This window comes from Rhinoderma darwinii, chromosome 2 (genome assembly GCF_050947455.1).
Source record: "Rhinoderma darwinii isolate aRhiDar2 chromosome 2, aRhiDar2.hap1, whole genome shotgun sequence".
In the NCBI taxonomy this organism is placed as follows: Eukaryota; Metazoa; Chordata; class Amphibia; order Anura; family Rhinodermatidae; genus Rhinoderma; species Rhinoderma darwinii.
The window spans coordinates 461,752,603-461,896,781 of record NC_134688.1 but is presented as its reverse complement, the minus strand read 5'-3'; the positions used below and the strand labels follow the sequence as shown (position 1 = coordinate 461,896,781).

The 144,179-nt window shown below is 43.5% G+C and overlaps 2 protein-coding genes and 2 long non-coding RNA genes across 4 annotated transcripts in view; 1 reads left to right on the top strand and 3 right to left on the bottom strand.

Annotated features, from left to right (window-relative positions):
• The window catches only part of LOC142741622 (uncharacterized), a 16,757-nt gene extending 2,910 nt beyond the window's left edge, over window positions 1–13,847 (bottom strand). Inside the window, exons 1-2 of the long non-coding RNA XR_012881206.1 lie at window positions 13,737–13,847; window positions 1,282–1,329 (exon numbers count right to left, since the gene is read on the bottom strand). This is a non-coding gene — a long non-coding RNA (uncharacterized LOC142741622). The remainder of the gene's footprint in view (window positions 1–1,281; window positions 1,330–13,736) is intronic.
• Window positions 13,848–30,486: 16,639 nt separating this feature from the next.
• MRPS6 (mitochondrial ribosomal protein S6) lies at window positions 30,487–91,746 on the bottom strand. The gene is made up of 3 exons (XM_075850983.1): window positions 91,561–91,746; window positions 42,960–43,099; window positions 30,487–30,782 (listed from the first exon to the last, which is right to left on the bottom strand). Exons 1-3 carry the CDS (start codon window positions 91,603–91,605, stop codon window positions 30,593–30,595), a joined length of 375 nt encoding a protein of 124 aa, XP_075707098.1. The 5' UTR covers window positions 91,606–91,746; the 3' UTR covers window positions 30,487–30,592.
• On the bottom strand, window positions 77,365–80,134 carry SLC5A3 (solute carrier family 5 member 3). The gene has a single exon (XM_075850982.1). It carries the CDS (start codon window positions 79,898–79,900, stop codon window positions 77,756–77,758), a length of 2,145 nt encoding a protein of 714 aa, XP_075707097.1. The 5' UTR covers window positions 79,901–80,134; the 3' UTR covers window positions 77,365–77,755.
• Window positions 91,747–103,173: 11,427 nt separating the features above from the next.
• LOC142741618 (uncharacterized) lies at window positions 103,174–139,686 on the top strand. The gene is made up of 3 exons (XR_012881205.1): window positions 103,174–103,249; window positions 135,397–135,543; window positions 139,597–139,686. It is a non-coding gene; the product is annotated as an uncharacterized LOC142741618 (long non-coding RNA).
• The last annotated feature ends 4,493 nt before the right edge of the window (window positions 139,687–144,179 follow it).

The window sequence follows — 144,179 nt, the reverse complement described above, 5'->3', positions numbered from 1 at the left end:
GCCATTATTTAAAGTGATTCTGAGTAACCCCATATAAAGTTCAGCTGTTCTATTAGGATTTTCCTGACATTTTCTTTGTTGCATCTGACAGCAAAAGCCATGGTCCGTAAAGAGCTTACAACACATCAAAGGGATCTGATTGTTGAAAGTCATCAGTCAGGAGAAGGGTACAAAAGAATTTCCAAGGTATTAGATAAACCATGGCATACAGTGAAGACGGTCATCAAGAAGTGGATTACATTTGGCACAACAGTGACATTACCAAGAACTGGACGTCCCTCAAAACTTGATGAAAAGACGATAATTCATCCGGGAACATTAAAGGAGCTGCAGGACTTTCTGGCAGGTACTGGTTGTGTAGTGCATGTGACAACAATCTCCCGTATTCTTCATATGTCTGGGCTGTGGGGTAGGGTGGCAAGATGGAAGCCTTTTCTAACAAAGAAAAACATCCAAGCCCAGCTATGTTTTGCAAAGAATTACATCAAGTCTACCAAAACCATGTGGGAAAAAGTGTTATGATCTGGTGAGACCAAGGTTTAACTTTTTGGCCATAATTCCAAAAGGTATGTTTGGCGCAAAGCCAACACTGCACATCACCAAAAGAACACCATACCCACAGTGAAGCATGGTGGAGGCAGAATTATGCTTTGGGGCTGTTTTTCTGCAGCTTGAACTGGGGCTATTCAACAAAGTATTAGTTTAAGGGTGTGCAGATTTATGCAACCACATTATTTTTGTTCTTTATTTTTATTTTTCCACCCTAAAGGATTTCAGTTTGTTTCTCAATATAATTGTACAGATTTTAGGTGACATTAAAGGTGGAAAAAGTTCTGAAATGATTCAGGTGTGTAGACTTTTTATATCCACTGTAGCTGCTCCATTAAGTTAGTCCTCTGGCTGGACTTTGGAGTTGTTCAAACCAGACTGCCCTTGAAGGGGTATTCCCACCTTCGAAATGTATGGCATATTCATGGGATATGCCATTGATGTCTAAATTAGAGATAACCCTTTAATGTATTCAATAATAATAATCTGCTTTGTCCTCAGAATAAGAATGGCACTATCACTATCTGTACAGTAGTTTTTGGACATTCTTTATTCTTTTTTTAGAATCAGATCCCTGGGGCCTTCCCCGTCTAATGTCAATCTATCTACATTATACATCTCAGCACAATCGTAGCATTGATGGTTCTCTGGGAGTAAAAAGTGGGATATAAGGATAATGTACTGGAGGGAATATGGCGGCAATGGGTGAAATATTGTCTGCATTGTACTTACGAATGAGCAGGGCACTTCTTGAGGAGAAGATAACTTTGATGTACCGCACTATAAGACAGAGCATATATTGTGAGAAGATTTTGATTTGTGTAAAATAATTCATTCCTCCCAGACTACACATGTCAATGAAATAACAGAAAGTTCCTGTCACGTACAATGAAAGCTGCTATTATAACCCTACTACCCAAGATCCACCATGGTCATATGCTAATTATACTATTCAGATTGCTAACTCATTTCTTCATGGAATAGACAATGGTAGTCACAGCTCCACCCCTATTATAAGCATCTCACCTTAATGGAAAAATTGCGACGACTTCTTACTTTCCCCTATATCCCCGGGTCTCCAGGCAGATTTGTCATTTAGGACTCTAGGAAATCTTAGTGACAACCTTTGAGGGAAATGGTGACCTTACGTTTACCAATTTCAAGGACTAGTCATTTTTTTTCTTTAAACTATTATTTTAGGGGAACATTCACCTAATTCCAAACATGTTTAAAGGCTACCATTTTTCTTTTTTTAAGCTTTGCTAATAGTCTTGAATAGAAAACTCCTACCGTTTTGTGTATACAGCTCCTATGTAGACACAGAAGCAAACCCTAATCTGATCATATAGTTACATTCTACTACCCTGCTTGTTTCTAACCTACTTGTGAGCACTGTTGACACGTCTGTGGTCAGACTAGGTCAGTGTCCCGTTGTATATGCTGTACAAATCCATAGGGCCCTATTGACCCAACGTATCTCCTTTTGGCATGTGGGGAGGTATACATTGGCATACCTTATTATTACTGTAAAGGAAAGCATGGATGGCAGAGGCATGGGACACTTTGATTGCAACTAATTATGTGACTTCTGAAGTTAATTGATTTGACCAGATCTTATTTAACGTTTTTATAGCAAAGGGAGTGAAGACATAGGACCTCACAATTTTTCCGTTTTTAGTTTTAGTTATTTTTTTTCATTTCACTGAAACAATTTGAACTTTTTTGTTAGGTCCATCACATAAAATCAAAGTTAAAATCCAGTTTAATGGTCAGTTCACACAGTTTTTTGGCACTGATTTTGATGCGAAAACCACGTCGGAATCAGCGCAAAAAAAAATTCCAAAATCCCTTCCCCCCCCCCCCATTGATTTCAATGGGAGAAAGAGGTGTTTTTTCCCGGACGGCTCTTGGTAGCTCGCAGGAAAAAAAGCAATGTCCTTTCTTGCTGCGGTTTCAATGGGAGGCAGAAAAACCCACGTTGCTCGTTTCTGAGTGGTTTTCGCTGCGTTTTTTGCCGACTGTCCTTGCATTAGCTTCAAATGACCGGAGGCGAAAAATGTCACAAAAAAACGCGGAAAAATACGGTTCTAAATCTGCCTCCAAATTCCTGAAGGAATTCTGAGGCAGATTTTTCTGCCAGCAAAAAACTCAGTGTGAACAGGGCCTTATTCCAGGTTGTAAGGCACTAAAACAGGAAAAACACCAAGCAGGATGAATACTTTTGCATAAATATATATAGTATCTGTATACAGCACACAAGAAAATGGCGACAGCACTCTGCAAACACTAATGCCACCTAAGCCACTAAATATAAATAAATATTCATTACGGCTAAATCTACTTAGAATAGGGAGGTTCTTAGCGCACATTTTGATCAAATTGTGTATAGTATATGTACTGTATATGTATTTCTTAAAAAAATCTATTAAACCCAATAATATGAGAAACATGCCACTGTCCATACTAAAAATAAATCCTGTGGTCTACCCAAATAACTAGCAAAAAACCAAAATGACACCCAGTACAAGAAAACCACAAAATCCATGCAAGTAATGTATATATAGAAATACATTCATGGCCCGATTGGGGTCAGTGTAACATTCAATGCTCTGGTCTTGTCTCTGTTCATTAGTGGGTGCTGGTATTTTGGGGTGAAAGGTTTCAGCCTTAGGACTCATATACACAAATGTATTAGGGCTAATAGTCCCGTGTTATACCTTTCACCCCCCCAATGCCTAGTGTTTTTATTTTTGTTTTAAATCCCCCCAAAAAATCATAAATTGCGCCCCCCCCCCCCCCTTGGCGTTCTAGGTAACTGCTTACTCTGCCTACCCCTTGTCCTGTCCCTGCCTGTAGGTTAAAAATGTCTTAAAAATTAACCTGTAACAAATTTATAGTATTAAACCAGAACTTTAACCTATTCATCTACAATTAAAGACTACTGTACCTTCTCCCTACTGCATGATCTATAATAGACTGCTGACCCTGAGGAGCAGGTGCCCTACTCCACGGACCCACCTCACTACTGCATGAACTATAACACACTCCTGACCCTGAGGAGCAAGTGCTCTTCCCCTCAGGCCCACCTCCTTACTGCATGATATATAATAGGCTACTGACCCTGAGGAGCAAGTGTCCTTCCCCACAGGCCCACCTCCCTACTGCATAAACTTGAATACACTCCTGACCCTGTGGAGCAGGTGCCCTTGCCCACAGGCCCACCTCTCTACTGCATGAACTATAATAGACTGCTTACCCTGAGGAGCAAGTGCCCTTCCCATCAGGCCCACCTCCCTACTGCATGATCTATAATAGACTGCTGAGCCTGAGAAGCAAGTGCCCTTCCCCACAGGCCCACCTCCCTACTGAATGAACTATAATACACTCCTGACCCTGAGAAGCAAGTGCCCTTCCCCACAGGTTCTCCCTACTGCATGAACTATAATGAGCCTACCCTCTGATCCCGGCCATTTAACCCCTTAAATTCCAAGACCACAGCATTTAAGTAATTTGACAGAGGGAGGGGGGCTCCTTCTGTCACCCATCAGCAGCCCGCGAATGTCATCGGTTCCCATGCGTAACAAAGGCCCCCAGGCTTGCCATGGCTGTGAGTCAATGGCTGTGCCAGAGGCACGTACTAAGAGACTGCCTGTCAGTTTTATACTAACAGGCAGTAATGCTTTGGTATTGTCACGATCTAGGGGTATGTGGACCCACTAGGCCGCTTCACACAGTCTATACAAAGTCTATGCAAAGCACAAGGGTACCTGAGAGAGTCCAGACGGTAGCAGAGGCTTTGGCACAGATGAAACTTGACGTGGAAGGTAGCGCCAGACGTGGCGGATGATACCAGGAGTGGTAGTTGACACCAGACGTGGTGTATAACAGCAGGCGTGGCAGGTGACACCAGATGTGGTGCATAACAGCAGGCGTGACAGGTGACACCAGACGTGGTGTATAACAGCAGGTGTGGCAAACGACACAACACGACTCCGACACTAGAAAAGGCTCAGGAACAAACACGGCACAGGATACAGGATACAGATAGCAGGGCACGGGAACAATGAGAGCAGGATACAACTAGGGGACCATTTGCAATACGAACATGGGTAGACAACAACAACGCTCAGGCAAGGAGTGGAAGGGTGGAACCATTTTTATAGTACAGGGTATCCGGGGGATAGGTTAGGGAAACTTTAGTGCGTGCGCTGGCCCTTTAAGACCGGGGACGAGCGCACGTGCGTGCACCCTAATGCTCAGTCCAGGACGGGAAAGCCGCGAGAGCTGTGGTCGCGGCCATCCGCTGATGGGGAGCGGCGGTGGTCCGTGGCCGCAGTCGTTACAGGTATAGGCCCCATGCACACCGTAAAAAAACTCGTTACGGAAAGGTGTCCGTGCCATAGAACCGTGCCGGAAAATATGGACCATGTCCTACTTTTCAAATTTTACGGGCCGTGCTCCCATACTTTGCATGGGAGCACGGCAAGAAAATGAGGCGCGTGGCACGCGGGCGTCAGATTACGGGCACGGCCGTGTGCATGAGGCCATACTGAGTATACCAAAGCCTTATAAAAGTGATAAGAAGATCGGATAATGAAGTCCCCTAGTGGCACTTTAAAAACATTTTAGGAAAGTGAAATAAAATTTATTAGAAAAAAAGTACACGGGGGTGTGGCTAGCAGCTGAACTGGCCGGAAGCATCTGATGCAGGCTCCTGACCACTAAGCCAAATCCAATGCCATCCTGCCCGACTTTTGGCTGATAGTGAGATTCTGTGACTAGTCTCACACTCAGCAACCCTCACTGAGTATTTTGATACCGAGTTTGGCTCTCTGGGAGTATTTTTACTTTTGCGGCCTGAAGCCAGGGCCTCAATTTACTGCCGCCGCCGTGGTCCTTGGAACGGCTGGCGCATCTTCTACTCTGGGCTCCAGAAACGCAGGATCTACACACTGGATCCCTGATGTCACATATAAAGTCTGCTGTACACCTGCTCTTGCCCTGTGGAGCTCCACAGCTCATCGAAAACGACGTGTGCAGACGCCGGCCACCATCTTGGATACACTGAAATACTGAAGGATTCCGGCATCGAGGCCTGGCGATTGCTAAAGCCGGGACCTATACTACAGACTACTCCTGTCTGAGGAAGTGCTCTGGTCGAGGCAGACGTGGAATACAGGAAAGAAGAGGAGACCTTCCATTACGTCTATACCCCTGAGTCCTTTCCATATCAGTAACAGAATTAAACGATATTGAGGCCTAGCTCACACTTTAAACCAAGAGCTTGATTTTCAAACCTCCCTCAGTTGACTGATGGCCTGTATGGCCGCATTTTACCAGAGCTTCGATTTGATCTTGCCACTGGAGTCGTCCAGAAATTCTGGGGAAAGCCTGAGTGGTAAGCCACACTGCCGTGCCCTGAGAACTAGGATAGTACGATCCTGCGTGCCACAGACACTTAACATAGTGGTGCAACTTACGGCACGCACTTCAAAATATAGGGCTTGAACTATCTGATCCCCCTAATTTTGGCATTTACCTCATCTCGCCAAACCCCTATTAGGGATACTCTCTAAAATTTCTACAAGCCTTTGTTACTCCACAACTCTGAAACCCTAAATAAGTCGGCTGATATCACACCTCCCTGATATCACACTGTACCAGTGGATACTTACCTACATACGGACGCTGAAATACCACTGTTGTTTAAAACCGACCCCATGTAATAACATCACGTCCATCGGGACGATGGACATACCTATGCACTAGCATCGGTGATTTTCTCCCTTTGGGAATCTCGTCTCTCTCTCCTTTCCTGCGTGTATGGTAATGGACAAGTTCCTCTATAGATCTCCCTCAACTTCGCACTTAAGATCGACCAGACAAACACAGATACCACGGCCGACAATGTCAAAGGTGTCGAAAGGCAAACAGCTCAAAGATAATAAAAGACTAAACCAAAAAATATCTCCACAGCTGGTAGCCGACTCAACCCCAATGTCTCTAGAACTTCTCACAGATGGGGACATAACACCCCCTAACCTATCTCCAGCACTATCCCCTATGTCTTCACATACATCTGAACACAGACAGGCCTTTGATATGGCTCAAGAAGTCTCACGTCATCTACTGCCAATGCTTGACAAACACTTTGATGTCCTTCATGCTTCCATAAATTCAGCTCTGGCACAGATAACTGCCAATGCTCAAAACCTTGTTGATCTTGAGACCAGAATAGTGTCATGTGAAGACACCCTCTCAGATCTAGACTGAGCCATGTCCCAGAGACAGAACACCGAAATCATACTCCGTGATAAATTGGAGGATCTTGAAAATAGAGATAGAAGAAACAATTTACGTTTCATAGGCATACCAGAAAATATCTCTAATGATGCTCTCATCCCATATCTGACAAAAGACCTCCTGATGGCGCTCCAGTCGGATTTACCACAAGACCCCTTGAGCATTGAAAGAGCCCACAGGATTGGAAAGGAGAGAGAGATACTAGACCCAGACTGGTCATTGCCAAATACCTTAACTGGACTGTTAAGGAAACGGTCCTTCGAGCTTATGGGAAATGTAACTAGTTGCAGATTTCTGGCCAAAAGCTTCTAATATTCCAAGACTTCTCTGTAGCAGTTGCAACTAAACGAAGGGCCTTCACTCCGATATGTAAGCATCTCTTCGAGCAACAGATCCGGTTAAAGTTATTATTTCCAGCTCGCCTAAAGGTGATGGAAAATGGAAGACCTGTATTCTATGAGGACCCGGTTCAAGCCAGGAGATCCCTGATTAGGGAGGCACCTGACTAGAATATCTTTATGCACTCCTGGAGGAGAGACTCTCCATTTCTTTAGACCATTTCATTGTGATACCAATGCATTTCTATGTTCCATCTCCGATGCACAATGTTTCATATGTTATATATTAATCAGGTTTTTTTTCCTTACGGTATACTGCTCCCCCTCCCCCCCCCTTCGGACATCTGAGTTCTCACTACGAATGAGGCTCTTCGCTGGCTGGGACGAGGAGTCTTCAAAGAATGACAGATCCTGTATTTATCACAACCGAACTGCGGAAATAGGATGAGTACTATTTCCCCTAATGCACCACCACACACCACTACCAACTCCCAAAATAGTATCATGGAATGTAGCAGACTTGAACACTATTGTTAAACGCAAGAAAATTACGACCCATTTACATAGACTAAAGCCACATATTGTCTTCTTAGGGTATGTGCACACACACTAATTACGTCCGTAATTGACGGACGTATTTCGGCCGCAAGTAGTGGACCGAACACAGTGCAGGGAGCCGGGCTCCTAGCATCATAGTTATGTACGATGCTAGGAGTCCCTGCCTCTCCGTGGAACTACTGTCCCGTACTGAAAACATGATTACAGTACGGGACAGTTGTCCTGCAGAGAGGCAGGGACTCCTAGCATCGTACATAAGTATGATGCTAGGAGCCCGGCTCCCTGCACTGTGTTCGGTCCGGTACTTGCGGCCGAAATACGTCCGTCATTTACGGACGTAATTAGTGTGTGTGCACATACCCTTAGAGGAAACACATTGGAGTAGGGAAGGGGAGGGTACTTTGAAGGCGAATTGGATTGGAGATTGTCTGACAGCTTCACATACTTCCAAAAAGAGAGGAGTGGCCATTATCCTACACAAGGCATTACCTTACACAATACATGAATCTCATCCAGACCCTGATCCTGTATCTGGATATAACTATCCAGGACTCCAGATATAGCCTAGTTAATTTATATGCCCCTAACTATCCCAACGCAGGTTTTTTCTCGGGGCCTAATGGACTTTCTCTTGCAGAGAACACTCCATACCCTTGTTATAGGAGGTGACTTCAATACCACCTTACATAGTGACATGGATCGCACTGGTCTAACCACACAGGACACTGTGGCAGCCTCCATCATACTAGATTTGATGGCTCAGTTTGCCCTATGTGATCCTTGGCGACTTCTACATTCAACTGAAAGGGATTATACCCATTACTCACATGCCCACCACTCCCATTCTAGAATAGATCTCTTTCTGATGTCTATGCCGATGTTCAACTCAATTGCCTCAGCGGAAATAATGCCCATGGCAATATCTGACCACGCTCCTATAACTCTCATAATTACCTTGGGCACACCTACTCCTAAAAGTCTTAACTGGACATTTCCCTCTTACCTACTCACCTCTGAAGACTTTAAACAATTTCTATCTACTCACTGGTCGCATTATGTGGACGATAACTTAGAAGACTCTGATCTCTTTTGGTTCACCTCAATGGCAGTTATGAGAGGTCATATCATATCTTATCTCAAGCATAGATGCATTAACTTAGAAAAACAATTTAACACTTTAAACCTTGAAGTACTGAAAACACATAAATCATATATTTTAGATAGATCAGAAGAAAATAAATCTCTATATTTGGAAGCAAAAACCCTTTTGGACACTAACTTACAAGGACAAGCTAAATGGCAGATAGAAGCTATACGCAGTAAATACTTCCGCTGGGGTAATCGTATAGGTCCGATACTGGCAAAAATCCACAAACCCTGTAGATCCTCTTATGACATTCCAAAACTAACCCACCCCACCACTAACAAAACCATCTTGGCCCCTGACCAAATACAACACACCATTAGAGAATTCTTTAAGGATTTTTACAAATCCACAGAATACGACTCAGGGACTACATGGTCCTTTTTGTCCTCTATCGCAATGCCTAAACTTCCCTCAATAGACCAGCAGTTTCTTGATCGGGAGATCTCAAAGGAGGAGGTCCGCAGAGCTATCACTGCTCTCCCGAATAATAAAACACCAGGCCCAGATGGTCTCTCTTCAGAATATTATAAGATGCTTTTGCCAGACCTGGTGTCTCCATTAACCAGAATTCTGAATGACATCTATATGACGGACCTTCGGCCTCGCAAGTTCTTTGGCTCCAGAACTATTTTTGTTCTAAACCCCAAAAAAGATCCGTCTGCAGTTGGCTCTTACCGTCCCATATCCTTACTGAACCAAGATTATAAATTACTGACAAAAATTCTAGCAGATAGATTGCAGACAGACTTGGGCCCTGATGATTACACAGAGTCAAATGGGTTTCCTTAAAAATAGACATTCAACTAAAGGCATTAGACAGGCAATAGTGGCCACAGTACAAGCTTCCGCCCCACACTCCCCGATTACAATGCTTTTGGGATTAGACGCCGAAAAGGCATTTGACGCAGTATCAAGGCCTTTCTTACACACCACCCTTCGATATCGTGGCTTCAGAGACACTTTTTTGAACTTTCTTAGAGGTTCCCAACACCAGGCTCACACAACCCTCTCTATAAATAGCCATAACACTATGCACATTGATATACATAGAGGTACACGACAGGGATGCCCCCTATCCCACCTTTTATTTAATCTCTCCATAGACCCCCTCCTTAGACATATTCTCACCGTAACTTCTTTTCAAGGAATACATGTGGGTTCAATGGAATTAAAACTATCTGCCTTTGCAGATGATATATTATTATATATTACAAACCCACTAACCTCCCTAGACCCCATATTACGAGACATTGCGACATATGGATCCCTATCAGGTTTCAAGATTAACACGTCGAAATTGGAAACATTACTTTTGAAAGGCCCCACAAAACTCACTTTGTCTCCTAGATATGATTTCAACTGGAACACGAAATCGATACCCCATCTTGGTATTCAGGTCACAAGATCTCCTACCACCCTTTACAAACATAATGTAGGAACCTTCATATCGTATCTGGGATCCCAACTAAACACGTGGAAGAACTTCACACTCTCATTTCTTGGTAGGGCTAATTTATTAAAAATGATAGTTTTCCCCAAACTCCTATATATTCTCCAATCACTACCATTGTATCTCAGACCCCGAGACGTTAAAAGTATTAATGGTTTATTCCGTACATTTATTTGGAATAATAAAAGACCACAAATCGGACTACATATCTTACAACAACATAAAACTAATGGTGGAATTAACTTTCCAAACATTTCTCTGTATAATATAGCTGCCCAACTCCGAATAGTGGGCGACTGCTTCGTGCAGACTTCGATCCATACGGATATCGCATTGGACAGACACTTCACACATGATATCTCCCTGATTAACCTCTTACATACCCCATATCCAGACTTACCGTGTGATATAAAGACAAATCCTCTTCTAATAACTGCCTGGAAGTCCTGGACCAAGGCTAGACACGCTCTCTCACTTAATCCGAGATATGCATTATCTCTACACTTCTTCGGAAATCCTACCTTTCATGAAGGAAAACCACCCCATATATTTAAACTGTGGCAATCTGGAGGCCTGGACAGTATCATTAAAATGGTAGACAGAACTAGACGACAGATATACACATTTAACGAAATACGATTAAAATATGAAATAGTGGGTCCTCATCCGTTTTATTATTTACAAGCTTATAGATATGTATCTAAAGTTCTCAAACATATGACAGATGATGATCGGGATGATCCCTTTTTAGCACTGACACCTACTGGACAAACATTGCCTAAACTAATAACAACTTACGATCGCTTACTCTCCCATAAATATGATTATTCCACATCTTCCACTGGAGTGGCTTATCGGTCCACAATACTTACTAATACTTCCACTGAAGAGATCCTATCTGCCCTACAATTGGCAGCGAAATACTTACTTTCTGCAATGTACTGGGAAATGGCATATAAGGTGACATATAGGGCTTATGTTCATTCACATAGGGGCTTTATAATTGGTAATACCACAGATCACTCATGTCCCAAATGTTTCTCCCCTATTGCTGATTTACTCCACCGTCTCTGGTCGTGTCCCCGTATACAAACCTTTTGGCGCCAAGTACAATCTTCTGTAGTCACGAACTTGCTGGACACATGCCCTTACACAGATACATGGAGTTTATTTGGAAAACTACCGCCTGATATTAATGTAATATCAAAGGGGAGAGAAAAGACATGGACCGCACATCCACTGTATACTATGATCAATGCGGCTAGGCAAAATATTTAAATATGAACGAGAGGTTCTTTGTAACATTTTGATCAAATTGTATGCAAGCCCACTTGCCACTTCACGGCGACCTCTTAAAGTGGGTCCCTACTCTAGCGGTTGCAGCACCGCATGGCGGCTACCGCCACCGCAGCACCGCTCCTGCAGAGGGAGCAACCCAGGGGCCCAAAAGCACCCATGCCTTCAGACCGTGCCAAGCCTCCTTGGCTCTGGGCCACGTCCCCCCACAAGTGCAGCACTACAGCAACAGACACCACCACACAGCACCACAACATGTGAACAGATGGAATGAGCTCACCTTGCCATGCGCCCCCAGTGGCCGACTGAGAGTACAAGCAGGAGCAGGAACACTTATGAGGTCATTCCTAAATTAAAATCAGCTGGGCCAAAAGTGTGGAGTGCTGGTACCAAGTAAAACAAAACAACAGAGGGGATAGACTCTGTATAATATCAAAGGGGAGAGAAAAGACATGGACCGCACATCCACTGTATACTATGATCAATGCGGCTAGGCAAAATATTTAAATATGAACGAGAGGTTCTTTGTAACATTTTGATCAAATTGTATGCAAGCCCACTTGCCACTTCACGGCGACCTCTTAAAGTGGGTCCCTACTCTAGCGGTTGCAGCACCGCATGGCGGCTACCGCCACCGCAGCACCGCTCCTGCAGAGGGAGCAACCCAGGGGCCCAAAAGCACCCATGCCTTCAGACCGTGCCAAGCCTCCTTGGCTCTGGGCCACGTCCCCCCACAAGTGCAGCACTACAGCAACAGACACCACCACACAGCACCACAACATGTGAACAGATGTAATGAGCTCACCTTGCCATGCGCCCCCAGTGGCCGACTGAGAGTACAAGCAGGAGCAGGAACACTTATGAGGTCATTCCTAAATTAAAATCAGCTGGGCCAAAAGTGTGGAGTGCTGGTACCAAGTAAAACAAAACAACAGAGGGGATAGACTCTGTATAATATCAAAGGGGAGAGAAAAGACATGGACCGCACATCCACTGTATACTATGATCAATGCGGCTAGGCAAAATATTTAAATATGAACGAGAGGTTCTTTGTAACATTTTGATCAAATTGTATGCAAGCCCACTTGCCACTTCACGGCGACCTCTTAAAGTGGGTCCCTACTCTAGCGGTTGCAGCACCGCATGGCGGCTACCGCCACCGCAGCACCGCTCCTGCAGAGGGAGCAACCCAGGGGCCCAAAAGCACCCATGCCTTCAGACCGTGCCAAGCCTCCTTGGCTCTGGGCCACGTCTGGGCGCTGCGGTGGCGGTAGCCGCCATGCGGTGCTGCAACCGTTAGAGTAGGGACCCACTTTCAGAGGTCGCCGTGAAGTGGCAAGTGGGCTTGCATACAATTTGATCAAAATGTTACAAAGAACCTCTCGTTCATATTTATATATTTTGCCTAGCCGCATTGATCATAGTATACAGTGGATGTGCGGTCCATGTCTTTTCTCTCCACTTTGATATTATACAGAGTCTATCCCCTCTGTTGTTTTGTTTTACTTGGTACCAGCACTCCACACTTTTGGCCCAGCTGATTTTAATTTAGGAATGACCTCATAAGTGTTCCTGCTCCTGCTTGTACTCTCAGTCGGCCACTGGGGGCGCATGGCAAGGTGAGCTCATTCCATCTGTTCACATGTTGTGGTGCTGTGTGGTGGTGTCTGTTGCTGTAGTGCTGCACTTGTGGGGGGACGTGGCCCAGAGCCAAGGAGGCTTGGCACGGTCTGAAGGCATGGGTGCTTTTGGGCCCCTGGGTTGCTCCCTCTGCAGGAGCGGCGCTGCGGTGGCGGTAGCCGCCATGCGGTGCTGCAACCGTTAGAGTAGGGACCCACTTTCAGAGGTCGCCGTGAAGTGGCAAGTGGGCTTGCATACAATTTGATCAAAATGTTACAAAGAACCTCTCGTTCATATTTATATATTTTGCCTAGCCGCATTGATCATAGTATACAGTGGATGTGCGGTCCATGTCTTTTCTCTCCCCTTTGATATGATATTAATGTAACGCACCGACATGAGAAAAAGCTCGTAATGTTAATTTCTGCGGCAGCACGTAAGACCATTTTACGCTGTTGAATTTCATCATCCCCACCTACTGTTCGACTTTTCCTTGAGACATTATCATGCCTATTCCGGATGGATGGGATAGAGGACTCTCTGTTAAAAGAGAAGAGAGTAAGGCAGTCCTTCCAAATCTGGAATAAATTCATAACTCTTCTTCCTGAAAAAAAACAAGCCAACATGACGGAAAAATACAAAAGTTATGGCACTTGGAAAGTGGCGATGTACAATGTTTTTTTTTTGTGCAAAAGTGGTACAACATAAAAAACCTACACTTATTTGGTATCGCCGTAATCGTACCAACCCATAGAATAACGTTAAGATGTTATTTACAATGCACAGGGAACGGCGCAAATTTTAAATAGTCACTGGCAGAATTGGTGTTTTATTTACTAATCCCCCAGTTAATAAAAGTTAATCAATAAGTTATATGTACCCCAAAATGGTGCCATTGAAAATACAACTCATCCCACAAAAAAGCCCTCATACGGCTTTGCAGCTTCTGGTGACCCAGTGTGGTATGGTGAGCCACTAGATTAGTGTTCATCTCCAGTGATCAGTGGTTCATTATGCTTCTATGGCAGGGATAGATAAATTCCAGGAGCCAGGTAGGTAAAGGCTACATACACCTTTTGAATTTTTTTTATTTTTTTTTTTATAAATAAAAATGTGTATGTGTGTGGTGCAACTTTTTAAATACTTTTTATTCAAAATTATTTTTACTTTTTGAGATACAGCTGCTTTATATCCTGTATACAGAGCAGCTGCATCTTGCGCTGGGAACTGAATCCGTGAGGTCAGCAGGACAGACGGGTTCAGTGTGAGCGGGTCCTGCGTGTCTCTAACACCACCTGTTATCGATCACATCTAAGCTATGAATTTAGATGTAATTAGTAACAGCTCCATCCTGCATGTCAAAGACACGCAGGACCCACTGACACTGAACCCGTCAGTCCCGCGGACCTGACGGATACAGGTTTCGGCGCTAGATACAGCTGCTCTGTATACAGGATATAAAGCAGCTGTATCTCAAAAATTAAAAATATTTTTTAATAAAGAGTATTTAGAAAGTTGCACCAATCACACTGAGAGACATTTTTATAATTAAAGAGGCTCTGTCACCATATTATAAGTGCCCTGTCTCCTATATAAGGAGATGGGCGCTGTAATGTAGGTGACAGTAATGCTTTTTATTTAAAAAAACGATCTTTTTTCACAAAGTTAGGAGCGATTTTGGTTTATGCTAATGAACTTTCTTAATGCCCAAGTGGGCGTACTTTTACTTTCGACCAAGTGGGCGTTGTACAGAGGAGTGCATGACGCTGACCAATCAGCATCATGCACTCCTCTCCATTCATTTACACTGCACTAGCGATATAGATATATCACTATGTGCAACCTCATACACAAGCCCTAACATTACTACAGTGTCCTGATAATGAATACACATGAAATCCAGCCTGGACGTCATGTGTACTCACAATCCTGACACTTCTGAATCTTTTTTGTGAGATTCCAGCAACGGATACGAAATCTCGCGAGATCTCGGAGCTAAACGAGATTTGGTTTCACTTGCCGGAATCTCACAGAAAAGATTCAGAAGTGTAAGGATTCTGAGTACACATGACGTCCAGGCTGGATTTCATGTGTATTCATTATCAGGACACTGTAGTAATATTAGGGCTTGTGTATGAGGCTGCACATAGTGATATATCTATATCGCTAGTGCAGTGTAAATGAATGGAGAGGAGTGCATGATGCCGATTGGTCAGCATCATACACTCCTCTGTACAACGCCCACTTGGTCGAAAGTAAAAGTACGCCCACTTGGGCATTAAGAAAGCTCATTAGCATAAACCAAAATCGCTCCTAACTTTGTGAAAAAAGATCGTTTTTTTAAATAAAAAGCATTACTGTCACCTACATTACAGCGCCCATCTCCTTATGTAGGAGACAGGGCACTTATAATGTGGTGACAGAGCCTCTTTAAAAAAAAAAAACAAAAGAAAAATGTCAAAGGTGTACATAGCCATTAATGTGCTTAGAAATGTACTATAGGCTCTGAACTTTTTGTGTTTCTTCCTATTAATGTCTGGTAAATACCTTGGCTGGTAAAAAAAAAAATCTAACTGGCTCCTGAAGTGGTCTAATTGGCTACTATAGGCTGCAATAAATGCTCTACCCCTACGGTAAACCATAGTTTTGTTTTACTGATCATACCTGGTGATTCAGTTGGTTTAGTCTTCATCCTCTTGATCAAGTTCACCGCAGACCAACAATCTTCCTTCAAAACAGAATTACTCTATTCGGCTTTCTGTGCAGTCATACAGAGGTCAGTGTAGAATAGAGTATGGAGCAGCTGTCAGATGACAGCCGCTCTGCTTTATGTTTTTTGGTTAGGAGCGCTCAACTAGTATCAGTATTTTGTGGCATTTTTCCTCAGGAGTAGACCGCTTTGCCTTAGGTGATTTACTTTTCAGGCTTTTCATCTACCCTACAATATATTTGTCCCATCTGGGGCAGGAGTGCCAAGGTTTACGGATTCTCCAAGTTGTAAGGCATGTCTTTAAGCCCTTGGCAGTCATAAATTCTGATCAGGAGTCAGAAAACCGTTGTTTTGGCACAATCCTAGTCTCATGTTTTATTGGAGATGAAGGATTTGCTATACAGCTCTCTGAGCTTCTATTGTAGTCCATTTCTGTATAACAAGTCCGAAGTACAAAAAGGGCATTGTTTGGGATAATAGGTTGCAAAATATGTTTTCGCCTGTGAAATAAATAACAATTAGAAGAAAGAACTGCAGACCTCCGACTTTAAAACATGTGGGTATAATAGAGAGATAAAGATTTGGCCCAGTGCACAATAGGCGGCTGGAGAATGATTATCGCTTATATTATACAGACACCAGCCTGCACTAATAAAATGTATACAGTATAATAGGTGGAAATCATGAAAGATGTTTTATGTCATTTTTTAACGCATTAGCTGGGGGGAAACACTCCGGTACCTACATACAAGCTACTCCTGCAACTATCCAGCACCTTTATGCCTGTTGTGGTGCATCTGTCCTTAGTATCCGGTGATTTGGTATCTGGCTACCAGGTAATGGAGGTGAACACTGAAAGGTGTATCCAGCACTCGGTATAAAAGTTAAATGGTTTATTCGACCATTTTAAAACAGAAGGTTTAAAACAAAGATCCCGGTTCCTCGCTTACGCGTTTCAGACTGCTAGTGTCCTTAGTCATAGCTGGCTACTACATGATCATGGCACAGCGGTGTTATTTTTTATATTGGTCTTTGTATAGTAGTAGTGTTCGCCTGTCTTTGACTCTGTGATTAGGTTTCTGTGTTGCACGTTTTTTTTTCTTCTTGTGTTACGACGTGGCTTACATTTTTTAGAAATGATTTGTGCGTCGCGTGCAGTCTTTTCCATGTATATACAGCCTTACTTGATGGTTCGGGGTGGGGAACTTTTTTAAAGTTCATACTATCAGCAAAATTCCCAAGAACCTTCCCTGTGCCTGTTCTCCCACCAACCTCCCTCACAGCCATCAACGCTGCCTCTTAACAAAAAAATACATATTATCCCTAGATCATGTAGGCGTTATACAGCTGTTGCAATAAGTCCATAAAAAAGATATTATTACATCATTTATTATCATGTGTTCTGCATCCATCAATGTCATAGACCGTTGTGTCTGGGCTCCCTCAGGTTTGCTAAGTTGATTGAAGTTTTTTGATTCATCTCTGAAATAGCTGACTAGAGAAATATATCTGCTAATTCAGAACTAAGCTCCGGTGTATTATTACAGGTAATATGGAGATTATTTTTAGTAATTCTGCAAAACCATGCTATACCTGTGCCAAAAACTGCCAGATAACACTGTAAAGTTGAATACTATATTTGACATAATATTTTCCAATGTGCAATGACAGACTCAGCATACATAAAGCAATTGTTTAAGCAATTTCGACAAATCTTAAAAATTTACAAAAAGTTGGAAATAATTTAGATGCCCAATGCAGAGCAGAGTCATACATAAAAGACTCTCCATTTTTCTAGTGGCTACTTCTAGCCACCATATCTCCATCACAGGTCAGAAGGACCACCTAGTGGTTGTCCACTGTCTCCACTTCCCTTCCTATGCGGGTGAGTACAGTAGTGTGACCCTCTGGTCAATGCCCCCTCCCGTAAATAATAGTGTGGTGTCTCTGGTAAGAGAATGCTCTGCATGGGTTCACTCTGCCCATTTATGAGGTATTAGGGCAAATTAGATTTTTGGCATCCTTCTCAATAAGCACCATAACAACCGCTGGCATCAGGGGCAAAGCTTAAAGGGGTGCAGAGGTGGCAGTCATACCAGGGCCCCGGTCTATGAGGGGCCCAAATTCCCTTCTGCCATATAAGAACACACCAATATTATAAATTTTCCTTGGTAGGTGGAGGTCTTATTACAGATTTTTCATTGGGGACAACGATCTATAAGTTAGGCTTGGATTCACACCCGTCTCAATGTTTCCGTTGTTCTGCTCCAAGTGGAAGATGTTGGTGAACTGGGTGAGACATCATGGCATGGCTATGTGGATGCAACTTCAAAGTGTCATGCCAGGATAAGTTACCCTGGTCATGTGACATGACATTTTGTGACATCAATACCCAGGAGACTGGTCGCAGACGAAGTAGTGGACCTTGGGGATGGAAACTGTATTTTTCAAGAGTTATTTTATAGACCAGGTATATTTTAAAGACATATTTTTTTGCACAATAAAGAGTTTTTTCAAAATGTACACGAATCTCAGAAAAACCTCTTTAAAAGCATTGTACCTGAATCAACAATTATCTTTCACAGGGTAGTGATAATTGTCTGATCACTGGGGACCACACTACTAGGACCCCCACCAATTGGCTTTTTCCATCAATCCCATTAGAGGTGCATGTTTCACCGCCACTCCATTCAAGCTCCTCCTCACTGAGGGAAGTGTGGGGAGTTTGGGAACTCTATTTTCATGATCAGTGGGGGTTCTAGCGATGGGGCCCTCAGTGACCAGACAATAATCAATTAACCTGTGGATAGGTGATAATTGTTGATTCTGGTATAACCCCTTTAAGGATGTGGTAATGGTGACATCATCCAGGGGCGAGTGTGGTAGTTAAGCACAAGAGTGAGAAACTTCGATATGTCATTAAGAATGGAATTGATTCTGTCGCAATAATATCTGCCGCGTGTGACTGTACCCTTTAAGTGTCTCCCCGTTTCTGAATGTCAGACAGTTGGGTGATCTTGCGATATAACCATGAATTCTACTGTGATAGTTGTAGTTGTCTGGATTAATCACAGTTGCTGCAATTTGATATAAAAAAATAACACATTTTGTGTATTTAGTTCAGATTTTGTTTATTTAGTATAGGATATTTTGCTTGGGCATGAAGGTCCATCCTATATCTAAAAGTCAAGCAAAAGTGACTTGATATACATAGGTTTATGGAGAAACATGACATGGTTTGTAGTCAAATGGGCAAAGTAGGGTTAGTGGGCCCTCTTTTTGTATGTAATGTTAACGGCCTGAGGAAGACTCTGGTACAGCGTTGAAACGCGTAGCCACTATTGTTTTACAATAAACAGACACTTTTCATATTATTTTGTCTACCACCGTCAATATCTTCCAACAGCCAGGCAGCAGCGCCTTGTAAGAGCCTCCTTTTTCTGCCTTTCCTTCCTTATCCTAGTGATATGCCACCACTTTATAAGAAGTAATACCCCCTTAAAGGGGTTTTCCTATACAAAAAATTTTGATTTGAGATTCCGGTTAGGGATGGTGTAAGAACACTGACCAGCTTTTTTAAAATTCAATTTACTTACTGCACACGCGCTGCGCTCGATTTGCACTTTGTTTACCTCTCATACTTCCTCTTGTTGGCCGTTTCCTGTAAGTCTCATTGCCTAAACTCGGCGCAGGCGCTGTGACAGCAGGGGATTGGGCATGCGTGGTGAACACTGTTTGTGTAGCAACCACGCATGCTCAGAGACGGCTGAGAAAGAGGATCCGGTCCAACCCTTCCCTTAGTGTCAGAAATGACGTACCCGTCCATTGAGCCGGCCGGAAAAGGGAAGTAATAGCTCATGTACTGGGCAGCGCCGGAAGTTCAGATTTTACTGTTGGAGACGCATCACGTGACCGGCGTTGGATTAGGGTGTTAGAAACGACAATGCAAACGCAAGTATATTACAAACTGCATTCATTTTAGACATTCAGTTAAATATGATTGAGTAAATTGGTTCCGGAAAACCCCTTTAACCTATTAGTTTACTAGTCAAAGCTAGAAAAAAAAAAGTTTACAGAAAAAATGGATGGATTCGATATCTAACTTCTTTCTGTCTGTCTCTAGTACGGGACTTCAGACCACCAGTATTCGGTGAAGTCCATCTGAGCCCTCTGACCGATACATCCCCTACATCCCTGTACTAGCACAAGAATAATTCCCAGGGGACACTTTGTAAAGCGAGGCAGTCGAGCGTCAGCGAGGACAGAAAACACATGGCTCTACTATAACGGGAAGATAATGAGCATGTTTATTCGATTATCGCTCACCCCGTTTCTTAAATATATAGTAGACTCATTGTGATTTAAAAGGGTAAGTGCCAGAGAAAACAAAAAGGGATTTATCACCAATACCCCTGAGGAACAGAGTTTAAACAAGGATTTAAGTATTTGAATTTGGAATTATAGATTTCTAGAACCTAATAATAATAATATAATGTAATTTTATTTTTATTGTATAATTTTATTTAACTATTCTTTTTTTAAGTTCGGAAACCTACCTATTATTAATTGAAGATAGATAGAAGCACCTCAGGTGCCAGGTCTTGGAGGCACCACCTTCAGTTGGGTGATGCCACACCGCTAAGGCAAGATTATTTTCAAAGTTGTCTCATTTTTTCATTGGGACAAAATAAGTAGTTTACGAGGGTCGCCATACCCTTTAAAGACAATATCGAACCCCACCTCTGGGACCTGCACCTATCTCTGGTACGGGGCCCCTAATGCCCATCCTACCTCTTTGTGTTCCAGCTGATATCCGATCATGAAGGAGAAAACAGCGTAACTCGCTGAGCTACGCTGTTTCCGTAAGTCGTATAGAACTGAATGGTATTTACAGAAACAGCGTAGCTCAGCAAGTTATGCTGTTTCCGTAACTCCCGACCGTGTAATCAGAGAGTGGCCGGGAGTCAGCGTGAGCAGAAAAAGCTAGAATGGGGTATAGGGGCCCCTGTTCTGGAGATAGGTTCGGGTCCCAGAGGTGGTACCTGCATCTATCTTACATTTATGACATATCCTGTGGATATGACGTAAATGTCCCTCGTGTGAAAACCCCTTCAAGGATAATCTGCTGAGTCCCTGCCTATTTAGACCTCTTCTTAAAGTATATATTTACTTTTCAAAACCATTTTAGATTTAATCTCCATAATAAACTGAATTACTTTGTAAATAGATTACATTGTTTATCTTGTACTAATCTTGAGTTACAGCCTGTATTATAGCCCAGAGCTGCATTAACTATTCTGCTGGAGCTAGAATCTCTCAATATTTTTTTGCCCAGACATTACACCAGGCACTAAACAGTCATCTGATGAAAGAAAGGCTTACTGTCCCATTGTATTTTGGACTAGAAGTAAAGGCGAAAAAAGCACGGCGACATATATTGCAGATCACCAGGAGTAATTTTGCTGATCTCTTAAGGTTGTGCAGCCATAAACACAACTTTGTAATGGGCTATAAGAGGACCATAAAAACCACTGCAGCCTGGTTCAGAACTGGTATCTAGAGTTAATTACCGCTATGATTAATTGTGGAAGAGAGATAAAAAAAAATAGTGAATCATATACTGCGCTGCTGGTATAAAGGTGGAAGTAAATTGGAGATATTGACATATCATAAGCTTTATTGCAAGAGGCTATGCATTTCGACACTGAACCAGCGTCATCATCATTGGCCTGATGATGACGCTGGTTCAGCGTCGAAACGTGTAACCTCTTGGGCAAGACTGGAGAATAATGCAGGAACAATATCAGGAGACAGTGACAGGGTCAGTAACCAGGGTCGGACCGGCCCACCAGGGAATCCTCTGATGGGCCTAGGCTCTAACACAATAAAGGTCCAGCAGCAGACAACCCCATTTGGAGCTCTTTGGAGTCAATCACTTGTCACTAGGTTCTATTTCTGATGGATGATTCACAAAAACCTGTTAGACCTTATTGATGTTATCACTGTACACACAGAATATATCAACAAATATTATGATGAAATAAAAGTGGAACGTGTACATGTTCAATACAGATGGAGGGTGGGCCCTCAGAATCATCTCCCCTGGTGGGCCCAAGAAACCACAGTTTAACCTTGCAAGTAACAATAGGAAAAGGAGCCAGGCAGGGAAGTACCTAAATCAGCAGGGAATGTGTTGCAACTGTGGTCCCCTTTAAATAGGCTGCTAGGGCCTGACGTCATCTTTGGGAGTCGGTTGTGTTATCTTGGCACAGAAGAATGCTGAATCGGTCTGCGGCAGAAGACAGAAGGCATCGCTGAAGCAGCGTAGCAACCAAACGCGGCAATCGGCAGGAGTCGCTGACGCCAGTGTGGACTCTTCACAGAAACCAGGAGCAGTGAGTAAGAGATTGGCACCAAAATTCCCTCCAAAGCGGGTCATCTACTGCTAGACTTTGGGGCCCATTATTGTATCAGAGCCTGGACCACCAGAGGATCCAACTCAACTTAGACATAATTCACAAAGGTCACTTGCTCCACTAAAGGTGACGCTTAGGGTATGTTCACACGGCTTATTTTCAGCCGTTTTTCGGGCCATAAACACCCCGAAGCGACTAGAAATACGGAGGCTGAACACCTCCAAACATCTGCCCATTGATTTTAATTGGAAAAACAGCGTTTCGTTCCCACGAAAGTGCATGTCACGTCGTGAGACGTTTTTGGAGCCATTTTTCATGGTCTCAGTACAAAAACAGCTACAAAAACAGCCGTAAAAAACGCATCACAAAACTCTTCATGCATAAAAAACGACTGATACTATGGAGCAAATCTGTTTCACCGGACCCGAGCGGCACAGCTGCACATTGTACAGTGACCCCGTTCTAGGGAAAGGTGACCCATCTATCAGACATTTATGGCATATCCCATGTCTTGGATGGGAAAAACCCCTTAATGGTGCACCACAAAGCTAAATGACGTGCACAATGATAACAATGGCACTGTACTTTATACGAAGCACCGACGTTCCAAGGACAATAGATTCTTCTATGGCTTGTATAGTTACCAGCATAATGAATGATGTTTAGTGTTGTACATCAGATTACATTGCATTCTGCTGCTACCGTCAATATGAACTGATGAGGCGATTACTGATTTCCTACTATAAATGTACCCATTGTATCACGACGCAGCCTCCTACCCTTGGTACTGTTTTCCGACACTTACAAAAAGACAGTGGAAAATTCCACTCTCCTGATAAGAAGAGGAGGGGGTGCAAGGGAGAAAGCCGACTTGCTGCAAGCATCTTAAACCGAACTCTTGCTACTGCCTAGCAAAACATAGCGTTACAGTACAACAGATGTCGAGATATCTCCAGGTGCTGTAGAACTATAGGTCACAGAATGCCAGCTAAGCCCGCCGAGATTGCCAGGGCATGCTTGTACTTGTAGCTCTTTGTCAGCTGACAAGATAGGTTTTTGGTTTATAATCCATGCCCTCATTTCGGACCCATTGTCATATATATATATATATATATATATATATATATATATATATACACACACACACATATACTCGTCCTGCATGTAATCACACTGACAGGCTACTGTTCATTTTAAATTCTCCATATCCTCATGATGACCGTACGATTGGCACAGATAAAGATATCCAGTGTTCCGTCTTTACCGTGCAGACAAAGTTGGATATTTGCTCTGCACGCCGGCCACAGACAGTGGTGTCACTGATATCAAATGCTGTAAAATTCCACTCAATTTCTCCCACATTCTACAAATAGTTTCAAAGACGTATCCCATCATAAACAGACTGTACTTAAAAAGCCACAAAACCTAAAATACAAGGTTTTCTTACAGTCGCAGGCTTTTCCCCCATAAATAAAATAAAATTCAGCTGTTCCTTTGTTAATTCTGGTTTTGAGAATGTTGGGTGCCAATCTATATGACCACCATTACTGTTTCTACTGGGGTTGGTTGCAGCTCCCAAGTTTAAAATCTTCAAAGTTATGCACAACCTCCATCCTCATATTGCTGAAGATTTGCCACTCAAGAGTTTGGGAAAGCTGGGTGAAAACTCCTACCATTACAGATCCCACAGATTAGATAGATCGATATGAGATAGATCGATATGAGATAGATCGATATGAGATAGATCGATATGAGATAGATCGATATGAGATAGATCGATATGCGATAGATGGAGATAGATAGATAGATAGATAGATAGATAGATAGATAGATAGATAGATAGATAGATAGATAGATAGATAGATAGATAGATAGATAGATAGATAGATATGCGATAGATAGATAGATAGATATGCGATAGATGGAGATAGAGGACAGATAGATAGATAGGAGACAGATAATAAATAGATGAGATAGATAAACATAGACTGATACATCTCTATCTATCATATTATCGTCCAAGAATAGGCAGCACTCCAAGTAACAGTGAAAAAATTGCGTTTTTATTAGCCCTTGTGCAACGTTTCGGCTCTACATATGGAGCCTTTTTTTCTTTTCTTGAAAAAGGCTCCATATGTAGAGCCGAAACGTTGCACAAGGGCTAATAAAAACGCAATTTTTTCACTGTTACTTGGAGTGCTGCCTATTCTTGGACGACTATAGGAAATTTGGAGCTGTGATCGAGCTCCTGGGGCGCGCACCCATCCATATTTTGACTGGTGCTGCTGGACGGTGGACTCTATCTATCATATTAGATAGATAGAAAAACAGATCTTAGATATATATGAGATAGCCCGATATGCAATAGAAAAGAGATGGTTCCTGTGGTGGCACTCCAGGGAAATCGAACACTTCCAGGTTTCCACACAGATTCCCGATGATCACTGGGGGTGCCAGGGGACAACCTGTTCAAGCATTATTACAATTTGGATAAATTATTTCCAGCTCATTGGAAAGACAATTATGCCATCAAAAGTTAACGGTCAAAAAGAAAGAGCAAGATGGCGAGTACCAATGATCAAAATCACGAAACACCATCTGAAGACTTACACAGAAGAAAATTCTGGTGCAAAGGAGATTCTACGTGGTAGAGTCTTCATTGACTAAGATGTTTTACATTTTACAAACTTTTTGCCGTTTTCTATTCATGTTATCTGCTATTTCAGACTGGGAAAGGCCATTGTTTACCGTTAATCTGCATTGATCAGACCGTTATAAAAATGATCATTGTATACAGATAGATATTTATATAAGACATTGCTGCTTAGTGCATGAATCATGGGCAACAATACTGCTCCTCTTTTGTCCATCAGATCCACAGGAACACCCAGGTAAAGGTATTCTACAGATAGTTCTCATTGTAATCAGTGGGCTATGTAATGCTACATTTCCCCTGTGGGGGTGCTGCAGGGAAATTCAACACCTGTTGCCAGACTTACCCACAGATTACAGAGAATTACCATGGCATGGGTCAGCAGCGGGATACGGGTCAGCTTCTTGTCAGGGGATTGTCCAAAGTAGATGACGGCTTTAGTATAACTACTTTGTTGCAAGGGGCACCATCATAGTTACCACCATGAAGATCTCACAGGAGGGAATCTTGAAGGCTACATAATCTTAAATATTTCTATTGCTTTAAGTGCAATACTGTAAATTTAAGGAGCCTTAAGATTATTTTTAAGCTAAAAGAATTACGAAAGGAATGTTCAGAGGAAAAACAGAAAAGACTCTGAGCTGGATCGAGCACACTGGCTACTGCCCAGCAGAGGTGTTACAATGTACCGACTGACCGGACAGTAAGCGCACATTCTGCTCACCATCAGGGTTTCCTTATTTTTACTCCTTATACGCAGTAATTGTTCATGAAAGGGGATCTGTAATAAATTAGTTGGGTCTAGTAGCAATATTGAGCTATCCGGGCTCTTCTGATTGGCTAAGAAACAATTATTTACATACAACGAACAAAAAATGATTAGCCCCCGTGACCAAAGGATTAAAAGGTCATTTAGTGGGTCTTTTTATTAGAACATCTCAAATGTCCTAAATGAAAGGATCTCTTTCTCAAATATGAAACCAGAGTCCAAGTAGCTATTTATGGATTTGTATGGAGTTACCATTTCAAAAGGTGTAGTTTTTTTTTCTAGGTTTGTATGGCATCAGAGCATCTGCCAACTCCGCATCCACATCAATGTGTACATAATGTATATACGCATTAGTCAGCGCAGTTAGGACATAGACATTGATGTGGTTGGTGATTTGGATCTATACAATGTTCTAAACCCCCCCCATTTTTATATATATATATATATATATATATATTTAAGCCCGAGGTGGGCGCTCTATCACCCAAAGTGCAAAAAAATTGCAGGGCTGCCACACAAAGTGCACAAAAGATGCGGTCTATTGCAGCTCTACTCCTAAAGGAGAGAAGCCCCACATAACCATTCCCCAACCTTCCGAGCCAGAAATCCCTAAGAGGATCGAGGACAGATGGTCCCGCCTTGCCGAAGCTCATGGAGACCCAACAATACTCCAAGGCTTCCGCCTGGGCTACCACCCCAGCGACCACCTAGGAGTCGGCATATGGTTAGCACCTCCCCTCCTCAGAAGAAGGGAGGTCATGTTGCAGGGGAAGAGGGAACCAGTACGGACACACAACTCTTCTCCCTAGACCTAAGGCGGGTCCCAAAAGGGTACCGCATCCCAAAATCCTGTGATAAACACACGATGAAAAAAAACATCTATAAATAGAGTGAGTGTGCGCCGTGATGCAACCTTAACATGTCAGATATTTAAAAAAAAAAAAAATCCTCATTGCCTAGCCAGAAGGCCAGGCAAATACAGGTGTGTGCTCAAACAGCGTGAAAGAGAAGAGCGTGCAAACGTGCCATCACTCAGCGGGACCCCCAGTGAGTTCAGGCACCCCAAAGTCACCATTCCTGGGGCTCTTAACACCCGCGGGCTTTCAAACTACCTGACCCATGGCTACGATGCGGCTGCTGCCCGGTCACCTACAAATGGCATCTTTAAATCAAATGCATACACCAGGGCACACCACTGTGTGGTTCTCTGCCCCGCTCAGCAGCGTTGTGTCATCCCTCCCATTGGTCCAACTTACCGGCAAGGACGATTACTAATCACTCATCAGAACAGATACTACAGTTGATCTTAGCCAAAAGGCCTTGTATATTCATTGCATAGGCAGAACGTGTTTCAATAAGGGACATAGGAGCAGACTGCAAACATTAACCTTTCAAATTGCACGCCTGTGAGGGTTTGACACTTAGATGGGCCACCCAAGAATGTCCGGTGCTGCGGAGTTATAAGTATTACCATTTCTTAGTTTTTAGTAGTCGGGGCATACTGGGTCACGAATATTAAGTAGTGACAGGTTTCCAGCTTTAGAAGCCGGAGAGCTTATCATGGTGGTGGATTATAGCTGGTGCCGTTGGCAATAATTGAATTGTGTGGGTCAGAGTTGTGTCTCTGAGGTGTTCATGGCTGTCTTTCATCTGCTCATCAATAATACATTGCAAAGGGAAGTATATTACCACACATAGCCCCCAGCGACTACTTTGTCATTGCTGCGTAAATTGTCGAACCAAAATTCTATATTTGAGGGGTTAACGGTAAACTACTCATGTGGATCATCTGCTTATACCAGTGTCCTAAAATTTCCTATGCAGTAGTAGTCCTGGTACAGAAGAGGTCTTAGACAGGCATTCAGCCACTGATGATTTTGTCAGATTGATCTGGATATAATGGTGTTATGTATTTAGAAAAGAAAAATCTTAAAGGGAACCCGTCACATTGAATATGCTGCACAATCTGCAGGCAACATGTTATAGAGCTGAGCAGATTGATACACAATTTTGGGCAAAACTATTAACTTATAATTTATGGATGTCAAATTTTGATCATTCATGGCTTAAGAGTCTAGTGTGCGGTACCCACTCAATGATTGGGACCGCCCACTTGACTTAAGCACAGACTGAGCAGGGATTTAAGAGAATAACAAATGTTATACTGCATCTGTTCACACATCAAAATTTATCATAGTAGTGCATGCGGTTTGATAAACTTGGCGGATCCAGCTAGACAGATTAGAAACTGTTCTCTCTCATAGCACCCCTTGTTGGCTTAGCTCGTGCCACTTTTTTCAGCCAAACCTTTGGTGCAATTTTGGTGCACAGCAACTGATGTTAAGCCACACCCATTTTGGGTCTCACACCCCTTTACAGCTAGGCTATACCCACTTGTTTAGCGTTAATAAATGAGAGTCTAAAAGCGTTAATAAATGTGTTGCATGGCATTAGCACCAAAAAACTGGCACATTTTGAAAAGTAAATCCGCCCCACTGTTGCTTTACCCTTTTAGGGAATTCTAAATTAATAGACTATTATTATTCAGATGCTCTATCAATCAGCCAGACCCGAGAGCAGCTATAAAGTGTCTCTCGCTCTGGAGGCCCCAGCATATTACACGGACAGCCCGTTGATTTAAAGGAGAACGTTGCAATGCTTCTTTTCTCCTGTGGCGGCGCTGTTGGGAATTGGACACTTACTAATGGATTTCTCTACAATCACTGCTGATTGCTGGGGATCCAAACAGCAGGACACAGTGATCTGCTTATCTTTTTGGGGGACCCTTCTAACAAAAAAATTGAACTACCTTTTAATATCCAATACATCATCCTACAGTTTTAATAACTTTGCTACCAGGCACTACCCACATCTCCTTTTCACAGGCGAACAGCACCCCCAAACTCTGGTTCGAGTGAGACTGTACAGCTGATGTTCTGTCTTAATTGCTAATTTTTTCTATTTGAAGCACCAAAGCGTACCACAAAAACTAGAGACTAACCAAAAAGTACAAAAAACCTCTAGTGAAAAACTTTATAATTATTTATTGCAGACACCTAAATAAATAAATCTGGCCAGTGCGGTTTGCTAGGTAGGACTCAAATAGTTTTGGGCCTCTGCCTAGCAACAAACAAATCCACAAGCAAGGGACACTGCCAAATCTCCATGCCTTTGTGGAGATCCAGAGGGGTCACTCATTATAAAGACTGATGATGCTTATTCATATGTACCACCAGCATTTCCACCTTTCCACACAACGGGTGATTGTCCCTGGTCCCCAGAACCGGAGCGTTCATCTTGACTTTTTTTTGTTGCTTCTTGTTAGAAAGATTCCACTTTTAGGATCCCCAACGATCAGCTATAATCTGTGAGGGAACCCCTGCAGCGCCACCGCAGGAGTGATGTGTTACAGTATCCTGACAATTTTAGAGACTCTGCATATGGGGCGGATTAGGTTTTGATTTTCACCAACAGACTTTATTGCGGAAAATCTGCGGTGTATTACAGTAGCGGAAACGTGGATTCATTTTAAACAAATCTCATCCACACGCTACCGAAAAATACACTGAGAAAACGTTCATATGTTGACCTGCGATGCAGATTTTGTGTCAATCCATGCAGCGGAATCATTGTACCGTTGCTTAAAAAAAAAACAAACGCATGTATAAAAGGGAAACTTTTTTTTTTTTTCAATGTACATGAGCTTTTAATTACTTTTGATTTTTTTTAAATTGTGTATTTTAGTACTTGCGTTTTTTTGGGGTGGTGTTTTTCCCACTGCAAAGCATGTGATTTAAAACACAAAGTTTTCGCTTTGCAAAACATGATTTATTCTAAAAAAAAAACAACGCCATGAACAGACGCAACACACATTGACACATACTTTTTTGAATCAAGCAAAAAAAACTAGAAACTATGGAGGTCTATGGGAGAAAAACGGCCTGCCTGAAAAAAAACGCCAAATCAACACTATGCTGCGATTAAAAAAACACCACTGACCCAAAAAACGCAAATGTAAAAAATACACCAAAAGAATCACACTGTTTGTAGTGCGTTCAATATTTCCCTATTGATTTCTAGCAAACATCTGGCCATTGTGGATTTTGCCAACAAAAAACTATCAAAAAAAGCTAGAAAGACGACCACAAAAAAAGACGTGCCAGAGCGTAGATTACACACCCCACACAATGAGGGAATAAAGTGAGAGGATGATTTCTCCTTTAAGATTATATGCTGGATACCATTGGCATTCATAGTAGAGAGGGGCCCCATAGCAAAGTTCAAAAGGCACCCCCAACAGTGTTAGGTTTTTATCACCCAGGACAGAAGGCCTTGTCATTTGTTTACCTCTCCATGCCCCTTGGGCCCATTTCCCCAAATTGCTTTATGGTACCAATGAAGTTCCTCTGGGGCGGGGCGTCCTGCACAGGTTCTCGCCACCTAATAGGAAAGGGAATAGGACAACCAGCGCTAGTCTTTCTCCAGGTGCCCCAGAGCAGCCGAAATAGGTTGACCCTAGGTTACATATGCCGGTGCAAAATACGATATTAAAAATGAAGATCATGGAGATCAGATACAGCGGGTTCACACTTAAATGACGTCATAAATACACACACAACATCTACCATAAATAGGACAAAGTGCGGGAGTTAAAAATCTGTGAAATCGAATAGCAAATTATTGAAAATGAACAATATTTTATTTATTCTTTCAGACATAGGAAAAAAAAATATACAGGGTTTATACAACAGCAAGCTGCCACAAGTTCACTGCCGAAGACGCCTCATTTCTTCCTGCGGCTGAATTTGGACTCAAGATCGGTGGGAGGAAGAATTCCGGGACATGGTTTCTCTGGTGGATTCTCCTCCTCGTGTTTCAGAATAGTTGGTCTGATCACATCAATGTCACGTGATAAATGGTCCAGCACACTGGGAATAATGTTGGTTGGAGAATAGAAGTCAACCAGAAAGTACCTGCAAGTATAAAAACAGAAGATTGACATTTATGTGGGTAAGTTTTGAACTAGCCAGTCTAATCCAGGACAACAATTTCTGCTAGAAAACCCTCAATAATAATCCCAAATTTATTACGCACTTGAAAATGGCCTCTTTGGGAAACAAAAATTTACCCACATAAAATTCTAGCTGCCTGCAGCCAGCACTAGGGGGAGCTTACTGTATACGGTTTTATTATGGAGGTCAATGTATAAACAGTATGCAGTAAGCTCCCCCTAGTGGCGGCTGTGGGCAGACAGAATTTCGTTATTTAACTGCTATATAGCTATAAAAAATATGAATCAGCACCCAATCTCCGATATCACATTATAGGTGGAGAGGGTTTCCTATAATGCCAGAGAAGACACTTAGGGCAACATTTACTAAGACTGGTCTATCTTATGCCAGTGTTAGAAAAGGAGACAGTTGAAGAGATTGGCGCCAAATTTATTAAAAGGCACACGCCTCTTAATAAATTTGGCACATTTTGTACTGTCCGAAAGGCAGAAAAGAAAATCTACACCTGCAATGAGCAAGTGTAGATTTGCATCAATATTTGCGCCATTCTCAGGCTTTAAACAATCAATTTGACTAAAACGACGTATCCTTGGAGTAAACGATGTGATAAATGTGAGCCTTAGACTTTCGTCCTACCTGCGCATCAAACACAATAGGCCCCACAACAGACACTTTCTTCAGGTCCCAATTTAAAACGGTGATGCAATTCACCCAAAAGCCCCAATTCTAAACATCTTACCACCTTCGTAAGCGTTCCTCCTTGCGGCAACGGCAAGAAATACAGAGAGATTTAGTGTTATAGGCGGTATGCCTTTAAGAGTTGGATAAAAAGGCAAAAAATTGTGCCAAATTGATCAAGTTGTGACGTCATACATTTGGCGCAACTTTCTAAGCATGTTCTTTCTCTACCTTCTACCATCTTATTACTGATGGTACACGTACACCCGTAATTTATCCCCAAAATACCACCCATCCTAAATAAATTTGGAAAATTTTATGACTTAGGCCCTTTTCAAAACTGTAATAAAGTTGGTGCATGCCACATAATCTATTTTCTTTGGCGCAATTATTATTGGCTACCTTGTTTTCCGCCTATTTTTTTTATACATTGTCCTATGGTGGACGGGAGGCATAACTAATGCATAAAACACCAGAGCGATCCCTCATCTAAGATGTATAAATATAAAAATTGTATTATAATAAATGGTCTGTACAAGAACCTTTATAAATTGTATAGAAATGGTAAGAAATAAAGCTGCGAGCGCCGTCCCTGCCTCCTGTGCTAAACTGCAAATCCTTATTTTATGAGACCAGGTCTCGGCGCTGCAGCAGCTCGTATCACAAAGACACTGGAAATTTCCACTATGCGGTGAGCTCAGATGAGGGCGGGTGGGAATAATCTGGTCCCTGCACTGAATCTCTCACCCAGGCATCTATACAAGCTATTCAGCCTGATCCAAGAAACAGACGGCAATGCCCTGTGCTGATGTGACAGTGTCTCCTGTAGCGGCACACAGCTACTCCGATATTTGCATATGTGACAAGGATGTAATATCGGAGGATGATGGAGATTATAGTATTAATAAAATAGTCCTTTGTTTCCCATCACCACCCATCCCCCACTGTGAAACGCAGGCACACCTTATAGTCATACTTCCTACAATATTTACCCCCTCTTGTAGGAAGTGCTTGTTGTGAAATGTAGTAGAGTTTACCAGTGTCTCCTGACTGGCACTTATAAAGGGTACATTAATCCAGGTCTGCCATCTATATCGCTAAGGGAGTACAATTACTGGTTGTCGCTAGATTTCCGCCCTTTTTTTTTTTTTCTACAACTAGGAAAAGTGAGTGGTTACCCCAGTGTGAGTCTGTCACAGATAGCTTCTCACGTGCCTAATGTCCCCAATACATTGCTTGTCACTGATGCCCCCAATACATTGCCTGTCACTAATGCCCCCAATACATTGCCTGTCACTAATGCCCCCAATACATTGCCTGTCACTAATGCCCCCAATACATTGCCTGTCACTAATGCCCCCAATACATTGCCTGTCACTAATGCCCCCAATACATTGCCTGTCACTAATGCCCCCAATACATTGCCTGTCACTAATGCCCCCAATACATTGCCTGTCACTAATGCCCCCAATACATTGCCTGTCACTAATGCCCCCAATACATTGCCTGTCACTAATGCCCCCAATACATTGCCTGTCACTAATGCCCCCAATACATTGCCTGTCACTAATGCCCCCAATACATTGCCTGTCACTAATGACCCCAATACATTGCCTGTCACTAATGACCCCAATGCATTGCCTGTCACTAATGACCCCAATGCATTGCCTGTCACTAATGCCCCCAATACATTGCCTGTCACTAATGCCCCCAATACATTGCCTGTCACTAATGACCCCAATACATTGCCTGTCACTAATGACCCCAATGCATTGCCTATCACTAATGCCCCCAATACACTGCCTGTCACTGCCATAAATACATTGCCTGTCACTAATGCCCCCAATACATTGAATGAAACAGATGCCCTCAATACATTTCCCGTCACTGATGCTCCCAATCACAGCCAATGTATTGGGTGAGGCATGAGTGGGTGGCAATGTACTGGGTAGGGAATAAGTGACAGGAAATGTATTGGTTGGGGCATGTATTGGTTGCCATTGATGCCCCCACCTAAAACATTGCTAGTTTATGATGCCCACCCAATATATTGTCGGTCATCGATGCCCCACCCAATACATTGCCTGCCACTTACGCCCCACACAATACATTGCCGATCACGGATACCCCCACTACATTCTTTGCCACTAATGCCCCACCAAAACTATTGCCTTTCACTAATGCCCCACCCAATACATTACCTGCCACTAATGCCCCACCCAATACATTGCCGGTCTCCGAGGTCACACCTAATATATTGCCGGACACTGATGCCCCCAATACATTTGCCTTTCAGAGATGCCCCCAATAAATTTGCCTTTCAGAGAGGCCCTCAATACATTTGCCTTTCACAGATGCCACCACTACATTTTCTGCCACGGATGCCCCAATCAATTTGCTTTTCACCAAAAATAAACAACGTAAAAAACTGGAAAACTTCAGGGAAAACCAGAGCTTTCCATTGTAGTTATACAGTTGATCGTCGTCCTCACCTCTTCTTGAATCATTTTAGCAGTGCCGTCCGTGCCTGCCAGACAGCATCTAAATAAGACGTGAGGTTTCCTAGTAACAACCTTGCTGTCAATGGCTGACGCTCTCGACATCCAGAACCTTGTGAAGATGGAATCGTGTCATTCAGCAGAGGGCAGATTTTGGTAAAGATGGCCACTGGATTTAAAGGGGGTTTTCTGTGCTCCTAAAGATTATATAGGAGAGTGACCAAAGGGGCACTTACCAGATAGCAACAGCCTCAGGCCCGGGATTGTGGGGTCCCCAGCACTTGAACCACCACCAACCAGACCACTGAAAATCTAGTGAATAAAAGTCATTTCGTGGAAATCCCTTCAAGATGTGTTTATTTTTTATATGCTGCATTTTAGTGGGGGGATGCGGGATTCAGTGACCCATTGACAATCAGGTGAAGCATTTCAGTAGCTAGCTGAAATCGGACAAACCTCTTAAGCTTTATTCATAATGTGTTCACAGGGGACATTCGTGTATGTGCCGGGAAAGCTTTTCGTCTAAACCGTGGCATATGTTGGAGGCTTCAGTCAGGAAATGGTCCTGACGTATACCTCCAACATTCGCTGTGAAAGCAGTGTGCAATGTGAAAAGACCCGTAGTTATACGGTGTAATGGTAACATATAAACCTGGGGGTCTTATTCTGAAAAAAAAACAATAGGTCTAGGTTCTGGCGAAGGTTTTTATAAATCATTGGGTCATGGATATGAGTATAGTATAAAGACAAAGAAGGACAACTATACATCTGAAACAAAAAAAACATATACAGTAGTATTTTATGCTGGCCACTGCTCTTGGTTCCCAATGTTTATCATGCTGAGCATCTCAATGTGGGTGGAACAGATCACGTCTTGTTACCACAGTAGGAGTTCACTGCACACAACTATTAGCATGATAAAATATCTATATCACCAGAGGTCGCACTAAATATTTATCAGCAGAGTAATACATTTCAGTCAAGGTAGTTTCAGTCAAGGAGGAGTATTTGCGGCAATGTAATTTATTTGTAAAGAGACAGGAAAATATTGAGTACGACCTCTGTATGTGTGCGTGTATGTAGATAGATTTCTGTTAGAAGGACTTCTTGATGATAAGCTGATCCCAGGATGTCCCACTGCCCAGGTACCTCCCCAGCAATCATCTGTAATCTGGGGAGGTACCTTGCAGTAAGTGTTTAATTTCCCTGCAGTGCCACCACAGGGGAAATGATGTATTGCACAGTGCTTATTTACATTAATGGGCTGTTTGTGTAATGCATAGATGTTCTGGTTCCTCCAAAGGGACAGACGCTCTTGGTAGCCTCTCTCTGCTCTCGTGGGTCCCGGGCAACCACTCTCGATTAACGCCGAGTTGCCTAATAGGGTATGTGAACATGGATTTTTGTAAACCAAAAAAAAATAAAAAAAATCTAAAATCCCACCAATAAACTATTCTAACTCATCTTGCCACTTTAAACGTACACGTACACGTAGGGACCGTGCAGCAATACTGTGCCATGTGACAAGGTTTTACAATGCAGTTTTTGGCCAAATAGGCTGTACAGGTGAAGCAAATGGTTTCAATAAGCTTCATCTGTACAAGCCACGCAGCAGTAAAACCTCATCAAAAATCCATGTGCAGTTTTTCCTCGTGGCTCACTACTACCACACAGCCGCTACGGGCACGGGCAGCCTTACTGGCACAGCTACATTGTATGGACATTGGATAATTAAAACTCCTTTGCAGGTAAAATGAATGTTATTTTGGCCTTTGCTGTAAAATTCCTTCCACGGTGCTGGATGGTTTAGGCGGGTGTGAAAATATTCAGAGTAAATGGCCCAATACAGGGAACGCTGTGTACTAATGGCACAGGAATGATTGCTTAGACAGCACGCCCAGCGAAAGGAGACATCAAATTATATTCCCCAGACAAAATATCTGTATTTTTTACACATCGGAGCATAAACATGGAGAACTATATGTTGATTCTACTAAATGTAGCTTTCAGCTATATAACTGGGGCTTCTCCTAGGGGTATTACACCTTAAAGGCTATGTTCACCTTTGAAATAGGTTTTTTTTCATTATAAGAATATCTACCAGTGTGATTGGTGCAACTTTCTAAATACTTTTTATTAAAAATAATTTTTACTTTTTACGATACAGCTGCTTTGTATCCTGTATACAGAGCAGCTGTAACTAGTGCTGAAACCTGAATCCGTCAGGTCAACGGGAATGACAGGTTCAGTGTCAGCGGGTCCTGAGTCTCTGACACGCAGGGTCCACCTGTAATATATCACATCTAAGTTATGAACTTAGATGTGATTGGTAAGGTCTCTATCCTGTGTGTCAGAGACACGCTGACACTGAACCCGTCAGTGCCACTGACCTGACGGAAACCGGATTCAGCTGCTCTGTATACAGGAAACAAATTTTAAAGGTTTACATAGCCTTTAAGGGAAAGTTCCACTCTAAAGGGGTTTTCCCATCAGGGACATTTATAGCATATCCACAGGTTACGGCATAAATGTCAGATAGATGCGGGTCCCACCTAACTCTAGAACAGGACCCCCTATAACCTCTTCTACCTCTCTGTGCTCCGACTGACGCGTGTGATTCCCAACCATGAAGAAGAAAACAGCGTTGCTCGTTGAGCTACGCTGTTTCCATAACTATCATTTACTCCTATGGGACTTTCCGTAAGTCTACGGGACTTACGGAAACTTTTCTTCTTCATGGTCGGGAATCACACGCGGAGCACAGAGAGGTAGAACAGGGTTTTGGGGGCACCGTTCTAGAGTTAGGTGCGTTTCCCAGAGGTGGGACCCGCATCTATCCGACATTTATGGCATATCCTGTAGATATGGCATAAATGTCCCTGCTAGTAAAACACCTTTAAGAGGGTTTTTCCATTACTAGGAGGTCATTACTTATTGATTGGGGGGGGGGGGGGTCTAACTTTTGGCAATCACAGATGCCTAGAATAAGGGGACATCAGCGATAGTAAAGTAGTCGCTCCTTAGTTTTTTATTTTCTCTGCACAATGCTGCGCCTGGTTAACACTAAGCTACAACTCAACCCTATTCACATACCAGGTATTAAGCGGCACTGTGCAGAGCAATAATCGGACGGGGGTCATTGTTCTTTACTAGTCACTACTGAACAGTGGGGGCTCTAGAGATTGGACCCCCTCCATTAGTAAATGATGGCATATCCTAGCGATATGGCTGCAGTTCTGTCCTTCCCCCGTGCTTTCCACTGCATAATCTGATGTTCACGTGGACTGCTGGGAATAAGCATTCGCCTACCAGTCACCTAGAAGTCAGAGCATGGAGAACAGATTTTCATTAAAGTGTAATGCTCCGAGCACCGAGACTCCCACCGATCGCTAAAACTGAGTATCAGAAGAGCTCGGGTGAGCGCTGTCCTGCTTAGTTTCTGATTGGCTTTCCTCGGAGCGGTCTATGGGCTCAATAGAAAGTCCACGGGCCCGTCCACCGCTCGCTCAGTTTTCTGAGGAATGCCGATCAGAAACTAAGCAGCACAGCGCTCACCCGAGCTCTTCTGCCGCTTCGTTTTAGCGATCGGTGGGGCTCTCCGTGCTCGGACTCCCACCGGTCAACACTTCTGACATGTCAAAAGTTTTTTTTAAAGTTTAGTTACCCTTTAAGGCAAGGGCAGAATGATTATAAGCTACAAGTAGAGGAGTAACTTGAAGTTCCTTGATCCAAATGCAAAATCTGTAACATGCCCCTCCATCTACCATGTGTCATTTTTATGTGGCACAGAGACCACTGGGCCCCCCTCAGGCACCAGGCCCAAAGTTCGAGTACTACCTCTGCACCCCCTGTATGTACATCCATAGCTACAAGCAACTCAACCAGAAAAAGTTAACAGGTAATTGCTACACATAGGCAAATACGTAAACTCAGCAGTACAGTCCCAGAAACTAGTAACTGCATGAATGTCACAAACCCTTGGGCACGTTAAGACGACGTCACTCCCACGATACAAAACACACTCAATAATTTACATAAGTAAATGTAAGAGACACTGGAAAAGGAGAGAGATCAAATATGATCACCCTCTCACAGTACAAGGGTTAACCCTCACATCAGGTACCTTACGCATACTTTTCGGCCACACAATACTTGAGATTAGCCAGCTTAATGGCATCAATTATTGCTTGGCAACCATCCGGGACACCCACCGGGCAGCTCTCACATCCATGCACTCACTAAGAACCAACAAAAAGCCAGTAGAAAACTATCTAAAAAAGGGATAAAAAGTTATATCGGGTACGTTCCCACAGGCAGTATACGGTATTTTCTGCAACAGAAAGTCTGCAGCGGAATCTCAAAATCACAGAAATCCGCAAATAGTGCATTTTTTTACTGCACGTATTGCTGCGGAAATGCTGCGGCTTTAGCATTAATTATAGCAAACTATATGTGTACCTGCGGTTTTACAGGGGTTTTTACAGCGCTTCTGCTGTGTAGACGCTGCATAAACCACAACAAAACGCAACTTGCTTATTTTAGTGTGGAACTTATGTTCCCCCTTCATGTCTATAAAACAAACAAGGATGTGACCCCTGGTAGCTGGCGGGCACAATACATATATACACAAAAGGAGCTGCCTGCAACAGCCAAACCCAATTTCCCAACTACCAATGACAAGGAGAATAATACTCTTTAATAGCTACGTATAGCTGGACTAACCACAATTATGATTAAAATTATCACCAACCTAGATCGGACATACAAGTATGTAACCTGATTGAACAGGCATGTATATGTGTAACATAGAGATGTGTCGTCCCTAACCAGTTAAATTGTTTAACAAATAGTAGGTAGCAGTAAGTCCGATCAACGGCAGTGTCTAAAACATTAACAGCCCCCCCGACATGTTTCGCTAACAAGTAGCGTCTTCAGGGGCACACGGGGCTAAGACCCAAACACGCAGAATCTCCGCTCCGAACCCGTTGAAATCACCACTGAATAGAAATCCTAGTGCAGGGAGATCATCCCATCAGATCTGAAAAAAGGATCGGTAGGGCCCCTTTATATCAGGGACCTTCGCGGCAAAGGGCGACATTTAAAAAAACGATTAAAAGGTGTGCATCATCTTGGTGCCATTTCTCTAGTACAAGAAGTGAAGTGACAACCGTCAGGCCCTCCCAGGGTTACGGTGCGGAACTTGTAGTAAGACTACACAAAACGTACGTTACTGCTTGGGAGCATTTCTACATCATTACTACGGACATCAATATACAACCCATAGACTGCACTAATAAGATACACGGGGTCGGGCCTTGTTTTCTTTACTATACTGATATCCGCACAGTGCTCTCTGGCTGCTGCGCTGATCTATTTGGCGGTATTAGGTGACGTGTATGACTGTATGAATAACGCCATGCATTGCCTAAATCAGACACCGTATGGCTGTTTTATTTGGGCATCGAATGGCAGTATTTTATATATGCAGGTTTTTTAAATTATGAGAAAACCAGCCTAAAACAAATGAAGGGTGCCCAACTTTGCTTGTTGCCCGGGGCCACATTTTCTATAAAACCGGCACTGGACACACAAAACGGAAGGAACAGTTGGATTATAGGATAAATATCAGATTCGGAACGACGGTTGTCACGATACCAGAATTTGGACTGCGATACCGATACTCGATACCAAAACGATACTTTGCCAGCAATAATATTTACAAAAAAAAGTTCTTCCATTTTCTGATGTGAGGCACGTGGTACGATTAATTTTGAACCTCCGGGTGCTGCACATTAATAGTTATTAACCCCATAATGTTTCTCACAATTATAATTAACAACATTGGGTTAATGTGTGAGGTACATGATGAGGTTAGTTACTATTAATGTGAGGCACACGGAGGTTTAAAATTCATAACACCTCGTGCCTCATATTAAGTGAACGAAAGCAGTTTTTTTTTTACAGTGTACACATCATAAATGACGCTATTTTATGTATTGAGACTTTCATTTTAATGTGTATTGTAAAAGATGTGTGTATTTTTAAGTTATTTTTTATTTAACAATATATATATATATATATATATATATATATATATTTTTTTTTTTTTTTTTTTCTTTTAAACTATAATGTACTGGCATTTATCTATATACTGATAGTACTCAGGCAGTTGTTAGGACATACCCAAGTACGCCCTAACTGGAAATATAGTCAGACAACCCTGGGGTCTTTCAATGGACCCTGGGCTGTCTGCCCATATATGGTATGTCGCTTGATCGCATCACATTGATTCCCTGTGACGTGATCCAAAGGGGCACCTCCCTTCTCATTTTCCCCTTGACTGCTGCAGTCAGCTTTGATTGCAGCATTCAAGGGAATAGCGGTGGCGACCAGAGTTTCTCGGATCTCCGCCGTTAGATGAAGTGTAATACAGCCATTGCCCCGCTCCTGACAACAAGTGTGCGTGCGGTCAGCATGAGGGCCGCCGCTGAACTAATGAGCGCTGCCGTCACTGAAGACAGAACATGGGGGTGTTTTGCAGTGAGTGTTCTATCTTCAGTGCCGATGCAGTGCTAGCCGTATCACCTCATGCTGACCGCGCACGCACACTTGTCAGGAGCGGGACAACGGCTGTATTACACTCGCGCATCCCCGCTCTGACAACATTCACGTGTTACAACACTAAGCTGTGTGGCCGCACAGCTTGGTATCGCAATACATTAACGGTATTGAATAGATTGAGGGGGCACGGTGTCAAAATAGTATAGATATTTTGATGCATCGTGCAATCCTATTCGGAACACAAGTCAATATCATGAATGATCAGTGCTCAGGTTTACTGCATATATTACATTTTCCCCATGAAAAACTCAAGAAATGGTAACCATAGTGATATTACATCACTATTCGTGATCAGCAGCATCCTGGCTGCTATTAACAGGTTAGCTCCGGCCAACATTATAAAGCGAGCTCCAGAACGGTAAAGATTCAAGGAACTTGGGGTCAACGATTGCAAGACGACGACTAAAAAATTATGTTGTCGCAAAAATATTCTACCTACAAGGACGTTCGGCTTTACGTGGTGTAAACGCAGGGGTTGTGTAGTTTTTCAGGCTGCGTTAAAGGGTTTGTGTGTCCTAAAAGGTCATATGGACGTCTTACCCTTGAAAATATCGAATAAATATGGACATACAATACACCTGTTTTAAAGGGTACCTCCAGTTATACAGGTGACCGCCTCTCTGCCGCCAGAAGTGACAATGGGAAAATCGTCAGGGAGAACGAGCGGGCCCATCGCTTAAAGCGTCTCTGTCACCACATTATAAGTGGCCTATCTTGTACATGATGTAATCGGCGCTGTAATGTAGATTACAGCAGTGTTTTTTTATTTAGAAAAACGATCATTTTTGACTGAGTTATGACCTATATTAGCTTTATGCTAATGAGTTTCTTAATAGACAACTAGGCGTGTTTTACTTTTTGGCCAAGTGTACAGAGGAGTGTATGACGCTGACCAATCAGTGACCAATCAGCGTCATACACTTCTCTCCATTCATTTACTCTGCACATAGTGATCCTGCGTTGTTCACTATGTGCTGTCATTTACAGCGTGGTCTCGCGAGATTACTCCTGCTGTGCTGTAAGTCCCACACAAACGTTACCGAAGTGTCGGGATTGTGAATAGACATTGCGTCCTGGCTGGAGGGGATGTCTATTTACTGTCAAGATACTTCAGTAACGTTAATGTCTGAATAAGTAACAACGCAGGATCACTATGTGATGAATACATGAACGGAGAGAAGTGTATGACGCTAATTGGTCACAGATTGGTCAGCGTCATACACTTCTCTGTACAACGCCCACTTGGTAAAAAAGTAAAAACACGCCCAGTTGTCTATTAAGAGTGTCATTAGCATAAAGCTAAAATAGGTCAGAACTTGGTGAAAATAGATTGTTTTTCTAAATAAAAACCACTGCTGTTATCTACATTACAGCGCCGATCAGATTATGTAGGAGACGGGGCACTTATAATGTGGTGACGGAGCCTCTTTAAGCGACCCTACAATGCAGGAAGGGCTTTCTGGCTGTGTAAGAACATGGGACTCCCCGCTGGTGTCTGTAAATCAATCTTAGAAAAGCCCATTGACTGAAGCTTGGTTTACATCTCGTTTTTCAGGTACGTCGGAGGTATATGTCGAATGTATTCTCCAACATAAACCTGTGATGGCATACAATTGCACGCGCCGACCATTGACTCCCATTGTAAAAAAAAAAAAAAAAAAGTATACGTTTTTACTGCGTCCCACTGCATAGAATAGCGTGGACTACGCTTTTCTATACAGTTAAAAACGAGGTATGACTATGCATACCAGACCAGCTTATGCCAAAAGGACACTTTTATGCCATACGCTGGGTGCATAGCGGGCTATGGGCACATCAAATTATACTTCAAGGTATACTCCCGGCATATACTTTCGATGTGCCTGAAAAACGAGATGTGAACGGAGCCTTATAACGAGTTCCACCAGGTTTCCATTTCATTTAACGGGCGGAACGTAACAGCAGGCTATGCTACTCTGCCCGTCGGGAACAACGAAAAACTAGACGAAACTGAACCATGATACCAGGGTGAACGGGTGAACACAGCATTAGATTTGCTCACACTTTCTAAAATATCTATTGTTACAGTTCGGACCTTGAGTTCTGGATTTGGGTATCCCAACTGCACAAAGGAAGGTGGTGGGCATTGCTTTTTTACATACAGGCCCCTATATAGACAGGAAACGTAAGCCATGTCCATAGAGTAATATGTATAGGTCTCCTGCCCTACGACCAGACTTCTGGATCAGATTTATTGGTGGCATTTTACGGTCCCACTACCCCAACTTCTTTTTGAAACGTGTCCCCATGTTAAAATAAAAAAATCGAATTAAATATTTGTACGCAGAGTGGAGATTCATACCCTCCTCGTGTGTGACGCTCACTGTGCTTGGAGATTTTGTAAGGAAGATTCTTTTCTCCAAGGCTTTCCAAGTTCCGTATAATGGCTCCCTTTTCCATCAGAGTTTCTATTGTACGTTTAAGGGTCGACACCACCTCAGGCTGCAAAAAAACAATGGAAAAAAAAAAAAAAGTGGGGAAATTAATAACTTTACCAACACCCATCACCTACCTGTGAGACCAACATGAAGGGGGGAATAAAATAAGTGGTTGTTATCTATCAAAATTATTTAGCGTCGGGACATAACTGGGTGAAGAACATTCTATAGAATAACAAGGCTTTCCTAAAACAAACTATTTTGCAAGGTTCATCCTACAGAAACACAAAAAAAAAATAAAAAAAAATCATCAGCTAATCCACATTCAAGAACAGTGGGCGGAGGAGGTGCACATTTTTGCTTTATACCCTTGTGACCAACTATGCTTAGGTAATACCTCTGGGGTACAGAGCCATTTATTCCGATCTGTATACAACTGTTTCAGGTTATTTAGTCCTCATCAGAGAAAGATACAGAAACAGTTTTCTACAAAGTCAGATTTGGGAAATTATATTACAGGATGGTCTGCAAATTTTAGGGCGAGTAGGACTGACAAAATACTTGCCCATAATGTTGGTCAGTCTGTAGGATATTTCTGCATTTTGTTCCTGAAACAAAATCGTGTAGAAATCCTGCAGAGAAGACGGGTGTGATCCCTTCTATTTTCAGCTGCCGAGAAGGCTGAGGGGTGGAGCTTCACTAGGTGGGCGTGTATGAGAGTGCCTGGTCTCCTATAGTAGGAAGGGCTCCTGCTGCAGCCAATTGCCTTACAGCCAAAGAGAGACTGATCTCCTGGTGCAATTATAGAATATATTTTTATATATTATTCACAGCTTTGATTTTGAGGAAGGCGCACGCACGTGTGAATATTCAACATTTGGCATTCCTATTAAAAAAAAAAAAAAAACACCCTGGAGACAATCAGAGGCTGGAAATAAATGACAGCGAACACAGTGGAAAAAAAGTTTGTGGATGGTGCACAGTGGTTACATGACCGCGGTATCAGAAATATCATGCATAAAAATGCATATATCCAACTCTTCTGTATTTAAAGGGGTTTCTCAGTACGGCAGCTTCTGGTTGCTCGCCAGAACTAAACGATCAGCTGTTTTTAAGGACACATCCTATGCTGGTACCTGCATAGAGAACAGAGTGGTGAAGCAGAAAGCATTATATGTACGCAGGACAGTAGCGTTTGTGTTCGGAGTTATGTACTGTACAGTTTTCAGATGGAAGAGGTGAGCCAGCGCATAAACTGTAATACAGCACAGGTAACTGGGAATAATATCCAAATACAGAAGTTCGAGTTCATAGATATTTATTTCCACAAAAAAAAGTCTGTGCTGTGTAAACTTGAGTTTGTCAGATTTAGTAAACCTCAAATGCTGAATTAAAGGGGTTTTCCACAACCGGACAACTGATTAACTATCGACAGGATAGGTTTTCAGTATATGATCGGTGGGGGTCCGGCACCCAGATGTTTTGAACGGTATGCAGTCGTTGGAGCCAGAAAGCAGATGGCTCCGTCACGGAATAGGAGCCTCGCTGCAGAACGGCCGCTATGCAGTGGTCGGAGCATCTGTTTCCGGCTCCAACAACTGCATACCGTTCAAAACATCCGATACCCGGAGGCAGACAGAGCGGCTGATCATTGCGGGGTCCCGATGTCGGACCAGCACTGATTATATACGGATGACCTATCCTGTGGATAAGTCGTCAGTTGATCAGTCGTGGAAAGCCCATTTAACAAAGTTTGTGTCAATAGAGGGACTTCCCAAATCAAGACCCTCTTCTATTAGCCAGAGTGGCTACAAAGAGCGCCTCTTGCTCTGGAGGACCCCACACATTCATGCATGACAAGGACTGCCAATTGATTTCAATAAGAACCTTGTAATACTTTGTTTCCACTTTGGTGGCGCTGTACAGGAACTTAACAATTATAATGTGGTCCTTCTCCGCTCGATGGCCTTCTTCAAGCTGATCATGAACAGCAATCCTGAATATGACTTAGATTGGACACATAGAATATTATAAAGTTGCATAACCTTTCATTTACCATTTTTGCTGCCGTGACAATTTTACACAACTTTCACCCCCATACTCATATTTTATGAAATGTTGGTAAGGGCGTTATAATATTAAAAAAAAGTTCCTGTGCCCCCCCCCGGTCACCAGAGGCTTTACTGTTGAACGACAATAATTCCCAAAAACAGCATAAATAAAAATTTGCTGACTAGAATAGTTAACATGAGGACATAACTCAAGGACTTTATTTACTGCAAACGTTTCCATTTCAGGACAATATCCTCTTCAATTCAATCGACAAACTATTTTTTGTTGTTTTGTTTTCAATGAATTATCCTTAAGTTCTTGAATACCACGCAAGTGCCTAAGGGGAATCAAAGAACCATATAGCCATGGCAAAAATTCTCTATTATATCTTTACTTTATTGATATGTATAAAGAACATCTTCAGGCAGGATAGTAGTCAGATGACTTTTGACCACAAAGCGACATGTTAAAGCTGCATTCAGACTTCAAAGTACGTCTCCATACAAGCCCATGAGCCATGGCGGATGTTCATGAATGGTCACTATTGAACGTTGCTCAGTTACCAGAGGCCAAAATGGGTACCAGTGTTAAGGAGGTAATCTTAGGATACAGATGATGGACAATAAGCTTAAAAAAAAAAATGGAATTTGAAGGGGAAGCACTGAACCGAGATTCCAAAGCATGCGTCAGGCCAGTCAGTTGTCTGAGGGGTAACAGGGTAACAGGACTACTGCTACATTTCTTTTAGGTTTTAATGAGCCTTATGGGGCAGGCAGTGGTTAAGTCTTAGATATAAGGTCATGTTGGATGTAACGGTACTTTGCACGGAAAGCTTACTTCACTTCCTATTTATCATTCGTTTCTGAGATTCAGAATCCAATTGTACAATTACTGTGCTGGTCAACCACCTTGATGAAGCCTTAAAAAGGGGTTTTCCGGGATGAACTCTTTAATAGTAAAATTAAATGGTATTTAATAAATTAGCGCTTAACGGTAACGGCCGCATGTAAACATTGCAGCCAAGGCTTAGCTGGCGCATGGCTTCCCCCAACCTAAAGAAGGGATCGGGCGTTGATGTAATCTACATAATGTAAATTGATACCTTGAGTGTATGGGGGTGTCCCGATTTTAAAACACCTTTGGAAGGGGCTTATATTCCGTGAGAACAAAGGATCAGGCATGTTAAGATCCAACATGCCCGATCGCCACCCCCCGCCCCAACATCTGAAGTCAAGGTAAAGAATGATCGGGCATGTTGGATTTCAACATACCTGATCCTTTGTTCTCACAGAAGATAAGTCGCTGCTAAAGGTGCACTATTCGACTCTGCGCATTTGGTATACATATGCACACTCGGCCGAGCATGCACGTGTATTGAAAGAGCATACGGTAGACCGCTATCTAGGGTGTATGGCCACCTTTAGCTGCTTGAAGGGGAAATGAGCCCTCTATCAACGCAGAACATTAATACAAGACTACTGTCAAAACTGGTATGGGAAGATTCTTGAGTCAAATGGACCTCCACATTTCATTCATCCACCCTATATCCCCTATAGCCTAACATTAAATGTCAACTGTATGTAAATCAGTCAACAACTGTTTAAACAATTACTCAGAAACTGGAAAAACCTGATTCACAAACCAAAAGCAATTTAATAAGATGTATAAATAGTCTTCGAATATATTGTAGGATTTAACTTAATTTTTATAGTTTGTGATGGTCCAAAAAATTCTTAAAAAGGGAATTTGTGATCAGAAAAAGATTCCTTTAAAATAGGACATCTGCATGACGTCCTGTAAAAGATGGGCTAGTGTCCCCCTCAAAAAAGGCCTATAGGAGGAGCAGAATACTCCCCTTGGACTACGTTCCAGCCCCTTGATGGTCACTCCTGAAGGTCATTATAATGTGCCCTTTTATTTACTGGTATTATGGTACTCGTAAGATAAGGTAGATTAGTCTGGAGAGCCCGCTATGTAACATCATTGCTTAAAATGACCCTCCGGTCGTGGACAATGCTTCAGATCTTAAAAAGTCTAACTCTCAAGCCAGGTGAGGTTGTATATTTTTCCCATAAGACACTATTAGTAGACATCTTCATACTCTTATTCATAATAATATGCAAATATGCCAAAATGAATGCATTAAAGCAACCCTCCGGTCTCAGGACAAAATTATAAATATGATGGTGTATATGGAGTGATAATACCTGGTGCCCTGCAGTTGATCTGCTGTTTTATGGTCTTTTCTGTGCTGTCCCAAAATGGCTGCAGTGCTCCTTAGACTATGAGTCTGAGACACTCCCACTGCTCTCAGATTGGCCACAGCTGCTCACATGAACAGTTACATCCAATCTGTGAAAAGAGAGTGTCTTAGACTCCGTCTGAGAAGCGCTGTGGCCATTTTGAGACAACAATGTCGAGACCTTTAAATGGCGGATGGGGAAATATACAACCTCATCTGGCCTGAGAGTTTTACTTAAGGTCTACAGAGGAGAATGGTTATACTATGGTAGGATTTATGTTATTTATGAACTTTTATGCATATCAGACGCCTATTAAAAGTGATCTGCCATCTTAAAGTACTGGTATTGGTAAGAACCACTATTTAGAATATCCAGAAACTGGTAAAAGCTATTTGGGTCCCCATTCAACTCACCAGTCTTTGAGACCAAAAAAAAAAATTAAGAAGAACACGGGAATACCATCAGCGTATCATATAATTTTATATATGCAAGAGGCTCTGCTTAAAAGCTCCAATTCATATAACCAGAGTACAAACCCCAAAGGGTGAAAACATCTCCTTGCATAGATATAATACATCACGGACAATGCTAAAGTCATTATAAAAGGTCAAGAGGTCTCTATAATGTGAGCAGATAACGGTCATGCATGGCCAAAACTGCTGTTCTTTGCTTCGGGCATTGTAAATCTAGAAATAAAAAAGTGGTCCTTACATCTTGGGGTTTGTACCATGGAATATTAGCGGAGAAAAATTGTGATTAATAGGAGGTTACATAAAAACAAATAATCGGGCAGATAAAATTTAATGGCCAGGCCGTTCGTAATGATGGTCTTCAAAATTTTGCAAAAAAAAAAATATTATAAATTGTAAGACATGTCCTAGGTTTGAAAAGAAAGACTATACTCCTAGAACAACCAGCTACAGAACACTCATCCGCTGCAACAGACTTTTAGTAGGAGTCATTATCCTGGGAATATAGGACTTTTTAAAGATAGTCTCAAAGTACATTTATTGATGCAAAACACGTGAACACCATCTGTACGTGAACACCATAAAAGCTGAGGAAGGGAACTCTGCTGCCAAGAAGCTTTTCTCCTTCACTACGGAATTTAAGACAGACTGGTTGCTAGGGATACACTACCTAACAACTAGAGGCTTTTATAGGAGGTTGTCAGGCAGGGTGTGCCCAGCAACCAGTCTGACTCAGATTATTCAGGTCCACATCTCAAGGCCACAATGCCTCTGAAGGGGTGAAGTGGCTTGTAGGTACTCAGATGAAATTTTCTCCATCTTGTAGTGCAGTGGTACACACATTTTTGTAAAAATTAAATTAAAAGTGGTTGCTTTTTAGCATCTCGATTCTTGTGCTAGGTATAAGGTGTTGGATAGGAGCCTCCTATATCAATCCGGACCCATCATCCGTTGTGTCCGGCTCAGGTATAAAACAACTGGTCAGATACAACGGATAAATGTGAACCCAACGTGACAGGAATGTCTGCTTGGCATGGAATGGAGATGGTCCTATGACCTATGGAGAGGGCTACTGGCACACAACAAATATATGACTGGTTTGCTTCTATCGGGGCTTTTTTCTTGTTCATAACAATAAACTGAGGGGTTTTTCCAGATGCAAAAAGTGGTTTTATGCCGAACACCCATACAAACATGAGTCATTTTATTCGAGAACGCCACTCTGCATTCTTAGTTAAACGAGAAGTCATCAATACATTCACTAAACACGTTGTTCGGCAGAAATAAAATCCAATAAGAAATTAATCCTGTGTCTTCTTTTTCTTCCCCTAAATAATGTACGTTTGAAACGGGGGTTCACCTGGTAGGAGTCCAAATGATTCAGAGCACTCCGCCCACCAATACCCAAAATATCAGAACCAGTCTACAATTTGACATTATATAGACACATATATGCTTACTTCTCCCTTCCTCCGGTGCAGGTCAACTTTTTGCAAAAGAAGAACCAAAAGAGAAACTTCAAATTGGGAAATAAATGGTAAAACTTGTCAATAATGCACTACACTAGAGGTTCTCAAACTATTTTTAGCACACAGGACCATAGAACAGATACAGAACTTACTGAGGAACTTGTGGCCATGAAGAAGTTGGTAGCATAAGCTGCAGTGGAGGAGTTTCAACAAGCATCTCAGTGGCCACGGAGTCTTGTCTAATAACAGAACTAATACTAGCCATGGATGAACTCATTTTGGTGGTATCAGCACATGATCTCATGTGTAGTGGGGCCTCCAGACGCTCCCCTGATGATGGATTTTAGGGCAGAATTGATAGGGCATGTTGGAGTTCAACATATCCAATCGTTTGTGGTGTTCACACAAAATTGGTCATGGGTGGGGACCTGCGAGGGGACAGGGCATGGAAGAGTCACCACTAAAGGCAGAAGTATGGAAAAGGCTCCTAGTCCTGGGCAAGTTGGGAGGACAAGTGCTTGAAATAGGTGGAAAGATTGTGGATAAGTAGAAAAAAAAAAAAAAAGTGGGGTAAGGTGCATAGAGCGAGGGGTTTATTAGTTTGATAAAGGCAAGTTTTTGTGGAGGAATTAGGGTTTAAATAATGTAAGTTTAGTAGACAAGTAATAAAATAAGGACACTACTCTGATTGAATATTTCAGACCAAGGTTTTGTAGTCGAAAGTTGGCATTGGAATCCTGTTTTCTACTAGGCAGTGATGGTGTCATGTGTGATTGGGTCTTTCCACCATAAGAGTCCTATGAAGTCGAAGATTGAGTTTAGAAGCTCACGGCTGTGCTGATGGCCAATAGAACGTGCGGTCAATATTTATATATAACCTAAAACCTGGTGAATATGTATTCATATGTGAACATTTATGCGGACGGTGATTTGAACCCATACAAGGTCTTGACAACCCTGCAGTTGACAGAATAAGTAGGGGACATGTCACCAGTATTTCTCAGTAATGCATTCTCAGAAGATAATAAAAAGTTTTCTAACCTCTAAAAGAGGTGGTCCAGATCATAAACCCCATTTCGATTCCCGATTATGGAATTCTGAGTCCCATTCAGGAGCCTAAGGTAATAAAAGCATCTGTTCCTCTGGAGGACCCAACATATCCATGTATTATACAGACAGTCCATTGATTTCTATGGGAGCCATGTAATGCTCTATTGCCCCAGCACTTGCGCTGCAGGCAAATTGAACACTTGCTGCCAAGTTCCCCTTAGATTATAGCGGATTGCTGGGGGTCCAGCAGCAGGACACAATGTGATCAGATTATTATCAGGGGACTCTTCTACCAAAAGGATTGCCCAAAATGGACAACCTGGCCCTTTAATACAAATGGTCTCCTATACAATTTATTCTCGTAGGTCTCCTTTTAAAAAGAGGACTAATCATATCTGTTTTTATAGAGGAAAAACTTGTAACATTGGCAAGTCTTCGTTACAAGTGTAAAAAAGGTACAAAAAGAGCCGTAGCTGCGTTGTTCGTATAACACCTGTTGTTCTACGTCAACCATATCATTACCAGGAACTGCGAGGATGAACATTTGAATCGTCTAGAGATACATCTTACAGAAATGACATATCTAGGGCAATGGTTTCGGCCATTTAATGGGGCTATTCATGTGTAAAATTTCTCATAAACAGTCTATAAACTGCATATCTGAACAACAAGCGGAATACACTATAAAACAAGAAAATAAAAAATATTCATTACAAAATATCCACGGTTCCTTAGACTCATAAAATAAAACACGTAAACTGTAAATCATTTTTACTAGGATTATATATCCGGCTTAAAAGGAGTTGTACACCAGCTGCGTTTCCAATAGGGAAGGATTCATTTGAAAATGAAGAATTACGCAATGATTAAAGTCGAAGGGTATCCATTTAAAGGGGTTACGTGGGGACCAAAAATTACTAGCAGTGTAGTCACTGCAGTATAGGAGTGCACACACTAATATATATCCCGGTGCCCGGTCGTGCTGATTGAGATTTTCATTGATTTTTTATAGCGCTGCCAGGGGACCGGAAGTCTAGTTGCACAGCCTCCTTTGAGGACGATGTGACCAGCCCCACTGTACTAAAATCAGTAGTACAGCGATTACGTAGAGTACAGCAGGATCGGTCACGTGAAGAAGAGTCGTATCGTCAAACAAGGCTGCCACTAGACTTCCGGTCCACTAAGTAGCGTTATAAAAATGTATGAAAATCTCAATAGGCGCGACGGGGGACCGGAATGTATATTAGCGAGTGTACTCCCATACTGCAGTGAATACACCGCTAATAATTAAGTAACCCCTTTAATATACAAAGGTGCTGGGTCCACCGCAAGACACTCAAGCCCTGGCTAAGAGAGGTATTGAATGAGGGACCACCTATTAACTCCATATGGCATTACAGGGTATATAGAAAGGGGATGTCCAAGTGCTTCCATTTGATGGCCACAAGGGTTGTGGAATTAGAGGATTCCTTAAGCCAAGGGATAGACATATTTTTTTGAAGACAAGTTTTTAATAAGCTTCTGCTAAGGGGCGATGATTGAAGACGACAGGTAAACAGATCGGATCCTTCAACCCTAAAAAACATCAAATTACAAAATGTTCTCCGTTATCTAAACGCATCGGTTCTATAGGAGGTGTCAAACGCACATGACGCCATTACTGACAGAAACATCTATCAGCGGTTAGAGGGGTTGTCCAGTTTCGATACCGAATTCGGGTTTAATAGAGGGGTTCTCCTCATCTCTCGGTGAGAGTGGAGAGCAATTACAAAGAGCATCTCTTGCTCTGGAGGACCTGTCCTGTATTACACATTGATTTGAATGGGCACTGTAATGCTTAAGGGTATGTCAAATGACGGCGCGTAAATAGACGCCCGCGTCAAAGAAGTGACCTGTCACTTCTTGGGGCGTAATTGGAGCAGTTATTCATTGACTCCAATGAAAAGCCGCGCCAATTACGTCCGTAATGGACGCGGCGTTCAAGCGCCTGCACATGCCGTTACGGCGGATGTTTTCTCCTAAAAACATCCCCGTAATTTCAGCCGTTACGGACGCGGTCGTGTGAACATACCCTAAAAGGGAAGGGGTCAGCAGCACTTCACCTATTAAACCAACATCTGGTGGTAGCGGGTGAAAAATCATTTTTATGTAACCTATAACTATCTTCTAAGTAGTTCTGTACCTTTAGTATTCAGTTTTTTTAGTGTTCGCCGTATGCTAATGAGCACAAAAGTCATTCTTTCCTCAAGCCTTTCAGAGTTAACCCCGCCACCCTACTTTTGATTGACAGCTCCTCGCCTCGCCCCAGCACACACAAAATCCTGCGCCCGCGCATCAACGTCCTCTTCTGGTGCATGTGCACAACGGGACATCAAGGCGGCGCATGCGCAGTAACTAGATTTGAAGACCGGACGATGCAGGGAAAGGTGTCGGACCATGCACGCTCTCAGACGAGATTTCGGCATTCAGGGCGGGACAGTTTTCGGGCATGAGAAGAGGAATGAACGAGACTGACAGATTATTGCCATAAAAGGTGCAAAATGTTTGAAGACCGTTATTTACGGTCGGAGTTTAGTTGAGGGGATAACGGCAATGAAATTTCGACAGCACCGGCCAGCGAGGGGTGAGTAGAGTTCCATAGGTGAAATGCAGGTGACAGGTTCCCTTTAAATGGGATTATATTATTTATAGGGAGTGGTCAACTTTTGCACACTCAGGCTAAGCTCTGATGTAGTAAGTAAAAAGCACCTGAATTCAAATTGGAAATTGCATAAAAAGCACATGGTGCGAAACTAATTTAGTTAGAAAGCTGTGGGTACATTTTAATCTTCTATGTAATGTGGGTACTGATTTAAGGGGGCAGAGGTGTGGCCACATCAGTTATTGTTTTGTGCCATTGTGATGGATACCTTGGGGCCTCATACAAACAGCTGTATTCAGACTCGAGACATACGGGAGGTTTTTGTTCTCTTGGATCCATCAAGAGAAAATTCATGTCATATTCCAAGACCCGGTATGACCCGTTTTAAATGACAGTTTACAGCGTAATCTCGCGAGATTATGTTTGCCTTGCTGTAAATCTCACAGAAACGTTAGCGAAGTGTCAGGATTCTGAATAGACATCACGTCCTGGCTGGTAGTGATGTATATTCATTGTCAGGACACTGCAGCAACGTTATAGTGTGTTTATGAGGCTGCACATAGTGATATAACTATATCGCTGGTGCTGTGTAAATGAATGGAGAGAAGTGTATGACGCTGATTGGTCAGCGTCATACACTCCTCTGTACAACGCCCACTTGGCCAAAAAGTAAAACACGCCCAGTTGTCTATTAAGCGAAAATAGGTCATAACTTCGTCAAAAATGATCGTTTTTCTAAATAAAAAAAAACACTGCTGTTCTCTACATTACAGCGCCGATCACATCATGTTCAATATAGGCCACTTATAATGTGGTGACAGAGCCTGTTTAAATAATTTTCAAATGCTTAAAAGCCAATATTGACGTGTCAGTTCGCGATAATCTATGGGTATGGGAGCACGGCCTGAAAAAAGCAAAAGAACGGACATGTTCCATAATTTGTGGTACACTTCTATAGCCCGTACATCCTCCCGCAAATATACGGGAAGGTGTCCGTGATCAATAGAAGTGAATGGGTCCGCAATTACGGACGATTTTTACGGTCATATCCATAGGGCCTAAGACCTCTATATTTTCTGCTAGTTGATGCGTAAATGCTGCGGAAACTTTCCGCAGCAAATCAGTTACGTGTGGACAAGCTTTAAGGCGGAGTTCACACAGGCTGGATACGATGTGAAAAGCAAGCAGCGTATTGGCCCTGTGCGCCGAAGGGAATTCCAATTATCCGAGTTGCATCTTTTGGGTGTAATTGCTGCAATTCCGCCGCAAAAAACGCAACTGATGCTATATGTTACAGGTTTTACCTTCCCATTGAATTCAATGGGGAAAACCCGCAACAGATAAGCAGCGTTTACACAAATACAATTGACATGCTGCGGAATAAAATTTTGCAGCGCATGTCAATTTGAGCAGTTTTTCCGCCCAGTATTCACACAGCGTGTGGCTGTATTTGCTGCGGATTTTCCACAATGAATTCCATTGCCGAAGACCTGCAGTATTTAAGCTACGTGCGAACTGACCCGAAGACTTCATTCACACAATACAGTCAAAAACTGCAACATGCCCCATCTCGTGTTTTTGTGGATTTATTTTTCCTTCAACGGGGGGAAAATTCCAGCGCTCCAAAGATGGTTTTCCATAGAAACAGTAATGTGACTATTGTAGTTCTCTGGTTGGGGGGGGGGGGGTCATTAACGTGTAGACACATCTGATATATAGACACCGTATTGCACACAAAGATTTGGCTGGTTCCTATAAAGAGCAGAAACATGTCCTGCCAACGGTAAACAATTGCACGAGCTATAAAACCTACAAACGGTAACTACTGACCTTTCCAAAAATCCTCCACCCCCATCCATCCTGTATTTGTTTTCTCTCCTCTTACAATCCTATAATTCGTCATAGCTACTGTAATTCCCACTGGTAAAATAAAAATATATAGTGAACTCCCTGAATATATAATCGCAACGAGGGAGCTCACTATTTTTTCTTTCCCGTAGAGAAACACGGATGTCACAATACGATTTTACCTCAAATCCTAACCCCAAGCCTTCAAAGGGGAATCCCAGCCTAAACATCGATCACCTATCCACTGGATAGATCGGCATGGTCACTCATTGCTAGAATGGGGCAACCCGCCACCCGAAAGACCGGCGCTAGGAGGAGTTTAAATGGGGCGCAGATCGAGCATGTGAACTGCCGCTCCATTCTGAGTCTATGGCACAGACTGAAACAGCCGAGAACATGTTCTAGCGTTCGGTGGAGCGCCCATCAGTCAGATCCCTACCGATCGAACGTTTATTACCTATACAGTGGATATGGGGATAAATACCCATTCACAAGAGGTTCCTTGTCTAAATTTATTATCAGGTAAAATCAGATTAATATAGCAGTAAAACAGAGAAACCCATGACTTGGGATGTACGGAAGCCCCTAAGCCCCATATTAGGGCTCGTCCACACGATGCGGAATTGCCGCCTTTTTTCCGGCCAGAATTTCGGATGGAAAGAGCGATGCAGAATACAGTAGCAGCACACGCTGCCTAAAAATCCAGAGCAGAAACGGACAGGTGGTGCGTATTTTTCAGACCGCAGAATGTCAATTCCTGCTGCGGAAAGTGGCCAGAAATGCTGCGTTTTTCAAAGGAGACGTCACCATCTCCCAAATTTGAAAAAACGCAGCAAAATACACACCATTTTCTGCCGTAAAAACCGCAGGAAATGGTGCGTTTTTCAACAGAATCTCTGCAAAAATTTTCAGCAGCAATTCCCTTATGCGTGGACAAGCCCTTATTTTAGCTCAGTGCAAACCTTGAGGAAAGAACCTTTGATATCGGAGACAGAATTGTTACTAGAATAACCCCATATAAAAAGAACGTAGTCAGCAGGCAACCAGTCTATTTTAAAATTACTTAATTGTGTAAAAAGAGAAATAGAAAAAATGTTTTTAAAGACCCTTTAGTGTACATTAAAAATGTGAAGACTGTTTTTCGATATCTTACTTCTGTGCGGAGATATGATTGCCTGAAGTTACAGGCCCAAAGCCTGAGGCTGAACAACGGACGGATTCTGATGACAACACTTCCCATTTTAATTCCAGTAAAATCTAGTCATGGTATGGTAATTTTTTACTTTTTTTTAGCTTTTCATGTTTCCCTCTTTGCAAAAAAAAGGAAAAGTGAGAGCCACGCAATGTTTTGTCTTTGACCTCACCACATAAAGTTAAGCATATGCAACTGCTCTATGTCTTAGGCTAGATGATTCACACGAGCGTGGGGGAAACTCAGTTGTGAAAAACATGAAGTTTTTCACGTCTGAAGTGCCTCCGCGCAGGTCCCGCTTTCACGGATCCCCATAGACTTGAGTCTATGGAGGGATGCGTAAAAAAAAAAAAAAAAAGGAACAATAGGACAGGTTCTATTTTTCAATGGACCCTTCGAATGGTCCGTTGAAACAATGGCTGTGTGAACTGCCCCATTGAAAGACACACGACCGTATTCAATGCTCGCTTGACTAAGGCCTTAGGCAGCTTAACCCCTTCAGGACTGACGTGTGTTACTTTATGTGGTAATAACTTGGGAATGCTTTTACCTATCCAAGCGATTCTGAGATTGTTTTCTCCTGACATATTGTACTTTATGTTAGTGAAAAAATTGTCGATATATTCAATATTTTTGTGTGAAAAACACCAAAATTTAGAGAAAATTTGCAAAAAATTAGCATTTTCTAAATTAAAATGTATCTGCTTGTAAGACAGATAGTTATACCACACAAAATAGTTACTAGCTAACTTTTCCAATATGTCTACTTTAGATTGGCATCATTTTTTGAACATCCTTTTATTTTTCTAGGACGTTACAAGGCTTATAAGTTTAGCAGCAATTTCTCACATTTTCAAGAAAATTTCAAAAGCCCATTTTTTTAGGGAACAGTTCAGTTGTTAAGTGGCTTTGAGGGCTTTATATATTAGAAACCCCCACAAATCACCCCACTTTAAAAACTGCACCCCTCAAAGTATTCAAAACAGCATTCAGAAAGTTTTTTTTAATCGTTTAGGCGTTTCACAGGAATTAAAGCAATGTAGCGGGGAAATCTACAAATTTAATTTTTTTTGCAGAAATTCCATTTTAATCCATTTTTCCTGTAATACTGAAGGTTTTTACCGGAGAAGCACAACTGAATATTTATTGCCCAGATTCTGCAGTTTTTAGAAATATCCCACATGTGGCCCTAGTGCGCTACTGGACTGAAATACCGGCCTCAGAAGCAAAGGAGCACCTAGAGCCTTCCTTTTCTTAGATTATATTTCAGGCACCATGTCAGGTTAGAAGAGGTCTTGTGGTGCCAAAACAAAGGAAACACCCCAAAAAATACCCCATTTTGGAAACTAAACTCCTTTAGGAATTCATCTAGGGGTGTAGTGAACATTTTGACCCCACAGGTGTTTCATAGATTTCATTAGAATTGGGCAGTGAAAATGAAAAATTACATTATTTTCCAATAAGATGTAGCTTTACCTCAAAATGTTTGTTTTTTTCCAACAAATAAATGATGAAAAGCACCCCAACATTTGTAAAGCAACTTCTCCAGAGTACAGAAATACCAAACATGTGGTCATGAACGTCTGTTTGGGGGAGCGGCAGGACTCAGAAGGGAAGGCACGCCATTTAGCTTTTGAAGTACAGATTTTGATGGATTGATTTCTCGGCACCATGTCGCATTTGTAAAGCCCCTTAGGTACCAGTACAGTGGAAATCCCCCAAAAGTGACTCCATTTGGGAAACTACACCCCTAGAGGAATTAATCTAGGGGTGTAGTGAGCATTTTGACCCCCCAGGTGTTTCATAGATTTCATTAGAATTGGGCAGTAAACATGAAAAATTTCATTTTTTTCCACTAAGACGTAGCTTTAGGTAAAAATATTTCATTTTCTCATCAAATTAAAGGAGAAAAATCACAGTAGCATTTGTAAAGCAACTTCTCCAGAGTATGGAAATACCCCATATGTGGTAATAAAGTACTGTATGAATACACATCAGGGCTCAGAAGGGAAGGAGCGCCATTTGGCTTTTGGAGAGCAGATTTTGCTGGATTGGTTTTTCTGCGCCATGTCGCTTTTGCAAAGCCCCTTAGGTAGCAGTACAGTGGAAACTACCCAAAAGTGACTCCATTTGGCAAACTACACCCATTGAGGAATTCATCTAGGGGTGTAGTGAGCAATTTGACCCCACAGGTGTCTCATATTTTATTAGAAATGGGCAGTGAAAATGAAAAATTACATTATTTTCCAATAAGATGCAGCATTAGTTAAAAATGTTTCATTTTCTCAACAAAATGGAGATTTTATAAGATTCGTTTTTTGACACCATGTTGCATTGAGCTATAGTATCAGTACAGTGGTACTCCCGAAAAATTACCCCATTTTGGAAACTAGATCCCTCAAAGAATTGATATAGGGGTGTAGTGAGCATTTTGACCGCACAAGTGTTTTGCAAAAATGAGTAAACAATAGATGTTGCAGATTGAAAATGGCTGTTTTCCACAAATATGCCATTTCAGTGCCCAATGTGTTGTGCCCAGCTTGTACCACCGTAGACACACATGCCATAAATTGTTAAGCGGGTTCTCCAGAATACCCCATATGTGGTCATAAATTGCCGTTTGGGTACACTGCCAGGCTCAGTTGGACCACCATTTGGCTTTTGAAGCGCAGATTTTGCTTGGTGTATTAGTGGTATTTCAGCTTATAATTTGGGGGCAAATGTAAGCTGGGCGGAGTACATCAGGGTATATGTAAGCTGGGCGGAGTACATCAAGGGTATATGTAAGCTGGGCGGAGTACATCAGGGTATATGTAATATGTGCGGGTACATCAGGATATATGTAAGCTGGGCGGAGTAAATCAGGATATATGTAATCTGTGCGGAGTACATCAAGATATATGTAATCTGTGAGGAGTACATCAAGGTATATGTAAGCTGTGAGGAGTACATCAGGATATATATAGGCTGTGCGGAGTACATCACGGTATATGTAATATGCGCGGAGTTCATCAGGGTATATGTAAGCTGGGCGGAGTACATCAGGATATATGTAATCTGTGGAGTACATCAGGGTATATGTAAGCTGTGCGGAGTACATCAGGGTATATGTAAGCTGTGCAGAGTACATCAGGGTATATGTAAGCTGTGCGGAGTACATCAGGGTATATGTAAGCTGTGCGGAGTACATCAGGGTACATGTAAGCTGTGCGGAGTACATCAGGGTACATGTAAGCTGTGCGGAGTACATCAGGGTACATGTAAGCTGTGCGGAGTACATCAGGGTATATGTAATATGTGAGGAGTACATCAGGGTATATGTAATATGTGTGGAGTACATCAGGGTATATGTAAGCTGGGCGGAGTACATCAGGGTATATGTAAGCTGGGCAGAGTACATCAGGGTATATGTAAGCTGGGCGGAGTACATCAGGGTATATGTAAGCTGGGCGGAGTACATCAGGGTATATGTAAGCTGGGCGGAGTACATCAGAGTATATGTAAGCTGGGCGGAGTACATCAGGGTATATGTAAACTGGACGGAGTACATCGGGGTATATGTAATCTGTGCGGAGTACATCAGGGTATATGTAAGCTGTGCGGGTACATCAGGGTATATGTAATCTCTGCAGAGTACATCAGGGTATATGTAAGCTGTGCGGAGTACATCAGGGTATATGTAATCTGTGAGGAGTACATCAGGGTATATGTAAGCTGTGAGGAGTACATCAGGGTATATGTATGCTGGACGAAGTACATCAGGGTATATGTAAGCTGTGCGGAGTACATCAGGGTATATGTAAGCTGGGCGGAGTACATCAGGGTATATGTAAACTGGACGGAGTACATCAGGGTATATGTAAGCTGTGCGGAGTACATCAGGGCATATGTACACTGGACGGAGTACATCAGGGTATAATAGGATGATGTAATAAATGGGGTGAATGAATAATCCATGGATTGGTGTGGTACGCTTTGAACCAATCCTTTATACACAGGCCGGGTTTATTGGGTATTATACAAAATATCTGCGCTCCAGTGTTGCCTTATATTTGACTTCTTCACTAGCCCTAAAAGCCGCACAAGGCCCTAAAGTTTCCTCATCTCCACTGCGTCTACAGGGTCCACCTGGGGGGTCCAGCAAATGACGATGTGGGGTATTTAGTGAAATTCTACTGGACCCAAAAATGAGTCTGGGCCGTCATTTTGCATCATTGCGTTCTGTGAATCAGAACGTGTTATTTCTCCGGTGACGGAGCTGTGTGAGGGCGCGTTTTTTGTGGAACGAGCTGTTATTTTTATTGGTTCCATTTTGGGGTACATGCGATTTTTTTTTTGTCACTATTTATTCCATTTTTGGGGAGATGAGGAAACCCAAAAACAGCCATTCCAGCACGTTTTTTTTTTTTTGTTTTTTTTATACAGTGTTCACCGTGCAGTATAAACAACATGTTAACTTTATTCTGCGGGGCGATACGATTACAGCGACAAATTTATATCGTTTTTTTACGTTTCACTGCGTTCCCACAATAAAAATACTCTTCTAAAAAATCATGTTTTAGTGTCGCCATTTTCTGACAGCCATAACTTTTTTATTTTTTCGTTGATATCGCTGCGGGACGGCTTGTTTTATGCGTGACAAACTGTAGTTTCTATTGGTACCATTTTGCGTTACTTGCAACTTTTTGATCACTTTTTATTAAAAAAATTGAGACAAGATGACCAAAAAATAAAATGACGTCATTGTTTTTTATTAAAAAAAAATTACGGTGGGGGGCGTGGCCAGCTATGGGAGAGTGAAGACGTGCTCTCTCCAGCTCCTCAACTAGCGCTACTAAATTGGCTTACATCCACTCCCAGATATGGGGAAAAATTCTAAAAAAGCAAGGGCAGCAGCCCCTACATGTCCCTCATCGCCCCAGCGCGATATCGGGGATTATTTTGGGCGACAGCCCCAGATGCAGCTGCGGGCTGCGGCGCGGGCCGAGGCTGGAGGTCAAAATGGCCGCCCGACCTCTCCATCTCCAACGGACCAGGGCCCGGAGATGACGGCAGGACATATCCACTCACCCTCTGAGGTGCAGACCCTGGAGTTCACCGATCCTCTGTCTCCTTCCCGGGCTGCGATGGATCGTGCGGCCCGTGCGACAACGCCTCCAGCTTCCCAAGATGGCCGCCGGGACCACGAGGCTGGCGGATGCAGGCCTGCTCTGGAGAGCACGGCCCTCCCTTCAGCTGCTCCGATAGAGAGCGTGCCAGCACAGGACCCAGAGGCATTGGATCCCCGGTCTTGCTGGGAGACTTCGGAGACCACTGTAGCGGCGGATGCCGTTCCCCGGTCACAAGAACATGTGGCCTCTCAAGATGGCTGCCATCCTCCATCGTCTCTGCTTTCATGGCCTGCGGGCCCTCTTCTTCCGGGATCCGACTGCGGCCTACTACCAGCCCCTGGAGTGAGAGACACCGCATCTGCCCTGCCTGCAGTTCTGCAGTTGGAGGAGTTAGCGAGGAGGCACAGTGAGTACCGAGGCCCTGAGCCTCCCATCATCCAGGTCACCTCACACCCCATGGGACGGATAGCCCCAACTCTCCCCCTTCCATCCAGGGATCCGGGGCTGGTGGGAACCTCTCCCTCTCGGCCCTCCAGCTCCGCACGGCACGGATACCCCAATGCCCCAATGATATTAACCTCGACCCTGCTTATGGGATCTCCCCAGCACCCCGGGACTATGCCTGCACTACCTGCAAGTGGCCAAGGTCCTCAATTGCATCCACTCCCGTCTCCTGAAGTGGACACGCCAGCCAGTAGTGGATTAAGTTTTACCGACCCGTTGTCTGGATCTATGTGTGAAAATCGGCCGGCGACTCTCTCAGATATCCGCCAGCTTGTTCAATTGTTGCCTACTAGGGCTGATATGACTTCCTTTGCCAGACAGATCGTGGAAGAATGCAAGCTGGAGTTTACACAGTTTCGTGCGGAACTTTCCTCACTTTCTACGAGGGTGGACACTCTTACGCAGGATCGGGTTGCTGAAAGTGCCACTATTGCAGATATCCAATCCACTATCCAGCAGCACTCAGCTCAGTTGTTCACCTTGCAGCAGCATCTTGATGATATTGAAAACCGTAATAGGAGGAACAACCTACGTGTTCGAGGATTGCCCGAATCTGTTCCTGCGTCTGATCTGTTTTCGACTCTATCCACCATCTTCAATACTTTACTAGGCCGTCCGCCGAATACCCATATAGAGATCGACCGGGCACATAGAGCTCTCCGCCCTGTAAGTATTGACGATCCTCGGCCGAGGGATGTCATTTGCCGAATACATTTCTACGCAATCAAGGACTCTATCCTCCAAAAAATCAGACGGCAACCCATCATTCTCCATCAAGGCACGCAGTTACGTATTTTACCGGATTTATCTCGACATACGCTGGCGCAAAGAGCTGCTCTCAAACCCCTGCTGGAGGTACTCCGAAGCCGGGACATCATCTACAGGTGGGGCTTCCCGTTTGCCCTGATGGTCCGACAGGAGGGCCGTACCTACACTGTGCGATCCCCGACCGACCTGCCTGGTTTCTTGCGGGACTTGAATCTTCCTCATGTTGCATTACCGGAGTGGCCCTCGTTGTTATCCTCTGCTGGCGGGGGATCACGGGGGAGACGCCCAATCTCTGGGCCCCTAGCGGTGGTGGAGGGACGCCCTCCGCGTGGACCCCGGAGACGATCTAGACGCCGACAAGAACATGACCCTATTCCACCCATGGAGACCGCCCGTTCGGCGTGATGACCCGGACGGCCGTTCTTGGAATTCCTCCTTTTATTTACTTGCTGCTGTCTGTTTTCAAGATTGCTTGTTGCTTTTTTACCGTTACCTTCAGATGCCTTCCAATGTCTTCCTCTCTTATTATTTAAAGTGTGCAAATGATGTTAAAGCTGTTAATACCTATATTATTGTACGCTAGGGAGTGCGGATAACTCTTATGCGTAGTTGTCACCTTCCCCCTGTAGGTTTTGGACCGAATTTTCGGTCTTCCGCAATAGTGCGATTAGCTTGTGCGGCAGTTGTTTTTCTACTGCCTTTTCTGTTTGATTTTATGTCTGTGTTTTTTTCTAATGCTCTGTTCTTTACTCCTAGCTTGTTTCCCTCCTCTACTTCCCTCCTGGCGATCCTGGACTCCGATCCTTCGTGCGTTAGCCGGAATTCCTCAGCGAGTCGTTTAGTATGCATCCATGGCTGACCTTAATATTGCCTCCTTCAACGTGAAGGGGCTGAATGTTCCTGAAAAGCGGGCGCAAATTTTACACCATCTACACAAACGTAAGGTACACATCGCATGCTTCCAGGAAACACACTTTAAGGAGGGACATACCCCTACTATCAGGCACAAACATTACACTACGTGGCATTTCAGTAATAATCCCCTTTCCAGATCGTGTGGAGTTGCCATAGCCCTCCACAAGTCTCTCCCCCATCAGGTTGTCAATCTTGTTGCGGATCCCGATGCGAGATACCTCATCTTAGTGCTTAATATTGGTGGGAGGGAATTTACGGTGATTAACGCTTATGCCCCTAACCAGGGTCAGGTGCCCTTCATTCTTCAACTAATAGAAACCGCCCTTCCAGTGGTCCGAGGGACTGTGGTGCTGTGCGGAGACCTTAACCTTACTCTAGATCCGACGGTGGATAATTCTACTGGTCGCTCTAGTGTTGCATACGGTGCTATTAGGCGGGTGAGGCGTGCTCTCCTACAGCTTCAACTGTGTGATGCATGGCGCATTCAACACCCCACGGATAAGGATTATAGTTTTTACTCCCATCCGCATGGCACCTACAGTCGCCTGGATTACATTTTCCTTCAGCAACATGCTCTCCCCTGGGTGGCATCTACGTCCATTGGCAGTATCCTGTGGTCTGACCATGCCCCGGTATATTGTACCTTACATCTCCCCTTCATCACTAAAGGCCCCTGGACTTGGAGACTGAATGAGTCCCTGCTCCTGGATGGGGTGTGCCATGCTGATTTGCTTCAAACGGTGGAAAATTTCACTATTGATCATGCCCAGGACGACACATCCCCCTTGGTTCGTTGGGAAGCTCTTAAATGTGTTCTCAGGGGGGTCCTCATAAAACACGGGGCGCGCCTTAAGAGGGAAAGGGCCCACTCCCTTAAAATTGCTCTCCAAAAAATTAGTGCTCTTGAACTGGCTCACAAACGTGCGCTGTCTCTCCCGATTTTACGTGAGTTACAGATTGCCCGACAGGACGCCAGACGGCTGTTGGACTCTGCCCAGCAGCGCGCTCTTCAAGTCTGTCGCAGTAAATTCTACGAGTTTGGCAATAAGAGCGGACGTATGTTGGCCAGAGCTTTAAAAACCAGAATTGCCCAGTCACACATCCCAAATACTAAGGCCCCTTCTGGCCAAGTTGTTCACACGACCCCAGAGATAGCGGAGTGCTTCCATAGCTTTTTCTCTGAGCTTTACAACCTTAACCCTCCCACCCCCGCCCCCTCCCATCCGCCGGGACGGGACTCTTTCTCATCTCCCTTCACACCGTTGTCTGGGGAGATGGCTGAGGAACTTGATACGGACTTCACTCCCGCGGAGCTCCTCATGGTTATATCTGATCTTCCTGGGGGAAAGAGTCCTGGCCCGGATGGTTACACTGTCAAGTTTTATAAGGTGTTGGCGGACCGGTTGCTACCGCTTCTGTTGTCAGCTTTCAACTCTATTTCCCCGGAGGTCCTGTTCCCCCCTAGCTCCACCTTGGCTCATGTCGCGGTTATCCCTAAGCCGGGTAAAGACCCTCAACTCTGCTCCAGTTATCGTCCCATCTCCCTGCTCAATGTAGACTTAAAAATTTACGCCAAATTGCTCGCCAATAGACTGAATAAATACCTGCCAGATCTAATTCACCCGGATCAGGTGGGGTTTGTGCCTGGTCGGGAGGCCCGTGACAACACCCTTAAAACTTTTGATATCATTCACCACGCCCAGGCTAACCGAATCCCGCTCATGATCCTGTCCCTGGATGCTGAAAAGGCGTTCGACAGAATATCGTGGTCTGCCCTTTACCAAACCCTTCGACATGTGGGAATAGGACCATCTTTCTTGACAAAAATTATGGCATTGTATCGTACACCCTCGGCCCAAATAAAAATAAATGGCTCCCTTTCGGCACCTTTCCCTATTTACAATGGCACACGACAGGGCTGTCCCCTATCCCCCCTGTTGTATGTCCTGGTTATGGAACATCTCATGGCCTCCATTCGGAACAACTCAGATATTAAGGGTATTAACATTGGAGGGAAGGAATACAAGTGCTCGGCATTCGCTGATGACCTATTGGTCTATCTCACAGACCCTCATGTCTCTCTCCCTTCACTGATGTCCGAGCTGTCTCGTTTTGGAACATGGTCTAATTTCAAAATCAATTTCTCTAAGTCTGAGGCGCTAAATGTTTCTCTCCCGGGCCCATTAGTGTCGCTTCTCCAAAGTAATTTCCCCTTTTCATGGCCCTCTAGAGGTATTACATATTTGGGTGCCCGTATAAGTGGGGACCTTACACAATTGTTTACAAATAATTTTATCCCCCTACTGGCCAAGTTTCGTACTGACCTTAATTCCTGGCATAAGACTGAGTTTTCCTGGTTTGGCCGTATCAATATTATTAAGATGTCCCTCCTCCCCCGCTTGCTTTATCTCCTGCAGACGATCCCCATCTCTATCCCATCTTCCTATTGGTTGCGGCTTCAGCGATGCTTCGGCTCCTTCATTTGGCCGACTGGTCGCCCACGTCTGAGCCGGGCTCTTCTGACTCGTTCCAGGGGTACGGGTGGGGTTGGTCTGCCGGATTGTCGGCTCTACTATTTGGCATCAAATCACGCACGGGTTTTAGATTTCTTTCATAACCGTGAATCAAAACTATGGGTTCGTTTAGCTCAACAACTATGTCCCAGTACCCTATCATCCCTGCCGTGGATCCTGCCCGGGAATAGACCGACTCAAGCCTCCTTTGTTGTTTACCATACTCTCATGGCGTTGAGGTCCTTAGGGCCTGGAAGTACGCTTGTAGACCCCCTGGGTCCTTTAACTCCTATCACAGATAATCCAGCCTTTCCTGCTGGTAAGGCTGGTCGCTCCTTCCTAGGCAGGCAGTCCACCAACCCCATGTATTTTGCCCAGGTCCTCTCCGCTTCCTCTCTTCTCCCTCTAACCTCCATCTGCCCCGATGCCGTGCCCCTCACTCGCCATATATATGAGTATGCCCAGTTAAAACATTTTTATGGAGTGGTAAACCGACGCGCACATCTTCACAGGTCGTTGACGGACTTTGAGCGCCTATGTGTCTCCTCCCAGCCCCCTACACATACCATATCCACAATATATAAATTACTCCTTTCGCTGCGTTCCCAACAACTCCCCTCCTTCTGCGGGGCCTGGGAGAGAGAATTACATACTACATTTACTGATACACAATGGAAGCGGTGTTTCTCCCTCTCACAAAAAGCCTCTATAGCCGTTAGGGCCCAGGAAACTAGTTATAAAATTGTCTCTAGATGGTATCGGGTCCCGGCTGCGCTTCATAAATGGTATCCGTCTGTGCCTGATAATTGTTGGCGCTGTGGTGCTGTGGGAGGTTCCATGTCTCATGTTTGGTGGAGTTGCCCCTTGTTGAGGAGTTTTTGGGATGCGGTACTTAAATTGATATTGGAGGTTACTGGAGTCTCTGTCCCCAACTCTCCGGAGGCAGCTCTCTTATTCATGTTCCCGATGCCATTACACATTTATAAAAGCTCCCTAACTAGACATCTGCTTCAGGCGGCAAAGTCAGTGATCCCGCGCAGGTGGAAAACGGCAATGCCCCCAACATTAGATGAGTGGTTTCGGGAAGTTGCCTTGATACAGCGAATGGAACACTTGGTGGCTCACTCCCCGGCAGCTGTGGTAAAATACACGTCTACATGGTCTCCTTGGATAGTGTTTCTTTCTTCGCCTTCCTACCTCACGGTTGTAGCCTGAGTCGGCCTATGCCCCTGTGAAACATACTACGGCTCTTGCTCGCTGCTGATTTTTTACTCATAATACGCTGGAACTGGAGTCCAGGATCCCTCCTGTCCTCTCCCCTCCCCCCTATCCTTCCCTCTCGTGGGGCCTTTTTCTGTACTTTCTTTCCCCCTGACTAGGGCTAAGTGCCTCTCCTTCTCTGTTTGAGTTAAGTGATCTCATTGTACCTTTTGATGATTATGCCTTTATGATTATTCATGCTACTGTTGTACACTGATAATTCTGTTTCATGTCAAGATGTGATGCACATTATTGATTTTTCCCTTTTTTTTCTGTATGTTTTTGCTTTGGTCCACTGACCTTGTTTGTTCTTTTAGTTATGGGTGGAGGCCTTCTCTCCCATATGTTTTGTAATTTTGTGTTCTAAAACTCAATAAAAATTTTTTGAATAAGAAAAAAAAAAAAAAATTACGGTGTTCACCGTGCGGTAAAAATAATGTGATATTTTTATAGATCAGGCCGTTCCGAACGCGGCGATACCTATTATGTATAGTTATTTTTCATATTTTCATGTTTTTTTAATAAAGGAGTTGATCAGGAAACAGGGCAAGTGTTGTTTTTATGATTTATTAACTTTTATTTATTTATTTTTCTTTCACATTTTTTTTTACTTTTTCTTTTACACTGACCTGGGGACATGAAGATCTGGTCTTCTGATCCCCGGTACGATGCACTGCACTACTTATGTAGTGCAGTGCATCGTAACTGTCATTCTTCATTTGACAGTTAGCGTATTAGGTCCTGCCTCGGGCAGGACCTAATAGGCTACCGTAACTGGGCAACCTGGAAGCCTAGTAACTGCTTCCTGGTTGCCATAGCAACAATTGCCACCCGCGATCCACCGCGGGGGGGCCCAGGGGTTACAGAGGGAGCTCCCTCCCTCTGTCAAGCACTTCAATGCGGCGGACGTCATTGACAGCCGCATTGAAGGGGTTAAAAGGCTACGATCGGCGGTAACAGCCATCGCAGCGGCATGTCAGCTGTGTATAACAGCTGACAGCCGCTGAAGATAAAGCGCGCACAGCTCCTGTGCTCGCTTTATCTGCCGGGCGTAACTGTACGCCCGTCTGTGGGAAATCACTGATTTCGGACGTACAGTCACGCCCAATCGCGGGAAGGGGTTAAACAATGTTTAGGCGAATGAATGGAAAAAGTACACAGTAACGTCATCTGAAATCACAAAATCAATAAAAAGTTTGCTTTAATTTGGCACTTAAGGAAACAAGGAAATTTTTTTTTTACTCAGCAAAAACATCATCAACAATACAAATTTTTCATGTTTTCGTTAACGATTTCACAAAAAAAGGGTCACATAGTTTGAAATGACAGAAAATACTGTTAACAATTCCATAGTATTAAATAGGCAACAATACAAAATAAACAAGTACATACACACAAAACAACGTTATATCCAAAAAGAAAAAAATACACATATATAAAAGGTTCCCAGTACCTACAGCCCGTAAAACATTGCTCTTGTATATGCCTCAATCTACAACCCAGAACATGGCGGCTTCATTGATTGGGTGCTGAAAATTCTGAGACCTCCCATGAGGAGCCATAATCAAGGTATAGCAGAAAATAACTGTACATTTATAAAAAGGTAGAATCAGCTCTGGCCACAATCATAATAACATCATCAATATACAAGATTTTTCAACACAGATTACATACGAGTTATAAGATGTACAATGGGTGGCCAATTCTCCAAGCAAAATAGATGTTCCAGCCAAATACACATGATTACGACTAATAAAAACAGCCAACTTGCCCCAGATGTAGTTCCTAAGCATCAAATAGATAACCCCATAGACATGAGGTTGTCCGTGGAAATTACTTTTTACGCTCAGGTCGTCTGACTACTGGAAGAACATGACTGAGCTACAAATATGGACCACGTTTGGTTACTTTGAGGGCAATGCGTTAAAACAGGAGTAGAGCTGGTTTCATGATCAGAAGTGCTTGATATCATACAATGATTTTCCTGTCTGACTACAGAGAGTTCTCTCAACATGTTCGGCATCGGCGGGACACCTTCCAAAGTACGGCTAAGTTCAGTCTGACTGCTTTAAACGGTTAACACTCAGAAGACAATATTTTGCATTATGTTCCTTATAAAAAAAAAAATCCCATAACTGGTGGCGATCATGATCATGGTTTTTTTGAGCCAATAACCTGGGTGTACAAGAGGCATTTTTTTTTTTGTAGGACCCCAAAAAGTTAGCTCCACGTAAAAATACGAACATCCTTGCTTGGTTAGTAACTTGGACACATCTAATTTGAACATTTACCCAACGATGAGTCAGGTTTCGAAGGCACAAAAGAAAATATGTCGTCAATGTACTAAATGTGCTTTACGGTTAGGAAGATACCCCTGAATGGGACCACCAAAGCAAAATGTTGTGCTAGAATAGGAAACAAAGACTATGAAAGATTTGAGTTGTTAGATTTGCCTTAAAAAGGACGGGTCAGCAGTTATCCTGACGTCATTCCATTGCTTCTATACATGGAGCCTTGTGACCCCGATTGATCCAGAGGCATATTATATAGTCTACAGGGCAGTATTATAGCAGTTCGGGTTTATAGCCATCTTAAAAAGTAGAAATTCTACTTGGTTTATAAGGCCATTGACTGAATGGGCAGTTCCCTTCCCCCATTCCACGTTGCAGTTCATACAAGTCACATTACTCAGAAAGGGACAACTATGAGCTCTTCCTTCCAGGTTGAAGAGAATATGCGACCTGTGCTTGATCCCGAGGTATTATGGGAGGGAAATTCAAAATAATAAAAAAAGGCATTAGTGGACCTATATTCATTTTTACAGATTACGGCTGTTAACAGTACCACATAATATCAACTGGGATTAGTGTTCTTTCTAGTTTTTAGGGTGTATGAATATGGATTTTATAGAGGGTAGTCCTCTGTTCAGGATTCTCATGACTTGGACATAGCGGGGATCAAATAGAAAAAAAGTGTCATTTTGGAGTATTTGTTCTGTCCTGCAAAACACACACACACTTGATTTTGATGAGAACAGTGTAATGCTCAATTTCCACTGTGGTGGCGCTGCAGGGAAACTGAACACTTACTGCCACATAGTACAGCTGATCGCTGGGGGACACTGATTCGCTTATTGTCAACAGACCCTTCTTACAAGTAGAGATTATAGAAAAGAGAAGAACCCCTTTAAATAGGTTGTCCTATCTAGACAATACATCTCCATATGCCCTATTAAGGGAAATGGACATTACAGAGGAAGCTTCCTGGGACCGGTACCATAGAGTGGTTCCTACTCTTGAGTAGGTTGTATTACATGTCCATCCCTTTATTTGAATGGGCACAATGTAATACCACATTTATCCTGCAAAAATATTTTATTTTTTTGCAGAATAAAGCTGCATATATATCTTAATGATTTTGATATACATCATGCTTTCTTCTCCAATCACATCCAAAGTAAAATTCAGAAATCCATTGGTTTCCCATTACCAGAGAGCAATGCATTGTGGGAACTCAACTGACTGATGCTTGCTTGAATGAGTTAATGGAGTTGTCCTATCTGTAATAGTTTTTTTTTTTTATTTCCCTTTTAGGGCATATAGACATGAACTTGGCAATTCCTCCGCTATAAGCCAGAAGTGAATTCTGCTGCAAAGAGAATCTCCCAGTCTAGCTTCATATGAATGGGCGATCACGTGATTAATTTCCCAGTCAGTGTCTGACCCCCCTGTCCATATTCAGGCACACGCAAGTCAAATGGTAACAAAAACAATATAAAATCGAACCCCAACCAGACTACTTCTAAGGCTTTGTTCACATCTGCCTCGTGGCTTCCATTTAGTACAAAAGTCGTAACACTATGTTCCGTCAGTTACAAAACGGCGCCCGATGGACCACATGGACTTCTTGTTTTGATGGGAAGAATAACGCTGCATGCAAACGGAGCCTCCAACCCAGATATAAACCATGTGTAAGTATGAAATCCAGACATAGGATATGAAGGACACTTTCTACATGACAATTATCTTCAATGACTCCATATACAACACGAACTAAGTGGCAGTGCCAGAGTCTAAATCTATAAGTGTGTCTTCCTACCATATAGGTCTGGATTTACCGACCAGATCAGGGGTCGATTTAATCAGAGACAACACCTTTCAGAACGCGAACCCTGGGACAATAAGCTGATCGCCATGGGACCCGCTTCCGGCATTTCCCTTATAACTGCTGCTGCAAGGAATATTAAGTATTACATGGCGGCCATACCGACAAATGGGCGGACTTGTAGTACAAGGCTTGAGTCTGCCAAAGCGGGAATTGCTCGTCCAGAGCGGTTCTCCTTTGTGGCTCAGAGGGAGGTCCCTATGATGCCTTTATGAGACAACCCCTTTAAAAAAAAAAATTAACATGGGTGCAAAGATAGATGCGGTCCAGTATTGTATACAACATTAAACTGCTTCAAACAGTTGTTTTTTGCAAATATTGTGCTCCTCACTAAATTGGCATAAGACTAAACCTATATACGTCGCTATAACTATGTGCTTTACTTTAGGTCCAAAACTCTCGGGCAATTAATTTTTCAATCTTTCTTTATAACGGTCTGAGCTCTGTTTCTCATACAGAGCTCTAAATCCCCTGCAAGAATATATATTTGAAATGAAAACATCTTGGCTACCCGTAGCCACCACTAGGTGGAGCTTGCTGCATACGGTCATTTTATGGAGTTTAACATATAAAAAAGGTATGCAGTTTGCTCCCAACTCCCCCTAGTGGTGGTTCAAGGCAGCAAGAATGTTCTCTTTTTAAATTAAATGGCTATGCAGTTGATTCAGAGATCTGTAGCAGAAAACCAGGCCTCCAAACACTGAAGCAATAAAAATAAAAAAAAAATGCACAATTTTGACCCTTTAGATTTATTTTAAAAAAAAAGTATTCAAGGGTGGCCTTTCCTTTTTAAAATCCCTACTAGGCGATCCTGTGAAAGATAAACGAACGCTGTTCGGTGGAACCAAAACACACATAAACACACACGCTCTCTGCTTGCAATGAATGACTTATTTACAAGTTTCTGACCACTAAAATGTGTTCAAAGTGCTGCCCATTGTGTTGGATTGTCAATGCAACCCTCTTCTCCCACTCTTCACACACTGATAGCAACACCGCAGAAGAAATGCTAGCACAGGCTTCCAGTATCCGTAGTTTCAGTTGCTGCACATCTCGTTTCTTCACAGCATAGACAATTGCCTTCAGATGACCCCAAAGATAAAAGTCTAAGGGGGTCAGATCAGGAGACCTAGTGGGCCATTCACCTGGCCCACGACGACCAATCCACTTTCCAGGAAACTGTTCATCTAGGAATGCTCGGACCTGACACCCATAATGACATAAATAACTCATGAAAGAATAAAGTAACGTTAAAACCAAGCACACCATTGTTTTTCTTGTGAAATTCTCGATAAGTTTGATGTGTCACATGACCCTCTTCCCATTCAAAAAACTAAAGTTGGATACAAAATGGCAGACTTCAAAATGGCCGCCATGGTCAACACCCAGCTTGAAAAGTTTCCCCCCTTCCATATACTAATGTGCCACAAACAGGAAGTTAATATCACCAACCATTCCCATTTTATTTAGGTGTATCCATATAAATGGCCCACCCTGTATACAAAGTGGAGACTGTTATTCTACTATAATCATTTCACGGCTTGAATCTGAAAAACACAAAATTTTGCTTTACTAGTTTTGAATAATCTCAAAATGGTTTCTCCATTCGTTTTATATATATATATATATATATATATATATATATTTGGTTTCAAAAGTCTGCTGGTTGCCATTAGAAACAGACAGCATTCAATCCCCACTCGCTGTCAGACATGTGAACTAACAGCATAGCTCTAGGCTAATCTTATTTGAGCTTCCACACGATTCAGAAATCTAACTTTAGCCTTCAATGGAGGAATAAAAACAAAATCATCATGTAGATCTAGAACTGTAAACTCTGGGAAATTGCTTTCCTTGATTTTAGAGGATGATCTGGTAACCCAAAATAAGTATTCGTCAAGGGCTGCACATGGACCAAAAAAAAACAAAAAAAACTTTGAGCACTTTGTATTCAACTTGCTGTTGCATTGAAGTTGCGCAACTATTTTAGTGTGCGATTTAATTGCAAGTCACATGTGATTAAGGTTTTACAAACACCCAAAAGAAGAAATATAAAAATTGCGGAGATGACACAAATGGCTCACACGTGAATTACTTTAAAATTCCATGCTGCAAAAGTTCTGTGCGCTTTGCGATCAAAAATCCAGCAGATATGGGAAAAAAAAATTAAAAAAAAAAAAAAAAAAATTGTTACAAAAAGTTTTTTTTTAAAATTTGGTCTCCTTTTGTTAGCTGCTTCATTGCAAGATAAATATGAGGCGTCTCTGGTTTACATGCTACCCTGGATGAACTGTATTAAAAAAAAAAAAAAAAAAGCAAGTCAACCTTGAAGCATTGAGTACTCTGCATACAAAATAATCCCTCTTTCATTGTTGCTCCACAATAAAAAAAAAAATTGGAAACAGAATGTCGACCTGAAAACTAGAAGTACCATGACTAGTAATGGAAACACCAAAACAGATTATTCCCAATATTCTTCATACTAGATAATCCAACTTTCGGGTTGTCCCACCATGAACATTATTGGAAACGGGCAAGTCAGTCTGGACACTGAAAACTCTACAACATGGTGGAAGCGGAGCATGAATACTTGACTATCTAGAACGGAGAGAACTAGTCTCCAGGTTGACTAGAAGTTGCATAGTATTGAAAGTCAACAGGATGACAGACGAAGGACCATAATGAAATTCTGCCCCAAGGTCAAACACAGTACTTATCAAAATATGTCATTTCAGTGATTGGTATGAGGAGACCTAAAATGTGAACATTAAATGAGGATGTCCACGTAAATATATTTGTAAAAAAAATAAAAATTATTAACGCCGACTGAGATTGGGCAATGTATGGCTTCACTGCTGCCAGGATACTTTTCTTTCCGGATAGGTAGGGTCAAACAGTCTAGGCTGCATCCTCCGAGCAACCAGTCTGTTTCAGATTATTTAAGCATTCAGCTCAATGCCAGGCTGGCACCAAGCCGAAAGCAAAGGATGCAGGAAAGGAGGTTTTGGAAGTACTCAAATCGAAGATTTTACTTTTCTCCAAAAGCCATATTATAATCAGATCTTTGCAAAATTTTATTTAGAGGTAAAACCTCTCCAAATATTAGAGCTTAGTTGATCAGGGAAAGGAAAACTATGTGACAAATAAAGATTATACAATTTTAACGCAATTACAAGATATTTTTTTTTACAAAAAGGACTAGTGTTTTTATTTCTTGACTATATACTAGTGCATAGAAACTAGGCACACACCTCAATAAGCTAAGTGTGTGTGAGGGTCGAGGGACTCATAACCCAAATGCGCCCCTTACGCCTATATAAGTGCTAGAACATATAACCATATGACAAGACAAAGAAATCTCACCCTCCCACCCACACCTGATGGAAGAAGATACTTGAAGGTGGCCACAGACATATCTAATTTAGTGAACACAACCGATAACAAGTGATAAGAGCTGTTCTAGACAATCAGCTCCTACCAATGGAAATTAATTCATCTGTCACTAGGCTTAGGGCTGCAATAATAGCATTTCTCAAAAATTTAGCATTTCCCACGTAGATCGAGGCAAAAATACAACTTCTCTTGGAAGTTTGTTCCGATTGTGGCAAAGTCATTGGATCTTTGAAAAACTAACCCACTATTCGATATCATACCTTTTGTCTGATTGGCCATATATTTTTACATCTGTGCCAGTCCTTGGTCTCTGGTTATGTGATTGATTAGTTGTATTCATTGTTTTATGTATACCAAGTTTAAAGGCTATGGACACTTGACATTGAAAAAAGATTTTTACATAGGTTAGTGGTAAACTGGAGTTGCACTTCGTTTTAGGATGCAATCTTTATTCGCTCATTAATTCTGCTGCTGCTGCTATCACTATGTCATGTATCGGCACAGCAACATTCCTGTACTGATTTCCCCATTCTACAGCCCATGAGGGCTCTTCTCCCTTCTGATGACAGACATGGATTATGAGGATTATGTGATTTATCCTCGCTTTACACAGCCTGTGTGATTCTCCCCTCCCTTTTAAGGGTCTGGCTGTGTGTGATTTTCTTTCCCATCTACACTCCGATACTAACGGCTGGTGTGATCCACCTTAACTGGACACTTGGATGCTTTCCCTCTCCACACTCTGATCTGTTATGTACAACCTCCACTCCCACCCTATGGAAAGGGGAAGTAGAGACCCAGATAAAGTGTGATGTCGGATCTTGGTCTCAAACAGCAGGACAACCAGCTGTGTACAGTAGTTACATAGACTATACAGTAAAAAAAAAAAAGAGAAGTAGTTTATTTTTTTAATTGAAAACTAGAAAGTTGCTCAATTTTGCAATTAGGAAGCAAATGAACAATAAAAATTTCAGTTGCAAAGGTGCCCATAGCCTTTAAAGAGGTTGTCTGGTTTAGAAAACCCATTTTCATAAATACGAATAGAAAAATCAAAGCTAATAGCGGGGATCTCAAATTCAGGACCCTCAGCCAGAGTAGAAAGAAGTTGCAAAAAGTGTATCTCGCTCTGGAGGACTTAGGAAGGGCTGTGCATTACATTGACAGCTCATTCATTTTAAAGAGTACCGTCGAATGCTTAATTGCCCCTGTGGTGGCACCGCAAGGATAGCGAACACTTACAAGCCAGGTTCTCCCACAAATTACAACTGATGGCTAAAGGCTCTAACAGTATGACAACACCGTAAACTATCTGCTCCACGAAGTGCTTCACATCAACGACCAGTCCATGCTAGGATTGTAGTAGACCAGTCCATGCTAGGATCCAGTTTGATTGTGGCACCCCAAACGCCAAGTATCATGATCCCGAAATTCTTACCTCTAATACTGTACACATATTGTAAGTATTTCCAATAGTAATGTGGCCATACAAAGTTTAGACTTTAACCCAACCCCAATAATATTTATAGAGAACCCCAAATATCAAAAAACCCAATTTTTACAGGAAGAGTCACATTTCGGTTCCAAATCGCTCTGTACATTGCTTACTTTTTGGTAAATCGTTTTTCGATAGTTTACCCTTATGAAAACAAGTGAAACATTCAAGTGCAACAAGCTTTATCCAGTCGTCTTCCCTCATAAGCAAATATCATACTTTTGTCAAATCCTGACTGCGAAAGCTTTCAGAAAAGTACCAGAGGCGATGACCCAAGGCATCTCTTGAAAGCAACTTGACGGGTCAAGCAATGCCTCAGATTTTTGGTCTAGACACGCAGTAAGAGTACGGTTACAGTAAAGTTGAATTATGAGTATGAGGAAGGAACAAATCTAAAAAAGGCACAATAAGCCCAAAAGTAAAACAAAAAAATATATATATAAAAAAAAGGAAACACGTAGTTATTAGTCAGTCTGAAAGCAGTCTTGTAAAGATCTAGCAAGGAAAGGGGGCTTCAACTAGTTTTAATCTGGTTGATTCACACGGGGAGAGGCAGTAGGGGCAAAATGATTGCCCCCTAAAACGGAAATAGAGGACTTGATTTATTTAAATTACCGATATGAGATAGAAAGAAGAGGAGATTATAATAGGAAGCAGTGTTAGTACCATTTTTGTTTGGAGGGATTGTGGGAGTTGGGTACACAGAGCCTGTATGATGATTCACGGAGTCCCTATGACTGTGTACCGCCATACGGTGCCTCTGTACGTCATCTTATTACGGATTATAGACTCAGATGGAACATGCCACAAAAACCTATGAATGCCTCCATATCAGATTGTTTAGCCTCATAATCGAATATGGGTTTTAGATTGCGGCTCCATACAGTTTGGTTGTATGGAGCTATAATTCGGCTATGCTTATAAAGGCCTTAATGTCCCTAAAAGAAGAAAAAAAAAAAAAAGCCTGGATGTCTTGAGCCCCTTACATAGTTTAATAAAGGCCTAGTAGAAAAACTATACTACAATAATGAACATAACTTAGCTCTTAAAAAATAATGAAGCCTAAAAATTGTACAAAAAAAATCTAAATAACTGCAAATCAGCACAAATTGTTTTCTATAAAATGTAATTAAAATAAATATTAAAGACAAACATATAAAATTAAGTATTAAGGACCCAATTACACAAGGAGACAGATTTCCTAAACGTAAGACCATTATTCTCAGAATCCAAATTGTAGTTATAAAAAAAAAAAAACAAGACGAAAAAGTATTGTGGTGATTAAAGACTAAGGCAAGGTCAAGGTAGTTTGCACTATAACAAAAAATAAAAAAATACATATAAAATATAAATTTTAAATTCTGAAATTTGGTGTGCCAAATTCCTCCTGCTCCTCTGCCTACCGGTAAACGTTCCTCAATATAATAAATTAAATATTTGGTTGAAATAATTAGATGATCAGATCCATAAGGGATTTCACAAGTGCTCAGTTTGGTCAATAATGATCTGGTAAAAGGCCTTTTTTCAAAGTAAACAACGCATTGGAAGATGGAATGGACCCATACTTCATTCCGTCCTTTAAAAGGCAAAAGTTAAGGATTGTTCGCCTCGCCCTGCAGAAGGTAAATTTTACACTTACAAAGAGAAGTAAATGAACATAAAAACCCCTATGGAGCATACACAAACCAGTCCAGTGTTGAGAACTCGCGTGACAATCGGGTTCTCTTCCAACATTTTTAAGCATACAGCTTCATCGTCCACCTCCTCCTTTATAGCTCTTTTATTGGCAGCGGCGCTTTTATACCCACAGAACCAGTCTAAACACGTTGAGCATCTGCTTTTGTCCTCTTTATTCAGCTCTGGTGGCAACTGTCCCATAAGAGACGCTTGCCCGTTAGAGTAACAATCCACCGGCGTCTCTGCTTCGGAGACACTTAAGGAACTTAGTGGATTGGAGTCATCTTTGTAAGTCATTAGAAGGTCTATGTCCTCAGTTTGGATACTCTTAATATAGTCCTCAGACTTCCCATTCGGAAGCACTTGTTTTAGGTGCTCTGTGGAAAGTGTGGTATTTTTCTCATGTTCTTTGTAGGAATCCTCGGTGTGTGTTTTCTCTTTCATGGACTTGTTTTTTAGTGCCCAGAAAGTAGTGGTCCTGATTTGTTCTGGCGTTGGAGGTGCAGTCAAAAGGCTGACTACAACAGCAATAATACCGGTGATCCAAAATAAAGCGGTTGCGATATACATATAGTGGATGTTTTTGATGAAATCAGGCCTATCGTCCGGTAGGTTGCACTCTGGGACTCGATAAACGAAGGCCAATACGAGGCGGGTTACTCCAAGTACAAATCCTACCATGCCACCATAAAATGCCCCTTGTTCATTGCAGCGCTTCCAGAATACGCCCAGCAGGAACAAAGCTGCTACCGGAGGAGTCAAGTAGTCCGCCACCTCCTGAATGTAAAGGTACATTTGTCCCCCTTGCATTTCTACAATGATTGGGACCCAAGCAATGCTGATGATCACCATGAAAGCTACAAACACCCTCCCGACAAGCATAAGCTCTCGAGAAGCTGCATTTTTCCGCATATATTTGTAGATGTCAAGGGTAAAGATGGTGCTTGCACTGTTAAATATGGAGTCTAGGTCACTCATAAGGGCTGCAATCATAACAGCCATCATGAGTCCGCGTAGACCTACCGGGAGAACTTTCATGACTAATCGTGGGTAGGCAATATTGGAGCAGCCTGCTCTGCTGCCACACACTTCCATGCAGTGCTCGGGGTTAATGCAAGCAATATCATCCACAAACATTATTCTCGATATCATGCCTGGAATTACGATCAAGAACATTGGTAAAATCTTTAAAAAGCCAGCCATAAGAGTTGATCCTTTGGCGTGGGAAATATTTTTGGCTGCCAAAACTCTTTGGACGATGACCTGGTCTGCACACCAATACCACACTGAAGCAGGAGTCTGACCCAGGAGAAATCCCGGCCAAGGGATGTCTTCATCTGTGGCTTCTCGGAGCATTTTAAGAGAATCTGGTTTTGGTGTGACATGGCACGAGTTAGTATTGGTAAAGTTATGTGTCAGCAATATAGAGGTGATATTGGGCGTTGCCAACATGTATCTCCTTTTTACTTCTTCAAATCCACCGATTTCCACAAAACTTATAATGGTCAGAGTCAGTGCCCCTATGATCATGAGAAAGGCCTGGAGGGTGTCCGTATAAATCACTGCTACCAAACCACCCGTGACCGTGAGGAGTGCAGTCATTCCAATGAGAAGGATTACCGACAAATAAAGGTTCCATCCGAGAGATTCTTGGATGAACAATGCCCCTGAATACAAGTCTACGGACAATTTGGTGAAAATGTACAAAATCAAGGACAGGATAGCAAAATACACTTGGATTCTATGTCCTCCATAACGTTTGGATAAATATTCAGGCATAGTGTACACTCCAGAGCGTATGTAGACTGGAATAAAGACCCATCCAAGGAGCTGCAATAGTAACAAGGCGTTTAGTTCCCATGCACCTACTGCGAATCCACTCGCTGCTCCAGATCCCGATAGTCCAATGAAATGTTCACTACCAATATTGCTTACAAACAGGGAGGCACCAATAGCTGCCCAGGTCATAGAACGACCCGCCAGGAAGTATCCGCTTATAGTACTCCTGTTCGATTTCCACATGGCAAAAAATCCAAAACACAACACCAGTACAAAATACAACGCCACTATGGCGATATCAGCCGCTTCCAGTGAAGCCCTCATGATTAGATGATGGGGGGTACGTCCAGTTATTATTTGATAAAAATCCTTTAAGAACCACACAGGTGTCTTAGGTCAAAACAGTGCAAAAAATATTTTAAAAAAAAGTCTTTGTCCTTTGGTTTGCTTTCTTGATGCCAGTTCCTGCAATATTCGATGCTTAGCATGCACTTTTTTTTTTTAATTCGACAATTTTCAAAGCCATCGGCTATTTAACCATGGAAGGAGGACCTATGGTTAGGAACCCTGCAAGGCAGCAAAAACAAAAAGACAAAGACACAATTAGAAAAGGTAGTCATTGAAAAGACAATGACGCTTGAATAAAAAAAAAATATATATATATAAAAAAAAAAAAAAAAAACTTCCAATAGTTACAAATGCCCTGGAAGGTTAATAGCATATTGCATTTCAACGCTAAGATCTGGGCTACACAGAGACTTTTTGTAGTACTACGGATTGATTTTAACTATCGAGTGCCAGCTGCAGTCCACAAGATTGCATACAACTCAATGTAATGTATTCCTTTGGGCTGCAGCGCTACAAAACGTCTCCATGCAGCCCAGGTCTAAAAGGTACATAGACAGTTAGCTACGGGTAAGGAGGAAGATGGGAATGGGAACTTCACACAACATTAAAAATACAAAAACAACTTCACAAGTGATCGTTCCCATTGGACAATCTAAAAATGGATTACATTTCCTAATCTACGAGAGAACTAGAAAGCAAAATAAAACGCTGAGTGCAAGTATAGCCAAAAGGGTTTTGAACATCCATATTTCCGACAAGCGTTGGTTGAATTGCCGTAATTACATTTGTTAGGCACTAGGTTAAGGTTATCGATCAAGTAGACTAAGCAACTTTTTCAAAAATGTTATAGGGCTCGTTCATATTAGCGTCACCAACCAAAAGTTGAGGGCAGAGGTGTTTAACACTGGTGTGATAGGGCTTGACCAATTAGGTTGATCGCATCTTCTCAACCAAGTCCTACCAGGTCTCTATTAGGGTCGAAAAAAAACATCAGAACTTTATTCAACCTGGACAGATCCCAGGGGGCCAATGCGCCTAGAAAACAGGAGCTGCTGCATAACTTTTTGGGGTTGTTTTTTTATTGATTTCTATGGAAGGTCTGATTTCCTGGCTACAAATGGTCTCCTGGACTGCTCTAACTGCCTGTCAGAGTACACCCCTTTCTAAACAGTAGGGTCAGTTCAAGAGTATATGGGATGGCCATACTGAAGTTCTATTTAGGAGCATCATTTTACGTAATTCCTCTTCTACACAATTAGGCCTCATGCAGAAAGCCTTGCCCGTAATCACTGCCTGTGAATGCGGGCACGTCTGACCACGGATAGCCATCCGCATTTTTGGCCCATGCTCCCATACAAAGTATGGGAGCACAGTCCGTGAAAAGCAAAAAAGATAGGACATGTCCTATCTTTTGCGGAGGCTTTCTACGGCCCGGACACCTTCCCGTAAATATACAGGAAGGTGTCCGTGGTCAATATAAATGAATGGGTCTGTAATTGCGGCTCGCTATTACGGACGAATTCTACAGTCGTGTGCATGGGGCCTTGGACAAATACCTGTTGCCAGGTAGCCAACGTGACTAAACGTTTGCTGCTGGCAACAACTTTTGGGGGTTTTCTACTGATGTTATTGCGAGTTCTCGTTGCCTAGCTACTATAAAGAAATCAAACCGACTCCTGAAGTATCCCGCGAAACTCTACTGTAATTTGCCTACATTTGCCTTCCTATAGAGAGCAAAATTCGAATAGCCCAACATTTATGGGACTACGTGATGACAGATCTACAGACTCCCAAAAAGGCATTTTGGAAAAGCAAGGATGAAGGCTGTATAAAACAATTCAGGCTTTCCTTGCCCAGAACCAGATAATCTGAACTCCGTGGTCCGAATCCATATTCAAGCCAAGACAGAATGAGTTCAAGACTGTAGGGCGTTTATTTATACAGATTATCATCAGGACAACCAATATGGATCAGGATAACCAATATAATAGTGGTAAACATTATAAAGAAATGTGGAGTAAGACATCAACAAACAATGAATAAAAGAAAGAGAACCCTGCCCATAAGGGAGGTCAAAAGAAGAGCGTCAAACATTCATACCAAATACTTACAATTACTTGTTGGCTCTCAAAGGAATACACAAAGTTCGCTTGCCAATGTGCGTAATTTTAGGTGAAATATACACTTTAACCTCTAAATGAGCAGGCCTGAAAAGGCCTTAATGACCGGTTTAATTAATTTTTTGCCTCTTGGACTTTCAGCAGTCATAACTTTTTTACTTTTTATTGAAGTGGATATATGAAGCATTGTTTTATGCGGGAGAAACTGTATTTTTTCTTTTCTTCACAGTTTGGGGGAGGTACAAAGAATATGTACCACCCACATTAGTGAGAGTGACGTCAGGGGATCCACCTGGAGAAGAATCCCCAGCCAGAGCGTCGGCAACGCTGGTTTGAGATTCCGATTCTAGAGGGAACCCCAATGGTGTTATCTACAGGGGAAGGGGGTGTAGCGCTACCCACAGGGTAGGGTGTGTCGCGCTATTAACAGGTGGGGGAAAGTGTGGCGCTATCTACATAGGCACTATCTAGAGGGGACACTGTTGCACTATCTACCTGGGCACTACCTACAGTGGGTACTGACTATCTACATGGGCACTGGTGTTTTTTGTATATTTGTCTTCAATCCATGTTTATCGTTTCGGGGGGACATTTTGGGGGTTTCGGAACCAATTACTAGTTTTCCATAGGGTTATGGTTTCAACAAACATTGGTTGTCCCGATACCAATTATTATTGTATGTTGAGGCACCACTGTAATGTATTAGCATACTCCTGTATGCTAACACATTATACTGTGTCAGTAGGACAACACATAGTGGTGCCCTAATAGCAGGCTTACAGGACAGACAATCCTGGGGTCCTTCCTAGGTCCCCAGGACTGACTGCAGTGTTCCCCCAGTCTCCGGAACCCGGTGACGTGACCATAGAGGGGAGTCCCCTTTGATCATGCCGGGGTCACGAACCGAGGCGAGCAAAGTGTCAAAAATAGCTGGGGTCAGAGTTTCCTCCGATCCCAGCTGTATTCACTAGGCTTCTCTTTGTACAGGGTCTGTTAGTAACAGCCCCTGCTTAGAAAATGAGGGTTCACTAGCAACAGGGACGCAAAAAGAAGTCGCTGTAGAATTCGGACCAAAAACAGTGCCACGCCAGCACCACAGGTATACTAGTGGTAAAATACAGTCGGACCTTTCGAACATCACAGATTGTTCACACAATAGTTAATTTAAACACAACCTAAAACTGTTTTCTACAGAGCAACAACAACTAAGAAGTATAAAGCACCCGAGTCATGATCTGCACACGTAATAAAGTTAAAACCTGCAAAACAGAAATGTTTAAAGCCATATAATCTGTACTTACGACGTAAAACCTCTTTTCTTGGCTTTAATACTACAGTAAAAAAAAATGAAAAAAAAGAACATGAAATAAGGATTAAGAGCTGCTCCTGCAGGGGAAGTGATTGAAAGAACTCGAGCCAAAATCTTATTAAAAAATGGACTTGCAGAACACGGACACATACATAGTGTTCCCGGAACCCCAGAGTCTGGACATCAGGAGAACCACATAGAGTCATGAAGATTTCGGGGAAAATTCCTAACCGGAGGTTGCAGATCAGACTAGTGAATAGGTTTGTCATAATACCAGAATTGGACTTCGATACCGATACTTTGTGTAGTATTGCGATTCTCTATACCAAAACGATACTTTGCCCACACTACTAAAAAAACAAAAAAATAAAGTTCTTCCATTTTCTGATGTGAGGCGCGTGGTGTGATGAATTTTGAACCTCCAAGTGCCTCACATTTATAATAATTAACCCAATCATGTTCCTCAGTCGTAATAGACAATATTGGGTTAATGTGAGGTACAGGATTGTGTTAATTACTTTTAGGCCTCATTTACACGAGCGTGTGCGTTTTGCGCGCGGAAAAAACGCAGCGTTTTGCGCACGCAAAAGGCACTTGACAGCTCCGTGTGTCATCCGTGTATGATTGCGCGGCTGCGTGATTTTCGTGCAGCCGCCATCATAGAGATGAGGCTAGTCGACGTCAGTCTCTGTCCAGGGTGCTGAAAGAGTTAACTGATCGGTAGTAACTCTTTCAGCACCCTCGACAGTGAATTCCGATCACCATATCGAGTAACCTGTTTAAAAAAAAAGAGGTTCGTACTTACCGAGAAGTTCCCGGCCGTTGCCTTGGTGACGCGTCCTTGGTGACGCGCCTCTCTTGACATCTGGCCCCACCTCCCTGGATGACGCGGCAGTCCATGTGACCGCTGCAGCCTGTGCTTGGCCTGTGATTGGCTGCAGCTGTCACTTGGACTGAATTGTCATCCCGGGAGGTCAGACTGGAGGAAGAAGCCGGGAGTTATCGGTAAGTCAGAACATTTTTATTTTTTTTACACGTTCACGTATATTGGGATCGGAAGTCACTGTCCATGGTGCTGAACCAGTTTAACTATTTCAGCACCCTGGACAGTGACTGTCTCCTGACGTCGCGTACCGCAACATTTTTTGCCGGGTTCGGTCAAAACGAGTTCGGTTCGCTCATCTCTAAGACACTCCGTTCGGATGTTTGTAAACAGAAAAGCACGTGGTGCTTTTCTGTTTACATTCAGTTTGACAGCTCTTGCGCGAATCACGCAGTTCGCACGGAAGTGCTTCCGTGCGACCTGCGTGGTTTTCACGCACCCATTGACTTCAATGGGTGCGTGATGCGCGAAAAACGCACGACTATAGAACATGTCGTGAGTTTTACGCAACGCACTCGCGCTGCGCAAAATTCACGCATTGTCTGCACTGCCCCATAGAGTAATATAGGTGCGTACGACACGCGTGAAAAGCGTAAACATAAAAGACGCTATCAATTTGTCGTGCAGGTTATTACCGTTGCGGCGATACCAAATGTGTGTATTTTATGTATGGAGACTTATTTTAATGTTTATTGTAAAAAAATCTGTGTGTTCTTTTTTTATTTAACATTCATTTATTTTTTTTACTTTTCTATTTTTAAACTACAATGTACTGGCATATATCTATATACTGATAGTACGCAGGCAGTCGTTAGGACATACCTAAGTATGCCCTAAACAGGAAATATGGTCAGACAGCCCTGGGGTCCTTCAATGTACCCTGGGCGGTCTGCCCATATATGGTATGTCGCTCAATCTTGCCACAGGGATTCCCTGTGACAGAATCCAAGGGGCATCCCCCCTTCTCATTTTCCCCTTGAATGCTGTGGTCAGCTTTGATCGCAGCATTGAAGGGAATAGCGGCGGAGATGAGGTTCTCTCATCTCCGCCGTTAGAGCGGGGCTTCAGCTGTGTACAACAACCATTGCCCCGCTCCTGACAACGAGTGTGCGCGCAGTCAGCACCATGTGATGCGGTCGGCGCTGCACTTCTGAGCGGCGGCGCCAGCACTGATGACAGAACATGGGGGTGTTTTGCAGTGCGTCCGTCATGTTCTCTGTCTTCAGCACCGGCGCTCATTAGCACAGCGCTGGCCGCATCACATCATGCTGACCGCGCGCACTTGTCAGGAGCAGGGCAATGACTATTACACAGCCACCGCCCCGCACTAACTACATTCACGTGTTACAATACTAAGCTGTGCAACCGCACAGCTTAGTATCGAAATACATGAATTAACAGTATTGAACAGTTTCAGAGTGCACGGCATCAAAATAGTATCGATATTTCGATGCATCATGCAACCCTACTTCGTTATGCAGCATGTCTGGTCAGATTGCCAATAAGGACTAAGGAGTGCGGGAAGAGCATTGGTCGTCACCCAGCTTTCCAAAAAGAGGCACTACTTGCAATTGGGACAAAAGATGTTGGAATGAAAACCGGGTACAACTTTCTAACAAGAGCAGGGGAAATGTGGCGTTACGTACGCCCTTACAATGCGCCCACAAACTCTGTTCCTGTGTCTCCGTACAGAACAGGGACTGCAGTGTTATATTTTTTTCAGAGTGACCATGTAGTAGCACAAGTTACTCGGCTGCTCCTTCTGACAGCAAAAGGTGCCCGTGAGTATCTGCAGAAACATTTCTTATGTAATATCTCCCCACACAATAACCGGAGTGGTATTATAACATAGGACAATATACAAGGTGCCGCGGCAGCACCACAAATCCTGATCAGGACGCGCGGTCCTTACTTCACCAACCAGTGTGCAAATATTTCTACACCTTGCCCCCATGCCGGCCCCAAAAAGAAGGAAAATAAATGGAATTCATGAAAAAAATCCTATTGTTATAATTTATCAAAACGACACAGAACACGAGACTGGACCCTTGAACGTCACACCCGTCCATGCCGATTCTAGAAGGAACGGTTTCCACTGGAGCGGGCATTTAGGTTCATTTAGCAAAAGTGGTGCGACAATACGGGAGAGAAATATGTAGGTATGGGAACAGTATGGACTGAACTATGAATAAACCAATCCTTATTATGGGCCTATGTTTCTATAAAACAAACACTAAAGAGGTCGCCTCACCTTGAGCTTTTTTTGGAGTTAAAGCCGGCCCGGCGATCAGCTTATCCAGCTTCTGAAACTCCGGGTACTACCTTAAAGCATGACACTTGCTGGACAATACACGCGGGCACATGAACACAGGGGCTGGGGGATGGGGGGTGATAAATGAGACGGATCGGTGGAGCAGAAAAGCACCATGGTCGCCCTAGATTGGCGCTCTTCTTACCTCCAGGTCAACCTCTTGTGAGGACTCTGACCCAGGCGCTACCACAGAAGAAACTCGTCCCCCTCGTCCTCTATTGCGTCCTTAGAGGATTAGTCCTCTGTCCTTAGCGGCTCCTCTAAGCTCTGGGAGCCTTATTGGCCCAATGTGCCGGCACCTGACTGACGTCATTGGGGGCCGCCCCGGCAGTGCCACACTGACGGAACAGTACGAGAGTTTAAAGAAGTACATAGAGAGGTTCTGAGAGACTTTTATGTACTTATATTACCTCTTAAACTGTGCCGCCAGTGCCGTCCTCCCGCTCAAAAGAACGCACATGAGACAGATTCAAAGCGTTCGCTTACAGACGTCAATGAAGAGGCGTGATTGCGACCTCTACCAGGACCCCTCTCTACGATATGTCTATATGCCCTAGTAGGTCGTAGTGAGACAACCCCTTTAAGGGTAGGAACTTTTGGTCAAACTTTTGAGGTGGTCAGACTCTGTTTCCTGTAGGGAAACGGACGTCGTGTCCCGGTAAAGTGTGGATAACTAAACGGCTCTGAAGACGTGACCCAAACATTCATTCAAGTTTATAAAGTTCACAAAATGGTCTTTATGTGGCGTTCCTAGCGCCTAATATCAAGGTTATTACGGTCGTGAGGATACCAAATATGTGTAGGTTAGTGGAGGGAAATACATGAAATAAACTTTATTTTTATCTTAAAGTTATGTTTTTATGGTATTTTTACCATTTTTGTCTGGGGCGACGTTCACATCACGCTTTTGATTAACTTTTAGCGTATACGCTGGGGAAATCTCCCAACATGCGATCCGAACATAAATTTCCTAACCTATACAACTGTAAGGCACATGCACACGACCGCATTCTGCATCCGTAATTACGGACCCAAACAGTTCTATTGGCTACGGACACCTTTCCTTTTATTTGCGGAGAGGTGTGCGTGCTCAAAAAATGATAGAACAGGTCCTTTTTTTGGCCGGAATTACGGCACGTACACGCTATGGGAGCTTTCGTAAATACGGACAGCTATGGATGTGCATCCGCAAACCGTCCGTATCGATGGAAGCGTTGCTATGCAACATGTTGGTGACATCATTTGCAGCCTCCCTCTTTTTTTTACGGATCAAATATGGACCGTATTTACGGACAGTATTTCAGGATAGATGAATACGGTCGTGTGCATGGGTCCAAAGCTATACAGTTGCACGCGTCGCCCATAGGCCCCCGTTTTCATGAACGACAAAGACACATATATGTATATATGTAATATGAGCTTACTTGACAGGGAGACTATTATATGGGACGCAATTCACCATTATATTTCCGGCTACCACTACTATAGGATTCCTTAACCCTTTCCCGCCGCAGGCCTTTTTACATTTTTGTTTTTTCTCCCCACCTTGAAAAAGACATAGCTTTTTCTTTTTCCATCGGGCATAGCCGTATAAGGGCTGCTTTTTGGCAGAACGAGTTGAAGAGTTTCGTGGGGCACCATTTTTTGTACCAAAAAGGTCTTACTGGGGTGGAATGGGGGGGAAAAAACGATTCCTCCATTGTTTTTTGGGTCTCGTTTTAAGGGCGTGCGGCAAAAACAACTTATCTTTATTCTGCAGGTCAATACGATTACGGCGATACCAAATTTATCTAGTTTTTTTATGTTTACTATTTGTTCAAGGAAAAAAACGACTAATTGTTAAAAATAAAAATGTATTTTGTGTCGCCATAACTTTATTTTTCCATTGATTGAGTGGTATGAGGGCTTGTTTTTTTTTGCGGGGCAAGCTGTCGTTTTTATTGGTACCACTTTAGGGTACATGAGACTTTTGATCACTTCCTATTCCACTTTTTTTTTTGCGGGAGATGAGGCGACCAAAAAACAGCGATTCTGGCGTTCACCTATTTATTTATTTTTTACTGCGTTCACCATGCGAAATAAATAACGTTATATTATAATAGTTCTACTTTTTACGGAGGCGGCGATGCCAGTTCCGTAATTTTTTTTTGTTTACATTGCTTTTGGGAGAAAATATAATTTTTTGTAACATATATATATAAAAAAAATTCTCATTAGGCTCCCAGGAAGGGGGCGATGGGTCACCCCCTCTTTCTAACGGCTTAGTTGATGCGGTCGCTGTTGACTGTGGGATACAAGGGGTTAAACCAGCGGGATCATAGTAATCTCCGACCCCGCTCGTTGCCGTGAAGTGTCAGCTGTGACATAAAGCCAACCCATGCATTTCATACTCTCCCTCCCGGCCTTCGCCATAGGAAAGGGTTAAAATACAGGTCTGATTGGTTGTCTTTTGAATCTAAAGAAGTACCCCTCTAAATATATAAACATTTAAAAGGGGTTCCCCACAAAAAAACACGCCGTGCCCCCATTTCCGGTAAATACGGAGATGATAAAAACTAGTACAAAAGGAGGAGTGGAATATTTGCCCATAGCAACCAATCAGGTTGCAGCTTTCACTTCCAAAGAGCTGGGGATTGGTTGCTATGGGTAACTACTCCATGTTTCTGAGGCACTAGTTTTGATAAGTCTCCCCCACGGTGTGCGGAGATAAAACCCCAGGGAGACAACGACCGGGTAATCGCAATTTCTTTCGAGTTTTACAATTTACAAACATCATCTGAGACGTCACGAGTGAAATCGTCCATATTGGAGGCAATACCGATTACGTATATCACCCTTTACCGGTCTTACCTACCTAGAATTTGCCATCTTCATACAATGCATGTGGATGGCGTTTTGAAAACACCCTCCACATGTCGCCCAAAAAAAAAAAAAAAATAAAAAACACGCTGCCCCTTCACTACATTAGGCTCTGTTCACATCTGCATCGGAGGCTCCATTACAGGCCTCTGCCTTCGTTTCGATGAAAAACGTTGAAAAATATAGCGCAGCAGGCTGTGGTATTTCTTCCGGTAAAACTACAGGTACCCTGGCGGAACCTGACAGAAGCCAATATGTTCCGTCAGGCACCGTTACGCAACGTCTCCACCTCTTCCTTTTCAGAACAACGGAAAACCTAGCGCAGATGTGAACGAAGCCTTACCCAACACAGTGACCTCCATACACGTGTGGCTATGTGTGGTACTGCAGCTCCACCCACTCAAGAGAATTGGTACCAGCCGCAGCCACGCGTGTATAAACATCGCTGTAAGATTATGTAGTAAAGAAGTCGCTGCCCCTTCACCCTGCTAATCATGGGGGTCCTGAGGGCCAGACCCCCGCTGATCATACACTGATAACCAATCAATGTAAGATTACGGAATACCTCTTTAAGAGAAGTACGAATCTGATGGTGGGAGAGGGGATCATTTTGAAGATTTCTGCTTGCTGTCAGTGAATGACAGCATTCTTATTTCCATCTAAAAGGTGGAAACCTATTCTTGGCAGCAAGGTCAGACACGATATAAAATAGAAAAAGTTTCTATTCTATGCAGAAGTCACTAAAAACCTGTGATGTAAACCGCATGTATGATCCGTGTGAAAGAATCATCATCATCATCATCAGCGTTTGGCGGCTTATCTAATAACGTAAACTATTCCATCGCAGACCCCTGTAATAACAGTGTTACAGCATAAGAGACGTAATACCATGCATGTACCCCCGACCCCCACATATCAGAGGAGAGAAGTTGAGCATATAGCACCAGACTCCAGTATATGACATATCAACACGAAAATAATAGAAGCCCAGGAAGTAGGACTGCGCATATTACCCGGAATCTCTTATATACTTAGGTCGTATTCACACGAGCGCGTTCAGTCCGGGATATACGGTCCGTATGCCGGCAGTATTTCCCGGACTGAACACTCTGCAGGGAGCCAGGCTCTTGACGCTAGGAGTCCCTGCCTCGCTGCGGGACAACTGTCCCACACTGAAGACATGATGAAGTACGGGACAGCTTTCCCACAGCGCCTCCTAGAGTCATAAATCAGTATAACGCTAGGAGCCCGGCTCCCTGCAGCGTGTTCGGTCTGGGAAATACTGCCGGCATACGGACTGAACGCGCTCGTGTGAATACGACCTAATTAGGCTTCTTTCACACTAACGTCAGTAGTAGTAACCGGTTACGTCAGAGGAAGAAGATCGAAAGATTAAACGGGAAGCAACGGTTCCGTCAGAATTACTATTGATTTCAATGGTAATTCTAACGTTTCAGTTGCTTTCAGTTCGCTAGGTTTCCGTTTTTTGTTTTTTCTTCACGGAAACAGAACACCTGCGGACTGCACTTTTGCTTCCGTCAAAAAAACGTAAACCTTGAAAACGGAGACAACTGAAACAAAGGAATTATCATTGAAATGAATGGTAATTCTAACGGAACCGTGGCTTTCCGTTTAATCTTACGATCCTCTGTTCGTCTGACCGGAGAGGTATACGAACGCTAGTGTGAACTTAGCCTTAAGGGAGTAAGAAAAACAACAAGTACTGCGCTGGAAGCAATACAGCGCTTATTACCCCAGACAAAGCATAGAAATAGTAACACTGGCGCGGTCCGTGACGTGGGGCTGCGCGTGACGTGGGGCTGCGCGCGTAGTAGAGCTGTGCATATAACCAGGGTATAGAATGAATGGAGGGTACACAGGGTACAGTGACAGTAGTTGGTGAAGGGCATTACTTCAATCTGCATATCACACTGCGCACACAATGCTGCTGGGCACCTGCACGGAGATCCCACACTGGCTGCCAGCCTGTACTCTGAGCTCCTCTCAGCTGCCTGTGCCCTCTGGACTGCTATGAATGGGGCCACGAGATACTTACATGGGGCACAGGGTGCAGCACAGGGGCCCGGAGCCGGCTGTGCCAATCAGAGGTGAGCACGTTTTTCTGTAAGAAACAAGGAAGACAATGGCACTCACCCTCTGCATGGCCTTGAGGATCAGAGCCATCTCGTATCTGGGCATGTCCTGGTGGAACGGGCAGCGGCGGCTTCTATCTCTTATCAAGTCCGAGCGGCGCCCGACTAAGCCCAGATACAAGTGAATGAGCTCCCCGTGTAACACGAAGGACAGCGCTGACAGTGCCGGCTCCGCCCTCCTCCTCCTGCAAACCCTCCCCTTCCTCCCAGCCCAGAACCACGCCCTCCAGCCGGCTGCTCACACCCCCTCCATGTCACATACCACCTAGCACACACTGCCTGCATGCATACCTATATACTGTACTATACCCATGTACTACACCTATAAACTGTACTATACCCATGTACTACACCTATATACTGTACTATACCCATGTACTACACCTATATACTGTACTATATATCATGTACTACACCTATATACTGTACTATACCCATGTACTACACCTATAAACTGTACTATACCCATGTACTACACCTATATACTGTACTATACCCATGTACTACACCTATATACTGTACTATACCCATGTACTACACCTATATACTGTACTATACCCATGTACTACACCTATATACTGTACTATATATCATGTACTACACCTATATACTGCACTATACCCATGTACTACACCTATATACTGTACTGTACCCATGTACTACACCTATATACTGTACTATATATCATGTACTACACCTATATACTGTACTATACCCATGTACTACACCCATATACTGTACTATACCCATGTACTACACCTATATACTGTACTATACCCATGTACTACACCTATATACTGTACTATACCCATTTACTACACCTATATACTGTACTATAGATCATGTACTACACCTATATACTTTACTATACCCATGTACTACACCTACATACTGTACTATACCCATGTACTACACCTATATACTGTACTATACCCATGTAATACACCTATATACTGTACTATACCCATGTACTACACCTATATACTGTACTATATACCATGTACTACACCTATATACTGTACTATATATCATGTACTACACCCATGTACTACAACTATATACTGTACTATACCCATGTACTACACCTATCTACTGTACTATATATCATGTACTACACCTATATACTGTACTATATATCATGTACTACTATACACTACACCTATATACTGTACTATACCCATGTACTACACCTATATACTGTACTATACCCATGTACTACACCCATATACTGTACTATACCCATGTACTACACCTACATACTGTACTATACCCATGTACTACACCTATATACTGTACTATACCCATGTAATACACCTATATACTGTACTATACCCATGTACTACACCTATATACTGTACTATATACCATGTACTACACCTATATACTGTACTATATATCATGTACTACACCCATGTACTACAACTATATACTGTACTATACCCATGTACTACACCTATCTACTGTACTATATATCATGTACTACACCTATATACTGTACTATATATCATGTACTACTATACACTACACCTATATACTGTACTATACCCATGTACTACACCTATATACTGTACTATACCCATGTACTACACCTATATACTGTACTAACTATCATGTACTACACCTATATACTGTACTATATATCATGTACTACACCTATATACTGTACTATACCCATGTACTACACCTATATACTGTACTATACCCATGTACTACACCTATACACTGTACTATATATCTTGTACTACACCTATATACTGTACTATACCCATGTACTAAACCTATATACTGTACTAACTATCATGTACTACACCTATATACTGTACTATATATCATGTACTACACCTATATACTGTACTATACCCATGTACTACACCTATATACTGTACTATACCCATGTACTACACCTATATACTGTACTATACCCATGTACTACACCTATATACTGTACTATATATCATGTACTACACCTATATACTGTACTATACCCATGTACTACACCCATATACTGTACTATACCCATGTACTACACCTATATACTGTACTATATATCATGTACTACACCTATATACTGTACTATATATCATGTACTACACCTATATACTGTACTATACCCATGTACTACACCTATATACTGTGCTATACCCATGTACTACACCTATATACTGTACTATATATCATGTACTACACCTATATACTGTACTATACCCATGTACTACACCCATATACTGTATTATACCCATGTACTACACCTATATACTGTACTATACCCATGTACTACACCTATATACTGTACTATACCCATGTACTACACCTATATACTGTACTATATATCATGTACTACACCTATATACTGTACTATATATCATGCACTACACCTATATACTGTACTATACCCATGTACTACACCTATATACTGTACTATACCCATGTACTACACCTATATACTGTACTGTACCCATGTACTACACCTATATACTGTACTATATATCATGTACTACACCTATATACTGTACTATACCCATGTACTACACCCATATACTGTACTATACCCATGTACTACACCTATATACTGTACTATACCCATGTACTACACCTATATACTGTACTATACCCATTTACTACACCTATATACTGTACTATAGATCATGTACTACACCTATATACTTTACTATACCCATGTACTACACCTACATACTGTACTATACCCATGTACTACACCTATATACTGTACTATACCCATGTAATACACCTATATACTGTACTATACCCATGTACTACACCTATATACTGTACTATATATCATTTACTACACCTATATACTGTACTATACCCATGTACTACACCTATAAACTGTACTATATACCATGTACTACACCTATATACTGTACTATATATCATGTACTACACCCATGTACTACAACTATATACTGTACTATACCCATGTACTACACCTATCTACTGTACTATATATCATGTACTACACCTATATACTGTACTATATATCATGTACTACTACTATACACTACACCTATATACTGTACTATACCCATGTACTACACCTATATACTGTACTATACCCATGTACTACACCTATATACTGTACTAACTATCATGTACTACACCTATATACTGTACTATATATCATGTACTACACCTATATACTGTACTATACCCATGTACTACACCTATATACTGTACTATACCCATGTACTACACCTATACACTGTACTATATATCTTGTACTACACCTATATACTGTACTATACCCATGTACTACACCTATATACTGTACTAACTATCATGTACTACAACTATATACTGTACTATATATCATGTACTACACCTATATACTGTACTATACCCATGTACTACACCTATATACTGTACTATACCCATGTACTACACCTATACACTGTACTATATATCTTGTACTACACCTATATACTGTACTATACCCATGTACTACACCTATATACTGTACTATACCCATGTACTACACCTATATACTGTACTATATATCATGTACTACACCTATATACTGTACTATACCCATGTACTACACCCATATACTGTATTATACCCATGTACTACACCTATATACTGTACTATACCCATGTACTACACCTATATACTGTACTATATATCATGTACTACACCTATATACTGTACTATACCCATGTACTACACCCATATACTGTACTATACCCATGTACTACACCTATATACTGTGCTATACCCATGTACTACACCTATATACTGTACTATACCCATTTACTACACCTATATACTGTACTATAGATCATGTACTACACCTATATACTTTACTATACCCATGTACTACACCTACATACTGTACTATACCCATGTACTACACCTATATACTGTACTATACCCATGTAATACACCTATATACTGTACTATACCCATGTACTACACCTATATACTGTGCTATACCCATGTACTACACCTATATACTGTACTATACCCATTTACTACACCTATATACTGTACTATAGATCATGTACTACACCTATATACTTTACTATACCCATGTACTACACCTACATACTGTACTATACCCATGTACTACACCTATATACTGTACTATACCCATGTAATACACCTATATACTGTACTATACCCATGTATTACACCTATATACTGTACTATATATCATGTACTACACCTATATACTGTACTATACCCATGTACTACACCTATAAACTGTACTATATACCATGTACTACACCTATATACTGTACTATATATCATGTACTACACCCATGTACTACAACTATATACTGTACTATACCCATGTACTACACCTATCTACTGTACTATATATCATGTACTACACCTATATACTGTACTATATATCATGTACTACTACTACTACTATACACTGTACTATACCCATGTACTACACATATATACTGTACTATATATCATGTACTACACCTATATACTGTACTATATATCATGTACTACACCTATATACTGTACTATGACCATGTACTAAACCTATATACTGTACTATACCCATGTACTACACCTATATACTGTACTATATATCATGTACTACACCTATATACTGTACTATACCCATGTACTACACCCATATACTGTACTATATCCATGTAATACACCTATATACTGTACTATACCCATGTAATACACCTATATACTGTACTATACCCATTTACTACACCTATATACTGTACTATATATCATGTACTACACCTATATACTGTACTATACCCATGTACTACACCTATATACTGTACTATATATCATGTACTACACCTATATACTGTACTATAGATAATGTACTACACCTATATACTTTACTATACCCATGTACTACACCTATATACTGTACTATACCCATGTACTACACCTATATACTGTACTATACCCATGTACTACACCTATATACTGTACTATACCCATGTACTACACCTATATACTGTACTATATATCATGTACTACTCCTATATACTGTACTATACCCATGTACTACACCTATAAACTGTACTATATATCATGTACTACACCTATATACTGTACTATATATCATGTACTACACCCATGTACTACAACTATATACTGTACTATACCCATGTGCTACACCTATATACTGTACTATACCCATGTACTACATCTATATACTGTACTATACCCATGTACTACACCTATATACTGTACTATATATCATGTACTACACCTATATACTTTACTATACCCATGTACTACACCTATATACTGTACTGTATATCATGTACTACACCTATATACTGTACTATACCCATGTACTACACCTATAAGCTGTACTATATATCATGTACTACACCTATATACTGTACAATATATAATGTACTACACCCATGTACTACAACTATATACTGTACTATACCCATGTACTACACCTATATACTGTACTATACCCATGTACTACACCTATATACTGTACTATACCCATGTACTACACCTATATACTGTACTACTACACCTATATACTGTACTATACCCCTGAACTACACCTATATACTGTACTATATATCATGTACTACACCTATATACTGTACTATACCCATGTACTACACCTATATACTGTACTATATATCATGTACTACACCTATATACTGTACTATACCCATGTGCTACACATATGTACTGTACTATATATCATGTACTACACCTATATACTGTACTATACCCATGTACTACACCTATATACTGTACTATACCCATGTACTACACCTATATACGGTACTATACCCATGTACTACACCTATAAACTGTACTATATATCATGTACTACACCTATATACTGTACTATACCCATGTACTACACCTATATACGGTACTATACCCATGTACTACACCTATATACGGTACTATACCCATGTACTACACCTATAAACTGTACTATATATCATGTACTACACCTATATACTGTACTATACCCATGTACTACACCTATATACTGTACTGTATATCATGTACTACACCTATATACTGTACTATACCCATGTACTACACCTATATACTGTACTATATATCATGTACTACACCTATATACTGTACTATACCCATATACTACACCTATATACTGTACTATATATCATGTGCTACACCTATATACTGCACTATATATCATGTACTACACCTATATACTGTACTATACCCATGTACTACACCTATATACTGTACTATACCCATGTACTACACCTATATACTGTACTATACACATGTACTACACCTATATACTGTACTATATATAATGTACTACACCTATATACTGTACTATATCCATGTACTACACCTATATACTGTACTATACCCATGTACTACACCCATATACTGTACTGTATCCATATATTACACCTATATACTGTACTATACCCATGTACTCCACCTATATACTGTACTCTATATATCATGTACTACACCTATATACTGTACTATAAACATGTACTACACCTACTTACTGTACTATATATCATGTACTACACCTATATACTGACCTATACCCATGTACTACATCTATATACTGTAGTATACCCATGTACTACACCTATATACTGTACTATATAGCATGTACACCTATATACATTACTCCTATATATAATGCACTACACCTATATACTGTACTATACCATATATATTATGTACTACACCTATATAGTGTACTTCTATATATCATGTAATACACCTTTATACTGTACTATACCATGTATGTATATAAATATATATATATATATATATATATATATATATATATATATATATATATAGAGTACAACACCTATATACTGTACTATACCCATGTACTACACCTATATACTGTACTATATATCATGTACTACACCTATATACTGTACTGTATATCATGTACTACACCTATATACTGTACTATATATCATGTACTACACCTGTATACGGTACTATACCCATGTACTACACCTATATACTGTACTATATATCATGTACTACACCTATATACTGTACTATACCCATGTACTACACCTATATACTGTACTATACCCATGTACTACACCTATATACTGTACTATATCCATGTACTACACATATATACTGTACTATAGATCATGTACTACACCTATATACTGTACTATACACATGTACTACACCTATATACTGTACTATACACATGTACTACACCTATATACTGTACTATATATAATGTACTACACCTATATACTGTACTATATCCATGTACTACACCTATATACTGTACTATACCCATGTACTACACCCATATACTGTACTATATCCATGTATTACACCTATATACTGTACTATACCCATGTACTCCACCTATATACTGTACTCTATATATCATGTACTACACCTATATACTGTACTATACCCATGTACTACACCTATATACGTCACTATACCCATGTACTACACCTATATACTGTACTATGTATCATGTACTACACCTATAGACTGTACTATACCCATGTACTACACCTGTATACTGTACTATACCCATGTACTACACCTATATACTGTACTATATATCATGTACTACACCTATATACTGTACTATACCCATGTACTACACCTATATAGTGTACTATACCCATGTACTACACCTATTCACTGTACTATATATCATTTACTACAACTATATACTGACCTATACCCATGTACTACACCTATATACTGTACTATACCCATGTACTACACCTATATACTGTACTATATATCATGTACACCTATATACTTTACGCCTGTATATAATGCACTACACCTATACACTGTACTATACCATATATATTATGTACCACACCTATATAGTGTACTTCTATATATCATGTAATACACCTATATATTGTACCATACCATATATAGAGTACAACACCTATATACTGTACTACACCTATATGCTATACTACACCTATATACTGTTCTATACCGTATATATCATGTACTGCACCTATATACTGTACTATACCATATATAATGTACTACACCTATATGCTGTGCTATACCATATATCAGGTACTACACCTATATACAGTACTCAGTGGTGTAACTACCGCTGTAGCAGCTGTATCGCGATAGCGACGCTACTACGGGCCCCACGCCGCCGTGCCTCTAACATTTATGGGCCGGGCAACACGGGCCCTCTCATGCCCGTTGTCGTCACTAGCACTGGAGGGGGTCTCGGTGTAAGCCACAGCCACCCCCTCTTGCAGTAATTGTACCTGTGTCTATAGAACGTAGGTACAAATACATGCATTATCGCTGAATGGCCGGGCACGTTCCGAGCCCGAACATTCAGCATCTTACAATGACGCTGATTGACGGGGCAAAATGACTTGCCCCACCAATCACTGCCTTTCAGCGACGCTAGCATGATTGAAAGGCGCTGATTGAGCAGATCTGCATTGCCACCGGACGGCAAGGGAACGGGATCAGGGTGAGTATGTAACGTTTTTATTTTTCTACTAAAACTGTGAGTGGCATTATAAATAATGGGGGTTCTATCTACAGGGGGGGTCTATATGTGGGGATGTGAAGCACTATATACAGGGGGAGCTATATGTAGGGCACTATCTACAGGGTGGGCTATATGTGGGACAATATATACAGGGGAAGCTATATGTGGGGAAGTGTAGCACTATATACAGGGGTAGCTATACAGTGAAGGAAATAAGTATTTGATCCCTTGCTGATTTTGTAAGTTTGCCCACTGTCAAAGTCATGAACAGTCTAGAATTTTTAGGCTAGGTTAATTTTACCAGTGAGAGATAGATTATTTATAAAAAAAAAATAAAAAATCACATAGTCAAAATTATATATATTTATTTGCATTGTGCACAGAGAAATAAGTATTTGATCCCCTACCAACCATTAAGAATTCAGCCTCCTCCAGACCAGTTACACGCTCCAAATCAACTTGGTGCCTGCATTAAAGACAGCTGTCTTAAATGGTCACCTGTATAAAAGACTCCTGTCCACAGACTCAATTAATCAGTCTGACTCTAACCTCTACAACATGGGCAAGACCAAAGAGCTTTCTAAGGATGTCAGGGACAAGATCATAGACCTGCACAAGACTGGAATGGGCTACAAAACCATAAGTAAGATGCTGGGTGAGAAGGAGACAACTGTTGGTGCAATAGTAAGAAAATGGAAGACATACAAAATGACTGTCAATCGACATCGATCTGGGGCTCCATGCAAAATCTCACCTCGTGGGGTATCCTTGATCCTGAGGAAGGTGAGAGCTCAGCCGAAAACTACACGGGGGGAACTTGTTAATGATCTCAAGGCAGCTGGGACCACAGTCTTCAAGAAAACCATTGGTAACACATTACGCCGTAATGGATTAAAATCCTGCAGTGCCCGCAAGTTCCCCCTGCTCAAGAAGGCACATGTACAGGCCCGTCTGAAGTTTGCAAATGAACATCTGGATGATTCTGAGAGTGATTGGGAGAAGGTGCTGTGGTCAGATGAGACTAAAATTGAGCTCTTTGGCATTAACTCAACTCGCCGTGTTTGGAGGAAGAGAAATGCTGCCTATGACCCAAAGAACACCGTCCCCACTGTCAAGCATGGAGGTGGAAACATTACATTATGTTTTGGGGGTGTTTCTCTGCTAAGGGCACAGGACTACTTCACCGCATCAATGGGAGAATGGATGGAGCCATGTACCGTCAAATCCTGAGTGACGACCTCCTTCCCTCCACCAGGACATTAAAAATGGCTCGTGGCTGGGTCTTCCAGCACGACAATGACCTGAAACATACAGCCAAGGCAACAAAGGAGTGGCTCAAAAAGAAGCACATTAAGGTCATGGAGTGGCCTAGCCAGTCTCCAGACCTTAATCCCATCGAAAACTTATGGAGGGAGCTGAAGATCCGAGTTGCCAAGCGACAGCCTCGAAATCTTAATGATTTACAGATGATCTGCAAAGAGGAGTGGGCCAAAATTCCATCTAACATGTGTGCAAACCTCATCATCAACTACAAAAAACGTCTAACTGCTGTGCTTGCCAACAAGGGTTTTGCCACCAAGTATTAAGTCTTGTTTGCCAAAGGGATCAAATACTTATTTCTCTGTGAACAATGCAAATAAATATATATAATTTTGACTATGTGATTTTCTGTTTGTTTTTTTATATAATCTATCTCTCACTGGTAAAATTAACCTAGCCTAAAAATTCTAGACTGTTCATGTCTTTGACAGTGGGCAAACTTACAAAATCAGCAAGGGATCAAATACTTATTTCCTTCACTGTATGTAGGGCACTATCTACAGGGGTGGGCTATATGTGGGACACTATATACAGGGGTGGGTTATTTGAGGGGCACTATCTATGGGGGCCATATGCTGGGCACTATCTACAGGGGTGGGCTGTATGTGGGACACTATATACAGGGTTGGGTTACCTGTGGGGCACGATCTACAGGGGGACTATATGTAGGGCACTGTCTACAAGGGTGGGCTATATGTGAGGCACTATCTACAGAGATGGGCTATATGTGGAGCACTATCTATACGGGAAGCTATATGTAGGGCAGTACGGTGGCAGCTCTGGAGCCTATATGTGGGCACTATCTATAGAGAGCTGTATGTTGGGCACAATCTACAGGGGCTTCTATGTAGGGCACTATATACAGAGGCTCTATGGGGGTCACTATCTACAGGGGGGGCTATGCGGGCCCTGTCTACAGGAGCCACAATGTGTGTGTGGGACACAGTGTATGGCGCTATTATAGTTAGAGGTGCAGTGTATGGCGCTATTATATTTAGAGATGTTGAGAAATTTATCTTCGTTTATAGGTGCAGAAATGTTTTCAAAGTGAGAAGCTGAAGACATCTGAGCGGAAAACTGCAGGAATGGGTTGTGGCCGGGAGAAATCCATCATAGTGGTCTGGACTGGAGGGAGAAGAAAAGAGAAAAAGAGCTAGAATCTGAGACGTCACCGGTGAGTCACTTAATATAAATGTTTATTCTGCCTCTAATCAGTACTTTAGTCATTGTATGGTCTGCAGCGAGATGATGGGTGGTATGATTTTTTTTTGTGAAACAGCAACTCCCAGCATATCCTTACCATTGTTCGGGCCATGCTGGGAGCTGTAGTTTTACGCCGTAGAAGCCTTTACGGCAGGGGTTGCACTAAATTGAGCTGTATTTGTTCTGGGGCTGCATATATGTACTGAGCTTGGTTCTGATGCTGTATTTGTAACGTCTATGGCCGCGGACCGTCGTCCTGACTTACCCTCTGACGGCCGCGGCCATGGACGAGTGAGTTCCCGGCGGCATCTCTCTCCAGAGAAACGCCAGCCCTGACTTCCTGGTCTGGACACTGTCGCCCGCAGGGCGTGCGCAGTTGCAGAATATCTGCAATTAGACAAGACTGCTGAACTATAAAAGGGGCTCTGCCCTCTTGATCCCTGCCTGAGCGTTGTTGAGTTACCTAAAGTTTGTCTTTACAAATGGTCTCCTAGTGTTTTCCAGTTCCCAGTGTTACCCGTTCCTGCTGCCTGTACCCTGTATCCCGTGCTACCGTGCCTCTGTGCTGTCAAGAGTTGGAGTCGTGTTGTGTCCTCCGCTGCATCTATTGTGTCACACCCCGCCGGGTGTCTGTCTACTGTCGGAGCCTCATCTTAGCCTGAATCCACCGCTACTGTCTACATGGCCTCAGGTACCCTTTCTGGACTATAGACATTGCATTGCATCTGTTTGGCGAGCTGCTATGCCGCTACGCGGTACGGGCCAACGGGTCCACACACCGCGCCGTGACAGTATTTAAGTACTGAGCTTTGTTCTGGTGCTGTATTTATGTACTGAGCTTTGTTCTGGGGCTGTAGTTATGTATTGAGCTTGGTTCTGGTGCTGTATTTATGTACTGAGCTTGGTTATGGGGATGTATTTATGTACTGAGGTTGGTTCTGGTGCTGTACTTATGTACTGATCTTGGTTCTGGTATTGTATAAATGTACTGACCTTGGTTGTGGTATTGTGTATATGTACTGGGGTTGGTTCTGGTGCTGTATTTATGTACTGAGGTTGGTTCGGTATTGTATACATGTACTGAGCTTGGCTCTCATGCCGTATATATGTATGAGCTCTGTTCTGGTGCTGTATTTATGTTCTGAGCTTGGTTTTGGTGCTGTATATATGTATGCGCTTGGTTCTGGAGCCGTATCTATCAGAGCTTGGTTCTGAAGCTGTAATTATATAGGATATATTTATAATAACAAAATTGCAGGGCAGATAGAATTGTTTTCCATTCATTGTATATTTCATGGGAACATGTCTAGTAGTTTTAATCCCTTGAACCGCGAACATGCTGTAATACATGACCTGACAAAATTTCCAAATGTATTCTTTTTTCAGATGCAGCAAAATCTATAAAATCAACTTTTAAAATGGCGCACACTATATGCTAATTACTCATTAAAGGGTCATGGATCGGTGCCACTATCCTGAAGAGTCACATAGTCCTTCCTCCAAACCCACCTTTCCATGTTTGATTGACATCCCCATAGCTGATACAACTTTCTCGGATGCGCCATGGCCTTGTACTACTTGGGGGGCTGTGTGGCACTATATACAAGGGGGGGGCTGTGTGGCACCATACACAAGGGGAAGCTGTGTGGCACTATACACATGGAGGAGCTGTGTGGCACTATACACATGGGGGAGCTGTGTGGCACTATACACATGGGGGAGCTGTGTGGCACTATCTACTAGGTGGGCTATATGGCACTATTTGCAGGGAGGGGGCTGTGGCTCTATCTACAGGGGGTTGTGTGTGGTGCAATCTACAGGGGTCTGTGTGTGGCACAGACCCCTCTACTAAGGGGTGGCTGTGTGGCACTATCTACTAAGGGGGGCTGTGTGACTCTATATACAAGGGAGAGCTGTATGGCGCAATCTACAGGGGGTAGTATGGCACTATGTACAAGGGGGAGGTGGGGGGTACTATCTACAAGTGGGGTGTGACACTGTTTACAGGCGGGGCTGTATAGCACTGTCTACAGGGGGGCTGTATGGCACAATCTACAGGGGGCACATCTATAAGGGGGGCTGCATCTATTATCTATAAGGGGAGGCTGCAGTAAAGCATTTGCTATGGGGCCCAGTCTTTCCTAGTTATGCCCCTGACAGTACTATACCATATATATGATGTACTACACCTATATACTGCACTATACCATATATATATAATGTACTACACCTATATACCGCACTATACTATATATCATGTACTATACCTATATTGTAATGACGGGGGGTAGGCCCTAGTCTACCGGCCACTCTGTCCCTGCCTACTTGCAATGACCCGCCCTAGGCGACGGGGTACAACTGGGCGGCGGTCCCTGCGCTCAGTAAGTGCACGACAAACACGACAAACATACAAGGGAATACAAGAAAGGGAAAGGGGCAGTTGCCCACGGCAACACCGTGAGCAACCAGAGTGGTGAACGAGCCGAGTCAAGCCAGGAGTGTGCGAGGTACCAAACGAAGAGCAGAAGAGTAGTCAGTAAGCCAGGGTCTGTATGGAGCAGGATCAAAATAGAAGGAGCTGTAGCTGGGCCAGGAACCCACGCGAAAAGAATCACAAGCACCGAGGGACAGGAAGGGCAGACTTAAATAGACCAAGGGCGGGAGCTAGCTGAGTCTGGCCAGGTTGCGATAGCGCTCTCCCACTCCTAAGCCTGCCAGCCTGAGTGGTGGAAGCTGGAGTCAGTCTCAGGGATGTAGATTCAGGTGCTGACTGATTAATTATGGGAGTTAACCCCAAAGCTGTGCCTGGCAGATCCTTTACAGTACCCCCCCTTTTATGAGGGGCCACCGGACCCTTTCTAAGTGGACCTGGCTTACTGGGGAAACGCAGGTGGAACCTCCTGACCAATACCCCAGCGTGAACATCCCAGGCGGGTACCCAAGTCCTCTCCTCGGGCCTGTATCCTCTCTAATGGACCAGGTACTGGAGGGAGCCTTGGACCATCTTGCTGTCCACAATCCTGGCCACCTCGAATTCCACCCCCTCAGGGGTGAGGACGGGAACAGGAGGTCTCCTCGAGGGAGCCAAGGACGGGGAGCAGCGTTTAAGGAGGGAGGCATGAAACACGTCGTGTATACGAAAAGACGTGGGTAACTCCAGCCGGAAGGAGACAGGATTGAGGACCTCAATGACCTTATACGGCCCAATAAACCGGGGAGCAAACTTAGCAAACTTCTTGGATGGAACCTTGAGACGCAAGTTCCTAGACGACAACCACACCAGATCCCCGACCATAAACGGGGTTAGCAGAACGTTTTCTATCAGCCTGAGTTTTTTGTACGCTCTGGGACGCCTCTAGGTTCTTCTGAACCTGGGCCCAGACTGTGCACAGTTCCCGATGAATGACCTCTACCTCGGGATTGTTGGAACTACCAGGTGAAACGGAGGAGAACCGTGGATTAAACCCAAAATTACAGAAAAAGCGGGAGACCCCTGACGAGTTACTGACCCGGTTATTAAGGGAAAATTCAGCGAGGGGAATGAATGAGACCCAATCGTATTGACAGTCAGAGACAAAACACCTTAAATATTGTTCTAGAGATTGATTAGTCCTCTCAGTTTGGCCATTGGTTTCAGGATGGAAGGCAGAGGAGAAGGACAGATCAATCTCCAACTTCATACAGAAGGCTCTCCAAAACAATGAAACAAATTGTACCCCTCTGTCCGAAACAATATTGACAGGGACCCCATGGAGACGCAGGATGTGTTTGACAAACAAGGTAGCCAACGTCTTGGCGTTGGGTAGTTTCTTGAGGGGCACAAAGTGGCACATCTTACTGGCACATCTTACGGTCTACTACCACCCACACCACCGACTTGCCTTGGGATGGAGGCAAATCGGTGATAAAATCCATGGAGATATGTGTCCAAGGTCTCTGGGGAATGGGCAACGAACGCAGTAAGCCCGCTGGTCGGGACCTGGGAGTCTTGGACCTAGCACAAACCTCACAAGCGGCGATGTAGGCCTTAACGTCTTTAGGCAACCCAGGCCACCAATAGTTTCTAGTAATGAGGTGTTTGGTACCCAGGATGCCTGGATGACCAGATAGTGCGGAGTCATGATTTTCCCTAAGTACCCTTAGCCGGAATTGCAGGGGAACAAACAGCTTGTTCTCAGGAAGGTTACCGGGAGCTGAAGCTTGATCAGCAGCGATTTCAGAGACTAAATCAGAATCGATCGAGGAAATGATTATACCTGGAGGCAAAATACAAGCAGGATCTTCCTCCGAAGGAGGGCTGGCCATGAAGCTACGTGACAGTGCATCAGCCTTAATATTTTTAGACCCAGCCCTATAGGTAACCAAAAAATTTAATCTGGTAAAAAATAACACCCATCGAGCTTGTCTCGGGTTTAGCCTCCGGGCAGATTCTAGGAAAACCAGATTCTTGTGGTCGGTAAGGACCGTTACCTGGTGCCTAGCCCCCTCCAGGAAGTGGCGCCACTCTTCAAATGCCCATTTAATGGCTAAGAGCTCGCGGTTGCCAATATCATAGTTACTCTCAGTTAGCGAAAACTTCCTGGAGAAGTAGGCACAGGGGCGGAGACGGGTGAGGGAACTGGTACCCTGGGACAAGACAGCCCCCACTCCCACCTCAGATGCGTCAACTTCCACGATAAATGGCTCCATTTGGTTGGGCTGAACCAGCACCGGGGCAGAGATAAAGCACTTCTTAAGGACCTCAAAAGCCTGGACAGCCTCAGGAGGCCAGTGGAGGAGATCAGCTCCTTTGCGAGTGAGGTCCGTAAGAGGCTTAGCGATGACCAAGAAGTTAGCAATAAATCTCCTGTAATAATTAGCGAACCCCAAAAAACACTGTAACGCCTTCAGGGAGGCAGGTTGGACCCATTCTGCCACAGCCTGAACCTTGGCGGGGTCCATGCGGAATTCATGAGGAGTGAGGATTTGACCCAAAAATGGTATTTCCTGTACCCCAAACACACATTTTTCGGTTTTGGCAAACAGTTTGTTTTCCCGAAGGACCTGGAGCACCTTCCTGACATGCTCAATGTGGGAGGACCAGTCCTTGGAAAACACCAGTATGTCATCAAGGTACACTACAAGAAATATCCCCAGGTAATTTCTCAAAATCTCATTTATGAAATTCTGGAAGACCGCAGGGGCATTACACAACCCAAAGGGCATGACGAGGTATTCTAAATGGCCTTCGGGCGTGTTAAACGCAGTCTTCCACTCATCCCCCTCTTTGATGCGGATAAGGTTATACGCCCCCCGTAGATCCAACTTAGAGAACCATTGGGCCCCCTGAACCTGATTGAAGAGATCAGGAATCAAAGGAAGGGGATACTGGTTCCTTACCGTGACCTTATTCAGGCTACGGTAGTCAATGCATGGCCTAAGACCACCATCCTTCTTCCCTACGAAGAAGAAGCCAGCACCTACCGGAGAAGTAGAGGGACGAATGTAACCCTTGGCCAGGGATTCCTGGATATACTCTCTCATGGCTTCACGTTCGGGACAAGAAAGATTAAATATCCTACCCTTAGGAAGCTTAGCTCCTGGTACCAATTCGATAGCGCAATCGTATTCTCTATGAGGAGGTAACACTTCGGAGGCCTCCTTAGAGAAAACATCAGCGAAGTCCTGAACAAACTCGGGTAGCGTGTTCGCCTCCTCAGGGGGAGAAATAGAATTAACAGAAAAACAATACGTAAAACATTCATTACCCCATTTGGTTAGCTCCCCAGTATTCCAGTCAAACGTGGGATTATGCAACTGCAACCAGGGAAGGCCTAGAACCAAATCGTACGATAATCCCTGCATCAACAGTACAGAGCACTGCTCCAAATGCATGGAGCCAACAAGGAGTTCAAAAACAGGGGTATGCTGTGTAAAATAACCATTAGCAAGAGGAGTGGAGTCGATACCCACTACCGGGACAGGTTTAGGCAAATCAATCAGAGGCATAGCAAGAGACATAGCAAATTCCACAGACATGATATTAGTAGACGACCCTGAATCCACGAAGGCACTGCCGGTAGCAGACCTACTACCAAAAGAGACCTGAAAGGGAAGCAAGATCTTAGTACGTTTCCTATTTACGGGAAATACCTGTGCGCCCAAGTGACCTCCCCGATGATCACTTAGGCGCGGAAGTTCTCTGGCTGCATTCTTACGCTTAGGACAGTTGTTCACTTGATGCTTGTCATCCCCACAGTAGAAGCAGAGACCATTCTTCCTGCGGAATTCTCTACGTTGTTGGGGGGACACGGAGGCCCCGAGTTGCATAGGTATCTCGGAGTCTTTTGGGGAGGAACAAAGCAACGGAACTTCGGGAGGCATCATGGGGGAGTCGGAGGAGAAAACACATAAACGTTCACGTTGTCGTTCCCTGAGACGTCGGTCAAGTCGTACCGCTAAAGCCATAACCTGGTCTAGGGAGTCAGAAGAGGGATAGCTAACTAGCAGGTCTTTCAGGGCATTCGACAGACCCAACCTAAACTGGCACCTTAAGGTAGGGTCATTCCACCGAGAAGCTACGCACCACTTCCTAAAGTCAGAACAATACTCCTCAACAGGTCTCTTACCCTGACGTAAGGTCACCAGCTGACTCTCGGCAAAGGCAGTCCTGTCAGTCTCGTCATAAATAAGTCCGAGAGCAGAAAAGAAACAATCAACGGAGGAAAGTTCAGGGGCGTCAGGAGCCAAGGAGAAGGCCCACTCTTGGGGCCCTTCCTGGAGCCGGGACATAATTATACCCACCCGCTGGCTCTCAGAACCTGAGGAATGAGGCTTTAAACGAAAGTAAAGCCTACAACTCTCCCGAAAGGAGAGAAAGGCCCTCCGGTCCCCTGAGAACCGGTCGGGCAACTTGAGGTGGGGTTCAAGAGGTGAGGTGAGGGGAACTACCAAGGTAGCATCAGGCTGGTTGACCCTCTGAGCCAGGGCCTGGACCTGTAGGGAGAGACCCTGCATTTGCTGAGCCAGGGTCTCACGGGGGTCCATAGTGGTGTCAGGGACCAGGGTAGACTAGGTATGGGCTTGTGATTATGTAATGACGGGGGGTAGGGAAACGGACAAGTGAGCCCTAGTCTACCCGCCACTCTGTCCCTGCCTACTTGCAACGACCCGCCCTAGGCGACGGGGTACAACTGGGCGGCGGTCCCTGCGCTAAGTAAGTGCACGACAAACACGACAAACATACAAGGGAATACAAGCAAGGGAAAGGGGCAGTTGCCCACGGCAACACCGTGAGCAACCAGAGTGGTGAACGAGCCGAGTCAAGCCAGGAGTGTGCGAGGTACCAAACGAAGAGCAGAAGAGTAGTCAGTAAGCCAGGGTCTGTATGGAGCAGGATCAAAATAGAAGGAGCTGTAGCTGGGCCAGGAACCCACACGAAAAGAATCACAAGCACCGAGGGACAGGAAGGGCAGGCTTAAATAGACCAAGGGCGGGAGCTAGCTGAGTCTGGCCAGGTTGTGATAGGCTCTCCCACTCCTAAGCCTGCCAGCCTGAGTGGTGGAAGCTGGAGTCAGTCTCAGGGATGTAGATTCAGGTGCTGACTGATTAATTATGGGAGTTAACCCCGAAGCTGTGCCTGGCAGATCCTTTACATATATACTACACTATACCATATATAATGTACTACACCTGTATACTGTACTATATATCAATCATGTACTACATCTATAAACTATACTATACATCATGTACTATACATATATAATGTACTACACCTATATCCTTTACTATACCATATATAATGTACTACACCTATATACTATATATCATGTAATACACCTATATACTGTACTGTATATCATGTACCGCACCTATATACTATATATATGGTTTACTGTACTTATATAATGTACTATATATCATGTACTACACCTATATGTTGTACTATATATCATGCTGAATCTACTTACAGAACTTTGTGCCTGTATAATTTTGCCGTGACAGGCGTTCTTACACCTGTATACACGTTATGTTTCATTTTGTTGAAATGTGCTGATCAAACTTTTGTGTCTCTTATGTATTTCATATATGTGGGGATAGTGACTGCCTCCATTTTTGATCTTGCACTCCTCCCATTCTGATTTTTATTAGTTTAGAGGGATTATCCGGGGACCAAAAATTGCTTTGCATTCATATTTTTATGTAAAAAGAAGTCACTTACTAATGTACTTTAATTAAAAATTCGGTACTAAATGGTGCCGTTCAAACCCGGTGAATTGTTCCCGGAAGTCCTGGAGCTTTTCTAATGTTGATGACGTGCCGACACGGCCCCACGGGACTGAGGGCTTGCTTCCTGTGCTGTTCGTGTCAGCGTGTTATTAATTGCATGACCGCAATTTGCTGTCACACTGCCTATTGCTGGATTCCCCAAGCAGAGCATCAGCTAGCGCTTTGCTCGGTTCCCGAGCAGAGCATCCATATATGGATAGTGACGTCGGCAGCAGTACTGGAGTCCCCGGGGACAGTGACAGTGACGTTCGCAGCAATGCTGGAGTGCCCGAGCATAGCATCAGCTGATGCTCTGCTCAGGGGACTCGAGTAATAGGAAATCCCTGAAGTCATTATCCATATATGGACAGTGACGTCGGCAGCAGTACTGCAGCCCCCCGTACTGCTGCCGATGTCACTGTCCATATATGAGCAGAACCCTGCCAGAAGCGCAGGCTCTATTTAACAACGGAGACAACCAGCGTCCGACGGAACTCACTGACTTTAATGGGTTTTCATCGGGGTGTCCGTAGATTTAACGGAAACAAAAGCGCTACTGTTTCGGGTATTTTTGGCGGAATCTGCGATGGAGGCCCCAACGCAGATGTGAACGGGGCCTAATATGGTGCCATATGTAGGCACCACATGGCAGCACATGTAGTACGGATCAGTAGGGGCCCTGTGGGCAACCATAAAGAGTCTGTGCACATAGCACTGCCATGAGGACCTGTACAGGTGTGCTGACACACTGGTCGGGATCTACTGGGTTAAGGCAATGAGCAGTATAAATGTATTGTACAACGAAACGTTAAGCAGCTGCACATATTTTTTTATGGGACGAGGAATTTTTAATCTTAAATTGTTATATATTTTTTCAACGTTGGACCCAAAAATAATATAAAGCATGTGTTGTTTAATCCACTGTTGGCGTCTCTTCGCTGCAGGAGGTTAATAGTAGCAGACTCGCATAGCCACACGGTGCCCCTATGGGCCCCCAGCTGTGACTGGACGCAGATCCAGGATTAAACAACATCTTTCTTTTTAAACTTCATTTATTGCTATAACACATTGGATGTAAGAAATGTTCTGTGACTTTCTGCTCCATGGCAGCACATTGAATGGTTCCATTGTACACACGGCACATTGGTGTAGCCCTGAACACTCACTTCTCATGGAGAATTATGGAGACTTTGTAATTAAAATAGGGATAAATTCATTTGTATAACGATAGTTTATTACCTTAGTATTCTCAGTAAGCTAATCTTTTCCAAGCATGTATGTTTTACCCAGGCTCTGGTGTCTGTGGGTGCCCGGAGCCCCCGTTGTCACATAAGAAGACATTACAAAGGTGCAGAATAACTCCGCTGAACATTCTGCTGTGATCGGCGCTTTTCATCAGCCTGAAGATGCATAGTTGCCAACAGTCCTGAATTTGCCGGGACTGTCCCGAATTTACAGAGACAATCCTAGAAAGTTATTGTACCGGATCGTGTCCCAGCAACTTGAACTGGCGACTGCCATATTCAAATTAATCTGTATCCTCAGGACACAGATACAATTGAATACTCTGGCAGAGAAGTATCTGTTCACTAGGCTACAGGCCACCTTAGGCCTGCAGCCTATAAAATGCTGGGTCAGGATCCTTGCACATGCCGGCACGATGACAAAAAGATCCTGTCTCAGCACCTCATAAGATGCGGGACTGAGGAGGCTGTGGAGCTCCTTTCTTTGCGGGAAGGGTTCTAGGTGAGTATAAGGTTTTTTTTAATTTATTTTGGGGGCACTCGGGCAGTATCTACAGGGAGCTCTGTGGCACTATTAACAGGGGGCTGTGGGCCACTATCTACAAAGGGGGTGTGGCACTATCTACAGGGTTTGTGTTTGGAACTCTCTACAGGGGGCTGTCTATGGCACTATCTAAAGGGGGGTTTTATGTGCCACTCTCTACAGGGGGCACTGTGTCACTACCTAAAAAGGGGGCTTTGTGGGACTATCTAAAGGGGCTGTGTGTGGCACTATCTACAGAGGGTACTGTGGCACTATCTAAAAAGAGCGCTTTGTGGCTATCAACAGGGGAGTGTGTGGCACTATCTAAAGGGGGCACTGTCGCATTACCTGCAGGAAGCAGTGCCTGGCGATATATATCCACAGGGAGCAGTGTGTGCGGCACTATCTACTGAGGGCAGTGTGGAGCACCATCTACAAGGGGCAATGAGAGTGTAGCACTATCTATGCTGGTTTTTATGCTACCAGTAGTGGTCAGCACATATCGCCTAGTCCTAGTGATAAAGTGAGACATCACCTGCCTGTATACAACCAGATAACCAGAGAGATACTGGCCACCATAGTAGTTGTCAGACAAACTAGTCCAGAAATTTTTGTTCGTTTGCATAAATTCTGGGAATGAAGCCACGCCCCATTAGCCACACCTACCAGATAAACCACGCCCTATGAGACACACCCATCAGATAAGCCACTCCCTAAGTGCCCCTGGAAAAATTCAAATGTTGGCAACTATGGAAGACGGCTCACATAGAACGTCTATGACCCCATCTTCAGCCTAACAAGCGGCGCCAATCACAACTGAGGATGCAGGGCATTGAGCTGAGTGCTTTTGTAGCTTTGTTTCAGCGATGGTGGGAGTCTCAGCACCCGTACCCCCACTGATCAAAACTTCTAAATTTGTCTCAATGACATATCAAAAGTTTTTTAAAGGCGCAGTTACTCTTTAAAACAAGCTTTGTGAATCTGATTCTAATCTTTCATATGATACCAGGATCACAGTTCTAGCTGTGAAATAAGTTCTAGCTGTGAAATATCTGGAGATATCACCAGTTGAATACACAGTTGGGAATGGAAGCTGTATATTATAAGATCACACTGTGTTGCTGGAAGGGGGAGAAGCTGTATGCTGATTGGACAGCGTCATACCGAAAACATTACCCTGCCCAGAGTGAATATAAAGAGTCACCTCCCATTTGACAGGTATAGCCAAATTAGCATATTTAGCATAACTTTGCAAATAATAAACGTTTCTTAAATAAAATTACACTGTAGTTATCAGCTTTATAGCACCTAGTAGATTAGTTAGGATATAGGGAATTAATAAACTAGTGACAGATCCTCTTTAAATCTATAGCCACCTGTTTTGAAGGAAGAGGGGGTTTAGGTGTTAGGAAACGTCCTGTGTGAATCCCTTAGAGATGCTGTGGCAGAACCTAAAACAAGCAGTTCATGTATAAAAACCTATCACTGTGTACAAGTAGCTCTACAAAGTAGCATGTACTAAAATCTAAAATGTGAAAGACGCATTGCAAAATTTAGAAAGTGTTTTGTTATCACAACTGAGGGGCAGTGGAAGGTCCGTTATGGACGGCCACACGGGGATCCCATGCCCGCCCAAAGACCACACCTTAGATTTGATTTCTGGCAAGGGAACAGCCATTCAGCCTTTTTTTATGCAGGCGGCGCAATGACATCGGCGCTATGAAGTCATCATGCCGCTTGCATCATTTGCACTGAAACAGGAACAGGTAAGTGTGGGACTAACTACAGGGGGTAGCGTATCTACAGGGGGGCTGTGTGGCAATTTCTACAGTGGGTCTCTATGGCACTTTCTACAAGGGGGTTGTGCTGTCTACAGGGGGGGGCAGTTTCGCACTATCTACAGGGGGGTGGCGCTATCTACAGTGGGGCTGTGTGGCACTATCTACAGGGGGTCTGTGCGATGCTATCTATAGGGGGTGGGTGTGGCGCTATCTACAGGAGGGGGGGTGGTGCTATCTGCAGGGGTGTGTGGCACTACCTACAGGGGGAGGTGTGTGGCGCTATCTACAGGGGGTGTGTGTGGGGCACAATCTACAGGAGGTGTGTGATGCTATCTACAGGGGGTGTGTGATGCTATCTACAGGTGGCTGTGTGGCGTTATCTACAGGGGGCTGTGTGGCGCTATCTACAGGGGGGCTGTGTGGCGCTATCTATAGGGGGTTGTGTGTGGCACTATCTACAGGGGTGTGTGTGGCGCGATCTACAGGTGGCTGTGTGTGGCGCTATCTACAGGGGGCTGTGTGTGGCGCTATCTACAGGGGGTACTGTGTATGTGGTGCTTTACTGTGCAGTGTTTGACACAATTATATTCAGGGGCACAGTGTATGGTATTATTTTATTCAGGGGCACAGTGTACGGTGCTATTATATTTAGGGGCACAGTGTGTTGGAAAAGTGAGGAGCCAAAGACATATGAGTGGCAAATTATGCAGAAATGGGTCATGGCCAGGAGAAGTTGTCATGAAGACTAGACCAGATGGAGAAGAAAACAGGAAAAAAAACTAATAGAATCTGAGAAGTCACCTGTGAGTCACTGAATTTATAGAGAATTTGTCACCTCTCCTGACATGTTTATTATAGGAAATCCTTGTATTTCACAAAAAGACTTTGTGCAGTCCAGGACTGATAGACAAATGCGTGCTATCGTTCTCATTGTTAGGTGGATGTGTCCCTGCACAGTGTGATAATGTCAGCGATGGTTGGAGACTGTCTGTATGTAGGGACACAGCCTTTCGACAAGGGGAATCGTAACAACCATTTGTTAATGCTCACACAAAAAGGTAGTGTTAACAATAGTTACTGTAACGTCGATGGCCAGGGGCCGTCGTTCAGACATACCCTCTGACGGCCCCGGTCATGGACATCTGTCTTCGCAGCGTCAGCTCTCTCCATGGAGATGCCGGCACTCACTTCCGGGTCCTGGGACTGTTTCCCGTGCCTGCACTGCCTTAAAAGGCCAGTACGCGTCCAGCTGTCACCCATCAATAATTAGCCCAAATGGCTGCTGGACTATAAAAAGGGGCTCTGCCCACTTGTTCCTCGCCTGAGCATTGTTGTATACCTAAGTTGGTCTTGCAAATGGTCTCCCAGTGTTTTCCAGTTCCCAGTGTTACCCGTTCCTGCTGCCTGTACCCTGTATCCCGTGCTATCGTATCTACTGAGAAAGTCAAGTTGTGTCTTCCGCTGCATCCACGGTGCCACCTGCTGAGAAAGTCAAGTCGTGTCTTCCGCTGCACCCACGGTGCCACCTGCTGTGAAAGTCAAGTCGTGCCTCCGCTACTGTCTACATTGCCTCAGGTACCCGTTCCGAACTATAGACATTGTTTTGTATCTTATTGGCCAACTGCTACCCCACTACGCGGTATGGCCCAGTGGGTCCACACCCCGCACCGTGACAGTTACCACCCTACCATCTATACAGAACTCATGCACGTCCACTTTTAATTGCATCATAAACTGGCAGTAAATAGCAGTACAGCGGGAAAGTGTATGGTTGGCATTATATATACAAAGACTGGCACTAGGTATGGCATTTATATGGCCTTATCTATATATGCAGTACATCTGGAAATGTATATGACATTACATGGGCACTTATAATATAAACTACCGTTCAAAAGTTTAGGGTCACTTAGAAATGTCCTTATTTTTGCAAGAAAAGCACAGTTTTTTTCAATGAAGATAACATTAAATTAATCAGAAATACACTCTATACATTGTTAATGTGCTAAATGACTTTCTAGCTGCAAACGTCTGGTTTTTAATGCAATATCTACATAGGTGTATAGAGGCCCATTTCCAGCAACCATCACTCCAGTGTTCTAATGGTACATTGTGTTTTCTAACTGTGTTAGAAGGCTAATGGATGATTAGAAAACCCTTGAAAACCCTTGTGCAATTATGTTAGCACCGCTGTAAACTGTTTTGCTGTTTAGAGGAGCTATAAAACTGACCTTCCTTTGAGCTAGTTGAGAATCTGGAGTATTACATTTGTGGGTTCGATTAAACTCTCAAAATGGCTAGAAAAAGAGACCTATCATGTGAAACTCGACAGCCTATTCTTGTTCTTAGAAATGAAGGCTATTCCATTCGAGAAATTGCCAAGAAACTGAAGAATTCCTACAACGGTGTGTACTACTCCCTTCAGAGGACAGCACAAACAGGCTCTAACCAGAGTAGAAAGAGAAGTGGGAGGCCCCGCTGCACAACTGAGCAACAAGACAAGTACATTAGAGTCTCTAGTTTGAGAAATAGACGCCTCACAGGTCCTCAACTGGCAGCTTCATTAAATAGTACCCGCAAAACGCCAGTGTCAACGTCTACAGTGAAGAGGCAAAAGCACACAGACATTGGACAGAGGAAGATTGGAAAGAAAGTGTTATGGACAGACGAATCAAAGTTTGAGGTGTTTGGATCACACAGAAGAACATTTGTGAGACGCAGAACAACTGAAAAGATGCTGGAAGAGCGCCTGACGCCATCTGTCAAGCATGGTGGAGGTAATGTGATGGTCTGGGGTTGCTTTGGTGCTGGTAAAGTGGGAGATTTGTACAAGGTAAAAGGGATTTTGAATAAGGAAGGCTATCACTCCATTTTGCAACACCATGCCATACCCTGTGGACAGCGCTTGATTGGAGCCAATTTCATCCTACAACAGGACAATGACCCAAAGCACACCTCCAAATGATGCAGGAACTATTTAGGGAAGAAGCAGGCAGCTGGTATTCTATCTGTAATGGAGTGGCCAGCGCAGTCACCAGATCTCAACCCCATAGAGCTGTTGTGGGAGCAGCTTGACCGTATGGTACGCAAGAAGTGCCCATCAAGCCAATCCAACTTGTGGGAGGGGCTTCTGGAAGCATGGGGTGAAATTTCTCCCGATTACCTCAGCAAATTAACAGCTAGAATGCCAAAGGTCTGCAATGCTGTAATTGCTGCAAATGGAGCATTCCAAGACCAAAGCAAAGTTTGAAGGAGAAAATTATTATTTCAAATAAAAATCATTATTTCTAACCTTGTCAATGTCTTGACTATATTTTCTAGTCATTTCGCAACTCATTTGATAAATAGAAGTGTGAGTTTTCATGGAAAACACAAAATTGTCTGGGTGACCCCAAACTTTTGAACGGTAGTGTATATATATATATATATATATATATATGCATTACAGCAGGCACTATAAAAGGTGCAAAGGTTAACACAATTATGTAGGTGTAAGGTGGGATAGGGGGGAATGTTGGTGAAACTCCCGCAGGAATGTCCGTCCGTCCGTCACGGAAAGAGATGAAATGAAGCAAGGAGTGATGACTTTAACTGTGCATTTATAAATATGTACAGTTCTTTTGCCGGCGCTGATGGTGCACGCGGGCAGGAAAATTATATACATTTTTCCCTTACAATTTACACAATATACTCAATGCGTGGAGGCACTAGATTAGTTACTGAACAGGCAGGCAAGATAGGGCTTGTTCTTTTTGGCGACCGGCAAACTTCTTAATTACATGGGTTGACTGAAAGATGGTGGCTGCTTCTGTACACTTCGGGCCTAGTGCCCCTATAATAGGTGGTAGCTGGTTGCTATATACATGGGCAGGGCCGCCATCAGGGGGGGTATTAGGGGTACTAATGTAGGGGGCCCGGCCAAACTTAATTGAAAGGGGGGCCCGGCAACTGCCGCGACTTGCCTTTGGTAGAAAAAAACAGGCCCCTGCAATGGGGCCTGTTCTTTTCACCAAAACAATGTCGTGAGCTGCGGGCCCCCCTCTCATCAAACACCGCCGTGAGCTGCGGGCCCCCCTCTCAAACACCGCCCGCTTGCGCGCTCTCGAGCACGCATGACCGCAACCGCACGCCCTCGCGCGAACGACCGGGCGCACCGGAACGCAACCCGCTCGTGCCCGCCGCCAACTGGGAAGGACAGCCACACAGGGACAGCGGCGCACAGTCTAGTTACCTGCTGGCCCGCCTCCGACTCCGCCTCCTCCTCCGCCTCTTCGTCCTCCTCCTCGGCCTCCTCGTCCGACTCCGCCTCCTCGTCCGACTCCGCCTCCTCGTCCGACTCCGCCTCCTCGAGCGTAGCTGCGTAAGGAGAGGGGGAGGAGTCCAGTTCTTGCGCGGCGTCAGGAGTTCTACGATCCCCGCCATTTTATGGAGCCTGGAGGTGAAGGACTGGACGTCTGGACCGAAGAAATCGCCTGATGAGGACTGGAGTGGGAGCATCTCTTCTGACACAGTGAGTAAAGTGTCTCAAAGTGCTGTTTATGTATGGCCCTGTTCACACAGAGTATTTTGCAGGCCGAAAAAAAATCAGTCTCAAAATTCCTTAAAAAATTTTGAGGCAGATTTTGACCTGCCCACACTATCTTGCCGCGTTTTTTGCTGCGTTTTTTGCCCGCGGCGATTGAGGACAGCAGACAAAAAATGTAGCGAAAAATGCATTTTCTGCCTCCCATTGATTTCGATGGGAGGTCAGAGGCGGAACCGCGGCAAGAAAGGATGTGCTGCTTTTTCTTTTTTCCGCGACTGGCTCCCATTGATTTCAGATTACATCAATGGGAGGCGGTTTTGGAAGTTGTTTGGTGCTGATTCTGACGCAGTGTCCGAGTCAATATCAAGGCCCAAAAACTCTGTGAACTGGGCCTTATTGTTAGGGCTTATTCAGACGAACGTGTAATACGTCCGTGCAATGCGCGTGATTTTCACGCGCCTCGCACGGACCTATGTTACTCTATGGGGCCGCGCAGACTGTCAGTGATTTTCATGCAACGTGTGTCCAGCGTGTGGCGGATAAGCTGTGTAGTTTTACTCAGCATATCCGCCTAGTGTGTCCCTTATGATGTCGCTCCTGGAGCTGCTGCCGGTCTCTAAATAGGCAGTTGGTCCAGTAGAATTTGGAATTTTTTTTTTTGTGAACCAGCTTAAAAAAATACAAAACTTTTGTGTTAGGGCCTGTTCACATCACCGTTCGCTTCCGTTCCGGGGTTCCATCTGAGGTTTCCGTCGGGTGAACCCCGAAACGGAAAGTGAAAGTGACAGCACAGCTTCCGTTTCAGTCACCATTGATCTCAATGGTGACGGAAACATCGCTAATGGTTTCCGTTCGTCACCATTCCGGCTGGTTTTCGGACGGAATCAATAGCGCAGTCGACTAATAAAAAAATAATTACAAATTCTACTGGACCAACTGCCTATTTAGAGACCGGCAGCAGCTCCAGGAGCGACATCATAAGGGACACACTAGGCGGATATGCTGAGTAAAACTACACAGCTTATCCGCCCCGGTAGCCGCAGGGAATTCTGCCAGCAAAACCGCATCAAATAGTGGCGCAGGTTTCGTGAGGCATGTCCGCTGTGGGAATCCTGCAGGGAAAAAAAAGTTTAGACTTGCCCCGGCCGTAGTTTAGGTGACGCGTCTCTCTATTCTGAACATAGCCCCGCCTCCTGGGATGACGCTGTAGACCATGTGACCGCTGCAGCAGTCACATGGGATGAAATGTCATGACAGGAGGCCGAGCTGCGCTAAGAATAGAGGATCGCGTCACCAGGACTACGGCCGGGGTAAGTCTAAACTTTTTTATAAATTTAAAAAAGTGCCTTTTTTTTTTTCTCATTTGTGATTTTTGCGGCAGAACCGCAGCATTTCCGCAACAGAGGAGCAGCGATTCCACAGAATACATTGACATGCTGCGGCTTAAAAAGCCAAAAGCCACACTGCAGGTCCATTATTTTTTGCAGCGTGTGAATGAGATTTGTTCTAATCTCATCCACTCTGCTGCGACTGTGATACGCTGCGGATTTTCCACAATAAAATGTGTTGCATAAAATCCGCAGCGTTCATGCCTAGTGTGTTCCTACCCTAAGGCCGGATTTACACGAGCGTGTGCTTTTTGCGCGCGCAAAAAATGTGGCGGTTTGCACATGCAAAAGGTCCATAACAGCTCCGTGTGTCAGCAGCGTATGATGCGCGGCTGCGTGATTTTCGCGCAGCCGCCATCATTATGACACTCTGTTTGTATGTTTGTAGCACGTGGTGCTTTTCTGTTTTCATTCATAGTTTATACGGCTGCGGAAGTGCTGGGCGTGATTTTCACGCACCCATTGACTTCAATGGGTGCGTGATGCTCAAACAATGCACAAATATAAGACATGTGGTGAGTTTTACGCAGCGGACACGCGGACACACGGACACACGCTGCGTGAAAATCACTGACAGTCTGCACGGCCCCATAGACTAACATAGGTCCGTGCGAGGCGCGTGAAAATCACGCGCGTTGCACGGACGTATTACACGTTCGTCTGAATAAGCCCTAACAATAAGGCCCAGTTCACAGAGTTTTTGGGCCTTGATATTGACTCGGACACTGCGTCAGAATCAGCACCAAACAACTTCCAAAACCGCCTCCCATTGATTTAATCTGAAATCAATGGGAGCCAGTCGCAGAAAAAAGGAAAAGCAGCACGTCCTTTCTTGCCGCGGTTCCGCCTCTGACCTCCCATCGAAATCAATGGGAGGCAGAAAATGCATTTTTCGCTGCGTCTTTTGTCTGCTGTCCTCAATCGCCGCGGGCAAAAAACGCGGCAAGATAGTGTGGGCAGGTCAAAATCTGCCTCAAAATTCGGTGCGCGGTTCCAGGCGGTCGCGGGTGGGCATGCGCGGGAGTTTGCGGGTGCGCGCGATCGGTCGCACGGGCGGCGGTGTTTGACGGCCCCCATGACGACCCCCATGCTACCCAGGGCCGCCATCAGGGGGGTATTAGGGGTACTGATGTGAGCGGCCCGGCCAAACCTAATTGAAAGGGGGGCTCGCAGCTCACGTCATTCTTTTGGTGAAAAAAACATTTTTTTTCTACCAAAGGCAAGTCGTGGCAGTTTGCCGGGCCCCCCTTTCAATTAGGTTTGGCCGGGCCTCTCACATCAGTACCCCTAATACCCTCCTGATGGCGGCCCTCTGTACCATGATATAGTGCTGGACGGAGTACCGTTAACAGGCGGTGCCACGGTAGGGGGGCCCAGAAAATTTAGCTGTAGGGGGCCCTGAAATTCCTGATGGCGGCCCTGTACATGGGCATCTATAGGCCTCCAAATGGTCCAAATCTCCCCTTATGCTGGCCACGGCCGGTACTTGTTCACTGACTCCACGGCCCGTACATCTTCCTTCGTGAGTCCACGTCTCCTATTATGTATGCTGCACGGCCCAGCTCAGCATTCGGTACCGTGGAGCCTCACACACCACCCCTGCTAGCTCTTCAGGACCTGTCGCCAACCCAAGCCCAACAATGGATACTGACTAGGTCGATCACCAGTTTAATCTCAGGCTCCTCCCCCATCATTGTCAGATCATGGCCGGTTTACAATGGTACAAGTTCCACATGCAGTTGAGGGAATAACATACAGTCACAATACAGCACTGCAAGACAGCAAAATCATGGTACTGAAAGGCAAAGTACTCAATTATAAAACAGTATTATATATATTGGCCTCGGTGGTCAATAGGGCATAAGCAGGCCATACCACTATTCTTATTGGATCCCTATATTTAACATAGGCACTACATCTGGTACTATTGTATCTACTGTGACTGATAATTGATATTATATGGGGACTATGTAACTATTTTATGGAAGTACAGCTGATATTATTACATGGTCACATGGATTGTATTATTACATGGGTACTACTGTGTCTGGTGTTATTTGGGCAGGGGGTATCTGAAGTTGAAGGATCCACCTCTTAATAGTAAGTCCTGCGTACACTGCTGTGTATAAGACATGATGTAACTCAAGATACAAGGATACAATACTAAACAAGGAAAGTATTTTCAAAGTTACCCAACATTATATGTAGTTTTAAAGGGTAACTTAAATTTCAAAAAACTTCTGACATGTCATAGTGTCATACAACCTAACCAAAACCTCACACCAAGAGATGGCGTATGCTGGGGTCCCTTATTGCAAATAGAGCTAGAAACGAACCATAAAGGGACATAACCCTTAAAGAAATAGTATGCTCCATAATATACAAAAGTACAAAAAATCTTTATTGAATATAATGACCAATAACAAATAATGGATATGATACAACATACACGGAGACATATACAACAGGGTCAGATGAAATAGACCATAGACCAACAGAATCAACCGTCCACTAATGACCAAAACACGCTCAAATGCTAATATAACAAAGTTGTAAGCCCAAGGGTGTAGGGTGATGAATCCCACACGTAGTGTGGTGCTATCAGCTAATAATAACGATATACAGAAATGTTATCGTAGACTACAGAGTATATAATAATACATAGAAAGTGAAGCTAGAGACGTACACAGACAACATAACGGCTCAAATAGCCAAGGAGATGTGACTGACAACAGCTGGACATAATAGCACAATGATATGGAGGCTAAAAAAGCTGGAAAGACAAGCACATACCCTGGGACATGTTATATTAGCATTTGAGCGTGTTTTGGTCATTAGTGGACGGTTGATTCTGTTGGTCTATGGTCTATTTCATCTGACCCTGTTGTATATGTCTCCGTGTATGTTGTATCATATCTCTTTTTCCATTATTTGTTATTGGTCATTATATTCAATAAAGATTTTTTGTACTTTTGTATATTATTGAGCATACTATTTCTTTAAGGGTTATGTCCCTTTATGGTTCGTTTCTAGGTATATATGTCATAGTGTGATGTCAGAAGTTTTGATTGGTGCACCGAGCATTGAGACCCCCACCAATCACTAAAATGAAGCAGCAGAAGCGCTCGGGTAAGTGCTGAGCCGCTTTGTTTCTGATCGACTTTTCTAGGAAATCCGGGCAGTTGGTATACAGGCTCATAGACTTTCTATTGAGCCCGTACACCAATTACTGGGATTTCAGAAAAAAGCCGATCAGAAACAAAGTGGCTCAGCGCTCATCCGAGCGATTCTGCCGCTTAGTTTTAGCGACCGATGGGGGTCTCAATGCTCGGACACCCACCGATCAAAACTTCTGACATGTCACTATTACTTTACGCTGTGTTATGATGGTGGAAACCAAAAGCTTAATGCCGGCCACAGACGCAAGACCAGTGGCGTAACTATCGCGGTAGCAGCCATAGCGCCAGCTACGGGGCCCGTGGCTTGTGGGGGTCCATGCCACCAGTCAACATGCCCCCCATATGCCCGGTAGCGCCGCTAGCCGCCATTATGGTGCCCGGTGCTAGCAACAGCCACCCCGTCTTGCAGTAATTGTACCTGCGTCTATAGCACGCAGGTACAAATGCATGTATTAGCGCTGAACGTCCGGGAATGTTCGACCATTGCCCGACCATTCAGCGCCTTACAATGACACTGATTGGTGGGGCAAAATGACTTGCCTCGCCAATCAGCACCTTTCAACAATGCTAGCGGCGCGATGATGTCATCGCGCCGCTTCTTTGCTTGAAAGGCGCTGAGTGTCGGGGCAAGTCATTCTGCCCTGCCAATCAGCGCCTTTGAAAGACGCGTCGTTCAGCTCCAGCAGACCTGCTCAGAAGAGAGCAGGTCTGCATTGCCATCGGACGGCGCTGGGATGTGGGCCACTATATACAGGGGGGTCTATATGTGAGGATGTGGGCCACTATATACAGGGGGGGCTATATGTGGGCCGCTATATACAAGGGGGGTCTATATGTGGGGATGTGGGTCACTATTTACAGGGGGGCCTATATGTGAGGTGCTATATACAGGGGGAGCTATATGTGAGACACTATATACAGGGGTGGGCTATATGTAAAACACTATCTATAGGGGAGCTATTTTAGGGCACTTTCTATAGGGGTGGGCTACATGTGGGACATTATATACAGGGGTGGGTTACTTGTGGGGCACTAGCTACAGGGGTGCTATATGTAGGGCACTGTCTACAGGGGTGGGCTAAATGTGGGACACTATATAAAGGGGGAGCTATATGTGAGAAACTATCTACAGAGGTGGGCTATGCGTCGAGCACTATCTATAGGGGAAGCTATATGTGGGGCAGCACGGTGGCTCAGTGGTTAGCACTATTGCCTTGCAGCTCTGGAGTCCATATGTGGGCACTATCTACAGAGGGCTGTATATGGGACACCATCTACAGGGGCTTCTATGTAGTGCACTATCTACAGAGGCTCTATGGGGGTCACTATTTACAGGGGGCTATGGGGCACTATCTACAGGGGGCACGGTGTGTGTGTGGGACAGAGTGTATGGTACTATTATAATCAGGGACACGGTGTATGGCGCTATTATAGTTAGAAGTGCAGTGTATGCCGCTTTATTATACTTAGAGGTGTTGAGAATTTTAACTTCGTTTATAGGTGCAGAAATGTTTTAAAAGTGAGAAACTGAAGACATCTTAGCGGAAAACTGCAAAAATGGGTCATGGCCGAGGGAAATCCATCATAGATGTCTGGACCAGAGGGAGAAGAAAAGAACTAGAATCTGAGACGTCACCGGTGAGTCACGTAATGTAAATGTTTATTCTGCCTCTAATCAGCAATGTAGTCACTGTATGATCTGCAGCGATATGATGGGTGGTATGATTTTTATTTATTTTTTTGAAACAGCATCTCCAAGCATATCCTCACCATTGTTCGGTCCATCCTGGGAGCTGTAGTTTTACGCCGTACAAACCTATACGGCAGGGGTTGCACTAAATTGAGCTGTATTTGTTCTGGTGTTGTATATATGTACTGAGCTTGGTCCTAGTGTTGTATATATATGTACTGATCTTGGTTCTGATGCTGTATTTAAGTACTGAGCTTTGTTCTGGTGCTGTATATACGTATGAGATTGGTTTTGTTGCTGTATATATGTAATGAGCTTGGTTCTGGGGATGTATTTATATACTGAGCTTGGTTGTCGAGATGTATATATGTACTGAGCTTCGTTCTGCTGCTATATTTATGTACTGAGCTTGGTTCTGGGGATGTATATATGTACTGAGCTTGGTTATGGTATTGAATATATGTACTGAGCTTGGTTCTAGTGCTGTATTTATGTACTGAGGTTTGTTCTGGTGCTGTATATATGTATGGGATTGGTTCTAGTGCTGCATTTATGTACTGAGCTTGGTTCTAGTGCTGTATATATGTACTGAGCTTGGTTCTTGTGCTGTATATATGTCAGAGCTTGGTTCTGGATCTGTAATTATATAGGATATATTTATAATAACAGGGCAGATGGAATTGTTCTCAATTCATTGTATATTTCATGGGAACCTGCCTGGCAGTTTTAAGCCCTTGAACCGCCACCATGCGGTAATACATGACCTGACAATATTTCCAAACATTCCCTTGTATGTTTTTTTCAGATGCAGCAAAATCTTTAAAATCCACTTTTAAAACGGCGCACACGCACACTATATGCTAATTACTCATTAAAGGGTCATGGGGCGGTGCCGCTATCCTGAAGAGTCACATCGTCCTGCCTCCAAACCCACCGTTCCATATTTGATTGACATCCCCATAGCTGATACAACTTTCTCGGATGTGCCATTGCCTTGTGGGGAGGTTGTGTGCCACTATACACAAGGGGGGGCTGTGTGGCACTATACACAAGGGGGAGCTGTGTGGTACTATACACAAGGGGGAGCTGTGTGGCACTATACACATGGGGGAGCGGTGTGGCACTATACACAAGGGGGAGGGCTGTGGCTCTATCTACAGGGAGCTGAGTGTGGCGCAATCTACAGGGGTCTATGTGTGGCACTATCTACTAAGGGGGGGCTGTGCTGCAGCATCTACTAAGGGGGGCTGTGTGGCACTATATACAAAGGAGGGGTGCTGTGTGGCACTATATACAAAGGAGGGGGGCTGTGTGGCACTATATACAGTGGGAGCTGTATAGCGCTACATACAGTGGGGGCTTTATGGCAATATCTACAGGAGGGCTGTATGACACTATCTACAAGGGGGAAGTGGGGGACGCTATCTACAAATGGGGACTTTGTCACTGTCTAAAGGCGGGGCTATATAGCACTGTCTACAAGGGGGCTGTATGGCACATTCTACAGGGGGCACTATTTATAAGGGGGGCTTCTTGTAGCACCCGGGGGGCCCCTGGTCAAGAATTTGCTATGGGGCCCAGTCTTTCCCAGTTACGCCCCTGCGTAAGACATTGGTCAACTGATTGTTTGGCCCAACCACTATGTTCCCATTTCTATAGAGATAGGAGGATAAGTGGCTACCAAACACTTTTGGGGCTACTCATCTCAGACAAAACTGTAGGAATGGATACATCTGTTAGATGATCTTTTATCTCAAGTTATCACCAGATTAGGAATGATCTAAAATGATTAAAAAAACAAGTTTACTTTCACTGAGTAACATTATACGACTCGTTGTCAGATGTAATAAAAGAGTTAATCTTCCAAGCACTGTAAATCCGTCAGTGGCATGTGTTTCTTATCCAGAGCTCATTTATTTTGCACTTACAATGAGCATAATGCATTTCAGTATTGCAGCATATTATATTATTTGGCTCATGAGCACATGAAAGTCTAAACCCTAATAAATCAGCTCTGTTTCTAGCAATGTCCAACTTACAATAGTTGAACAATCTGTCCAATATTCCTGACGGAGACACAGTCCCTTACTTAGATCATAAACAGCCTCCGGTCTCTAAATTAATATTTTATTTTTATGCATAAAAAGCAATTGCCATATAATAAACAATGAGTAGACGCAATGAAAGAGAGAAAGGGGAATACTGGGCCTGCTCATATATGTATACAGATGTAGCAGAGTTGTATTTGTCATTAAACCGTCCCTTTTGTTCCCCGTGATCAGTGGCGTAACTACCGCTATAGCAGCCGTAGCGGCTGCTACGGGGGCCCGCGGCCCCCACCAAGGCTGGAGGCTCCGCTAGCAGCTGCTATGGCTGCTACAGCGGGACGCCACTGAACACTACGGCAGAGCAGGGAGGTATCTCCCCGCTCTGCCATTAAACAAAAGACATGTATCCCCTCTCCACAGGATATCTACAGGATAGGGGATACATGTGTGATCGCTGGCATTGATAGGGAGAACGGGGGACTGAAAGTCCCCTGAAGTTCTCCATCACAAACCTCGGACTTCCGGGGTCTGTGTTGGCAGCTCCGTAGGAATGAATGGAGCGCCGGTCGCGCTTGTGCGCATGCGTGACCAGCGCTCCTTTCATTTTTATTGAGCTGCGCAGACGCCGGAAGTCAGAGGTTTGTGATGGAGAACTTCAGGGGACTTTCAGTCCCCCGTTCTCCCTATCAATGCCAGCGATCACACATGTATCCCCTATCCTGTAGATATCCTGTGGAGAGGGGATACATGTCTTTTGTTTAATGGCAGAGCGGGGAGATACCTCCCTGTTCTGCCGTAGTGTTCAGTGGCGTCCCGCTGTAGGGGATACATGTCTTTTGTCTTCTCACACTGTTGGTCGCATTTTTTTGGGGGGTTGGGGATGCTGTATGGCGTTCCCTACAGGGGGGGCTGTATGGCGTTCCCTACAGGGGGGGGCTGTATGGCGTTCCCTACAGGGGAGGGCTGTATGGCGTTCCCTAGAGGGGAGGGCTGTATGGCGTTCCCTACAGGGGAGGGCTGTATGGCGTTCCCTACAGGGGGGGGCTGTATGGCGTTCCCTACAGGGGGGGGCTGTATGGCGTTCCCTACAGACCCCCCCTATAGGGAACGCCATACAGACCCCCTGTAGATAACGCCATATAGCCCCCTCTGTAGAGAACGCCATACAGCCCCCCCCCTGTAGATAACGCCATACAGTCCCCCTGTTGATAGCGCCATACAGCCCCCCTGTAGATAGCGCCATACAGCCCCCTCTGTAGATAACGCCATACAGCCCCCTCTGTAGATGGCGCCATACAGCCCCCCCTGCAGATAACGCCATACAGCCCCCTCTGTAGATATTTACAAAGGGGGCTGTATGGCGTTATCTACAGGGGGGGCTGTATGGCGTTATCTACAGAGGGGGCTGTATGGCGTTATCTACAGAGGGGGCTGTATGACGTTATCTACAGAGGGGGCTGTATGGTGTTATCTACAGAGGGGGCTGTATGGCGTTATCTACAGGGGGGGCTGTATGGCGCTATCTACAGAGGGGGCTGTATGGTGTTATCTACAGAGGGGGCTGTATGGCGCTATCTACAGAGGGAGCTGTATGGCGCTATCTACAGGGGGGCTGTATGGCGTTATCTACAGAGGGGGCTGTATGGCGCTATCCACAGGGGGACTGTATGGCGTTATCTACAGGGGGGCTGTATGGCGTTATCTACAGAGGGGGCTGTATGGCGTTATCTACAGAGGGGCCTGTATGACGTTATCTACAGAGGGGGCTGTATGGTGTTATCTACAGAGGGGGCTGTATGGCGTTATCTACAGGGGGGGCTGTATGGCGCTATCTACAGAGGGGGCTGTATGGTGTTATCTACAGAGGGGGCTGTATGGCGCTATCTACAGAGGGAGCTGTATGGCGCTATCTACAGGGGGGCTGTATGGCGTTATCTACAGAGGGGGCTGTATGGCGCTATCCACAGGGGGACTGTATGGCGTTATCTACAGGGGGGCTGTATGGCGTTATCTACAGGGGGGCTGTATGACGCTATCTACAGGGGGACTGTATGGCGTTATCTACAGGGGGGCTGTATGGCGTTATCTACAGGGGGGCTGTAAAAAAGGCACTATCTACAAGGGGGGGGGGTTGTGTGACACCCAGGGGAGGGGGGTCCCCAGTCAAAAGTTTGCTATGGGGCCCAGTCTTTCCTAGTTACTCCCCTGCCCGTGATAATTACCTGCACACAATAAATAAATAAAGCAACGTGATTACCGCCTCCCCCACATGTCATTGTTTGGCATCCTAGTCTATTTTTTGGTGATAGGGACAACCGTTCATATGACTAATGTTATAACCACAAAAGCTAACTTTTGGCACCACCATAATACTGCTTCTGAGCCCCTGACATTTTATAAAAGAACCTATCCATCTGGTCTGGGGTCTTAATAAATATAGGGTTCTGGGGTCTGAATTAATTTACAGGTCTGGTCCAGGGTCCCAATTTGTGTTGCAACAGAGGGTGGGAATAGTCTGCAGGCGCGAGGGGCCAAAAATGCCTGGAAGCGTACATTTATTTCTGACTGTGTGATCAGGTGTTTAATTTTTATTTTATTTGTTGTGTTGACAAGTGGCTTACGTATGCATACCTCCCAACTGTCCCGGATACCCGGCGGTGCCCCGCTGTCCCGAGCGGCCGGGGGTATGTCCCGCTGTCAACTGTATCTGTGTCCTTGTAGGAGCTGAATCCCGGGCCAGAGCATCGGCAATGCTCTGGCTGGGGATTCCGCTCCTATAGGGAGTCCCAATGGCGCTATCTACAGGGGGAGTAGCGCAATCTTCAAGGGGGTGTGGCACTATCTACATGAGTACTGCGGAACTATATAGTGGCACTATCTACAGGGGACACTCTGGCGCTATCTACATGGGCACTATCTACAACGGCACAGGCACTTTATATGTGGGCACGAGCACTAGGAGCAGCTAAGGGGGCATTATACTGCATGGGGAAGCTATATGAGGACATTAGACTATATGGGGCAGCTGTGGGGGCATTATACTGCATTGTGGCAGCTAAGGGGGCATTATACTGTATGGGGCAGTTATGGGGCATTATACTGCATAAGGGCAGCTATGTGGGCATTATATTGTATGGGGCAGGTATAGGGGCATTATGCTGTATGAGGGCAGCTATAGAGCATTATTGCTGTTTGGGGGCAGCTCTGGGGCATTATAATGTATGGGGAAGCTATGTGGGCATTATACTGTATGGGGGCATCTGTGTGGGCATTATACTGTGTGGGTGCAGCTATGGGGCATTATGCTGGATTGGGGAATTTGTTTGGCCATTATACTACTTGGGAGAATCTGTGTGGGCATTATACTGTATGGGGGCATCTGTGCTGGCTTTATACTGTATGGGTGCATCTATGCGGGAATTATAATGTATGGTGGCAGCTATGGGGGCATTATACTGTATGGTGACAGCTAGGGGGCATTATACTATGTGGGGGCAGTATGGGAGCATGATACTGTGTGGAATGAAACGGGTGTGTATGGGCGGGGATTGGATGGGATTAGAGGCGTGGCTTAAAAAAACTTTGTCCCTCTTTGTGAGATTTGAAAGTTGAAAATTATGCGTATGACCAAAGAAATCAAAGTCCGCAACAGCACGCATTTGCAACACTTTTTCCTGCCCCCTCACCACCACTTGATTTTAATTTTGGACCCGTCCCTGGATAGATAGATAGATAGATAGATAGATAGATAGATAGATAGATAGATAGATAGATAGATAGATAGATAGATAGATAGATAGATAGATAGATAGATAGATAGATAGATAGATAGCTTTGTGTTGGCTTCTACCATCATTATATTTCTCAGGTACTGGTGGCATTGTGCCTCCAGATTCAATCAATAGTATAATAACATTTTACCGTTAGTTGCAGAGACGATCATTTACAGGTGACACTGGTTATTTCTTTTAGCAGAGGAACCTGCCTCTAGTGGTAGGCAGTGCCCTGTACAGTGATTGATGTGCCCTTGCCAGTTCTATGATCTTCATTATTTGTATTGTATTTATTTATCTAACAGTTGAGGAAGGAGTCCGTATCAATGATTCCCTCCACTACAGGACCATGTTCACACTATTACATCCAAGCACAATATTGCCACGTGCTTGTTAATAAATGACCCTGATTAACACCTCGCCAGCACGATCTCACACACACATTCCTCCTCGTAGCCAGCGGGTCTCTCCAGAAAACGTGTTTATTGCAGAATCGCTTCATCTGTTTCTTCTCAGGCTCTTGCTCTCTTCTGTACCCTTCACCCACTTATTCATGCATTATGGATACAGAGCTATAGGAAATTTCCATTCCTGTTTCAGCTGTGTTTTCCTATTGTTATATTTTTGTACATTATGTATAACAGGGTTAGAAATCTTGACAGTCTCTTCAGAACGGTCCCATATATAATGAAGACTCTGCACCTCAATGGGCAAAGCGAACCCATCCCATAGACAAATTGGATGATTCATTTCTGTTTGTTCTTATGCACACTAGACCAACCTATCATTTTGGTCGGCGCCAGTTATATCATCATGACACGGAATACAACTTAGGTGACAGATCTCATGTTTCAGAGATGCCACTAGTTCATAGTGTACTACTCAGTCCATAATTTACTGTTTTTCCGTATACTGTGAACTGGTCCTTCAAACTATTACGTGACAGGTAGCATATGTGCTATACAAAAAGGACGTAAGATGGAATGGAGACCAGGCGCTCGGTCAACAAAAGTTTACTAAACCGGTGTTAGCAACCCACCCGGCCACAGCAGAGAGACGACACTTCTCACAGATGAGACGCAGTCTTGGTACAACACGGCTGATGCAGGAGGTTGATGGATGGCTGCCTTCCACTTGTCTCAGAGCCAAGGACGCTCCTCCCTGATGAAGGGGAGGTCCGGTAAATTCAGGCCTACTAGGCCACAAGTGACTGCTGACTTGTCACGCTCGTGGGGAGGCTCATGCCCACAACAGCTCGCACGACACCGCAACCCGCAAATTGGGTCCTGCCCATCACCCACAACTAGCTCCAGGACCCGCAGACTCAGGTCCAACCACTCGAGCTTGTCACATGCATGTAACTTTAGCAGCCTTCTCTAGTACTTCACACAGCAGCTCTCACAATAGAAAGGCTCTGACACTCTTCTACCTGAACACTCACTTGTGGGAACACTTTTATACCAGTTTCATACCAGTAATGTCATGTTATGGCATGGCAAACTAACCAATATGGTGTCGGGTTGTCCCAATGCCAAGCAAACCTAAAACACAGTGAGCCAACGATCAACCGCCAAAACGGTACAAATAAATATAACTTTACATTGCAATAACAGAAAGACAACATGTCTTCTGTCTGGAACACCGCTCCTGGGGAGTGAAAAACAGCATAAACAGCGCACATTAAAGGCGCAATATTAGGCGCCAATACTGGCCACATGAATATTAAATAAAGAAAAGTCCCCTTTTATGCCAGTTGCACACAACCAATTGCCACTCGAGTCATTTATCTTGCCATCCAAGTGGCACCCAATAGTTTTCACTGACCCATTCACTTTAGTGGGTGAATGGGGTCTGTATAAACTGACCTAACTCACCGATCCATGGAGATCACGGACAGGACCTGGGCCGGCACCCACGGTCATGTGCATTAGGCATAAGAGTTGGGGTTCCCCCAAAACCCATTACACACCCACCTGGCATTAATTACTGATACCAGAATGGTAAATGGGAGGGAAGCATTTGCGGTGCCCATAGCTTCCATTCACCCCTATAGCACCAATGATCTCCTGATAGAAAAATCTGAAGATCGTGCCTGGCAACATCGGAAGCCACTGATGTTGTTGAAGCCTTGTTGTTGCAATGCATGGACAACTACTATGAGGATAGCAGGCATAGCATCTGATATGAGCAGTGGCGGATTATCATATGGGCGGTTTGGGCGGCCGCCCGGGTCCCGAGGCTCCCAGGGGGCCCATGGCAGCCCGAACCGCACATCGTCTGTCAAAACTATTCAGCGGGCTAGCGCTGCTAACTGCCACTACGAAGATGGGGAGGAGCAGGGAATTGGCTGGCTTAGGACACACTTCCCTGACAAGTGCGGGCGCCGCCATTGAGTAACAGAACAGCAACGGACGGCTGTTCTGTTACTCCAAAGCTGGAATATAAGAGCCGGGCGGGCGGTCACCGTCGCTGAGGTTAGTACAGGCTTATCCTCCTGCCCAACTGGTTCCCGACTGCTGGCTGTATTTTTACAGCCAGCGGTCAGGGACGGGTCCTTAAAACCCGAGCCATAGACTTTCTACGGCTCGGGTTTTAACTTGCTGCCCACGCGATCGGGCAGCTGAATGTTGGGTCTCCGGCTGTCAGTGACTGCCGGGGACCCTGAGGATAAGACAGAAGCAGCTTTCGCTGCTTCTGTCTTCTTCGATGTCTTTTTACACAGAGCTCAATGAACGCTGTGTAAAGGAATAGAGACAGCAGCAGCGGCGCTGTCTCTATTCCTCCCGGTGATCATGTGACTGGTCACATGATCGCCGGGTGCCGTTAGTGGCAGGCTGCTGCTGGGTCTTACTAGACCCAGCACAGCCCTATTAGTGACAATCGTCACTATGAGAGGGCTGATTTCCCCTGTAACTGGGGCTGCTGTGCAGCCCCAGTTACAGTGGAAAAACATGGTGTAAAAGAAAGAGAAAAAAAATATAAAGTTCCCCAAAGGTCTTTTTTGACCTTTGAGGGACAGACCATAGTAATAAAAAAATAGTAAGTGCAAAAAAAAATTAAATAATAAACACACATAAAATACCCACCCCAAAAAAAACGTTCCCCCTGCCAATCATTGTTGTAACGCTAGCGCTGACCCAATTACCCTAATATAGACATGCAATATATTAAAATTTACGGTAAACAATGACGATTACAAATAAAAGGTCTATTTTAGGGTAAAACTATGTTATTACTAAAAAAAATAGCTGAAACGTAAAAAAGCTTATTTTTTTTACTATTATTTTCAAACTTTATGAATAAAAATTCTAAAATAGCAAAAAAGGTGTGTATAAAAACGATAAAAAACGAAACATGCATTGTCTACGGAAAAAACGTCGCAAAAATCACGTCGGTTTTATTTATTTTTAATAAAAATGTGTGTTTGGTGCAACTTTGTAATTACGTTTTATTAAAAAATATTTTCACTTTTTGAGATACAGCTGCTTTGTATCCTGTATCCGTCAGGTCAGCAGGACTGACGGGATCAGTGAAACGGGCCCTGCGCTAAATTATAATCTTAGATGTGATAGATTTGAGGTGGATCCTGCGTGTCACTGATCCTGTCAGTCCTGCTGACCTGACGGATACAGGATACAAAGCAGCTGTATCTCAAAAAGTTAAAATATTTTTTAATAAAATCAATCAATCACACTGATACACACACATACTATATATATATATCTATATATATATATATATATATATATAATTATAATATAACGTTTTTAAATGTGTACATAACCTTGTGGCACTATATACAAGGGGGAGCGCTGTGAGCCACTATATACAAGGGGGAGCGCTGTGAGGCACTATATACAAGGGGAGCGCTGTGAGGCACTATATACAAGGGGAGCGCTGTAAGGCACTATATACAAGGGGGAGCGCTGTGTGGCACAATATACAAGGGGGAGAGCTGTGTGGCACTATATAAAAGGGGGGGAGCTGTGTGGCACTATATACAAGGGGGAGCGCTATGTGGCACTATATACAAAGGGGGAGGGCTGTGTGACACTATATACAAGGGGGGCTGTGTAGTGCTATCCACAGTGGTATGTGTGTGGCGCTCTTTATAGGGGGGCTTTTTGGTGCTATTTACAAGAGGGGGAGGGCTGTGTGGCGCTCTCTACAGGGGGGCTGTATGGCACTATCTATAGGGGGCTGTGTGTAACGCTCTCTATGGGGGGGATGTGTGATATATAGAGGGGGCTGTGTATGGCGATACCTATGGGGGGTGTAATATCTACAGGGGCTGTGTGTGGCACTATGTACAGGGGGCTGTGTGTATGTGGTGTTTTACAGTGTGTGGTATTATTATATTCAGGCGCGCAGTGTTTGGTGCTATTATATTTAGGGGTACAGTATGTGGCACCATGATAACTTTATTTTCGTTTATAGGTGTGGAAATGTTGGAAACGTGAGGAGACGTCTGAGTGGCAAATTCTGCAGAAATGAGTCATGGCCGGGAGAAGTCGTCATGAGCGCTGGACCGGATGGAGAAGAAAAGAGGAAAAAAAACTACTAGAATCTGAGACGTCGTCACCTGTAAGTCACTAGATTTATAGAGAATCTGTCACCTCTCCTGACATGTTTATTATAGGAAATCCTTGTATTTCACAAAAAGTCTTTCTGCAGTCCAGGACTGATAGACAATTCCCCTTGTCAGGAGGATGTGTCCCTGCACAGTGTGATACTGTCAGTATGTAGGGACACCGCGCTGTGACAAGGGAAATCGTAACACTGTTAATGCTTGCCCAAAAAGGTAGTGTTAAAAATAGTTACGGCGCGGCAGGGCGGCGGTGAGGAAGGGGGGCCCAAGTTTGGGTAACAGCCCAGGGCCCATGGTCTACTTAATCCGCCACTGGATATGAGGCCCAGAAACTAAGGTGGACCATCTCCACTAAGAAGTGAGTTGCAGTTTGTAATTACTTTGAATGATCGAGAGGAGCAGCGAGCAAGGAAATAAGTGGAGACCAAAATAATCTTAAACCTTTCATGTCCAGATGAAGTATGGCCCCATTCCAAATTTTTCTATGGGCCCCCATGGTTACGTTACATCTCTGTTGCAAGGCCACAACCAACAAAGCCGGTAGAGCAGCCCTTACCTATAAGCAATAATATAATGACGCAGATGTAGAATGCAACAGTATGGAGAACAGCAGAGAGTGTATAACAGGTGCCAAGATGTCCTCCACCTTGGCCATGAGTCGAATAGCTTAAAGAGGCTCTGTCACCAGATTTTGCAAGCCCTATCTGCTATTGCAGCAGATAGGCGCTGCAATGTAGATTACAGTAACGTTTTTATTTTTAAAAAACAAGCATTTTTGGCCAAGTTATGACCATTTTTGTATTTATGCAAATGAGGCTTGCAAAAGTCCAAGTGGGCGTGTTTAAAATAAAAGTCCAACTGGGCGTGTATTATGTGCGTACATGGGGGCGTTTTTACTACTTTTACTAGCTGGGCGTTCTGACGAGAAGTATCATCCACTTCTCTTCAGAACGCCCAGCTTCTGGCAGTGCAGACACACAGCGTGTTCTCGAGAGATCACGCTGTGACGTCACTCACTTCCTGCCCCAGGTCCTGCATCGTGTCGGCACCAGAGGCTACAGTTGATTCTGCAGCAGCATCAGCGTTTGCAGGTAAGTAGCTACATCGATTTACCTGCAAACGCCGATGCTGCGGCAGAATCAACTGTAGCCTCTGGTGCCGGTGTGTCCTCGCTCGTCTGACACGATGCAGGACCTGTGAGTGACGTTACAGCGTGATCTCTCGAGAACACGGCTGTGTCTGCACTGCCAGAAGCTGGGCGTTCTGAAGAGAAGTGGATGATACTTCTCGTCAGAACGCCCAGCTAGTAAAAGTAGTAAAAACGCCCTGATGTACGCACATAATACACGCCCAGTTGTACTTTTACATTTCAACACGCCCAGTTGTACTTTTGCAAGCCTCATTTGCATAAATACAAAAATGGTCATAACTTGGCCAAAAATGCTCGTTTTTTAAAAATAAAAACGTTACTGTAATCTACATTGCAGCGCCGATCTGCTGCAATAGCAGATAGGGGTTGCAAAATCTGGTGACAGAGCCTCTTTAAATTCAGAAGACTTTCCATTTACACTACAAGAAATGTTAAGTGAAGCAGTTTCAGGTCTAGGAATCAACATTACATCCACCTAGATCACTGTATCGATTGACTAGGAAGTGGTTATAAAACGAAAGTTATTTTCCCTTTATCACCATTGTTTTCATATTCAGCTGAGAGATGTACATTGTAATAATGAACTATGAACCTCCACATGGCTCAGAAGAAAAATCAATTAATGGGATAGCAGTCATACAAGGTAACCTTTAACCTTCTGAGGTATGTGGAGAGCAACATAACCTGGACAATCCAAGACATCTGATACAAAACTATACACAATGAAGACCACCTCTTTGAGAAGACCACCACTTTATCCAGACCAAATTTCCTGACACAGATTTTCAGTTCCATCATATACTATGTATACTGGCCAACTTTGAGAGGATCACCCCTCCAGAAGACCAATCAACCCTCCAGAAGACCAATTTTTAATGAGTGTTCTTCTATATATAACCCTTAGCCAATTTTTTTTTTTTTTTAAATTGCTTCTAGGCTGAACCTGCTACTGTAATTCCAGCATCTCTTACCACAACTAAAGTATTTGGTCTATTCAGGGTCTTGCTGGACTAACATAATACCTCCGGTGGGACCACGCTGTAACACACAATAATGGACACCGAATGTTTAGAAGAAAACAACCCCATTTGGAGGTGACTTTAGTGCCAATCACTTACCACTAGGGTTCAGTTCTTATCGGAGGACTCACAAATAACATATTGACATGTCCTGTGTGTACAATGATAACAAAGATTAGGGGGAAATTAAAAGAGGACGTGTACATGTTCTGTTTTAATGGAGTGGGGACCCGTGAACCAGGTCCGGCACTGGGTGTATGAACTTACTGTAGTTCCTTGGAGAGGTGCCAATGATTACATCACAAAGTTCAGTTCTCATAGTCAACCTATATTATTGAATAATATATTATATAGTATATTGACAAAAACTACTGAGTATAGTGAGCCCGCGAGTACATAGTCTTCCCTATAAAGCACTATATACATGGGATGGGAACTGCTATTATATACTGTATAAATATGTATGTAGCTGGCACTACTATTAGGCATTATCATTGCATAGGCACTACTGCTTGAGCACTATAGGACCAAAAATCACCAAAGTGACATCCCAAAAATACATAAACCTATTGGGGACAAATTGCCTTACGGGAATACAATTAATGGTCTCAATTCAGAGGCATCTATAGGGTTGAGCAGATAATTGAGGTTAGGTGAACGATCTCATGTTTCTTATACATTTGACACTTGCCCAGTAGTCAAAAAAAATTATAATTCAATAGTGGACTATTATTATGCTGTATAAACTTCATAGCAGTAACAGGCAATTATAATGGAAATGTGAGCAGAGAAGCAGCCTCATACACTAAATCCTGTATCATGAGGTGATGTGATTATCAATGTGGAATACTGGTTAATTATTATATTGTGTCTCCACGTGTTCAGTATATCTATATATTTTTGCATTCTATTGCATTACATTGCTTTTTTTAGCATTTTGTGACACTCTACAAAGTCAATCATCTACCATCTATTATCAGAATAGTCTATTCTGAGGCACTGATAATGTTGTGATAAATTTTCTGGGATAAAGAGCAAAGCAGGATTTGTGGGAAGGTCACAGAGTCCCAGATTTGATGTGGAAACGTTACATTGATGATGTTCTCCTCTTCATGGGTGTCATGTTATCATGCACACTCACAATTATTCATTTGTAAGGCTAATCAGACTGGAACCATAAATCGAACAACATGACAATGTTATTGCTGATTGACTCATCATGGATACACCCCTTTAGATACGGTTCTCAGAAATATGTCTCCCAAGAAAAAACATCAACAGCATTAGCCTTCAGTATTGAACACCATCTAGTATTGGACTAAAGGCCCTATAACACCGGCCTATAATCGGCCGGTGCAGCGAGCGCCGATCAAAGTTCTAATGCAAAGTTTTGTATATCAGGGGACACAAAACATGGAAGAACTACATGCTATATATACACAGTACATTCATTGCTCCTCCTTTCACAACAATTAGCGGGCGTTCCAAATCGTAATAAAATGATAACACAATAAAAACAATAAGCACAGTAAAAAGGGAAATCAGAAAACTGCTGTAAAAGAACTTGACTCTTCACTCTAATAAAATAGTTCAGATCTAGCTCTGTATTAAGGCGGCTGGGGACAGGTTTTTTTATTACGGTTCGAACGGCGCCGATTATTGTGAAAGGAGGATCAATGAAGGTATATATGGCAGGCAGTTATTCCATGTTTTGGACCACCTGAGGAAGGCGGAAGAGCGATCCCGGTCAGTACAAGATGGAACCAGCTGTTCTTTTAACTATGTGAATGCGTTTTATGCTTTATTGTTTGGCGTTTTATCTTGTGAGTACACAAAAACGAAGGGGTTCAGTGCAGTGTCCGCTTTTCTTTTTGACACAGGTGTGGTCTCTTCGCACTAAGTTTTACATTGGACCCAGGGACATTTTGGAATTGGACACAAGACAGAACATTGCAACTAGAGTTTACCACCTACAGGTACCCGTATCGTCTGAGTAAAAAAGCAACGTGCCGAAGACACCAAGGACACGGCGGTTTCAAGCGTATTTTATAGCCACTTTGAATCCAGCGATAAAGACTGATAAAAACGGATTAGGAACACATTGTTGAAGATGTTTCTGATGGCATCAGTGTAAAAAATGTATTTTATTCTGCCACATGTGGTGTCCGCCAAACCACAAAGTGTGCAGCATCCAGCGCTCCAAGCCCTCCCCTCTGCAGTTGATCGTCAGCTCTGCTTTTTTTGAACGTCAAACAAGCCAAGCCATCAATTAACGACATAGGGGAGGGAGCGCTAGATGCCAGACACTTCCTGGGTCTTCGGACACGGCACGAGGTAGAATAGAACTTATTTTTTACACTGAAGCAAGTAGAAATATCTTTACCGTATGCAAATTAGTTCCCCTCCAGGAGTAGAAAAACAATCTCTCTAGTGCCACAATTGTACCACAATTCTGTCCGTTACGCCACAATTGGGGCGCAAGGCAAGTCGAAAGATGCAACAAATTTATTAAGCCTCTTAATAAATCAGTTTCATTTTACTCCAGTGGAGCAGAAAGCGAAGACTGGTGTATGGAACGCCAGTCTTAGTAAATCTGCCCAATTGTTTTCTTTCTACCGGAGAAAAACCAACTTGCATATTTATTTTTATTTTTTTTCCAATCGTAGATTTTACGAAATCTTTTTTTTTAACCCAATGGGACATTGTCTGTAAGACTCCATACAAGCCGCCCCCTCCGAACATCTTCAACAATGCTATGTTATGTTCCTAATCCGTTACCCGATAGTTACCTAGCAGTGTCAGACTCGTAAAATATCCTGGTAGACTCCCTATAAAGAGGTTGCACAGGATTAGAGAAATTTGGCTGGTTTCTTCCAGAAACAATGCTACAACTGTCCATGGTTGTGTGTATATATACGGCGGAGATGGGGGGGTATGGAGTGGGCTTACGGGCTGAGCCTATAGACTGTATGAATCAGCGGGATTACGCTAGTTTAACCCCTTAGTTGTTAAATAGCAATTGCGCCACCTAAGTCTTTAGAAAGAGGGGAATGGCCCCCTCTAAAGTCCCATCGACCCCCCCCCCCCCATGGTCCAACCCTTGGGTGCCGATGGTTGTCATGGCAGCCTGGAGGCCTAATGCCTGCCCCCATGTCTGCCATCTTTCTACCAGAGGCATGGCTTAGTAGAAGCCAGTTAAAATCACAATATACTACAATATATTAGTATTGCAGTACATTCTGCAAGTGATCCAACGATCGCTGGTTCATGTCCCCTAGGGGACTAATAAAAAAAAAGTCTAATACAGTTAAATAATGTACATAACTGGTATCGTTGTGTCCGTAAAAATCCGAACTATTACAATATAATGTTATTTAAACCGCACAGTGAACAAAAGTTAAAAAGCCAAAAAAGCTGTTTTTGGTCACCTCAAAAAGCCTCATGTATCCCAAAAATTGTACCAATAGAAACTGCAGGTCATCCCGCAAAAAACAGCCCTCACACCGCACAATCGAGGGAAAAATAAAGTTATGGCTCTCAGAATGTGGCGACACAAAACAAATTTCATTTTTAACAATACATTTTTTCTTGTAAAAGTGGTAAAATATTAATTTGGTATGGCCATAATGGTATTGACCCACAGAAGTTAACATTTCGTTTTTACCGAGTGCTGAACGCCATAAAAACGAAACATGGAGAAAAATGGAGGAATTACTGTTTTTTTCCTATTCTACTCCACAAAGAATACATTAAATCAGGGGTCTCAAGCACGCGGCCCGCGGGCCGCATGCGGCCCCTGGGGCTGTCATCTGCGGCCCGCGGGACACAGAGCCGCTAGTATCGGCTCTGCTCCGAGACTCTGGAATTCCCTGACATCGCTGTCCTGTGGCAGCCTCTACAGAGGGCACTGTGGCAGAATGTACAGAGGGCACTGTGGCAGCCTCTACAGAGGGCACTGTGGCAGCCTCTACAGAGGGCACTGTGGCATTATCTACAAGTGGGTGTGTGGCAGTATCTGAAGAGGACACTGGCATTATCTAGGGGTGTGTTGCATTATCTACAGAGGGCACTGTGGCCTTATCTACAGAGGGCACTGTGGCCTTATGTAGGGGTGTGTTTCATTATCTACAGAGGGTACTGCGGCAGCATCCACAGAGGGCACTGCGGCAGCATCCACAGAGGGCACTGGGGCAGCATCCACAGAGGGCACTGCGGCAGCCTCTACAGAGGGCACTGTGGCATTATCTACAAGTGGGTGTGTGGCAGTATCTGAAGAGGACACTGGCATTATCTAGGGGTGTGTTGCAGCATCCACAGAGGGCACTGCGGCAGCATCCACAGAGGGCACTGCGGCAGCATCCACAGAGGGCACTGGGGCAGCATCCACAGAGGGCACTGCGCCAGCATCTAAAAAGGGGCTGCCCAATCTTGACATGTGTGCTAACTGAGCCGCCAGACTGCATTTAGCGACACTTAAACTGGAAAGCTGGATTGTTGAAATAAGCACGTGGAGAAATATCTCAAATTTTAAACCTAGCGGTATTATTATAGTAATGTAGTATTATTATTATTATTATTATTATTATTATTATAGTAATATAGTGTTATAGTAGTTCAAATAACTAATTGATTAATAATAATTTTGTATTGTAGCAAATTTGAAAGTAATGCGGCCCGTCAACATCCCATTTTTTCTATATGCAGCCCACTTACCCGACCGAGTTTGAGACCCCTGCATTAAATGGTACAATAAATGGTGCCATGAAAAACTACAACTCATCCGTCAAACAACAAGCCCTCCTACGGCTATATCGATAATAAAATTTTAAAAAATATGACTTTTGGAAGGTTGGGAGGAAAAAGCAAAACTGAAAATCTGAAAAATGGCTGCGGAGGGAAGGGGTTAAAGTTAATGGGGCTGAGATGCAATACCACAGACAACCTGCGCACAGGTGTGGCACTGTTTTTGGAAGAAAGCAGCATTTTTTTCTAATCTTGGATTACTCCTTTAAAGGGAATGTGTTGCCAGCAAAACATGTTTTTTTTTTTTTTAGTTAAACAATTAGTGTGTAGGTGATTAAACATTGTTCTAATTTTTTTTATTTTTTTCACGAGTCAGGAAATATTATAAATTGGATTCAATTTATAATATTTCCCAGCACTGGTCACTAGATGGAGCAATTCCCAAAATTGCAGCATTGCATGTGGTAAAGCAACCACATTGCTTTATGCTGCAAAATTGGGAAAAAATCCCTCGCTCTAGTGAGCTCTCAGAATCCCCCTCCTTTATCCTGGCTAGTGCCGGGAGAAACGAGGGGATTGAACGGTCTAACCTCCTACACTTTGTGTCGCCATTTTTTGAGCTAACACACAATGTAGAAGGTTTACATACACTAGTAAAACACACTGAAACACGAACATACATAGAAATCTCTTACCTGCTCCTGCCGCCGCCGCTCCCTCCGTTCCGTCCGCTCCGTCTGCTGCCGCTGCTCCATGTGCACAAGTCCGGAAGACGCGACCAGAAGTAGTAATCTTACTGCCCGGCCGCGACTTCCGGTCCACAGGAAAATGGCGCCGGACGGCACGCATTTCAAATCGGACTGTGTGGGAGCGGCGCATGCGCCGTTCCCACACACACGGCGTACACCATAGTGGATGGAACGGGCCCCGTTCGCAGTCCCTATGGGACTGGAGCTGCCGTATTCCATGTCTGTATGTGTCGTTAATAGACACATACAGAAATGGGAAAAAAAATGGCAGCCCCCATAGGGAAGAAAAAGTGTAAAAATAGAAAAAAGTAACACACAAACACACAAATAAATATAAACGTTTTTAATAAAACCCTAACATAAAACTGATATAAAAAAAAAAATGTTGGTGACACTGTTCCTTTAAGTTCTACGGACTTGAGCTCCAAGACAATGTTTATTACAAGTCTTCTGTCTACACGTCGGTGCTCTACTACCTAGAGTGTTTTTGTTGGGGGGGGGGTTCATAGTCTCATGGCTTTAGCTCTATTAACAGTTACTCACTGGTCATAACATTGTGATCATGGTGTGTTGACAAAGTGCCTCAAAATAGTCACCGTCATTAGCCATGGCTATAGTTTTATATTGAGAAGTCTACCCATTCTGCATACTATTTTTCCCTTTCTTTCTCCTGTTTTGTTGAATACATTCAGTCAATCCCACTCGAGGGACATTTGGCTCAAGAGCGTTGCTGCAGTTGGGTGCACGCCAGTATGTGTCCGCATAAACATGTTAAATAGCAGTGGCCATTAATGGGAGAAGCCCAGTGTAATACAGGAGAAAACCTGCATAAAAAAACCCAGAGGACTGGGACAAGAGAACCAGCACCTTCTGAACGGACCTCATGGATAAATTGTATTTGCGAGCAAATAGTGAACAAAACGTCTAAGTATTTTTGGGAAGAAAAAAAAAAAAAAAAAAAACCATGATAC

Bases quoted from the DNA above. Each gene is read 5' to 3' on its own strand.
- MRPS6 (XM_075850983.1), bottom strand. From the start codon at position 91,605: ATGCCCAGATACGAGATGGCTCTGATCCTCAAGGCCATGCAGAGG. The intron at 43,100-91,560 runs GTGAGTGCCATT...GTTTTTTTGCAG, and splicing joins TCCTCAAGGCCATGCAGAGG to CCTGAGGTGGTGTCGACCCT. The intron at 30,783-42,959 runs GTATGAATCTCC...TTATACTTGCAG, and splicing joins GAGCGTCACACACGAGGAGG to GTACTTTCTGGTTGACTTCT.
- SLC5A3 (XM_075850982.1), bottom strand. From the start codon at position 79,900: ATGAGGGCTTCACTGGAAGCGGCTGATATCGCCATAGTGGCGTTGTAT.